Here is a 144,179-nt window from a genome sequence, read left to right as displayed (position 1 = left end):
CGGTGCTTGGGATTAGGTTGTTGGTTGGAGAAGTCAGTTCTTTCCATGGCTCCGTGGGCAACGGAACCAATGCAGGAACTTTCTTCTTCCAAAAAAAGAACGAACTTTCTTCTCCAGAAAGAAGTCTGGCATTAGATAAAGTCGATTTTCCTTGGCCGACATACAGAAGGCAGCAAAGCTGAAGGTGAAAAATGAAGTAGAGCTTGGGTGGAGCGGAGTGGGCAGGAAAAGCTCTTCCAAAGCTATTTTTACCACTTTGGCACCCACCTTTTCTTGGAATGCCATTGCTGTGAGTGCGGTTCTCTGCTCATCTTCCTTAGAGAAGGAAGCAGCACGAGGATGCTGGATATTCGCAAAGGGCTTGGAACAGCACCTCACTCCAAAAATACCCAAGCAGGGTCCAGCTGAACAAGAGCCAGAGTGACAAATCCTTTGGCAAGTGAGGCGATGGGGAGGGAAGTGTTGCTTGGTAATGTCATTGCTTTTTAAATGATGCTGTCTATTTTCCAGTCACCTGATGGGATGGCTGTGGTTGAGGACCCTTATATATGTGACAAATACATTATAACAGACCCTATGTGTGCTCAACAGCGTAGGGGGATAAGTGGGCGGGTGGATGGATAGGTGGATGGGCAAACTCATGTTAACCTCAAAACTAGTGCAGGTGTTTTATCAATGGAAACTGTCATCATCAGTGTGCCACAAAAGCAGTGAGTGGGAGTGTTGATGGAAAATGGATGGATGTGGTCCATGAGATAGGGCACGGACAGACTGAAGATATTCCTTCATCCACAACTGAGTGGGTTTGGTCCCCAAGAAGTAACTTAAATCTACAACCCTAAACAGCAGCAAAACCAGGGTATGATATACCTCTGGCTGGGCAGAGCAGGAGATGAGCTTTTCCCATGCTAGCAGGGAGGGTGATGTCAGGGTCATGAAGCAGAGGGTTGGTCTGTCAGTGCCTGGGTTTCATCTTGCTGTTGAAATGGAAAGCAGCTGGCCATTTTCCATCCATCACTGGCTATCAGTCCAACTCCTTGCTCTGCCACAAAGCCCTTGTGCACGGTCCAGCACACTGAAAGGTCACCCAGCAGCCTGCAGAAGCTGGACATGAAGGGTGCAAACCCTGCGGTGGAGCTGAGCCATGATTTAGGGCTGAAGGGACCGCAAGACCTAAAACCCACTCAAGCCCCTGTGCTTCTCATTACCTGGGACTGGGCACATGCCGTGGCCTAGAAACAGCTATGAGGAAACACAACTGATGGAAATTTTATGGCCTGAATCTGGGCCATCCATAAGTCGAGGTCACTTACATTGGCACCCCTTGAAAGGATGTCTGAGAGGAGATTTGTAGGAGGTTGTGAGCCGCTCAGGCACTTGGGGAATGAGATGTATAAATGCATGAGATTGCTGGCTGAAGTGAAGTGAAAAACAAAAATAGCCTAGAGTCTTTAGAAAACAAGCAGCCTTCACTCAAGTGCACCATGTCACAAGGAAACCAGAACACATTATTCTACAGACGGGTTTCCAGTTTGTGAACTCATTGGAAAGACGGTGACTGCTGGCCCTTACATCCAGGTCAGAGTCTGCAATAGAGCTGAATGCACGCTTAGAGTAATTTATATCCAAAGGCGTTCACGGTGAGAAGGCGGCCTGCCTTCTCTCAGCTAAAAGCCAATTTCCTGCTTTTTTGGTCTTCAGGCTGGGGAAATTTGCCAAGACACTGGAAACTTTCCCATAGGATAAAGTGCTGACGGGATCGTTAGACGAACTGGGGGAGTACTCAGCAAACTGAGCCTCAGTTTCCCTATTCTGAAGACTTTCAAGTCTTGTTGGAGGTGCTATGGAAAGTAAAGTTACATCTGTCTTTTGTGTCAGCGATTTACTGTGTCTGAGCAAAGACGCAGAGAAGCTTGTCTATCTAGGAAACCTGAAGTGCTGTGGCAACAACTTACAGTAATCAGGTTCTCTGACACAATTTTGAACATGCACTCTGGGTAGATTATTCCAGCTTCCCTTACTTAGCAACAATGACTAACGCAAGGTTTAGGTGATCTTTAAAACAAGGCTTTCGTATTGCTGTCCATGGCACTGAAACCACAGAGATTGATCGCAGATGCAGCAAGCAGCTTTGACAGATGAATGTTCCAAGTGTAAACATTTGGAAAGTCGATAAAGGTAATAAATCTGTGCAGCGTATGGGAAAAAAATAGCTGAATAAAGGCTTTTGGGGGTGTTTGGCCCGGACACTGCCGAGCCCTGACAGTTCTGGAAACAGCTATCATTATTATACATTGCATTTGATTGCTTTATTTCATCACACGGACCCGTAGGCAAAGCACGATGTGCTGCAGTGTGCATTTAACTAGGAGATGGGAAGAATGTGAGGGTTTTTTTGTTCTTCTGCTGCTTGGTTTATCTAGGAGAGACTGCAAGATTTTATAAATGCGATATTAGATGTCCAAGTCCCATTTTCAGAACTGATCTATGAACAAACTTGCAAAGGTTTTGTAAATGCCTAAAGGTGCAGGTAGATCTGCATCTTTAGGCGTTGGGGATGCCTAGAAGGACCAGAAGTAGCAATTGGTTATCTATTCTATGGGTGCCTTTTAGATATCTCGAGAAGCTTTCCTGCATCTTACAGCATTCTCAATGATCCAAAAATGAGCTGTCTAGAACCTTAGCTAACTACTGAAAAGAGAGGTTTGGCCAATAAGACTCTTTGGACCTGATGGTAAAATTGGTCTGCAAACCAGGATTTCTACACTAAATGCAGAGGTTCAAAAATGGGTATTTACAGTGCCAGACCCTCACATCCTTTCTCAGGAGCAGAAGTGCTCAGCTTGACAAACATTCCCAACAAACAGAGTCAAGGAAAGGGAAGTGATGTTGCACTTGGTAGCAGACTCCATCCCAGAATTTTAATAATAATTATTCTCATGGGCATGTCAGAAATTATAGGCTCCAATCTGGTGCTCCTGAAGTCACTGGAGCAAGGACAATTAGCACTAAGTGGTCTCTATGAAGTACCTCATGAGTCCAACATCATATTATTAAAGTCATCTTTGCCTCAGGATTTAGGAAGCCTGCCTTACAGTCATGGGTGAGACAGCCCTCAGTGAGATATGAAAATCTTCAAAGACAAATGATGACAAAAGGTATAGAATTATCCTACTTTGTTAGCTACTTGTTCTAGTTTTTATTTTCCTTCTCCCTATTCCTTCCTCACCCCACCCCGTGCAAAGTGCATTAGTTTCCATAGAAACAAGATGTGCAGGATGGGTTCCTCTATATCCTTGAGTGGGATTCAGCCAGCAGAAGGTATTCTCTTCTTAGATATATTGTTGTAAAAAAAAAAAAAGGCCACCTTCTTCAAAATCAATGCGTTTCACCTGAGAAAAATGCAAGCAAGCCGCCACGCTGTTCATGAAACTGTTTTCTACCACAGCTCAAGAGGTGCTTACTCTTTCTTGTAAAATTCGATAATATATATATATTATTTGATACAATATAATAATCGATAATAATCGATATTATCGATAGGACGTTAGTAAAAATACCCCAAAAACCCTGTGGGTATACACGTTTACTAACCTGCACTCATCTGTCCCAGGCAAAGCTGTGTTGGGCTGCCCAGACCGGTGTGAAATAGCCGTGCTTGCCTTGGCCTGGGGCTGAACGCAGACACCTCCCACAGCAGCCAGGAGCCAGACTGGGCAACTTGCGCTGGCAGGGTGCTGCTGCAAAAACTCAGCAGAGCTTGAGGTGCAAGAGTGCCATTTCCCTAGAAATCCGTGCAGGGGCTCATCTTGCAAGTGCTTGCAAGATTTCACCTCCCGTCTCTTCATATAGCTCTTAACTGACACATTTCTGAGTAGTTTGAGGCAAATGTATCAATTTTTCTTTTCATTAAATTACAATAACTGCATTTGAGCAGGCATCTCGACCAAGAAACAAACCCATAATGTTTTAAGTCTTTGTGGAACAATTTTAAAAAATAATTTAATAATAGGATCTTTTTCATGTATGGATGACCCTTGTCAAGAAATGAGCTTTATGTTTAATGTCCACATGTCCAAAGAACTGAGACCGATAGCTACTCTCCCAAATTCTTTGCTGCCTCTTTTCAAAACCAACAAGCACTATACAGTGATTTTAAAAGCAGTCTCGATCAAGTTCAACTAATTCTGCTGTTTTATGATAAGGGGTATTCTAAGTAACTCACACTTCCATTTCTTCCACCTCCATTTCCATTTTCTTAGATAATTACCTTTTAAAATCATCAGTTAATTGCAGTGCACTGTGACATTAACCTCTGCAGTCTTGAAGGCACCAGTTCACACATTACAATACCTACAAAGCACAAAGGATTCTACTAAACAAAAGTAATCATGTCATTCTGCCAATTATAGTCCATTCAAAGCTAGAAACTCCAGCTTTCTGAGCAATGTCAAGAATACTTACAGGGGTCGGATCCTTCACCTGTCATCAGTTACCATGATTTTAATACTTTTTGCTTGGTGCAGAAGTAAGCCTGGTCTCTTAGCAGAAGATTTACATACATGGTAAATGGAAAGGGGAGGAAAAATCCAATTAGTTCTGATTTGTGACTTTACCTGGAGGTCACGAGCTTGCCAAAAGCCATCTGATAGCATTGCAAAAAAATAACCAGCTCTTGAGAGACGCAGTCTCCAGAGTCGTGACCCTGCCTTTTGATTTTATTTTCTGGAATCCAATATATCTATTCCCAACTGACAGTCATCCCCTCAGGGAATGACCCTGTTATCTTGGGGAAGCCCCAGACATAAGGAATTCTAGGAGACAGCCAAATTATCCACTGGAACTTGATGGTTTCTTTGCAAAAGGATGAATAGTTCTCTCACAGAGCTGCATTTCCCACTCTCCCTCCACTGGTACCTCCAGCTGCCTCCAGGTTTCTGCATGACACACTCCCAGACCTAATAAAGTAATCCAGCTATAAAAATCTCATGACATACTGAAGCAGTACTGTGACCGTCTTCAGCCACGGCTCCATGATGGCATCAGCTCCCGTCTCCTCTAAGGGCAGAAACCTAAACCATTACCATCTGTATTACTCAGACTCCAGGCACGGCTGCCTCTCAGCAGTTTTTTTTCTCCATTTTTCCCCCAGTGCTGTGTCTAGATGCACACTACTACTGCTTTCTTAGACAATCCACTATTTGGAGTTCTTAATTTTGTAAGCCGCCTGTGTTTATAAACTGCAGGTAATTCCTCGTCCTCTGTACATGAGGGTTGTAATATTACGATGCCAGCATTTTGGTCTGGATTGACTGCTGTCTGTTTAGCTAAAAACCAGCTGCAGATGAGAGATCTGTTCTGCATTTCCATCATCTCTGGGCCTTGCTGTGTGCCTGCCAGGCTACCTCCTTCGTTTGTCTGACGAGCGGTTCGTCATGGCTCCAAGATGTGCAGATCACCCCTTCTGCTCACAGATCACCCTTCTGCCTGCTGGTTTAGTCCGTGACCCTTCAACCGTTGTGCCTTGCTTTCCACAATGATTTCACTTGTAAAGGTTTTAGCTCTTGAATATCCATTCTAATTTCAAATTTAATCTGCTGCAAAGTTGCCAGGAGAGCTCATCCCCTTGTAACATAACAATCTGGTAAAGCTGTGACAGGCATATTTATCCAGAAGGAGCATCTGATTCCCAGGGAAGTTAATGAGCACTTCCACTTTTGCCACAGCAGCATAATGAAAAGTACACATCCCACTGTTAAATGAACTGAGATATCGCCATCCTGATAAGCGAATGCTACAGCGGTGTTCACCTCTCCTCGGTAATATCATAGCTAATGATCCGGTTCTTTATGTGGCTGGATTGATATGGGAACATTCAAGACATCGCCAGTTTTATTTACTTGAAACTGGACTTGTCTCCATCCTTTGCCAAGGGATTTGCATTCCAGTGGCAGCTTTAAGATCAAGCACATCTTTTATTTGCTATAACTGCTGCTGCTGGCTAGTGAATACCATGATTAAAGACCATGAATACCTTGTTCCAGTACTTTATGAAAGTCTTAAGCTTTTATTTTACTGAGAAAACAGTATGCCAAGTTTCTTTTTCCAACTAAGTTACCTACTCTTATTTCCTGTTTAAATGACAAAAACCAGCTCAGCGTTTGCAGAGCTCTAGTCTTTGCCTTTGCTTTCTCCATGCTGGAGGGACTCTTTTCTTTCTCTTCTTTTCTCTTCTTTTCTCTTTTCTCTTCTCTCTTCTCTTCTCTTCTCTTCTCTTCTCTTCTCTTCTCTTCCCTTCCCTTCCTTTCCCTTCCCTTCCCTCCTCTCCTCTCCTCTCCTCTCCTCTCCTCTCCTCTCCGATATTCCTTGCACACCACCACCAGAGTGCTGCTCTTTGCACTCATATCCAAGCACATATTCACAAATGCCACCATCACCAAACCTCATGCACATTTTACTCTCTCTTCTCTGTGGTTGCCCCATTCGAGGTGCCTCATATTATCACTGCTGTCGATGCCTGTGTGATCAGTGCTTTTAACATGCCAAGTCGTGATTTTGCACCTCTAATTGAATCAGTGCTGGTTTCCTTTTAGGTCCCATGTCATCTCCTTCAATGGATTTCCTTTAAGGATTATCTTTGCTTTGCGAGGAAGTCCAGCATCATTCCGGCCTTCGTTCTGTGTTCATTTTATTTCCCAAGCAAGTGTTTCCTTCCCATACAGAGATCATTTCTCCACTTCATCAATAGCGGATTTTAGTTTCTTTCTTTTTTTTTTTAATAGCAAAATCAGGTTATATTTTGGGCAGATTGAGCTTCTTTTGAAGCACGTACAACTTTCTGGCCCAAACCAAGAATTTTGGGCAGGAAGCTGATGCTTGTGCTCTTCTGGAGAACTGATGCCAATGTTTGGCTGTGTGTCTAGTGAAACAAAGACCTTAAGATGTATCTCGGCATCAACAAATTCATACCAGTTTTCCCTCTTTAAGTAACACCCAAGGTTCAGTCTCAGAGGCACTGCTTGGATTACAGCTTGCATAAAGCCTGCCTTTGGTTTGAACCAAGCTGTCAAACCTGCTCAGCTGGCAGGGTCTCCCTGCCCTGTCAGTTTTAAAGCACTACCAAAACCATTCTGCTTTCCAAGCTAGCACAACAGCTTGTTCACAGCACTTAGGGTTTTAATTTCAATCAAGATTCCTTGAAACTAATTAAAGCAAATGTAATCATCCATGCTGCTCTTTGGATTGTCACTACCGATAGTTTATTCTCCATTGGCGAGCAATGAAATATAGCCTGAACTTCTAACTCCAGCAGTCTAAGCAATCCCCATTCTTATCTACTTACTCCACACAATTAATACCATTTCTTGTAATCTGATTAAAGGACAGGCGATTTGTGAGCGTGCTTTGTTTTCTGTTATGGTGGTGGTAAAACTTGTTCCAGAAACACAGTGTCAGAAAGGTACTCTTTTTCTGGTGGTTTGTTTTGTTTTGTTGTGGGGTTTATTTTTATTTTGGTTTTTTTTTTTAAACCTTTATCTTTAATCTGTTATAAAAGTTCCCCCAACTCCAGGTGAAAGTTCTTAACTCTCTACCAGCAGTGCTGCTTGCACACAATTAAATCTTCCTTAGCTAATATACTTCAGGGCTTTTAGAGGTTAGATATAAAAAGATCTTCTGTCATTCTCTTCTAAACTGATTGCATTTCCTCTCTCAGATAACAGAGAATTTGCTTTTTTTACAGAATCCCTATTTGCTTTCATTACTTTCTGGCAGCTTTCCTGGAACAGTCAGCTGTAGTGTCTACAGTAAGTTAATTTCTTGGATAGGTTAAATCACAGCAGTTCAGTCCTCTCTCCCACTAGTCTAACTACTATATTCCCAGTATATATTACTGTTAAATTTTTGCTATGCTCTAACAGCCACAAAAAGGCTTCTCTGAAGCCAGTGTTAGCATGTCTTCCAGGAACCACACATTTTCCTGTGCACTTTTCCCATATCCTGGCAGGTGAGCCCTATATCAGTAGACAACACCCAAAGATTTCCTTCCATTATATTCCAAACTGTTATAGTTTATTGAGGCTCCATCTCAGGCTCCCTTAAGATGAGCTCTTGGCCCATATATGGTTTCTGCATATTTACTTACCCTGAAAGGATTTCTCTTCCATCCACTTGCTTAGTCTCCCCTTGAAACCATGCAAGCACATGGCTTTCGCAACATCCTGCAGCTCGAGCTTCACCAACCAAGCACACGTTGGATAAGGATCACGTCCTGCTATCTTTTGAATCTGACTCCTTCAGCTTCATTTGTTGTTTCTTTTCCAATTTGAAAATTAAGGGAAAATCAGGCAACCCCTACTCACATTTTCACGACCTGCCAAGCATCTGTCACTCTCTGCTCCCATCCCCATGACATTTCTTGGAGCCTGAAAAATCCTATGTTACCTACTGATAATGAATGCAAATATTTTAGTGAGAAAGGCTCTGCGCTGGCTGAAGAGGTCTGACATTGAGGTGACACTGCTGAGGTAGAAGCTGGGGTGGGCTGTCTCCTGCTGCCAGGGAGCTTGAGGCCAAGTGGAAGGTGGCTGTGGATGAAATCTCTTCTATCCCATCTGTCTTTCCATCTTTTATTGTTTGTCTTAGAGCAAACAGATTTTTTTTTTTCTTTTCCAGTTTTGGTTTTGAGACTTGAGTTATTCTGCAAATAACTTTATACCCAATGTACAAAGCTCCAGGATCTCTGAGCCCTCCACTGTCCCCAGCTCCGTAACTCTCACCCTTTGCATCCTTCAGGAGAAAAAAATCTCAGAGAAATCTTCATACACTCTCAAATACTTCAAGCTGCTATGGAGTGTGCATAGCTGAATCTGGAAAGCACAGCAGGTACATTATCTGAATTTCAAAGCAATGCTGCTTTGTTATCAATCTTCTTTCAGGAACTGACAGGGCAGTTCAACTTTCTTAAACCAGAAATAAACGTCCATCCTTCTGTGGATGAAGAGGAAAGCTCAAAACCAGGATTTCTGAAGGCTCAAATCCTACAAGACAAGAAGACAGACTCCACAGGTTGTCTATGAAAAACAAACAAAACCACTCCCCCTCCCTCCTCTCCCCCCAAAAAAACTAGTGGGTTTTAGGCCAATCCTACAAGCTTGGGATCTGATATATGACTTTGAAATGGCTGGGAATATTTTAAAAGATCTCTGTACCCAGCACTATGCAGGATAAACTAGAAGATGTAGGCAAGAAAGGGGGGGTTACACCCCGCAGATCTCCCTGGTGCTGCAGAAGGATGAAGGGTCAGACCGAGATCAAGTACTTGAGTGACCATAGGAAGGTGCAGTCCCAGACTGGAGTGCAGAAGAGGTCTTCTGATCAGTCCACACTTACCAGCAGCGATTCACACAACTGGGTCTTCTTTGAGGATCTATCAAGGCAGGAGTGTACCACGGAACACCCTGGGAAACTTTGCTCAGCTGTCAGTCCTTCCGTGGGGTACTCTCGCCTGGAAATAAACAGGGGTAAATGTGTACCTAAACCAAGGTGGAGAATGGGGCTTAGACCTTCTGAGACCTGTAACAGGCTTTAGGGCAGAGCTGGCATAGTTGTTCAAGAAGGAAAAAGCTGCAGGTCAGGGCTCCTCGCTTCTCATCTGGAGTCCAGGAGAGAAGGCACACATTTTAAGATCTGTAATTACACCACAATTACTTAGAAGGCATGTGTTGTAAACAGTGAACCCTATTCCACAGGGTGGTAGAAGAAGAAACCAGGAATTCTGATGGTCATCAGGACAGGTCCTGTCCTCTCAGTCTGTAATTCTGGGTTGAACTCCTCAAGGGGGATACTGTCAGGAAAGGAATCTGCCCAGGGTCTCATTAACAACCATAAAAACACAGAATAATTGAGGTTAGAAGGGACCTCTGGAGGTCTCTAGCCCAACCACAGCTCACAGTAGGGCCAGTTTAGAGCAAGTTGTTCTGGGCCTTGCCCAGAGGCATTCTGAATATCTGCAAGGATGAGGATCCTACTCATCCCTTTCCTCCCCTGCCCTAGTATTTGACTACCATCACGGTGAAATTTTTTCCCCTCATATCTAGTTGGATTTGTCCACGTTCCAGCTTGTGTCTATGCATGTCCAAGAAGAGTCTGGCTCCATCCTCGCTGTAACCTCCACCATTAGGCAGTGGTAGACAGCAACAAAATCCCCCCTTTGCCTCCCCTTCTCCAGGCTGAACAAGCCCACAACCCTCAGCCACTGGGCTCCAGCCCCTCACCAGCTGGCTGCCTCTACCCCACTCGCTCCAGTATGTCCATGCCTGTCTTGTACTGGGGAGCCCAAACTGGACACAGTGTACACACGTGGTCTCACCAGTGCCAAGTTGAGGGGAGGAATCCCTTCCCTCACTTGCTGGCTGCACCCATGCTAATACAGCCTGGGATTTGGCTGGCTTGCTTTGCTGCCAGGATGTCCAGCTCTCACAGATTCATCATGTTATCCACCAGGACCTGCAGGAATTTTTCTGCAAAGCTATTTTCTGACCAATAAGTCCCAGCCTGTCCTGTTGCCTGCAGTTATTCCATCGTGAGTACGGGACATTGCATTTGCCTCTGCTGAACTTGGTGAGGCTCTTGTCAGGCCACTTCTCCATCCTGTCGAGCTCCCTCTAAGACAGTATTTATGGCAGGTTTGGGCTATAAGTCACAGCTTTGTTTCCTCTGTGAAAACCAGAATAGCAGAAAGAGAGCGCTGACGTCCTAACTCCTTGTCACCTCTTCTCAAGCCACCATATCTCACACTCTGCTCCAAAACCAAAGAAAAAACTCTCCAGAGCCTGTAGTCTTATTGTTATTTCAGGAGAAAAAAAGTGGAGTAGCAAGTCCCTGATGTACAGAGGTACAGCCCTAGATTCGTTTTTATGGATGAGGATGTAGAAAATCAGTAGTGTATGCCCTGCTGAACACATACGAGAGATACCAAGTGTTGTGGACAGTCCAAAAAAGTGAAGACAGTTGTGAACTGCAGTGGGTATGCCCACTTTCATGGAGAAGGGGTTATGCCTAGGGGCCAGGGACAAAGATAAGAGATCTTTGAGATAGGGAAGGAGGAGTAAGACAGCCTCCCCAGCACAGAGCACCCTTGTGAGTGCCCAGCTCCCCACATGGAGCTTATTGTATGGAAATCCTCTGTAAGCCTCTGCAATTTTTCACTCTGCAAATGAAGATGAAGCAACAGCCTTCCCTGCTGCCTGGATTCCCACAGCACATCTCCTCTTCTAGTCTTGTTCTCTCTACCAGCCCAGATGTCCAGGAATGAGACAGCAGTGTGAGGGTAGTATTGACACCCCAAAGCCTTTCCATCCCCTTCAAGAGGGATGCCTGAAACCTCATTTCTTAGTATATCTGCTGGGGAGATGCCTAATCTGGCAGCCTGGTACGGGTGAGGCTGCTGCAGCTCTGAACCCCCAGGTCCAGCTGTTGGTGCGGCTGAGCATCTATTCCCAGCAGGCACACAGATGTGTACAGTACACATACACATATATACATGGTGGACCACACAGACAGAGATACTCAGCACCCATGCAAACACAAACAGCACCAATGGCCTGGACTCATCGCTCTCCAGCTCATCAGGATGAAGGTCTGTTAGTGGGAAATTTATATATATATACAGAGAGAGAGAGAGAGATGGACAGATATGTACAGTATGGAACCCCTAGCAGCTGGGCTTAGACATGCAGTCCATCCAGTACTGGATCCTCACTGGATCCTTACTGGCTGGTCTGGCTTGAACTTCGCTAGGGATCACTTACTTGCACACCCACGCTCGATCCGGTTGCTGCACGGCGGACACACAGATCCTCCAACCCATGGTCTCACTGCAGTTGCTGCACTCAAATTTCCATACACACACGTGTACACAGAATAGGGAGCAGCCCCTCCTTGCCGAAAGTAGTTATAATTTGAATTTGATGCCCATAATGTGTCTCGTAACCCTGCTCAGGCCAAAGGGTGCTCCAGAGAGCTGCTGCCATGGACTTCCCAGGATGGGCATCACCCCTGGACCACAGGGATGAGGGTCTGCCAGGACAGCCCTGGGAGGAGCCCGGGACAGGGTGTCACCTTCTCTGAGTCTGTAATTTGGATTTCCCCGTACCTTTGGGACTCTGTGCTCTGCTGGGCTTGTGCAGATGGGCCTTGGATAGGTTGATGGCCCCTGGGATGGGCCCACGAGGAGCCGGGACAGGTTATTACTTGGGGTCCCCCTCCTGCCATTGCTCCCCTGTGCTCCTTTGTGGATGTGAAGACACAAAGCTTTTTATCACATAACCTAACATTATCCACACAGAGACAAAATTTTAGTCAACTATGCCCATTGCTTTTTTTTAACAAGAAAAAACCATCAGGTGCGCTGGTTTTTCTTTTGGGGACCTTTTGATTGAGGATAAACCTCAATGGTAGGTGCAAAAGTGTCAAACTCATGGATGCCTTTTCTGGATTGTGTCTGGAGCCACTACCCAGCACTGTGCTCAGGACTGGAATGACTTTGCTGAAGTCCCTGCATGAATTTGACCAGCCTTGGGATGCTCTGAGGCCCCACATGCAATGAACAGTAGGGAAGGGAATGCCTGCTAAAGTCCCTTCAGTCCCGTCATTTTGTCCTTCAGCCACTTAGTCCACCTCTCTCCTGCCTTCCCTCCTGTAGCTGAGCCTTATTCTCTCTTATCAAAAAGACTTGAACAACAGGGAAAGAGATCGTTTACCTCAGAGCGACTTCCAGCACTTGTGGCGCTTCATGGACTGCAGCTGGACTTATTGTTTCAATTTTACCAGATACCTTCAAGTCATGACCTGCCAATTCTCAAAGAAATTAAGGATTTTTCTGTCATCCCCTTTAGGATGAATATAAGGACAGAGCTTTCCACTCTTCTGGGAAAAAGTTATTAGATATTTTTTCCTGAGGAGAATTTGACGGATGGAGTAAAACCATTTCAGTGCCCACATTTCCCACCCGATTCCTCCTGGGGATTTTCCTTTTAAGCTTCCCACCTCCCTGCCTCCTCACATCAGTAACACACCAGTCCCATATTACCAAGCAGGGCCTGATCCTACTGAGCCCAAAAAAAACCCTTAACCAAGGACAGAGCAACTTTCTGACTTTCCAATCCATGCTCCCTCACTCATTCCTGCAGGTTATCTCAGAACATGGACGGGGACCACTTCTCCACCCAAGCAGTGCAGACCCAAAGCCTAGTTCAAGGCCAGGTGGCAAAGTTCTTGAGGAGTCGTAGGTGTTGTGATCCATGCCACGGGTCCCGAAAAGCTGCTTTAGAGGAGAAGGAGTTGGAGTCATTCAGGCTGAGTGCTCCCGCAAGCTTAGTGCTTTGAAGTAATTCCTGCCACCATCCTTGAAGAACATTTTTTGCATTTCTGCAGCATCTTTGAAGAACATTTTTTGCATTTCTGCAGCATCTTTGGAGAACATTTTTTCGCATGGGGAGACAACCGACTCCTTGCAGTTGTCCCATTTGTCAGCTGTGTCCATGGAAATGCAGCAATTGGGAAGGCAACAGGCCAGCCAAGGACTCCTTCCCCAGGTAGGGCCTCCTATCCCATTGTTCCCAGCAGGGCCACAGGTGGTGGCAAAGCTAAAGCAAGGGTCTGCAACACTGTACCAGGGAAAGAGTGTTCATGTAGTGGCCTCCCATCTTGCCTGGAGCCTCAGGTGTGCAAGGAAGGATGGTGAGACTCCAGAACATCACCACATTACATTTGGTTACTGACACAGAACCAGAGTGATGGCATTGTTCACATTTATGGCATGTCTATTTCTCATTCTGGGAAGCACAGCAAACAAATTAATTGAATTTCACTGCATCACTGGCGTGTAATAACCTCATCTGGTTGTTAGTCTCTCTCGTAAAGACCCAGTCCCCAGAGTCAAGATATGACAGAACGAATTCAACTTTTGTTAACCAAATAATGTGTCTCCAGCCTGTGGCTAGGCAATCAGGCATGAAAAGGAGCTTCCTTGGATGCCACAAATCCAGAAGATGCATAAAAGACCTCACCTTTACTAGAAATATGTTTTGCAATTCATAACTGGTTAGATTAATCTCACTAGTTGGGAGGTTGACTTATTATTCTTGGGGTTACGAGTACTCAGGGAAGCTTAGGAGAGCTCTATGGTTATTTGGAGGGACCCATAAACAAACTGAAGCCATAAGCAGAGTATACAGTGACGCTAAGACCTTCCCAAAGCTCTGCAATAACCTGAAGGGTCTGGCCAAAAAAAAAGAAGCTGCAATGGCTCTTGAATCAAGACCTTCTGAGTCAGGATCTCAGGAAATATCCCAGAAAGCACTGTGTACTTTGACTCCATGTTGCTCATTATTCTCCCTCCCAAAGGAGAAGCTGTTATATGTATGCAGACTTGTAGTATAGCAGGGAATTCCCTGCAGGGAATATAGCAGGGATTTTCCCAACAGGAAAAAAGGAAGGGGCATGAGGTCAAATTGCAGTTTCCAGCAGTCACCACAGAACCCACAGTCCTAGGCCAAAATAATCTGGATTTTTTTTTCACCAAAAGTTTTTCATTACAGTTATTTTAAAAGGGAACAGGTACTCTTTATGAAAACATAAAAGAGAAGAGAAAGGGACAGTAGGAACAAATTGCAGCTCCGGGAGGCATTGCATTTGTCGGTGGTCTAAGCCAAAAATGTCATGCAGCTTTATCCCCTTAGAAAAGAAGTACATGTGCTACCTCTATAAAACATTTTAAACAGAAATCACACAAGCAGCCTTAAAGGAATGAAAAAACCCCAAATCAGCCTTTTGAGATTTCTGTGTCTGACAGAAAGCAGTAGCATTAAACCCCTCTCCCTCCATCCCTAAACCCACTCTTTACCAAGCAGCATTTCTTCAGCTAAGCAGCAATCCAAAAGTAACGGAGCTCAGCACGGGCAGCATGACTTGGGAGCCAGGACACCCGGGGTCATCTCCTGTCTCATGGAAAAGCTGGCTTGTGAAGATGGTGAGACCTCAGTTCCCTACACTGGTGCATAATGGTGAAAGATGGGAAGGACTGAGGGTCAGGATGCCTCAATTCTCTGCCAGGCCCTGGCAAGGAAGCAGTGATGAGCAGAAAATACGTCTACGCTTGCAAACCACTTGCAGCAGATGCTGAAATAATTGTGAAAGAAATATGTTGTGAGCGCTGGAGCCTGCTCCCCACAGTGCCAGCAGTCCAGGCTGAGGAGACGGAGAGGGCTGAGGGAGATGCTGATCACGTAAGATGGCCACGAGCCTCTAAGACGGCTGTGACTTTGAGACACAGATCCTCAGCACAGGATGGCCATTGTGGCACCTGAAAGTCTACTGGGACTCATCGGTCCCAAACTGGAGCTGCACTGCCGTCCAGCAGGCTCTGCTCCAAACCAGAGCGTCTAAGTCCCTGGAGAAGTGCGTGCACCACACGCCTTACCAGGAGTCCTGAGCCAAGCTCTGGGGGACAAGGAGGTAGATTTAGGTGAGCTGGGACTGTGGAAACAGGCTGGGGCAAGAGGGAGGGCCAGGGAGTCTCTCCACAGCACCGAAGCAAAGGGAGAGGGGTGAAGAGCAGGATCTGCTCACATCCAGGCCATCAATTAACCTTTTCTGGTCCTCATCACAAATGCAGCACTGTCTTCTCACTGCCCCCATGGAAGAAGGATTGTTTCCAAGGATCTTCGTCTCTGTTATCCAGACCTCCATCACCTCCTACGCCCCATGTTTGACTTTGGGGACAGTGACAAAGGACAAGTACTGCTGTCCCAGCAGCAGCATCAGTATGGACGCAGCCTTCAGCACCTTTGCAAGGGTGGCTGTGATAAGCCAGAGGAGGGCAAAGCTGTGGGTGGCATCCCTGGGGTGTCCTGGATGAAAAAGCAACTGTCTTGGTTGGTAGAACAGAGCTTAACAGTGGACCTAGGCAAATGGAGACCATGCCAACCACAGCTAAATGTCAACTGGTATCTGCACCTTCACGTCCTTTTGCTTGCTCCAGCCTACCTGAGCGTCCCATGGCTTGGGGACCTCAGCAGTGGGGTTTGTAAACCATGTGCTTGCATCTATATCGAGTCCCCCCCCACTCACAGTCCATCTTCTGATTAATTCCAGATGTTTGTAGCACTGAGTCACAGTCGGGTAGCACAGACGTACCTCCGTCCAGCCCTGAGGTTTCACGACTGGTTTCAGCTGCAGTGCACCCTTTCTGAGGCTGCACGGCAAACCAGAAGCCAGGGAAGAGGCAGGCAGGGAGGGATGAAAAAGAGAGATAAGGAGCCTCTTGTTAATCTAAATTTGGAAGGACATGAGAGTTCAAAGCAGGACCTGAATTGTCCCTCTGTTTGCTTATCCTCTGGCCTGCTAGAGGGACTGGGCCAGAATATGAAAATATCTGTTTACCCAGAGGGATCAGCAGAGAAACTGAAATTATTTATCTAGCTGGCTAGGTGATGAAGGTCTGCAGAGATCAGTACCGAACCTGAAATTGTCTGTCAGCCCATCTGTGCATCACCAGGACAAGGACCCAGAGGGATCAGTACAGAATTCAAAATTACGTGTCTATTCATGCTTCAGCCTATTTACTTTCCCAGGTCTGAGACATGAAGCAGGCCAGCAGAAATATGAAGTACATCTCTCAGACTGAGGTCAGCCTGCTCTTGAGTGGTATAAAATGCTACAAATTGTCAGAGCATCGCTGCAGTTGTTGGAGACTTCATGGTTTACAAGGGACTTGCTAAAACATACTGTTTCAACAATGTTGAGGACCACCACGTATTAAAAAAAGGTACCAGATTGTCCCATTGCCTCAAATGTCTAAGGTGTTTGTCCATTTATACCCAGCTACTCCCTCCATCTGATCCTGTCATTATTTCCTCATGTGTCTCCCTGTCTGGATTGCACAGAGTGGGGAGGAAGGGGGATTGGGTCTAGTGGTGAGCTTTTTAGTGTAAATAAGAGATCCTCTTTTCCCATGGGATATTAGTGGCTAAATCCCCAGAGCCCTGGTTCCTGAGCTTCTAAACTACAAACACAGCACCTCACTTTCCTGCTGGAAGAGAGGACAGGAATCTGGGGCCACAGTCCTGCAAGGGATGCAATGAACCACTGTGAGCCTGTAGTTTTCTTGGCACCTCTTTGTGAGATGAGTTTAAAAGCGCTCGGTGTCACAAAATGTCTCATTGACCTTACAATAGTAATTTGGCTGACAGGTGAAAAGGATGGATCAGGAGGATTTGTGAGTTGCTCGCACGGGATGTGCCGTTGGCCACCTCCGTCATTTTGTTGCCTCGGTTTCACCGCATTTCCAAAGTGGCAGGACATCTCTCTTCGAGGAGAGCTAAGGCTTATTGTATGTCCAGAAAGGCATTGTATGTAAGGCAATTACGTCCAGAAAATAAAGTTGCATTTTTCTCGCAAAGTACTTGTCGATGCCTATTTTCAACAATCTCAAGGAAAACTATGCATTCCTGCTTCTGTAAGCATTTAAGCAGCAGATTTCTTGACAGTAAGAAGGGAATCTGCTCTCCTGACAAGGTCCCAGGGGCACTGAAGCGTGTAAAGAGCTTGGTGATGCTCCTTCATGGCAGCCAAAAATGTTACGTCTAGTCAATGCTGAAAACAAAAGCCATCATAATATGTTGCTCTCCATGACAACTCTCTGCTCTCTCTCGACTCTCCGTGGCAACAGGCTGCTCTTCTGGAGCCAGTCCTTAAAAACATGGAATTATGCACATGCAGCGATATCACTGAGATCAGGGCCAGAAAGGAGTGCAGGGCTTTAAAATGCTTTTCTTTCTTATTGGAGAAAACGCTGATTGCGAGAAATGGTCAAGCCCTGGGCAGCATCAGGCAGCTGTTTCAAGGCAAATTCACACGCAATTTAAGGAGAATAGAAATTACTTCAGAACGGTTCAGCTTTTGTAAGATTCACAGTGAATCAAATCTTTGACAGCAGACAGCTGCAACACCTATTGATCAATGTTTTGAGCAAAAAAATAGAAAGACATGGCTTTATCGATTGGCCATTTATCATATGAAATGCGTTTTAAAGAAAGCAGGGGAGATAAGCGTAGCCTTGGCGCTCGTGTATGGGAAATGGACGCCTGTTCCTCTGACGAACCTCAGTACTTAGAGGCAGAACGACTGGCAGCATGGCTAGCTGTGCCAACAGCTGGGCAGAGCACTTCCATCCACAACTCTGGAATTCAACATTTTGATTCCTCTCCCCTCTCCCCCCACCCCTGATTAATTTCTGCAGCAGTTGCTGTTTTTTTCCCATTATGGTTACATTGCATTAGTGCTTCCGAAGAGTTGTAATCTGGTTTCCTCACAGGCTCCCTCTGGTCCAGGCTCCCCAGCCCATGTGTGCTTTCCTCCTCTGAGAGATTCCTTGCTGCTCCTTTTGCAGAGGGGAAAAGAAGGTGCAGCAAAGGACCTGCAACCATGGCAGAGAGAGCAGAACCACGGGGCATGTTTCCAAGTAGGAACACGTCAGTTATTAACCAAAACATCATAATTTTCAGCTGAAATGTTATCAGTATTCAAATTTGCACCCTTCTTTTATTCCCCCTTCCCTTCTTCCAGACCCCCAGATAGTACATCACTGATAAAACATTTAGGAATGAGAGTAAGATGCATGGAAAACAACGGCGTGAATATGGAAACCCAACACTGTTATTTTTTTTTTAATATTAATATGCCACTGAGACCTGGAAACAAATTATTTCAGCTCCTGTCACAATAGGTATGGTACAGACAAAAAGCAAATGTCATGAAGCGACTCCTAGCAGCGTGCAGAAGCCCTACCCTAGTGGAAGGGAATACATGCATATTCAAAGCCATTTACCAAAGTAATGAAGAAAAGAGAAGCAATACTTTCCCTTGACTTGGAATTCCCACTTCTGCTCGGCTGGGAATAGAGGCATAATTAATCAAAGTGCTTAAATAAGTTTCTCTCTGCCTTAATCAGAACTGTGCAAATAAATCATTTTTCAGTTCAGTAGCTGAACAAAAATAATAATAATTGTAGAAATATTTTTAAGTTGTTTGAAATGAAACTTCAGGCTTCCTCAAATATTTTCATTGAGCAGAAATACTTGATTTAACTGAAACGAGATGGTGACTCTTCACTTTAATTGCTCTTTATTTATTTTAAACACACAGAGCTAAATTTGTCCTTAAAAGGTTGTTTTGAAGGGAAAAATCAAAACAGATCTCTTAAAAGAAGTGTTCAGATTAACAGTTCTGGCTGTCCTATTTCTTTCCCTGTTTTCTGCCTTAATCTTTTCACCAAATTCACACTTAATACCACCACCCCTGGCATCCCCTGGCAGCTGAACGAGCTTGTCCAAAACAACTGCCATCCAGCTGTGGCTGACAGCTCCCCGAAACGCTTTTGCAAAGGTATTCCAGAACTGGCTACAACCAGAAGCTGTGCAGAGCAAGGGGTAAGAGGGATGGGAAGAGAAACGGATTGACGTGGAGGGACTGCTTGAAACCGTGACGTGTTGTTCCTCCAGAGGTCTTTCCTTACAGAGCAATCACCTCTACTGTTTTAACGTGATGCAGAAATCACAGCACAAAAATGCTTTCTCAAACTTCCCCCCTTTGTCCTCAGCTTACATTCGCCACATTTGGCAAAACAGGTATTACCAGGGCCAAGAAAAACTCAGAGGCGAGCCCCTCATTTGGCTGAAGCCAGCTTATGGCTATGGGCCTCGTGGAAAGTACAGTCGTGGATGTACTGGGAGACACGCTGGGTGCTTCCCATGGGCTCACATCAGTATTGTGAGATGTAGCAATGGTTGTACGGCTGCCCAGCCCCTTTTGGCCCCCAAAATGTTCATTTTCGTTGTTTAACACGATTCGTTTCCATCTGTTCTTCTCATCCATCCTCTCTCCCCGCTGAGGGAGTTCATGGAGTCAAAGGCTGAGGGACTCGGAGGTCTGGCAGGGTCCTCGCCTTGTCCAGCCTCGGAACCGAGGTGATTAATTCTGATGGAGGCACCCCGGGAGCCAAGCACCCACCACAGCGGCTGCTGAGCACCCACAACCCATCAGGCTTCTGCAAAAGCCACAGAGGCATGTTGCATCTGAGGTAATTGATCACATTCGCAAATGCTGGGTCGTGTTTTGTCGCCGTATCTTGTGAAAGCTGGATCCTCACAAAGAGCAGGAGGCATTCTGGATGGCTGCTGGCTAGGGCTGGAGGCTGGGAAACATCACTGTTGCTGTTCCTTTGATGGAAAAGGCTCCAACAATCCTCTAGCATTCACTTGCCTATGTAGCCAGCCCTATTTTTAGCAATTCCCAGGCTCATCACCAAGAAGAGCTGAGGGATGCTCTGCATTTCATTTGCCCGTGCCCACTGACGAGGCCCCTGAAGTGATAACGGGGTGGACCCAGCAGCGGGTGTTAAATTTTGTGGTTCAAAGTGCCCAAATTCGGAAACGAGCCCACTGTGCGCAAGCCGTTGGCAATGCAGGACTAAACCACAGCAACCCTGGGGTTAGAGAAATCGCCCTTACCAGAATTCCACAGCTCAAACATCGTACAGCAGCCCTGTATGCCAGAAAAGCTCCTAACATGACTGCCAATTCACCATACCTGCAGGAATCACGCCTGCTTTATTTGGCGGCATCAAGCCAGTTTAAGCGTAGTACCTTTTATTTAAGCAATTGTTGTATTCAGTGTGAAACCAGCTGCTTTTTGGGCACACGCACCTGTCTTCGGGTCTGGGATAGATGTGCAAGATGCAGCGTTAAATACAAGCTGAGAACTACTGCTCAGGGTTTAATTTGATTCATTAACTTGGTGACAACTTGGGTGAGAAAAGGTAGTTGGTACCCAGTAAGTGGGGGAGGGACGTTTTTAGCATGAGGAGAGGTAAAAAAGTCATTCAGTCCTCTGGGAAAGAGAGAGGGAGAGAGAAAACGAGAGCGGCAGGTAATTTATTGCCGGTGGAACAAGAAGCTGTTAGCTGAGAGGAGGGGATAAGAATTATAAAGTGCCGTAAAACCAATATCTCTATAGAGCCCGTGATGTTTAGTGTCCAGAGTTATGAATTTCAGTTCCCCAGCTTGTCTCTTGCTGCTCCTATTTCAGACATGAAGGAGGACCTGGGAGCTCTAAAGCTTGTCCCTTTTATCCACCTCTGCGAATTGCTCCCATAAAAAACATTACCTCTCCTGACAAATCTTGCCTCTGGCACCTCCTCGGAGCCCAACTACTCCCAGCACAGCAGTGCAGAGCTCAGGGCTCGATCCTGCCCCGGCTCACGCAGCGACCCAGAGCACGGTAAGCATAAAATTCTTGTAGCCCAGAAGGAGATGGACTGCCCTGCCTTATCCCTCCCCGTGTCCTGCTGGAGGATGACCGGCCATAAAGCAGGGCTATGGAGATGCACAGCCTGCTGCCGTCTCCTTGCAGGACTAAACCCAGACTCTCCTGCAAAATGCAGCAGCTCCCGTTCGTTCTGGAGGTCAAGGAGTTTATAATCTGCTGGTCTACAAGACCGATGCGGTTAAATGGGCAGAAACTGGTGGCCATATAAACCCAAGCCTTCAGGCATCCACCTGCCCCTTTTGTCGCAAGGATTTTTCAAACCAAACTTCTAATGGAAGAATTGTTTTTCTCCCATCTAGAGCATCCCTGCAGCCAAGCCCTGGCCCTCTGGCTCGTCTTGGAGGAGACAAAAGCTGCAGCGCACATGGGAAGCACCCCCCGAGCACACACAACAGAAGAGGACTTCTCTTTGGATGGGGAAGGCTTTTCCCACCTACTTCCCACCATATGGCCTCGCGCGAGAGCCAAGAGCAGCGCTTACCCGCCGGCGGCACAGCCTAAGGGATCTGCCGCAGCAGGGAAAACAGCATTCACATCCCTTCCCTGGCCTGCCCTTGGCCCCTCTCCAGCTTGCTCAGAGTGACTCACTTGCTGCGAGTTACTGGCAAAAATGGTACAAAGTCAAAGCAGAAAATATCCTATATGAAGCAATTATAACAGAGGGAGGGAGGTGTGGGTTGGTTTGGTCTTTTTTTCTTTTCCAGAGGGAACGAGAGAGAAAGGCTGCAAGTAAAAAAGTCTGATGCTGACGGCAGGTGAAACCATCAGCCCTTATTAAACTGCTGAGAAGTACAGAGGTCTGCCGCCTTCTGCGGGTGGGCAATTTAGCACCGAGCCCATGCTGACCTTGCAGCACCTTAGCTGGGTATCTCTGGCTCACTGCATGAAATCCCTTTCTCCCAAGACCTCTCCTCAATGAGAAAGGTGGCTTCCAGGATGCTTTGGGGCTCGGAGTTAGGCTGTCCCTCGGCGCTGCCTTTCATCACTCTACCTTGGAGGGAGCTCTGCTGAAGGCTGACAAACAAGCCACGGAGACTTTCATGAAGTTACTACCCTCAGGAGCTGAAAACCCAGAAGTCAGCTCTCCAAAATTCAATTAGCTGAAAAACGGGAGCTTGAAAGACAGAACAAATGTTGGTATCTTCTCATTTTCCTTAGGGCTTTTGTGTCAAACCGTTGCCTGCAGCCAAACAAGCTAGAAATGTAATGCTGAAAAGAAATAAAATCCATGGCTTTCACTCAACCATATGACTCCTTGAGCTCAGGCTAACAGGTAGGGAGATCACTGCAGTCACTGGAGCCTGCCGCAGGTAGGATCAGGGAGGTAACAAAGCACCAGCTGGTTTTTCACCACTGGGGCAAGGGGGTTCCCCAAGTCAGAGAAGATACGTAAGGACAGGGGCAGAGAGAGGCAGCCTTTGTAGCACTTGACCATCTAGCTGAGGGGCTTGTTGCAAGCAGCAGCAACAACCAGTTGCGAGCAAGTCTCCACTCCTGCCTAAATATAGCCCGAAGCTCAACACGCTTTGTATCTCTCCTATCTCGGAGGTCGGAGGTGCTTATGCCCGGTTTGACAGGCTGCGAAGGTTGATCTGCGATGATTCAAACCATCAGCTCAGGTGATGTCCTGGTGCATGCTGTTGTCAACCCATCGATGTGGCCCAGGTTTTCTATGCTGCTTTTGGTCACAACTGGGTTTTTAAGCATGTTGGCCTGTGGGGTTTTCCCCACATTTAGAAAGGAGCTGGCACATCACATGGAGATGTCACTGTACATTTCAAAAAAGTTCATTTTCTCCTGGAAGTTACAATTTCCCCACAGACCTTGTCTCAGGGATCCCCTAAAGGCAGCTGGGTGTGGGGCAGGGATCCTGATGTCCAATGCATTTGGAGCACCTCCAGGTTAGGTTTTTGGGACTGGGAACAAAATTTTGTGTTCTTAAGATATTTGAGGTCTCATCATTAAATATCATCTCAGGGTCCTACTCTTGCATAGCAAAACCATCACACAGGACATCTTTATGGGACTGGATGTTCTCGCCTGTTTGCTAAGCTGAGATACACTGAGTCCCAGCCTACGGCAAGACTGTTTACAGGTCAGGCATCTTCATCAGGCAGTCCTGGGCCTGTCCCCTGAGTGATGGTCCCTGTTGCCTGGAGGTGAGAACCTTTCTTGTATGAAGGAAAGGAGAGAAATCAGATCCATGGCAACAGGAGTGAAGGTCTCAAAGCCCCTGCGAGATGGGTGGGGGGACACAAGCCCAGCCCTTGCACAGCCCAGAGACCACTGGGACCTGCAAAGGGTGAAGGACACCAGATCAGACTTGGGGGCAGGAAGGTTTGTTGAAGATGAGGAAAGATGCTACAGTAGTTACCTAAGAAACAGAATTTCAGAAAAATGGAAATGTCAGGCTCCAGGAGACCGCAAGAAACAGCCTACTCCTTCCTCCTGCTCTGAGGGAAAATCCAATCTATCTGGACCATCCTGGGAGAAGTTCCAGCTCCACTGAAGTGCCCTGGGACCTCCTCTTTTGATGAATTCTCATGCTCCATATACTCTATGTCTGGCTCAAATACCCCCTGATACAACAGGACCACTTTCTTCCAGTCTACCCTCAGCAGACAAGGAGAAAAGTCACTGCCTCCTACACCCTGAAAGAGTCTTAGGACTCTAGAAACCTCAACTCACCTTCTCAGCCACTGATTGGGCGTTGAAATGTTTTGGGGGTCTTCCTTCCAACTTCAGATTTGAAAAGAACACCACCACATGCCCTTAAGAAAATGAAGAAGTGAATTAAATTCTTAGTTCTCACAAGTCTCCTCTGTTATCTATGGGGACACAATGGGCCTGATTCTCGTTCACATGAGGAGCTGTTTATGCTGCTGCTGCAGTAGAAGAATTGCTATCTAGGCTTTGTTGTAAATCCAAATTGGGCTCCTAATGTTGCTGCTGGTGAGAGGATTAAATTTATCACAAGCAGTAGGTATATAATATTTTTATTCCCCAAGCAAATCCTTCCACAGCAGAATGAAAGACGAGACATTGTGTCTGTGATCCAAATGGAAGGGCTTTTTTTCTTCACGTTAGGCAAACTAGAAAAAAAAAAAAAAAGAAATTTGGACTCCTTTCCAACTTTCCTGTATTGACAGATGATTTACAATTTCTTTTCCTGGGGAAAAGATGCCAAAACAAACCAAACAAAAACTAGTAAAAATGATTACCAAGGCTTCCCACGGGTCCAGAGCTTTACTTATTCATTACACTGACACATAATAATGCTGAAGGAAGTCTACACGGAACATGAAGTCAGTAAAATGTCCAACCAGTCTTGGTCCTGTATCTACCCAGGGAGGAGACATGCCAGAGGCACTCATGCTAGAGGAATGAAAGAAGGTAAAGGTAAAGATCTTTCAGCTTGCTTTCTGAGGCCAAAGTCCAGCGGGAAGTCATCACGATGGACTCTCCAGGTGTTCACTCACCCAGGCTTGAGCAGTGGCCAAGCTACTGCGCTTTTCTGCTGGCAAGGTGGGTGCCCACCGAGAAGCACTGGAAAGGCTGCAGGAGGCTTTCACGAGAGGAGCCACCAGCAAGACGTGGCTGTGCCATGTGGGATGTCATCAGGTCTGAGGGGCTTTTTGGGCACTGCGTGCCTGCCTTCATGCTCCACTCAAAGCCACGACTGCAGACTCACTGTCTACCAAGGAGGCGAGCACTGTCTTGAGGATGGCTTCAGAAGCACTCCCAGTATGGACAAAGACAAATATATTTACAAGGAAATGGTGAACTCGGGAGAGCTAAGTTGGGATGGCTTTGGTAATTCCTAATAGGCAAGGGTATCCCTTCCCCTTTGTTGCCCTCTTATTCACTTTAAGCAAAACTTGTATTGAGCAAGGATAACTGAGCATGGTGTGAGGCCACCACGGTGGGACATGCTTGGGGCCGCTCAGCTCTGCATCCCCATCAGACCAACACCCTGAGTGTATCAGTGCTCTCTGAAGGGTCGAGACTATATGCATGATTTGCAAGGCTATTTATTCATATGCTGCTGCTCGGTGACCTGCTAAGAGGTCTGGTGACAAGGTCCAGCATGTTCGTCACCGAGTCCTCAGCCCCTCTGTACGCATGCAGAGCTCACAGCCCAGCGTGGCTCCCTCCCTCCCTCCTTCTCTCGCACATAAGCAAGTCAAAATAACTTGTTAGCAGTCCAATTGCATTCCCCTGCTTATCACTTATTCATACTGATTTCTGAACCAGACATAACAAATACACCCACCATTAGCTCTGAATATCCCCTCCCAGGATGTAGAGCACACTGTAATCAATAAATATGCAGAGCCTGTTGCTTCCACTGCCAGAGGCTGGTAAAACCCACATTCAGTTCCCTTCAATTCACTCAGTTCTAATTCAGTTCACCTCTCTCTTAAAACACCCAGGCTATTGGGAGGGAGGTGTGCTAGAAGGCTCTACTATGCAAAAGATGGGCTAAACATTTTTTTCTTTTGTTTTTTTCCTTTTTTTCTTCATCTTGCTTCTGGGTTTGATCCTGCACATATCAAAGTCAAAGCAAACATTGCCAAAGGGCTTAAGACCAGCTCTGAGGGTGAAGGGTGAAAACTACACTCCAGAAACCAGTCCGTGCTCTGGTTTTGGAAAGCTAGGCTCTATTTTGAGGGCAGTAGCTCAAAGAGTATCTGGCTATCACTCTGAGAAACTACCTGTAGTGCAAGCCTAGAGTGAAAGTAATGTGCTGCTCTTCAGTACGCAGGGCTATTGCTGTAATGCAAAGAGCCACATGCTTAAGGCACCTATTTATCCATGAACTCAGACAGCTCACAAGCTTCGCAGCAGGACTATCCCTACTATTTCACTATCAAACCTGGGCAACAGCAGTCATACGTGATATAACACAAACCGACAATCCCAGAAATCCAGCCGTTGGCATTTATAACTTACATAGTGATCATCAGCTGCGACATACTACCCAGTGGAAATCCCTAGTTATGCTAATAGAAAGCAATTAGAAAACAAAGCAAAACCCAGATAAACAACATATAAAACACACAGGCAGGAAAAGGAAAACCCACCCGAATAATTGCTGCTTTTCAAAAACTGACACTGCAATTGCAGATGTGTTCTCCACCCTGTTATGGGATTTACGCTCTGGAAAAGCTGAGCGGTTTAGCTGGTTTCACCCCCGAGTTGAAGAAAAGTCAGAATCAAGCCAAATCCTGAGAGCCCAGAGGACTGACCTGGGCTGGAACCACTGTTCTCCTGCTCAGTTTGTCTAACTTGATACTGGGTGTTACACAGCTTAAGGCATTGAGCAAAGCACTGTTGTTTGCCATTGCAGAGTTAGGGTCTGAGAAATACACCATCTGATTCAGGTAGACTGTACTCAGCTTCATCTTGAGCTTCAGTGGTTATTAGAGTCAGATGAGTGCTAGAAACTAATTTATATCATCACTATAAGATGCACCTGGGCTTGGACAGCCACTTCATCTTCTGTTGTTCTTGCAGAAGCCAATTTTGGGAAAAGGCAAAAGCATTTATATCCAATCCAAAGGGCTTTTAGGCTTAAAGCTCAGGTCACTGGAGACATCTATAGATCGGTGGGGTTTTGTTTGCTTGTACCATAGTTGTGGTTGCCTCTAAAAGGCAAGGAACAGAACAAGCTCTGGACGAGGGAGCTTTCAGAAATGTCAAAGCAGGTTTCGTTTTCAGAAAGAATTCAGTAACTTTACAAATGTCTAGCAGAGAACAAAGCAAGAAAAAATTAGAACCCTGCTTTAAATCATGAGCAAACATGTGAATTACAGATTCCCTGATTGTTTTTTATCTGCCCATTCATCCCCTCCCCAAGGAATTCCATACTGCAGTATGAGTCCTCAGATGTGTCAGGAATACCAGGTGACAGCTGAACGCCGCATTAATATTCTCCCCTATTGCTAAGCGAGTTGCAGGAGTTTGGAAGGGAGGGAGCAAAGTTTTTAGCCTTTCAATATGCAGCTAGTGTGCGCTACCATGTGCAGAACAAAGCTCAGCCACAGAGATTCACACCATGATTAATTCATATGCAGAAAATCCTGCTTCGCATAGCTCCTTCGGCAGAGAGCACGCAAGGAGGCTCCCATATAAGTCAGCCCACGTATAATTATTAATGGTATTGTTAAAACTTTCGGGGTGTTGTCTGTCTGATGAAGACAGTCAGGTCATTCATGCAAGTGCTAACAGCTTTCATTACCGATACTGTCATTTTGCAATGTTGAGAAGAAAATGAAGAGAAGGAACCTCATACCCCCAAACCTCCTTTATCTCAGGTCTTGCCCAAAGCTGTATGGGACTTCCAAGTCAGGAGGCACTTGCTGCAATAAATTTGGGAGAGGTCTCAAATCCTGCAATAAAGACTGTCTTCCGAGTCTTACCATCTTTATGCCCCTGGGAGCCCCTGGGGCTACGTCTTCACTGTAAAGAAGCAGCAGGGGCCATGCCCAAAGGGTAAGTGGCACCGCGCAGTCCCTGCCCGTACTGCTAAATTCTCTTTTCCTCCCTCATGCTGCCACTTGGGAACTCGTCAAAGCCATGAGAGGGGAAGTGTTAATGCTGATGACTAGCATACAGTACTTGAGCCTCTGTTCTAGCCTTACTCATTTAGACTTAACCGCTATCTCCACCCAATCATGCTGGACTTGCCTCCACAGCTAGAGGAGGGGAGCCAGGCCACATGTTCAACCTCCTAATTTTCAAGCCCGTTACCTTAAGTTCGAGCCTGTTAGTAACACGGGCGGTGTTAGCAAGGTGCTAGGCATGCCCCATACCTGCAGCCTATCTGGGGAGAAGGGACATGGAAATCAGGCTGGCAGGAGGAGGAGATATTCCTCCTGCTCTTCCTGTTGCTGTTTCTGTTCCTCCTCTTCCTCATGTTCCTTATTTTCCTGTTTCTGTTCCTGTTCCCCTTCCCTCTTCTTCTCCAGCCCAGTTTCCCAAACACCTCCTCTCCCACTGCAACCTTTTATACACACACCTTCAGAAACATTTTATATAAAATTAATGTATTGGGCAAGTATAGCTCTATATTTTCCCCATCTATACCCCTCTCATGAACACCAAATGTCGGCACCGTCTCAGGCAGGGTACAGAGCTTGATGTTTTGTGTTGACCCCCTACAGCTGGTTGTTCTTGTGTTTCATGGAGGAGCACCCGGAGGCCGAATTTCCTCAGTGCGCTCCTTCCCTGCCTCTACACAGCCCCTCCGTCAACCATACCAACATAGGAGGTGGGCATCTGGAGGTTTGTGGGTAGAGAGCTCAGCACACTTTTTCAACCCCAGGGTTGCTTCAATAGAAAGCCAAACCAGTTTAAGGACTTTGGTCCAAATTGATAGCATTAAAAAGCTGGGGAAAAAATCTCAGAAAGCCTGTGCCTTTCTTTATGGTGGGGATCCTAGAGCTCTGCCTTGCCACAGTCACGAAAAGTTCGTTTCCCAGACAGCCCTTGTTCTAATTATAGTACAGATAGCTTTGGGCTGGGATCTTTTAGCTGTTTCCATGCCAGGTCCCAAGCGAGAGTGTGTCTGCATCTACATTTGTGCCTCTTCTCCACCAGTCGGGCATATGTATTGTGATAGGGGATAGGAAACTGGACTCCTGTCGACCTATATGCATTCTGACTATAGGCAGGTCAGTTCCCCTCCACTGCCTCCATCCCGAGTATTGAGGGCAGGATCTGTTCCCTCTGTATCTGTAGTGCTCCTTGCACCAAGAAGCCTTCATCTCATTTGGGGACTGAATGATTAGTGGCTGCCTACAGAGTAACAAAACCTGGACCCGGTAATGAAATGAAAATGAAAATGTTAATTAGGATTTCCTAACAAGGAAAAAGACAGACTCAAAGGAACTGAACATAAAAAAAAAATAACAAAAGCTCTGTCAAAATGTACTACACTATTTTTAGCCTTTCTTTATTTTCCAGAGATGATAACATTGCATTAATATAGTGTCTTCCACATATTAATCAATTAAGCCTTCCACTGCCAGCCAGGAGTATTATCACCATTCTACAGATGTGAAAAGCGGCATCTTGGCTGGAGAATACCTCCCCAACCAGGGACAGAGCCCAGGTTTTGGCAACTCCACATCCTAAGGTTTCTCACCCTGGTGTCCTTCCCTTTCTTCCACACCTGGTCAAAGAAATATTATAATGCAAGACAACAAACCCAAACAGCATTACTGCAGTAACCTCCCAGAAGAGTTACCAGGGGGCAGAACAGGCTGGGGACCTTCCTGACTGTCCACTGTCATAGAATCATAGAATTATTTCGGCTGGAAAAGACCCTTAAGATCATCGAGCCCAACTGTAAACCTAACGCTGCCAAGTCCACCACTAAACCATGTCCCTAAGCACCACATCTACATGTCTTTTAAATACCTCCAGGGATGGTGACTCAACCGCTTCCCTGAGCACCCTGTTCCAGTGCTTGACAACCCTTTTGGTCAAGACATTTTTCCAAATATCCAGTCTAAACTCACCAGTCTCACAAGCATGCCTTGTTGTGCGCTATCCATACAGCTCTCCAGCCCTCCTGTTAGGATGGGATGGTGTCCTGCTTCCCTCCCGGGCTGTCTGTAGCTCAGTGCCTTTTCTCCTCCTGCTCCTACAATGTAAAAGACTTTCTTGGCCTGATCTGTAGGTGGGTGATGCGTTGCAGAGGGAGGATGAGGCCAGGATGTGGGGAGGTATGAAGGTACCAAACTCTCGCTGACAGAAGGACCAAGAGATGCTGGTCCAGTGACCCATCCGTGCTTCTATAGGATGGCTCAATATAGACAACCTCCCAAATGAATTAAGCAGAAAGAAAACAATGTAATCAATCAGTATTAATGAGCACAGGCCGATTGTTTACAAGCTGTTTCTATGTTTCAGCCACTGCTTTTGATCTCTTATGCAGAGGAGCGCTGGCGCTATGTCAAAATGCAAACTGTACCCTGCAACTGGGGCTCGGTGCGATGTCCCTCCGCTGACAGTGGATCGAGCAAAACAAGTGCATGGCTTCGACTTGCTGATTTATCACGCAGCACCGGCCAGTGGCGGCTGGCTGGGAGTAAACACATTTCCAAGGTGAAGATCTGATCTCGAGACCAAAATGTTGATAAAACAAATGCCAATCCAGCAGGGCTATTTTTTTACGAAGGGGGTGGACAAGGGAGACAGATGACTGTACAACTATGAAATGAAGGCTGGGTTTCTCAAAAAGCTGGGAACCCGTATGTTGTTGTTGCAGTACTTAATAAATGGCTGGATTCCCCAAAGAACATAGGAAACCTCTGGCAAGTGAAGTCTTGCGGGGAATCACCTGCTGTGGTGGAATGTGGTCACTAAAACTAGCTGGAAAGTGAGGTGGTGAGGAAGAGCTAGTGCAAAATAGTCAACTCGGTCAAAAAACTAGAGGGTTGAACACATCGCATCTGATAGTAGCTTTCAGATGGGTAAAAATGAAGATTTTAAAGGGAGAGTAGGATACTCACAGGAATGATTTCAGAATTATTTTGAACAACGCTAGAGCCTTTTCTTTGTGTTGGGGATTGTCTGTGTTTGTACAATGCCTAAAGCTGCTTCTCTCTTCTGGCCCCAGCCATTATGATAATAATGAGAATAACAACAGCAGCAGCCGTGCTGTGTATGCTAATGACCACGTACTCAAGCGAGAACAGGTTACATGTTGCTGCGAAAGATGAAGAGAAAAAACAGGAAGGTTAAAATATGACAGGAACATTTAATGATAACTATATAAACAGTAGAGAACTGACAGGCCAAAACTTTGGTGAAGAAGCATAATGCTGCTGGAGGGATACATTAGAAAGACAACAAATGAGGTAGGTAGTGAAGAACTGTTGGAAAAAGAGCATGTCACAAGGAGAATTTGTATTTCTTTTTTCTTTTCTTTTTTTCTTTAATTCTTAAGAAGAAGGTGGAAAACCATGAATAACTTCTCAAAGGAAGGATGGAGAGGTTTTTTTATTGGTACCACAAGAAACAGGCTGTGAACATGAGATTCTTCAGGGCAAAGATGATTGGCAGAGTGTGAGATACCTGAGCGGGCCATACTGACAAAACCGACGTACTTCGGATGCTCTGCAAAAAATAAGGATCAGAAATAAAAGTGAAGCTGTAGGATCACAAGTAAATTAAACAAAAACAAAAGCCAAACTGGAAGATGGGATGTTTCATCTGTCACTGTTCATGAGGTCTATACGAGGCCCCCCAAAAAAAGAACGGTTTTGATAAAAGGCAGGATGCTGCCTGACCCTGGGCTTTTCTTTGCCTTTTGAAGAACCTGTTCCATGGAGCACAAGGGATTGTAAGAAACGATGGGCAAATCTGAACAATTTTAGCAGGTGCCAAGATGTCCATAAAGGCAAGACTGCAGTGTCCTGGGATTTTGTGCCGGGGAGTCAAAATATTGCGTAAATTGGAATTTAGCTTTATTGTAAGACCACAGGTCTTTCAAAATACAAGACTGATGGACAGGGAGGACATCTGATGTTGAGGAAGGTAGTAGTACTTTCAGGTCATTGTTGTCTTGGTGTAAGTTAGCTGTGTCTTCACCATTGTGTTTCCTCTGAGGCTCTGGGTGCTGAAGAGGAGGGAGTTAGAAGTCAGCAGAAGATATCAGAGCAGCAGGAGGAAGCAAAAGCAAAGCAATTTCTTAACTAATTTCTGGTCCTTCTTTCTTATGCTCAAACTTTGTCTCTTCTTGGCTCAACTTCTTGAAATCACGTGTCATTCAGTGTGCAGTGTTACAGACAAAACACGCTTCTCGTGCTGGGTACCTCCCTGTTTTGGGAGGCTTCTTCCTTCATAACATATCAAAGATCAAGCCAAGGACTTATAGAACGAAAACATATGGGGTGACAGCTCAGGCCGAAGAGGTCAAGTCTCAGCACTGGAAGGATAAGATCGCTTATATTCTCTGCAGATTGATGCAGAAGAGGGGTGTAATGGGCCCTCACCAGTGAATAGCACAGGAGCAGGACAGCTGATAAAATCCTTAGGGAAAGCGGAGAGGCAGAGAGAAGAAATGGAGCAAAGCAGGGATGTGCAGTCTGATCTGCTATTCTCAATATCTTCTCCCACAATAGACTGAGTTGCTTCATCATCTTGGGTGGCAAAAAAAGAAGCCAAACACCTGAGCAATAACTTGTACACCACTCTCCCCAGCTAGAGCAGAGTGTGAAAATTTGAGCGCAGCGCCCTGCTCCCAGACCCTGTTACAGAGCCCACCACCCATACTTGAGGCTGAAGCACACTAATCCAGGTCATGGAGAAAGCAATGCAGATGTATCCATGTACCTCTCCTGTGTTTTCAGATAACCATAGTATTCAGAGTAACTCCAGATCTGCACTGTGAGTGTTAATAGCTAGTGCACCATTAGTGCCCGTAAGCATATATTGTAAGGATTACTTTCCCATGTTATCATTTCTTTCCAGTTGACATCGAATTTCCTTTGCCATTTTGCAAATCACTTACTCAAGAGACCCTTCTGCCGCTCTTCACTTAATCACAATCACCGTCCTAGGTAATTCTGCATCATCTGCAGTCTTGGCAATTCCTCGTGTCCCTTATGAATATGATGAGTAGTGCAGGTCAATGAGAAGAGGGGGAGACATCTTCAGTAATCTCCTTGCACTGTGAAAGCAGACCCTTACTTCCTACCTTGAGCTGGTTGTGAATCTGTAACAAGCTTGACCCAGTTCTTCCTTGATGGGTTTTATGAGGGATCTTTGTAGAGGGATCTTGCGTGCTACATTTTTTAAGAAACATAGACCGGGTAAGACTCCCTGTTATCCAGAGTCCTCCCAAGAACATTAACAGATTTGACAACATGATGTTTTGTCAACTTTTCTCTGACATATCCCACTTGGTCTTGTTTTAACTACTTCCACTCTGCACTATAGCAAACATATTTTGCCCCTTCCATTCCTCTGGGATGAGGCTGGTTCATGCAGTCAGAGTACACCAGACTGAATAGTTCAGCACTTTCAGTAGTTTTAGAACTTTTGGGTGGATTCTAGGTGGTTCTGGTGATATCACAAATAAATAATAAAAATAGAGTAATAAAATTATGTTTTCATTGTATTCAGAAATATCCCATACTGGCCATTGAATTTGGCCTGGTCCTTTCTTTGGATATAAAAAATGGTTCTGGGTTTTCTCATTGTCTCAGATGATGTCAGTGACCAACTCAGCAGGGCTGATAGGGTCAGTTTATTCATGCAAGCAACCTCTCAGCTAGGTCACCTCAGTCGCATCCCTCCAGAGTGGGTCACGTCACTCAGCCGAGATAACCCTTGGCCGTCTCCCTGTGGCTCAGGTCGGGCCGGGCAATCAATCAGATGCCGAAGCCACTGCGTGAGCAAGTTGCTTCCATCAGGGACCTCAGGGTTTTGTTCCAGTTGGGCACATCTCTTTTCTCTTTTCATTAGTCATGTCGAGCACTCACCCCACTCGTGTGCGCCCGTGGCATGCTGATGCACAGGGTGGACTCCGCACATACCAGGAGTGTTGCACACAGGCTACTTTTCCTTGCAGAGCTTTTGTCTAAAATACGAAAAAAAAAAAAAAAAAAAGTAAACGACCTCTCAGTGAAAACAGTTAATCTATAAAAATGTGCAGGGACTTTTTCAGAGGACAGCGCTTACCCCAGGGCACTGGCTTGCTTCAGTCATCACCTTTGTTCTCGTGGGCTCCCTCCTCGACCGAAGCCTTCAGTGGGCAGCTGCCACTCGGGTTGGACGCTCAGCCCGGCGTGCCGGGTGGGTGCCACAGCCAGCCGGCGCCAGCAGTCGCAGCACCTTCTCCAGTTCTCCTGGTCACTCCTGTCAGTCACGTAGCTCTCGCTCCAGGCATCTGCCTGGCGTGGTCGGTGCTGGAGGCGATGCCAGCCAGGTCCTGCGGCAAAGTATGAACTCCGCTGTTTTTGTGGCAAGCATGCAAAAGGCATCTTTTGCAGACGTTTTTATTCCAGACGCTTTCTTTTGTCTGAATAGCTTTCCAAAGTACTGTTAATCCTCAATACTAAAATAACCGATAATGTCTGTGTAAAAAAACTGAATGTGAAGGGAACAGTTCATAGGTATAAGCTAATAGTTTTCCTTCCTCCTCCTCCGAGTCTCGCCAGGGGTTGGGAGGACCAGGAGTCAGAGCACAGCTGGAAAAGCCTTCCGAGGCTGGTACTGAGGGAGCCGCACCAAACCCACTTTGGTGCCTGGGGGATAATTCACAGAAGGTTTGGGGCTGCACAGAAATTGCCGTCCCTGTGCCAAAGAGACGCTGCGGAGGTTTCTCCTCAGCGGACTACTACACAGAGACGGACATGGCTCAGCCAGATCTCTAACATGGTCCCTGGGGAGCAGAAGGCATCACCAGATCTTCCAGTCAGTACAACCCAGTTGTTTTAAATATTAAGTCTTTTTATGCTGGGGTCCCTGTCGATTCTAAGCAACGCTTTTTTGCGCGAGGGTAAACACCTCCCAAAGAAGTGCTGAAGACTCCGCTGTCCCTTGACCCTCAGCCACGAGCTGGAGACCAAGAGAGCTGAAAGAATGAGCCCCCCAAAGAGCAAAAGTTACAAGGAACTGATCTGGAAATAACTTCACTGAAAATACTGATTGCTGAATACAGCGTATGTTGTAAAAAAAAAAAAAGTAACACAAATACAGGGGGGGCAAGTTTTCATCTTGTCAAAAGATGACTTTTTTGCCTAGTAAAAAGTTTCAACAGAAATGTTTTGCCCAACCCTGCTTCCCATACTGAGACAACTCAGAAAGTACTGCCTGACATGGGTAAGACTCCCTCCCACTGCTCCTTATTTAGAGTGTTGCTTCTTAACCAGATTTATGACTGCAGTCCCATGAAGCTAACTCTTAATCTAATGATGCACTGGAGAAAGAAACTCTTCAGTGCTTAAGAAGCACAGAGTGGGGATGAAAGAAAGAAGAAATAACCGTTCCAACCTTGATCTTGCTCCTTTTCAGATCCTGATGGGACCCATGGGGGTAAGGTATGATTTTTAAACAATTGTCTTTTCTGCTCTTGTGACTGCTTCCACTGCTCCATCAGGCTTCCTGATAACAACCCAAGTGGTAATGGGATCATGCAGAAGGGAGTTTCTCTTGCTCTCCTGGAGACAGTAAGGCAGAACAGACACATCATCTGCCTCAAATCTTAATAAAGCAAGGCTGAAAAGGGGCCCAGAAGCATCCTTTGGCTAGCTGAGCTATTCACGAGAGGGTTGGAGAGTTCACAGCAACATACCTAGATCACATCCAGTCGTCAAGTCTTCCTATTGCACTCGCAAGCCACGTCTCAGTATATGCAAGAAGCAGAAGCTCCCATATTTTTTTTTCTAGGCAGATTTGCTTTTCCAGCCTAGCCCATCTTCTCCCCTTTTGTATGAGGTTTGGTTGCATGCAGAGCTGAGGTTGATGGTCTGCTTAAGCATGCAGCCAGCACCAGTCTCAATTACTGAAATGAGCTCATGAGAAAAGTTTAAGAAGCCTCCTTATGTTCCACAGCATCTCCCAAACAGCCAAACCTCTCTCACCAAGAGAAAATGAGTTGGCCCTTCCTCTTCTTGTAGATAGTGTCATCAGATTGCAACTTCCCAGTTAGGCTCGCCTTAGAGGTAACAGCCAATTACAAATGGAAAGTGTGCCAGGGAACTTCAAACTCCAGCCCTGACACATGGCACAAATTAAAAGCAATCTCACATCACCAGCAGGAAACATTTTTTCTTTGAAGTGACCCTCAGTGTACGCGCAGACTAATAATAATGGCAAAAGGTAGACGGGCAGGTCAGCAGCAAAACTTCCTCTGCCTTCAGTAGCTCCAGGTTTCTACCCACCACAAACGTGATTTCCCAGAGATAGAAACTTGAAAGAATTGCACAGGCTGTGCTGTAGGCTTCAGGGGCTGGGGGAGCTGGAGTTGTTTCCTCCTTGCAGTTGTGCAAAGGGCTGAAATCTGCCAACACCTCTGTCTGGCCAGGGCGCTTCTCCTGGCAGGGTGCTGGGAAGAGCAAACCTCTGTTCCTCGAGGCCTGACTGACGGACTCTGCCATCCATCACAGCTGAGATGCTGGCACACGTTATTGTGTGTAACGGTTGGTCCTTCATATTTTGAATGGACTGTGAAGAAGTACAATAAAAAGCACATTATTTTCCGGAAGAAATGAGGTCTTCCCTTCTCACGCAACAAAGCTGCTGTTCGCAACTCAGTCATGTTTGCTATGCCATCCTTTCTAAGTCTCCTCAGAGGTTACTTCTGAAAATCTGGCAAGACAGCAACCAACCTTACCATGGTTACATAGTTTTATTCCTCTCCTTCCCCTTTTAATTAAAAAAAGTATGCGTAACCATTGTAGATAACTAAGCAAAATTTACTACCAATTGTGTGGTACTGACAAGGGATGTTTGTTTTTTCTTCTCCACCTGGACTTTTTTCCCAGCTGAACATCATTTTGAGTACACACAGGTTTGAAACACTCCTCAGCACGTGTGAAGGTGATTTTGAAGGCTCCTGCAACAGCGGGTCTCTTCCATCCCAAGAGGAGTCCTCCAATGCTTTTTCCCACCCAGTAACGGTCCTAGTGCACCAGAGCACCCGCCACTTGAAAAGCAAGTGAGCACCAGCTCCCTGAAGCGGGGAAATCCCGGAGAAGACATTAAGAGGCCACTAACGAACACAGACGTAACACAGACATCCCTTCACCGTACTTGCTCAAGCCAGTCTTTGGAGGGGAAGGATGGCAGCTGAATAGCTGAGACTTGGCCACTGCACACCGCAGTGATTTACTGCTGTGGACAGTATGTGCCACATCATGGGCCGTGGGGATGGAGAGGCAGAGCTGGCGGAGCGTGGGGCAAACGCTGCTGCAGCTCCCGTTTTAAATATAGGTTTTTAAGCTGTTACCAGCGCGCAGCGGGTTTACAAGCCACGGTGCCGCATTAGGAAAAAACATCTTTAATCTTACGTAACAAGTCCTGAGAGGCGTGTTGCCAAGTAAGCGCAGTTTAAAATCAATCAGGCAATAGCATAAAACATTTAGCACTTGGCTGCGTGTTTCTGCTTGCCCGTGCTCAGCAGCCATCCTGGAACAGACGTGGGACCTGTGGGAAGGGCGAGGAAGAGCAAGCCGCCGCTTTGACACAGCCTCCCATCCTCAGCCAGGACTGTCCCGACTCCAGGGACCAACTGGAGTCTCAGCCTCAGCATTCAGCTTGACTTCGTCCAGGAGTCAGGACAAGTCCACACCCCTGCCGAAATGCTGTGAGTGCAGTTACGACGCTGTAACCGCTGCTCCTCTGTGTCCCTGCACGCTTGCCGGGCACGAATATAGGGTTCCCTGGGAGCTAAAGCTCTCAGTGTCCCACTGGAAGCCTGGTGCCAGCATCCTACAGTCTGCTCAGGGGCCAAATTAATTCCTGGAGTAATACCTTCCCTCCTGCTGTCCGTTGGCAGGATGCAGCAGCATCTCAGCTGGACCTGCGGCTCCTGCAAATCCCACCTGCACACATCAGGTCCGTGTTAGCAATGAGGTGATTTTTACACTTCCTTCCTGAGGAAATATAAAGCTCTGAAGAAATATACCCTAGAAGAGGGTAGATTCGGACTAGGTATAAGGAAGAAATTTTTTACGATAAGGGTGGTGAAACACTGGCACAGGTTGCCCAGAGAGGTGGTAGATGCCCCATCCCTGGAAACATTCACAGTCAGGCTGGACGGGGCTCTGAGCAACCTGATCTAGTTGAAGATGTCCCTGCTCATTGCAGGGGGGTTGGACTAGATGACCTTTAAAGGTCCCTTCCAACCCAAACTATTCTATGATTCTATGATCCTTTGAAATTCTGACTTCAGCCAAGGGCTGGAAAGATTGTAATACAGAGTTGTAAATTATCTTACCTCTCTTGGTGAGGTCTGCATTAACTTCTGCCCTTTAACCAGTGTGATACACATTTACCTCCCATGCAGAGATCCCCATTATTGCAGATTCCAGTAACACCAGTGGCAAGCTGCAGGCCAAGGAGGAATCTCACATTTGCCATTGCTTCCTTTTGGCTCCACGGCTGAGGTCTGGGGGGGGAATCACAGAGGGGTCATGGAAAAGGCAAAGCGCCTGGCAAACAGGCAGGCTCGGTGGGATCGGATATTGCCTCTTACACACTTATTCGCCGTTGCAGTCAGTGCCTAATGCACATTTTCCTCACAGAGCTGGCAGAAGCAAGTACAGCTTTTATAACCTAACTGAGGCCATGGCTCATCCCGGACATCCCTGCTCTGAGCTGCTACCCAGGAGGTAGAATTTCTGGTCCATGTTCGTCCCGCTGTAAAAGCATTGGGCAACAGCTTGAAGAAGGAGCATCAACTGCCCAGAGCAGCTGCTCTTCTTCTGCAATTCCTGCACAGGTTTCCTACCCCATGTTCCTGGCTCAGAAAGGTAGACTTGTCCTGGTGGAGAGAGCTGCTGAATTACAGCCTGATGGAGAATGGGCAGGGGAATCACCAGTGGGACATCAACAAAACTTGTCTCTTTCACAGCCCTGGCATTTGAAATAGATCTTCTTGAAGCAAACGTTGATATAAATTCTTGCTCACCCTGGGGGCTCAGAAGACAGAAGAGCTATCCCATTCAGGGAGCGTGTACCGGCCCTTGTACTTCATGCTATGATGTTCAAGAACACAATGCTGTGTCCTAACGTTAACTTCTGCAGATGAGCTCACAAGGCTCCAAAAGCTGATGAAATAGCTATGGTTGACCAACGGGTTAGAACAAAAACCAAAATGACAAAGATAGGGCTGAAATCAAGTTTCTACAAAGACTGTAAAGCAAAAACTAAGTGAAGAACAGAGGTTTTCTACAGAAGGCTGCTTCATAGCACTGATGTTCTTCATGTCTTTCAGCTGATGGTAGACAATAGCTACCTCTGTCATTTGTTGGCGGTGTCTCCATATCACTCCACAGGCCAGACGGTTATCTCCGCTCTCATGTTGAAGAAGATGGACTGAGTACATCTTGCACATAACAAATCTCCTCCACGGCAGAAGCGACAGAGACGTATCCACAGGTGGGAAAGGTTAATGTTACAGAAGCTTCAGTTTTGTCGAACAACGGGAGCGTGACTCTGTTTCATCAGAGCTACAAGCCTACGCTGTTGAATCAGCCACAGTCACACTTTGTGAGCTGCTTCGGAGAGGCGAGGGATCTGGCAAGACCCCAGCGGCGCGGAAGGGGGGGTGCTGTGAGTTGGCTGCCAAAGGCAAAGGTCCGCTCTCAGACTGCAGCAGCTGTCCTCCAATCGCAGCCGTGTCTGCTCCCAGGAAAGCAATGCCCAGTTTCTCCTGGCCAAAATTCAGCTGCTGCTGACTCGTAAACACCACCCAGAACAATCCGGTTTCACTGCTGGTTGATCGGCCATGCGTGCTGTATGTCCTAGGGCTATTGGCAGAGAGACACCAGCGACTCAGCTGCCCTTTACGTGCTGCCTTCACCGGGAGGAAACTCGCTTTTGATTCCACAGGCAGAGAGGCAGTGCGCAAGGCAGCAGCATCTTAAATAACCTGCTGCATGTGATGCGTGACCTTCACGTGGATACAACAGCAAGACGGGAAGAAGATTTCCCTTTGGGTTCGTCATCACAACAGGAACATAAGCGGGGCGCATCTTTGACTTGGGCATACTCTTTACGGCCGTGGCCTGGGTTTTAGAACAGGTATCAAGTAGCCCAAGAATCGTCAGTGTCAGTATGATCTCGTGAAAGATGGAGATGATGTAAATTTCTCTGGCAAGTTGGCACAGCATCTGAAATCCACACAGAAATGCTTTGTGACCGCAGCTGTGTCTCACTTGGTTTCTTTCTTGAACTCAGATGAAGGTTCGAAGGTTGGTGTACAAGAAAAAATCGTGCAGAACTTGCTGAGGTTCCGTCTGGGAAAATACTTATATTAGCCTCAAGCAATTTTTCCTAGGCAAATGTCTGCCAGACAGGCTCTGAATGATTGCTATGGCCAGATTCCCAGTGAAGGGTATATAGACCATACGTTGCAGCTGGGCGTCACACATGAAGATCTATCAGGTGTTATCCTCCCAGTGTGATTATGTGGATCCAAGACACTGAAATGCCAGAGGAGCAACTGGATTAGGCTGGAGACGCACCACAGACGTTACTAATAGTATTTGCCAGTTATAAAGGAGCGCGACCGTACTTAACCCAGATCGCAAACCAGACAGCAAGACTTGAGGAGTTTGAAGTGTTGATCAGAGAGCAGCTCGCGTTTCTGGATGAAGCGCACTTATGTGCAACCAGCCCTGCTTTCAAATCTCTGAAGCTCACCAGCAGCACCAGCCCAAACAGATGTTCTAACCAGTGGCAGAGGCCTTGTGGTTACCTCCCTCTATCTTGGTTACATCAAGCAGCCAAAAATTTGTCTTCCCTGATGATTACATTTGGAACACAACTATACTCAAGGGTCATCGTGGAGCAAACTGCAGACCCCCAGGTCCAAGGGAATTAAAGAAATTCATGATCCTGCTCTACCACTGCCCACGATGTGAGAAGGATTGTGTCACCACCAGCAAGGAGTGCTAGCGAGTGGCTTTTGGAGAATACTCCAGCTGGTCCTTGAGACACTTGGAAAATCTGTGTTTGAAGAAGCCAAGGCATGACATTCTCTAGCAGCAAAGCAGTAGTGGGAGGAGAAAGGCTTTCTCACACACACCAGAGGCACACACTCCATCAAAGTGTGAACGCCTCAGTGTTTTTTAAATTTGCCTTTTCAGTGAACATTTTCCTTGAAGCTTCAGATGTTCACAGGGATGAAAGAGAAGGATTTCCTCAGGATTTTTGCAAGATTTTTGACTACCTTCTCATCCCACCTTTTTAACTGGGCCTAAACCCGAGCCAGTCTGATTTTCAGTGCATCCCAGAGAATTATCCCACGGGAATTCCTCAGGTGCCTCCAGAAAGACATGAAGTCATGATAATGATGGGAGAGGAGGTGTTCAGACGGGGAAGAAAGATGGACAAAACATCAGCCCTTACTAAACCACTTGAAATCACAGTCTCTGCAGTCTGCATCCAAGTCTTCTGGCATATGGAACAAGGAGACTATAGACATACATCTGTTTTCTGTGTGAATATAAAGCCAATTGTTCCTATGTTTTATGGTTTTCAAAAAGCAGTGTTAGGATAGCGTCATGGGCCATAGGATCCTTAGGGTACTACCTGATGAAAATCAGTCTAATCTCATCAGCTATGCCAGTTCATCCCAGATGAAGCTGTTTTACATGAAGAGTAAATGTCTTCTTCCTTGACTTACCTGTAGGTGTGTTGTAGTTGGAAATTACAATAGCTTGAAGTGATAGCACTGGCACGCCCCAGGAAGCTTCAACTGACCAGCTCTGAGGTTAGAGCTGCGGATGTACCTACCAATTTGGATATTCAGTAACTCTGCTTCGTCAACTGTCTTGAGCAGACTGTGCTGATTTCTGCGTTTTGTATGCTCAGCATAGTCTGCTGTAAGTTTTCCTCTTGCTGATCAGTAGAAAATTTCCCCATGGGACCCTGCTCTGCATTTCCCTGGAGTTAAGGAGATTTTTGGACTAAAAGAAGAAAAAAAGTCATTGTTTGTATATTATTATGATTCGTTATTTATGTAGCAATGACTGCTATAAATCCCAAAGCTTAAACTCTCTCCCCCTCCCTTCTGGTAAGTGTTACACAGAAATATAAGAAAGAGGAGTGTTACTGTCCCAGTGATTCCAGTAATTTGTAGAACAGGTGGACTACAAGAGGTAGATAAAACTGGCAGACTGCTTGCAGGCAAGAGGCATTTAATGGAGACAAGTTATTCTGTAAGAATCTGCACTAATCAAGTGAAGAAAAATTCACAAGACACCCATAAAAACTGGTGTAACGTATTGGTATTTTGTCAGTAGAAGAAAGAAAAAGATTGTCAGTGATTTAGCACCAAAAAGCCAGACATTTGGGGTTCAAAAGTATTGGGTTATCCATCCAAAGTATCTTTAATTGGTTAGTCCCATGAGTGTGGGAAGAAGCTGCTATTTTGAAGTGGATGCATGTAAGGCAAACCCAGGGCAAATTTTTCCTAGTACATTAAGGAGTAATAAGATTAAGAAACTTGTGTTGTTTTATTTAGGCCAAAATGCCTGGGAATGAATTTCAAAGCTGTCTGAGAGATTAGGGCACCAGTGCCACTCAGATCAATGGGGAACCTTGTACAAATATCCAAGGCAGCTTCCTTTTTTTTTTTTTTAATAAGAAAAAAACTTACCTACCTGGAACACATCTTCAAATCGAATAAAGATTTTTTCATTTGCATCAGTATCTCATTGTACACAATGTTCAGAACAGAAAAGCCCTGAAATATGGAAGAGTTCTTAATCAGAAGTTGTGATATTTCTTCCAAAAATATGCCCCAAACCTTGAACGCTGCAGTTTTCTATTAATGCAGATGTGAAAATTTGGAACACCTAAACATTGTGGAGAGAGGTTCAATTTTCCTTTTCGAAACAAAAGTTCTCAAGGAAAACAAACATCTGCTGAAAAGAAAAAAAAACAAAACCACAAAAAAACCCCTTTGCAGTTCCAGGCTTTTCCAAACCAGACATAATCTTTATCTATTCAATATCCTTCACTGAACTTCTTTCATAAACCTATCCCATCTCCTCCTGCACCCGTATAAGCTGTCTCATCCGCAGTGTCTTTCAGCAAGATGCTCCACAGATCTGCAACCTGTTATACAGAGAACGCCTCCCCTCTGTTTGTTTGGAAACTTGGCACTTCTTATCTCCATTTGATGTCAGCTATGGTAGTTAGAAATCAGCGTAATTATATGCCCAAACCCACCTTCTTCTGCTCCCCTCTTGCCTGGGGGGCTTAATCAGCGTACCTCCCCTTTTCTTTCATGTGCCAACATAAAGGCATATTTTATTCCTTCCATATAAAAGGAGGGCAGGCACATCCTACGTACTAGAAATGTGGTCCTTTTCCCAGTAAGCTCCTTCCTTCAGCTTCAGCGGATTTTTCAAACAGGCCTTAGGTTGCCCAGGTGAGATTCTGGCTTTCCCCAAATCTCTTGTTCTCTGGAAGGTGCCACCCACTGAATAACGACGTGCCTGGCACCAGGGCACCCACAATTTGCAAGGGCCGTGCTGTCGCCGCAGTCATCCACTTGACCGCTTCTCCTGGCCGGGGGCCAGCCCTGCCGTTTGGGGGGGTCATGATGTGAAAGGGGCTGTGGATGCAGGTGGAGTCATCCCGCTCTCGTGGTGGTACGAGCACGTTGGGAGCCAGGCTGGAAGGTGGGCAAAAGGCAGCTGTGGCTAGAGGGCTTGAAAAGGGAGGACAGGGTGAGGAACTCTATATCAGCTCTTTTTCCTGCACGCATAATACAGCATTTCCATCAAAACAGATCTGTGAGTATTTCTGATGAGTCTGGTTATAAAAGGAATGGGACATAGTAGCGACTAAGCGTGCCGATTTGGAAGAAATCGCTAGCATGTTATTAAATATTTAAGCTTCCAAATTTAATTTGTTAAATCTGCTGGGAGGAGTTTCCAGATTGCTTGCAGCGTGCTTTCGGAGTGGCTCCAGGTCAGCGGGGACTTTACCCTCGCTTACCCTTACTCTGGGGCAGAAGGAACAACATACTGTTGATGATGGTTTTGACTTCATTTTCAGCTCTCCCTTTTTAGAAACAATGGCTCAGCTCCCCAACCGGTTGTAAATCCAAGTCTCTGCAGTGGAGCTATTCTGATTTACGCCAGCTGAAGGCCTGGCCTCTAGTTCAGAAGAAATGGGCTGCCAGTTTAATTACTTCATCCCAGGTATGGCATTAATAATATGGGAATAAATTTAATGCTGCGAAGTAACAGCAATACAGGGGATTTTGTCACATGCGTGACAATTAATGTGTGGTGCATGGTATTTCTGCTTCTCCTGAGTTCCCTTTTAAATGATGCTCCTTGTGATTTGAATTTCAAAGAGAACTTCTCCTAGTATTTCTCATTATTGATGGTGACTGTTCACAGGAGCAGCTCAGTGCTGCTTTGTTGGCTCATCACTTTTGATTCCATGCCCAGATGCTAAGGACAGAAGCATGCAATTAATTTGGAAGCACAACCCTTCATTGATTTCAGTTGGGAGATTTTACTTGAACACCAAAGACATGATCTGTCCCTGACTACCTTTAATATTGTCTTTACATGGAAAATGTCTTCTTTTTCCACTACAGATCTCTCCTGTGAAAAGGGATCTCAAAACTCTGCTTGCCTATAAGAACATACAAAGAGACCAGCAGAGAACCGCAAGCTATAGGTGAACCCCTCACTGTCGTGGGGAAAAAGAAATCTGATTTGGGGGACACTGATGAGCGAGGTGAAAAGGACAAACAGTTTGGGATCCTGTCTTCCCATGGACAGGAAAGACAACAGACAAAAAATTGCCTTTTTTTTTTTCCCAAGATCATGCCTTTTTTTCCCTGGAATGATAAGAGTCTTAGAGGGTCCAGAAGAATTTCCCTGTACAAATCCCTATCCACCCGCAGGTGCCTGGAGCCTGAAAGCTCTGGCTAGGTTAGGAGTATGCCCACCTCAAAAGCATCTCCGTAGTCAGAGCAGGGTGCCACACGAGCCGTGCTGTGGGCTACGGCACTCTGAACACAGCGTGCGGATGAGTCCCTCCTGGGTTCCCCGCATCTCACAGGGCAATCGGGGATCACCAGAGCACCTCTAAGGTATTTGTTAGGACACTTGCTTTGTGAAAAACCTGTCCTCTCTCTTTAACAGCTGCTCCAGGGGAGACAAACACCTCATCGCATAAAAAAGGGAGGTAAGCACATGGAAAGTAAGAAAGATAAATTTATGTTCCCCTCTGCATTTTAAGGTGGCATCAGTTAATTCAATGAGCTTTCCTGGCAACTAGGTGTTTATCAGCCAGACGGATTAATTCCTTTAGTGAATACAGTGAAATGTTTGTGGGACCATTCATTAAGGAGTATTCAAGCCATCTGTCCTCAACTACACTACTTACTAACCATAATGTCCTATCATTTTGGCCCGTCTCCTCAAGTTTGCCCTTCCACAAGTTTTCGTATCAGCATCATTCTCCTCCCCACCTGTGAAACCTGAGCGTTTCTCATGGAGCTAACCATAACTTTCATCAGCTTCTCGCTCCATTATTTCTCATGTTCAGCATCTTCTCTGGTCATGCCCAGCCGTTTCCCGTGGGCTGTTCAGGTAGCCAAACCTGAGGTCAAGTCTCTCGTCCTCTGCAAGCTCTTGGCAAACATTCTGAGAAGCAGCGGGACTGCGTTCCTACCATGGGAGCTACAGCAGGAGACTGGAGGTGGGAATCTGAACTTCTCTTTATTTTCATGGCCTGTTAGCGCAGAAAGGAAAAGGCTTTTTCATTTGTTTCTTGCCAACCCCAAAGCACTTTCCTAATGTTACTGCCTAGTTTAAATCTGCAGGATGATGGAGAATTTTGAAACCATCGTGTCCTTCATGCACAGCTGCCGTTGAGGCTTCTAAGCTATGAAGTTCCAGCCACACTATGTAGGCTGCAGGCAGCAAGGAAAAGGCTGGCACTCTCCTTGAATCACAATTGCCAAAGTGGAAATTAGACCCAGAGGGCTCAGCCCAGCTCCCTAATTACTGGGGCATCCTCCTGCCTCCAGACACTGCTCCAGAGGGGTACAGCTCCCCCAGATGTCTTGTGCCGAGTCCATTGACGCTGCCTGGATGACACAGGACTTCTCCAGGGCGTCTCTCTTTCAGGGGCTGAACCAACCCAATGTGACAATCTGCAATTCATTTAAATTTAACTTAATGTCTGCCCAGTTAGGCATCAACATGCCCAGATAAATCTGGGTCCGAGACGTCCAGTGGGACTAGCTGCCTCCCTCCACCCCCAGCTTTTCCTGTCCTGGCTACTTAACGTATCAGATCTTTGGGGAAAGGACTGTCTCTTACCCCTTTTATGTACGTGTCCCTACATACCGGGAGCCTGAGCAATACCGTAAGACAAATAATAGGTCAATTTTCATGGCACTCGGCTCCAAAGAAGTGTCTGACTTAAACAAAGCAGTTATGCTGCAGTTTCACAACGGATGAAAAGGCATTTAATGTGAGATGCTGAACAACTCAGGACATCCCTAATCATATCCAGGGGGAACCTTTATCATCTCAGATATCCGTCTGACTCTGTTCAAGGTCTGTGGCACCTAAATATCGCCACCAATGACTGGTTCCTCCCCTTATAAAAAGTCACAAGGTGGCCTTGGCATGTTTCCTCTCTGACAGATGGCCACATCTCAATTAGCCCTAACCTATGCCTTTCCTGGCTACCTCGGAAGGCCAGCAATGCAAAGCAGCACAGAAACGATACAGTTCCCTCTCCCTTGGAGCCATCCGTACTGGTCAAGGAGCTGCCTTATGAATAGGGAAGCATTGGTGCCAGCGCTTGCTGTAAGGCTTCCTGGAAGAATCCCAAAAAGTTCAAACATGAGAACTGCATGCAGTGAGACGAGGCACAGATGGCAAAATAAAAGCAATGCAATTTTTTTCCGAGCTTCTGAGTCTCTCAGCTCCTGGACATATGAGAAACTGGGCCACTTTAGCTGAATTAAAGTAACTCATCTAGAGCAAAGGAGATACAGACAACCCCTTCCAGAGACTGGGCTGAGGACTTGTATATGTAAAAAGATGGTCCTGTCTCACTTTTGCTAACAGGTCCTTCCAAATTAATTTAGTACCAGATGTAAAGTCCCACACCCTGTTTACTTCATCCTCCTAGCAGGTGATACCTAGCAGCCACACTTTCTTGGTGCAGGTTAGGCAAAGAGTGGCAGTGATTGCGTTTAGATTCTTCCTCTGTTGCAAGTAAGCATGCATATCCAGTTTATAAGAAGAGTTCAAAGCAATGAAACATTTGATTTTGAGCTAAGCTATGTGGTTCACTCAGCCAAAAAATTATATATTTTACTTTTCCATTTGCCATAAATACAGAATAAGAAAAAAAATGCTCGGCTTGGGTTAACCCAAGCTTTCATTTTTATTCTGGTTTCAGAACTACCAGCAAACAAATCAGCACAAACTTCAGCACCCACACAGCTCAGCCATCTCAGCTAACCCTTTTTTCTTTCTCAGAAAGTTAAAAGCACTCCTGGCTACGCCTTTGGGGTCTGATCCAATTCAATGGAAAGATTCTTCTTGCCTTTGGCAGGAAAAGATTACAGATTTTGGGCTACTTCCCGATTGCTCTGTACCATCGCTCTGAATTATAATCAAGCGAAATGTGGTTCAGACCATACCAGTACCTATGGCGCCAGCATTTTCGACAGACAGAACCCTTCTGTGCCGACCTGCAAGCCAAAAGCCCTGCACGCTTTGGAGCACAGGGTCCTAGAGCCCAGTTGTGTCCTCTAAACGATGAACAATTCTTGCAGTCTTGTAGACCTGTTTGCTTTTGGTTTTTTTTTTTTTCTGGCTCTTTATCACTGTAAATACCAGCTCGCAGCCCTTCTCTCCCGAAACCTTCTCCTTTCCATCCCCTCCATCTCCCTCTGCTAGCTCTGCACCACAGCAAGATCCCTCCACAACCACACCGCCAAGTTGTTAAGGCTGAGCATGTTGACTGGGCTACCTCACTTAAACCGGCAAGCATTGCCATGTTAGCTGTGGTCTGTTCCCGTTGAGCTTGAGACGACCTCGGGACCAGTCTACCACCCAGCTGTTGCTTTTGAGGCATTAAGTGACATTTTGTTTCCTCTGCAGTGAAGGATGCTAGACCATGGACAAATAAGGAGCCGTGTACAGAGCCAGCAGGAGCCACGAGCAAAAAGCTTGCAGGGAAAGATTTAAGCCAGGTTCTTCTGCTGGAAGAAGGAAGTTTCTCTTTGGTCATCTAGAAGGTCTGGGCTCCAATCTTGTACTGGGAACAGTGAGAAGGAGCAGCACTTTGTCTGTCCTCTCTCCATCTTCCTTCTCTGGTGATAGGTGGTGCTGCTGCTCTTCCTAGAGCCCAGAGATGCACTTGCAGGTCACCAGTCTTTCCACTTTCCTACTCGGGGTGTCCTGGGCCTGCGAGAGCATACACCACACCGGAGACCTTCAGACTTTGCTTGGACAGCTGAGGACCACAGCCTAACATTTTTCCCACCAGCTCCTGTCAGTGTTTTAGCACATCAACAGATGTACCAGCTAATGATGCTCCCCAAATCCTCGCGGCTACCAACAAATCTCGCCCTTACTTCTTGCAGCGTTTGACGTGTAGTTTCCAGACGGGAACTCTCTCCTGCTCCCACGCTGTGATGTCTCCAAGGTGGTTTTGGCCAGGAGGTTTTCAGACCAGCTCTGTGTCCAAGGGCTCTGGCAGAATGACCAAAGAGCAGGCAGTTGATCAGGACTGGGTGACTCTCCAACCAGGTGCTGTTACTTAGGGTGCTTCCACTGAAGCCAGTGGTCAAATGCTTGGTCAGTGTAAGTCCTTGTGACAGCCCTGATCAGAGCAACCAGAGGTGAAATGATGTCCCTGGAGCTAAAATGATACACGCCTGCAAAGTCTCATCCCTTCCTTAACTTCTGCAAAGCTCCGTGTTGCAGGAAAAGCTGTTTGTACGTCTCCGGTAATTTCTGCTTCCAGGTGGCATTTCCTTTTTACCTCCTGCCTTGATGGCTCCCGAATCCCTAGCTCCTCACAGACAGGAGACCACAGGACCCATGGAGGCTCCCAGGCCAACGTGGGCTGCCCTGCATCCCTCCCATCTCTCCCTCTGCTCTAGGTGGCCTTGCCTTCCACTTTTCCTCTTTGCAAGCGTTATTCTTGTTCTTATTATTCATCAGGTCTTTTCACGGTAGCTTCTCAGGAGTTCAAACCACAGCTGAGCCCTGCTCAGAGGCCCTAGGGAGCAATTACTCAGATCCCTGTTCTCAAAGCAAGAAGGGGCCCCTGGCTGCTATGTAGTTTGTCCTAACAGGTTGCTGGCATAAACTTAGAATAGCAAGAAGCTGCAGTGAGCCTCCAACAGCCATCAGACCCAAGGGAGGTGGACTTTTCTTCCTCCCCTGCCTTGCTCCTTTCAAACATCTCTTCATGCTGCTCTCCGGCACTGCAGTGCTTTGAGCTTCTGTCTGCACAGAAGTCTTCCTACTGAGGTGCATCTCCATCAGCCCTGGAAGGATGAAAAGTGCCTTTAGAAACAGAAAGAAAGGGTTAGTTACCATTGCTAGACACAAAGCATGAATCTCACCAATTTCTTCCCACCCACAGCTCTTACCAAGCAGCTGTGAAACGTGCTGGCACGATGACATTAAGGACGCACTGTGCGTGTTTACCTGGTGTTGAAGAGGACTCTCAGTGATGCTGCTAGACCTGAAGGGAAATCCCCAAATCACAAACTAGTCGGCTGCAATTCATCTCACCACAAGCCCCTTTCTATCGGCCTTTGAAAACCTTTCTCCAAAAATCAGCAGGGTGCCAAGGTGGACAATGAGAGCTGCAAATATCGAAATGAAATCAGGCATAGCCGTTAGCTTCCCAGCGTCAGGAATAGGCCAATTTATGGCAAGCTTAGTGCAAATAGGGAAGTGGCGTGATTAACACTAGTTAGAGCGCTGGTAAGCTCCTTCTTGGGTGGTTCTTGGCAAGAGAAGAGGTTGCCAAGAAAAAAAGGCGAATTCTGTCCTGGACTATGGCAACAGTTACAACCACTGTGGTTGTTGGATTGTGATTGCTCCACGACTTAGATTTCCTTGGTTCTGCTGCAAAACTAAACAAATGAAGCCTGATTTCCTCATGGACGCAAAGGCCCACGGTCTTCCCAGACTGAATGAAGAATGTGCTTAGTTTGGTGCAGGGAGAATGGGAAAGGTGGAGGAACAGTGTTAGAGAAAATTATTACTTGCCTGATGTCACTGAATCTCACCGTGATAACAGCACGGAAAACACTTCATTTTGGAAGTGTCAGAAGGAAACAAACAGGCTCACAGGATGTGGCTGCCTGGAAGCCAGAAAATTTGACTTGATGACCCAAAAATCCTTTCCCCGCTCCATTCTGTATAAATGCCTTTTTTTTTTTTTTTTCAAGGAAAAATCTAACAAATCCTTTTGGAAATCTTGCCACATTTCCTCCTGTTTCACAAATACTTGCGGTCACTTAGAAACTATTTTGCCAGGAATTCACCATCCATCCAAGCCAGCTGATATCTCCAATCAATAGCAGTAACGCCTGATGATAAGAATTTGCACTGTAGCAGCTAGAAGTCATTTGGTTGCAAGCCAGCACCCCTACAGTTTTGTTCCTGTACAAGCAGAACAGAAAGACAGTCTTTTTCCTAAAAGTCTTACTCTGTAAAGGCATAACGAATGTGGTTTACAGGCTTCTATTCCCAAGAAAGGAAAGGTGAAAAGCACTTTCGAGAATCAGGGTAATCATAATTTGGGGCTATTTTTTCTGCTGATTACATGTTTATTCTCTCCCAGTGCCTATTACATTAAGGAAGAAACTGTTTTCTGTAAGACACAAAACCTCCCTGAAGTCCGAAGCAAGTCAGGAATGAACAAGGGACTAGATATTTAGATGGAGAGAAAAATCTTTTGCAAGTACTGATAGGATATACTGAAAACAAAGCTAGAGTCTGGAAGAGAACTAAAATGTTGTGAAAGAGGGGAAAACAGGGCTGGAGGGGTTTTCTGCCGAAAATCCCCAAGACAGGCTCAAGTTAGTTAATGTGTGCTTTTTATCTTGAACATTCTCCTTCGGTAAAGACTTGGCATGGGCTATTTTGGGAGTATGAATAACAACAAGCAATAAGCAAGCAGGGAGAGGAAACAGCCTTAACCCTGGGAGAGAGGTGGAGGCAACAAAAAATAATGCACCGGAGCTATAAGGCCTCGTGCCTCTCTCCCTGCAGCGGCGAAGCAAAGCCGTGATCTAAACCGGGCATGCGATCTCCCAGCAGCATTTTGAGCCGTAGATGTTGAAGCATCTAGAAAGAAGTGGCGACAGCGAAGCTTTTAGGCAAATGACTCGGCTGGCAGGCTTGCTGGGTTTGGGAAGAGGAATGAATGAACCCTACTTACCTGTATTATGTACAGTTATTAGGAAAGCAGGGAACACCCCCTCGATGCTGCAGCGTGCAGCCCAGCGTGCTTGCCACTACGCTAAAAAATAAAACCACGCAAATAAAATAAAGTTCTGCAGACCTGCCGGGGTTTCCACATCGCCTTGGGGAGTCGGTGTGTCAAGCTCCGTGTTCGCAGGTGCCTGTGTGGCTGGGGGAGAGGTACTGGGGTGCCTGTGTGGCAGGGCAGGGTTTGGGGGGGCTGCCTGGTACCCGGGAGGGGGTGATGAGAGGAGCCGGTGCCCTCTGGAAGGGGTGCTGAGCTCCGGTGGGTGGCAAACAGCGGAGACCCCCTGGCTGGGAGGAAGGCCCAGGGAGGAGGAGGAGGAGATGGGGGGGGCAAAGAGGGGAGAATTTCGCCATACCCCCCCCCTCCCCTTCCCCGGGGGGGTGTGTGTTTTACACAGCAGGGGATGCAAGGCTGCTCCTGCTGCAGGAGGAAAGTTGGCCGCGCTGCCACGCAGGGCTGGTTCTCCAGCCTCCCTCCCTCCCTCCCTCCCTCTCTCCCTCCTCCTCCTCCTCCTCCTCCTCTTCCTCCTCCTCCTCCTCCTCCTCCTCCTCCCCGCGAGTTGAGCGCACAGTGCAGCCCGGCGGTGCAGGAGGCGCAGCCCCACCGGTCTCTCGCCCTTGCCCGGTCCCCCCCCCTTCCCTCCCCACCACCACCACCACCACCACCACCATCCCTTCCCCGCCTTCCTCCCCTCCCCGCCGCCGCCGGGATGCTGCCGGGCTCCGTGCCCGGGCGTTGAAACCGCCGCCGGCCGGGGAGCCCCACCGGCAGCCCCCGGTGGGAGCATCGCGCTGCGGGTCACCTTGCAGGGAGGTGAGTGACCCCCCCCCCACACACACACACAACCCCTTACCCCCCCTCCATCCCATCCCATCCCATCCCATCCCATCCCATCCCATCCCATCCCATCCCATCCCATCCCATCCCATCTCCGGGGATCCATGCGCCAAATTCCTCCCCCCTCCCATACCTCCATCCTCCGGGTACGGAGCGGGGGCGGCGGGGGGGGGACAAACACACACACGGTGGCTCCCCCAGCCCCTTCGTGGGAGGGATGTCCCCCCCACACACACTCCCGTGGGAGGCTGAGCCCTGGGGAGTGCAGGGATTTGGGGCCGCCCCCGGGATCCAGCCCCCGGCGGGCAGCGGAGTCTCGGGGGGGGGACACCCGCAACGGTGTTTCCCCGGTGCCTTGCTGAGAGCCGAAATTAGCATTGCACGAAGCTATGGTGTGTGGGGGGGGATGTCAGGGATCAGGGTTTTCCAGTGCCGTGGCCAAGGTTTGGATTGGGAGTACTGGAAAGGAAACTGTGCGTGGGGTCTTCCTTTTCCCTTCCTTTTTCCCAGGAGGAATCCCCTCCAGCTGACTGTGGCAGAACATCTTTTTCTCCAGCCCCCGGCCAACCCCACCGGTCCCGGGCAGTCTCTGCCCTGGGAAGGGGGAGACAGACTGGTACGGGGGTGCAGAGCCTGAACTGGGGCGGGGGGGTGTCAGGGAGAATGGGCTCCTTGCAGCCACAGCCGCCCTCTCCCCTCACCACCCCGCTCAAGAGGGGCCGGATTGAATTTCTTTTCCTTCCCAGCCTTTAGTTTGCGGGCAGGGACAAGCTAAGTTGGAGAGAGGGATGGTTAAGGCGAAGAGGCAGAAGTGGTCCCTGCTGCTCAGCGGCAGAGAGGGGTGACCTTGGGTAAGTCCCCCAATGCCTGCCCCATCCTTCTGGGTCGGGTATCGCTAAAACATCCCGCAAGGGATGAAGGAAGAACCCTTCGGTAGGAAGAGGCTGGCAAATGCATTGAGACTTTTCTGGAATTGGCACTGCAGGAGTGCAAGCCTTCCTGGAACAGGACTGGTCGTGCTCGCCGGTCCAGAGTGCGCTGCCGGAGGAGAAGTGCAAAGGGTCTCTGCGGGACTGGCGGTGGGTTTTGTGCCCCCCATAAGAACATGGAGCTACCTAGTGGCAGGAGTTGCTCTGGAAAGCAATCTGTTGAACTGTGTCTGCAAAATAACCGGAGGGGAGGCTTCAGCCTCAGCGTGTAATGAGGGAGAAAGAAGCCAAAAAAAGCTCTAAACTTTCCAAGGAGATTAAATATTCAAATCACAAATAATTAGACATTAATCCCTCGTAAACAGGGCATTAACAGCGATTAAAAAGATGCTTTGATATTCTTAAACCCGAGAAGATGAGTTAACTGGTACTTTCAGGGGGATTATTGTGTATTATAAAATGCAGTCAGAGCAGAGAATGCACTTTTCTACATTCATGTATTTGAATGACTTGCTCTTAATTATAATTAATGAGCTATCATCTTCAAAGTAGCTGCATTTAGATGCTCTCCGTATTAGTTTCAAATTACCTCGCTCCAAAGAATAAGCCACTTCTGATTTTACTGGCCAAGGTGACATTTTATTGGCAGTTTGGTAACTACAGGTCATGCCAGGGTGTACGGAGGATAAATGCATTTGTAGGAATTAAATGAAGTTTCCTTTTATTAAGTGGGCAAGCAGACATCTCACACCACTGGTGCCATACGCTCTGGAATAAATCTCACACACAGAGGAAGGCTCTTCCTTATACAAATGCAGATGTAATGCAGTACTAGTGTATATAGGCACCACCACAACACATTTAACTTGATGAAGGCTGCTTTCTGGATTTAAAATGCTTTCGCTTCTGAGGGTAGTATCAGAGAAAAGATGCAACATAGTGGGATAAGGTTTTTTGTCCTCCTCTCTACTGTAAATTCATATCTGCAGATGCTATAAATGCTTTTGTCCAGGTGAGTTTTTAATACTCCCTATGTGGTTAATAAGATTGCAGATTACATATTGGGACTTCCAAATTTTGTTTCCTTCACTTTGAAGACTGGACTTTTTACAGGCTATTGTTTGTACAGTGCCATTGGGAAAAAAATCGAAAAGAATTGCAGAGGTTTAAAGAGGAGGAAAATACTCTGCGTGTTCAGTGACTTTGCTTTGACAAATGTGAATAGTGTCTGTGTGTGTGTGAGTGTGTATCTGCTCATGGCTGAATACACATCCTCTGGCTATCAAATCATATGTTTCTGAATACTCTTTCTCTAGTAAAAGTTGGAAACTACTTTAAGCAAAGAGATCGCAGCAAAATGCTCCTCTTCAGATGTAAATGTCTGTGACCCTGAGGATTCAGGTGGAGCTGGTCCAACTTGTAGCACCTAGGAATCGAAAGATTTTGTGCTTTGAATTTGGTGTCATAATATCGGAAGAGTGACAAACTCTGGTTATTTTCATTGCACCAGCAAAGACTGCATTTTAAAACAGTGGTGCAGTACGTGAGAGGTATGAGTCCATGCATGCCTTTAGCACTCCCAGTTTTATACATGGCATCCCTGTAGATGTCTATCTGTGTATATGTATCTATACAAAACACGAATGTGTAAAGTTCCCTCATTAGCCATCCATCCAAATCCGTGCTGTAAAGTATTTCTGTCCTTAAGCTCTGAGACTTCAGTTCACTGAGGCATGAGAAGAATGAACTGACTGTTCACATCAAGTTGGCATAATTCGAGCAGAGGTTTAATGGGGTTTATGTGCTTTGATTGGGTGCTCAGACCCCTTAAAAATCCCCAGGGAGACCAAAGATCTCTGAAATGCTGCTTGCAAATGGATTATTTGCTCGGAAGACAATCGCGGCGTAATCAAAGAGCGCAGGTCCTTGACGGGGGACCTGCCCATCCTAGGTCCCACAGGACACCCAGCCTGCTGTCGGGTCCTGCAGGACAGCTGTGCTACAGCTGTGGCCGATCCCGTCCTCTCCCGGTGCGTGGTGTCCCCGCGCCACCCAACCCACCTTCCAGCTCCTCTTCTTGCGCTCTCTGCAACAAAACGATCTCCCTTCTCCCCACTGCACGTGGCTTGCAAGATCACGGAGGCAATGTTGAGTTGATACGCTGCCAGCCAAATGCCTGTGCCTCCCATATAGAAATCTCCTAGGTTCTATGTTCCTTCTCCTCCCAGATGGAAGAGGTTATAGGATTTTTCTTCAGGCTCTGGTGATGGGCAATGCCCTGAGTCTAATGGGCCCCATTATTCATTTCAACTCTGGTTTCTGCAGGGAGGGATGAGTATGGGGTTAAGAAAGGTCTGTAAAGGTCAATCTGCACCCAGTGATGCTACTTTTCCGTGTTTCCCTGCCTGCCCTATCTGCCTCCAGCTACCAGTCTCACTATGTCTAGATCACTTATTCTGTAAAGCTTTTGTCCCACAGCGTATTCCTGGCCCTGTAATTCTTCTAGAGCCTGATGAAGCAAGGCTGATTTTATTGCCCCAGCAGTGGCTGCTTAATCTAATCATCCTCACCCTGATGAACTGGCATTAGCAATTTTACAGTATCACAGAAGCGTTTTTCTAGCAAAGTGACTTACAACCCTGGGGTGCTTTGCTTGGGGCAGGAGATATGGAAACCTTCATTTTGCACCAAGTCTGCACCACCAGGCTGTCCTTCTGTTCTGTCCTCTTTTTATTTATCATTCCTGGCTCAGGAATATCTCAAATCCCAGCCTAGAGCTTAGGGTTGGTGTGTTACATGCAGAACAAGTGTGAGGCAGGTGACTTGTCCTGCTTTGCTTCCTGCATGGAATGTGGAAAGGCGAGTAGAACGAGATGAGCAGGGTCTATGGGAGAACTGGGCTCTATGGGGGCTTGGCTGACCATCAGGAGTGAGACTGGAGTTATAGTAGGGCCAGTCCTGGAGCCACTTCTGGGTGTTTCTGTCTGTGGGCCAGCCTGGTTACAAACACAAGTTAAATAGGGATTTTAGATCCAAGGGAGGCACTGGTGTCAGCCTGGCGGCAGGCCAAGAGGGCCAGGTGATGCTGTGATGTTGATATTCCTGGGCGAGCCTCTCGGGGTTCGTTTAGATGCTCTGTTGTGTGCAGCAGGGACTTTGCAGGTTTCTACAAGGCAGAGCTTCAGGCAGCTGCTTCGAAGCTGGAGAATTTTAATTCTCTTGCAACACAAGGCATCGCTAAAATTAGGCAGAGGGTTTTGGTGGTAACTTAGTCCTTCCCAGACTTTTAAATCTAGATTGACTCTCCGAAACTATCCAGACTCCACGGCACAGGAACCAAGAAGACTGAGGCATCCCATCTTTTCACCTGCGAACGCGGCTTGTCTGTCAAGTAAACACAGAGCAAAACAAGCAGTTCAGCTGTGCGCAGGTTTTCACTCGGCAAAACACAGGTCACGGTTAAATCCACAAAAGCAATAGTTCTGGCCCCAAATTTGGCGTGATAAGTGTGGGTCTGGGTCAAGTTTTCCCCAGAAGCTGGAGCAGCTCTTGGGCAGAGGCTAGGAGTGCTCTCCGCTCCATGCAGGAGAGTCAAGGGACTCACTTTGGAAGAAGTTTTTCTCAGTGAGGGCAATCTGAACAATTAAGGATGCAATTATACACCCCAGAGAACAGCTGTATTCAATTGCTTCAAAAGTGAAAGGCAGCACAATTTTCTGCTCTTCGAGTTGGCAAACAGATCCTTCAGCCTGACCACGCTGCTGAAGGTAGTGACCTGAGCTATTTCATTATGTGTCCCTCTATTTATTATGTCAGGAAGGTTAGTTTTATTGCGCTGGACGTAATTAGAGAGTTTTACAGAAAAGCTTTTTGGGATGGATGGAGGGAGAAGAAATGTCAGCTTAGCCTTCTGTTGGGAGAGGTATGTCTTTTAAAGCAAGGATCACTCCTGATGACTCAATCTCCCCAGTTTGAAATGGGGGTGGGGAGCTCAGTGGGGTATGGGGAGGCTGGATACCTTTGGGGTTGTCAAATGCTCTCGTTCTGCAGTATTGGGGACCCTTTGAACAGCAGCGCTGCAAAGGACCCGGTGACACAAGCTGGTGCGAAGGCATCCTTTGCTGGGCGTGCTACTGGATAGCCACGCTCAGAGTGGAGGGTACGTATTTGCAGCCAGGAGAGAAGAAGACATGAGAGAAGGATGTGTCAGGCATGTGCACAAAAGGCTTTGCTGATGTGGAGATGCAGAATTAGGACAGGATCCAGGTGTCTTATAGGTTTGCACTGAGCTCACCAGCCACTCGGTCGAGGCCGATTCATAACATTCATGTGTCCAGATGCAGTTAGGTAGCTGGTAATAGCTTTCTGACACCGAGCTTTCCCCGATTGCGTTGCTGAAATGAATTTCTCGCTTAAAAAGGCACGGAGCCTGATTTTCGACTGCTTTCACTTTTGCAAAGTAATTGCCGTAAGTTGTGCAGCTGGCAAAGTGTTTTTATACTGGAGCCTTCCACAACAGGCAGGGTTATTTACATTGCAGCCAGGTGCTGTTATTCAGGTCAGTTATTTATTAGCTGGAAAGTGCAGTTTTGTAGTCAAATGAAAAAAGTTGTGAATTTGGACTGGAGTCAATGAAGAGTGGAGGCTGTCAAAATTAGTTGGGAAGGAAGATTGCTAGGAAAGCCTGAATGTGTAATTTTTTTATTGGAGGCAACTTGAGGCAAATCGAACTAAAAGCCAGTTCGTTCAATTAATAATAAATAAATGAAACATTACATTTCATTTTGGCTCAGGCAAGATGCTTCCATCTGCTCAAAAGGAAATATTTTGTTGCAGGGATAACATTCTATGTTTTAGGTCAACACAAGGTAATTCCTCCTTTCTCCCTCCCGTTCTTTGGTTCAGCTAATGAATCGAGCAATCAATTATTCAGGCAGATCTAATATGCATATGATAATTGTTTCCACATTTAAATATACCTCTGGACAGGCAATCAAGAGACCTGGATTTTATTTCCAGCTCTGCTACTGTGTCTGACGTGACCTTGGGCATTTCACTGTACTCTGAGTCCCTCCTTTTCAGGGCAGGACAGGCCCATGTCTCACAGTGGATTTGCTGCATACTGGTAATACTAAAATAGCATGGAGGTCTTTTTAGTTCCACTGTTAGCAATTAAACATTTAGCTATCACTAATGCATGCATTCCTAATTCTCCCAGTGTGAGTTAGTTGCATTGCCTTATGAAACTCCCTGTAGTTTACTTAATAGGTCAAAAGGAATTTCAGCTGCTGAAATAGCTGTGTTCCCTTAAAACAAAACCCATTTTAATGAGCCCAGCTAAATCAAAGAAGAAAAATGCAAGTGGGAAAGGTTTTTTCTTCTTTTCCTTAAATATTTCACTTTGTAATCAGCTCTCCAGATCCATACACTGCCTGCGGTTTCTCTCAAGCAAAAGGTCCGTATGTGTTGCAATTTCTAGATGTTTGAAATACCTTAAACCGTGTTGAAGCCTATTACATTATGCATTAAAAACTCCCTCATACCTGAAAGAAAGCTCGCACCAGGAAACCCGCAGCCTCCAAACCCCTCACAATGTGGTTTTTATCAGGCTGCAGTTCTCACCATTTGGCTTGCCTGCTCTTCGAGAAAGCTTTCTCCCCTCTACCTTCTGTGTGCTGGCAGTGGGGGAACCAGCATCAAGCCCAGCGGCACTTTGTTGACTCTGGTAGTCGTGAGACTGCATCAGTTTCTGCTGGTGGCACAGTCCTGCGAAGGGTGGTTAGTGTCCCTTCTTGCCATGCTGGCGTTAGGTTTCGAGTCGCTGAGGGGTTGGCAGAAGGTTGTGGGAGCAGTGAATGTCTTGTTGGGAGCATGGGAGACTGGTGGGAATCTGTTAGGAGCGGAGAGATTTGGATCATAGGGTAACTCAAACCGAAGGAACCTCAGGAGGTCTCTAGTCCAATCTCGTGCTCAAAGCAGGGTCAGCTATGGGGTCACACCAGGTTGCTCAGAGCTTCATCCAGTTGGGTCTTAAAAACCTCCAAGGATGGAGACTGCACAACCTCCTCGGGCAACCTTTTCCAATGCTTGACTGTCTTCATGGGGAAAAGACTTCCCCTTATATCCAAGACCGCCATGAGAGGCACGTGAGCTCTTTGAGCCCTTTCTCCTGGCTGATGCTTTGCGAGATCTGCAGGGAATGGCAGCGGGTACGGCTGTAAGCCTTGATACTGCCTTCAGCCTCACCATGGCTTGCCTTCATCTCCAAGTTTTCCTGCCGATAAACCAGGCTTTTGAGCTGGTGATGTCCGGTCTGCCCGGATGAATGTCCTTCTGATCCGTTGTGAGGAAAGGGCTGGGGCTTTCCAATTGTAGCCTGGTATTTGAGAGGGAACTGAATTGCTCATTTGCACAGGACTTTTGGCACCCGGCAGGGCTCTCCAGAAGGCTGAAACACCCTGAGATGGTGCTAGAACTGTGCAAAGGGGAGAGCCCCTCGGAGGCAGGAGGACAACAGCATCCCACCAGGTCACAGAGGAGCGAAGGAGTTTCGGGACAGTGGGCAGCAGCAAAGCTGGCTTCTGCTCCTTGCCTGCCAGAGCCCGGGGCAGAGCGTTTAGCTGTTCTCTCCTTGCCCTCTCTCCATTTTGCCTTTCTCTGTCTCACACCCTTTGCTTAATTAGTTTGTCAGCCACTGTCATCATAGCAGGAGTCTGCAGAACACCCAGCAGAGCGTAGCTCTCATTGCAGCTACCGTAGCTGGGCTCTGCTGTAACACAAGTGATAGCTTAATAAACCACAGCATTGCAGACTAAATATCTTGGCACTGGTTGCAGCTTCTTATTAAAATAAGAAAGAGAGAGAAAAAAAGAAATGCAAGGAACTGGAAAGAATGAAGGTTATAATAATTAATAGCTTCACTTTTAGTACCAGAGACCAGGGCAAAAATGTCTAATCCTCAAGGTAAAAATTAGACTGAAGTTTGATCTACTATTTATCAATAGCTTGAACTTGGTTTTCCCTTCTGGTTCCAGCCTCAAGTCTCAAAATGCAGAATTATTTCTGGTCAGCCTGAGTACCAGTGAGAGATCTGTGGGGAGAAATTCAAACCGTGTGAAGACAAATGAAACCTGAATCAAACCAGCTAAATTAACTCTGCATCTTGGAGCAGACTGAACAGCTCTCTTATTTAAAGGGCTCTGATGAGTTTCATTTTCCTGTCAGCATCATTCTGAAACCTCACTGCGATCCTAGGTAATGAGAGTGGCTCTTTTTCACTTCGAGTGTTGGCTCCCTGCGGAGAAGGCATCCTCCAGTTGCCTCAGGTGGTCTATCAGAGGTTGTCTGCTCAGTCGCGCTGCCATCCGGGATCCTCTGGGCTGCAGTTTGACCTGGAAACCGGGGCAATCTTAATTTTAGGACCTGCCTGTGAGTCGCAGACATGTGAGCCTGGCACGGGTCGGGTCAGTGAAAGCCCTTAAGGAAAGGATGGTGACTGAATCCACCTCCAAGGAGTCCCTGCAGGCAGGATACAGGCTCTGAGCCGTTGCCTAAACACTTGCTGCCTTTTGCCCCTAAGCATCGCTCATGGCCACGTGCCGCTGTCCGTTCCTCCTCCACCTGAACCTGGGGGACTCATTTCACCTGCTTCACTCATCTGAAGGTTAGTATTCAGCTGAGACCGTCTCCCCTGTATTTTACAGGGGTATTGTTACTCCAAAGGGAGACTGAGCCCGCTGGTCCTGTGCACCTTGCATAACTGCAATTAATTTCTCCCAAGATACATCCTCGGGTGTCTGCAGTAGGTGAAATGAAGTCCAGCCTTTGAGTCTAACCCTCCTACCAACACCGAGATAGCAGCAGGTTACAAAGGCCTTGGAAATCTGATTTAACTCCCTTCAGCCGGTGGCTGAGAGGAGAAAAGCCCAGGGGAGGTTCTCTTTTATCCATGAGGATGTGAAATTTCATTTGTGGCTGACAATGCTCTTAATCCTGCCTTTTTATTGATGAAGAACCTCTGGGTACCTCAACTGTTTCTCAGTTTCCCTAGACAGCAATTGACCTTGTTTCAGCTATGCATCAAAATGCACTGGCAATCAAGGTGTTATTGATTTAAACCTAATGGCCAGCCACTCAGGAATTTCACCCGGAAAAGAAAAATCAATGCCACCTTATTATTATTATTTTTTTTTTCCCTGTTAAGATATTATAATGAAAAGGCATAAGTGTCTTGCCAGCTCCTTACCATTAAGCAATACACTTGCAGGGCTGAGAACGTCGGGTCAGGCTCTGGTAAGGTAGCTAGCCAGCTACAGCAGATTGAAATGACTCTAGGGTTAAACAATTTTCCTTGATTGCACGCTGCCATCCGCGTCTCTCTCTGCTGACCTTCCCGGAGGCATGCGAGCTGCACTGGTGTGTGGGACTCCAGAGAGAATGTCTTGAGCAATGCATTAGCCCTATTAGTGGAAGAGCTCTGTGTGGGAAGGATGCTCCCTGTCTTGTCCTTGTCTCATTTTGGATGTTTTCTTCCTCCCCTCCCCCATCCCAAGGGGAAAGTGTCATTCAGAATCTGCAAGATTGGTTTACAAGACTGGTTTAAATGCACGGCAGGTAAGCACTGGCTGGATAGATGCTTAGACCCATGGTAGGACCGAGCAACACCACAGGCTCCCTCCTATCTAGTAAGTGAGGCATGCCAGGATCCATATTGTCACCCATAGGCTGAATAGTCCAACATTGACTGTATCCATGCTGCTAAACTCTCTTACCTGCCAAAACAAGGTGGTTTTCCCCTCTGGGCTTCTCAGGAGCATGCATGGCACTTATTTGCTGCAGCGTAGGTATTGTCTGGGAGAGGGCACAGGCTGAAGCCAGGCGATGGGGTGTGCTAACACTTTGCTGGCGTGGGTGATTAGGGAGGATGCTTGAGCCTGTAACGTAGTTGTTCTCAGTTCCTTGGGATGGTGGAGATACAAGCCATAGAGGACCAAAGCTGCCATGAGCAGTCCTGGTTTAGGTCTTTTGCAGAATCTTCTCTGTCAGCACTCCAAACGCTTTGGAGCCAAATCACCTTTTGAAATGGTGTTGACTCTCGGGCCTCCTTTTAATCAGCCAAAGGGAATTGGCTCCTGCATCACATAAACTGATGGACATTGAGGAGCAAGGGATGGTGTGGGGCAGTCCTGACTCCTGACGACATCGACATCCCAGTGACGTTCTGAAGTGCTCCTGGGTCTCAGGTCACTTAGGCATACGAAAGCATTTTCCCTTGTGGCCTCTGCTTACTTTTCTCCTCTTGTTGCTGAGGTGTGTGAGAAGAACTGAAGGATGGTTTTCATCCTCCATGATTTTGGAGCATCCCCATGCAAGTCAACTTTAAAGAGATGGGAGTGACCCTTCCTCATAATCCATCCTTTTCAAGATGAACGCCTAAAACTGCATGAGGAGCATATACCGATCTGCATACCAGCTACCTCTGGTGTCACTGTGCCTGTAGAGCCTCATTTCCACCCATTCAAAGCAAGCATTTTCCATGAAGACGTTACAGCTGTCAGAGGAACGCCTAGAATGAGACCTGCGTTTCCAGAGCCAAGCCTTATCTGGATGATAGGCGAGTGCAGAGACAACATGAAGGGAATCTGACAGCGCAGAGATAAAGCTGCCTTAAAATGGCATTTTCCCGAGTGCTGCTCAAGCCAGACAATACCCATTTGTTGGAATGATGTGACCGCATGGAGGTACGAGGCCTGACCCACGCTTTGCCGCAGCCATTGGTGCAGTGACCAACTATTGACCTCTTCATCCATTTTTCTGGGAGGCGACCTGTTTGATTTGTGCATCTTCTTCCAATTTCTACTACATCTGTGGCATATTTCCGCTGACCGTTTCAGTTTGCTTGGACAAAACGTCAGGGCTAAGAAGGCTTGTGAGATGCTTCACAGTTTTGGGTGAAGTCTCTCTGCCTTCAGTGGGGTTGATGGTTGGTGTCACGTGTCAGGGAGCCTTGCACATTTTTCAAGCCAGCTCAGGGGGAACTGAGCAAAGTCTCCTGACAAGTTCCTCTTCAATTGCTGAGTTTTTCTCAGCTTCTGGCTGTGGTGATGTAGATTCATTTTGTTTCTTTGGGAGGGGCAGGATGAAGGAGGGGAAGGTTTGTAGGCAAGCTATTGGAGGCACAGCAGAATGATCTCCTAAGCAAGGGGTCCCACCCAACCTGGGTAAAGCAGCGCGTGTTCCTCAACTGAGGTTGTGTCTAGGTCCCACCCAGCCTCTGAAACCTCCTAAACAGCAAAATTGGGACAGCTTAGCGGCCCACAGGAGGTCTTGCAGGTTGCCAGTGCTCACTGGGGAGCAGTGGATGGAAGATTGTTGTTCTGCAAGCACCAGCCCGAAGGCAAATGTCAACACGTTGGCCTCCCCACCTACTCTTGCCTGCTGAATTTTGCTTGCTTCCTCCAAAAGCAGCTCCACCTCACACCAACACATCTGTGCTGCCACAGGCTGATGTTACGGCGTGGTCCTCTGTTTGTTTAGCACAGGCATGGCTGCATATGGAAATGAGTTTTCCTCGGAAAGGCAGGGCACCTGCTCTCAGTCTTATCTGCTGCAAAGGGATTGAGGGCTTTGGGACTAATCTTTTGGTGAAACTGAGTCCAAGCTTCCAAGATAATCTGCAAATCGGTTTAATTTTGCCAGCAGGTTCCCCAGGTTTGGGGCTGAGAGCCATGTAGTGTAAATTCCATGGGATCCCACCATGGTGTATTTTCACTTGAGTAGCTTTCCTGCCAGTTCACTTAGGACAAGCACTGAACTATTTGCCAACACAATAAAATGGGTTTTCTATGTGTTAAACCAAGTGCTGTGAATGCAAACATTGCAGCATACTTAGTTAAGCTCTCTTGTATGTTAAACTTCTTTTGTAGTGTAAGAACAGAAGCCCAGCTCTTAGCAATGGTTTAAATATTTCTTGCAAGCCAAAAGGGAGACTGCAGGTGTTTGAAGTCTGGAGTTATTTAGAGGAAATAAAATCAGGCTTTTGCTAGCCATTGCTCTGTTAGAGGATCTGTGATATAAAAGGAAAATAGAGAGAAAGCATCAAGTAAAAATAATACGTATGTGTGTGTGTTTGTATGTGTAACTCTTGTTTTCCTCCAGGCAGCACACTGGGGACAGGTAATCTTACCTTAAGAATTTGGCCTTAGAGGATCTAAAATGAAGCCCTTTGAAACCAGGAGCATTTCTGTGATTTCTTTGGTCAGGCCCAGAAAAAAAACGCTGGGCTCATCGTTGCTGTGGCGGATACATCCATATTTCAAAAAGCATTTTTCCTTTGGCTGCACCTAAGCAAAACTGGTGTCCTGGTAAGAAAGTGTCTGGGCTGGGAAAAAAAGTCCTTTTTAGCCTTCTGAACTTTCCCTTTGATTTCTCATGCCTTAGTGCAACCCACACAAAACAGAGCCAGGCTGGTGGTCTGGTGAGACAGAGGATGGCTGTTGTTCCTGTGCAAAAGGAGACAACCAGCTCCTGGGGCTCAAGTGACTGTGCCTCCATGTCTTCCAGGTGAATTTGGATGGGGATGGTCACGCTGGCAAGCCCCATCATAGCCCTTCGATCTGTCGCCCCAGGGCTACCTCGGTGGCATCGGAAGAAGTAGGGCACCCAGAGCAACACAGGAGATTTGAGACCCCGTCCAAAGGACTTTTAATTCCGCTGGGTCAGAGCTGATCTTGCCTTTCGGTGGTGTTTTTTCAGTTGATTTGAAGAGTGCTGCCTGCTGCTTTTCCTTCAGCTGGGTTTGCGAAGGGTAATAAAGCGCTTGCCAGGGGTGAAGGGTGGCTGCAGAGACTGAGCGCTGAACAAAGCAGCTGCCTGCCCTTCGCAATTGCAGAGTTCTGAGAACTGAAGATGATTCTTTTATCTTTGGGGTTCCCCCCCCCCCCCCCCATGTCTCTTATCAGAATGTTCAGAGGAAAGGGACATTGTCCCCAGAATGACAGTGGCGTACCTGTGGGAGGATGGAGGAGGCATCATAGCCCTTCTCTGATGGGGCCCACCTTTACCAAGACATCTCAGCAAGTCCTTTGTCACCACACATTGTCATCTGCTCCTATTCGCCCCATGGATTTGGGGTGGGGGTTCTTTGCCTCTCCAAGTGGGGATATATTTGGAGAGCTAGCGCAGGGTGTGCACCTATGTGGGGCTGTATTTCCTCATGAGGTCATACCGAAGACAAGCTGATTTGGGTGCCTTGATATGTTATTCATTGCCTTTGTCCTCACCTTGGTATCTGTTTCCTTTCTTCATCAGGAAAATGGGAGCCACTGCCCCAGTGTGACCTGCCTCTGAGGTACAACAAAATAAAGACCACCCATCCCACTCCCTCAGACACCTCCCAGTATGGATGGCTTGGTTGAGCAGAACAGCGTGCTAATGCACAATAAGATCGCTGAAGCCGGGAAAAGGAATGGTTTAATTAATACAAGGAACTTAGTGGCAGAGAGCCGAGATGGTCTGGTCTCTGTGTACCCGACCCCCCAGTACCAGACCCACCGAGCGGGCAGCCTTTCCTCTCCGAGCTGCCTAGAGAACGGCAGGAATGACCCCGTGCAGCAGCTCCTGGACCCCAACATGCTGCAGCAGACGGTGGAGTCTCACTACCGGCCCAACATCATCCTCTACTCGGAGAACGTGCTGCGCTCGTGGGGCGAGAGCATTGGCTCGGAGTGCTGTGAAACTACCTTCATCGAGGACCGCTCTCCCACCAAAGATAGCCTGGAGTACCCGGACAGCAAGTTCATCGATCTCTCGGCGGATGACATCAAGATTCACACTCTGTCCTATGATGTGGAGGAAGAAGAGGATTTCCAGGAGCTAGAGGTGAGGTGTCATTTGGGATTTGTGGGGAAGGCTGCGGGGAGGAGGGCGTATTGGGGGTTAAGTGTAGAGCCTCCAAGATCTGGTCTGCAGGGGATCTCCTGCTTTGGAAGCTGGTCTGTATGGGATCAGCTGTATCTCTCCTCTGGCCAGGACAGTGAGCGATCGCTCACCTTTATTTGCTGGGTAAAGTCCCAACTCTGTGGATACTAATGGCAAAATTCCCACTGGCCCTAATGGAGATCAGCATTTCCTTCCTGCCTCTGAATGGGCTGGTCAGAAACTGAAGAAGACCCATGTGCTTAAATGCTTCTATGAGCATCTGTCCACGTACATGGACCTTGTCCTACTCAGCAGGCCAACATCATCTCTTTCTTTCTCCTGACTTGAGCTAGGCATAAAGCAGATTGTTTTGCATACTGGCTCAAGCATGAAACATTTCTGTCTCTGAATGAACACAAAATCAGAAGTCTTTGGGCTTCAAGCTGCAATGAATCGCATGTCTCTGAAATAAAAGATTTTTTCTCATGGAGCGAAACACTTCATTAGATCCCAAATGCAATGTTTTCTTTTAGGTTCCTGTGCTTCATTGATTGCTCACAGTAAAGTAAGATACATTTTGTTCTCCAAATGGGGCAGACCATGGAAATCAACTTCATTCTTTCTTAAATGATGCATTTTTACTTTAAAAGATTGTTTTGGCTTTGGCTGAAACCAGCTGCCCAAGTGCGGCACACATTTGTGTTTGCCAGTGTCTGGGGGAATGGAGGGTGTGCATAATGCTGCTAATGCTGCTGATCCCAAAACTTTCTCCAGTGTTGGTCACAGACTCCTAACCTAGCAAAGACCATTTGGCTGTCTGGAGCAAAGCCATAGCTTCAACTCGAATGTCCAAGTTGAGCTTGAGAGACTATTTGCTCGTGTTTCTCTGTTGCAGGGGTTTTCTCCACCGAGACCTAACAAGTCCTAAAACTTCTATTTTCACCTCCTGTAATACCAGTGTCTCACCCTGTGATCAGCACAGGGGCAACCCAACAAGAGCCTGACTTCTCGTTGATTCTCTTTTCTCTCTGTATTGATAAGGTAGGAAGAGAGAGGCATTTTTCCCAGTGTGTGCCAGAAATGCAGTACTCAATGCCTCCGCAGGGAGACAAAAAGGTTCTCTCTGAGGCATGTGAGGGTGTTACCTCAAATCACACCCTTCTACAGCATTTCAAAATTGGCTGTGGGAAGTCTCGTTTTCTTAATCAAAACAAAATCCCTAGCTGCTGCCTTTTTGCCCTACTTTCTGTCATGCAGTAGTGATACAAGTGACTGCAGCAGGCATGTAATTGCCTAATGGTGTTATTGACACATCTGGCCTGACATTTAGGCAGCAAAAAAAAAGTCTCCCTCTTCTCAATCCAAATCCAGCAAGACCTTCTTTAGCCAGCTGTTGGAGAATAGGCTAAAAAAGGCTGGGAAAATAAGCAGGACAAAGAAAAGAAGTTTTATACCAAAAAGCTTTTCCCTTTTATTGGTGGGATTTTTCAGGTGCCTTTGCTATGTAGGGCCCTTGATCTGGGTGTCTCTTCAAAGTGGTACTGTAGGAGCTTGATCAGCTTTTCATAGAGAACATTTGTTTCTAGAAAACCACCTGTAAAACAAGGTCTGAGGAAAGTGACTTCACCCTTTCCCCTCCCCAGATCTCAAGGGGAGAAAGGAAAGAGTCTTTGCAAATTTTAGTACCATTCTGTGACAGCGTGTGCATCATTTTCCCTGGCTCCTCCTTCTTGCTGACCTATTTCCCTGGACTGTAGCCCCCTGAGGTCATACGCATCCCTTCTTAGATGGGTGTACTGCATCTGGCACCACGGATTCCCAGCCTCACTTAACCCTGTGGGATGTTACTGTGCTAATAAACAGAGAGGTGTACGGGCAGCCATGCTGACCTACGTGTACAAAGTGCTCAGAAGAGGACGACGTTCACAAAGTACACACCCATGCGTCTTCCTCTCTTCTGTATTGGGGTTTCTCCTCCGCCAGGAGAATGGGGAAAGAGAGGGGAGAATGAGGCAAGGTCTGGGGGAAGGAACTGCCTGACTGGAAACACATGCGTTGCTAGAACTGCTAGAAGCATCTGCTTCTAGCCCAGTATCAGCCTCCATCGCTGTGCTACTTGGCCAACCCAGTGCAGCGCTGTGATTTTCACACTTCTCCATGAACCAAATGACCGATCTGCTGAGCAGCTGCACTCAGCGTGGGGAGTAACTTCCATCCCAGGAAGGTCCAAATTCTGTGGATGCAGCCGGTTGTGCAGAAAGATGGGGAGGAGAGGGATTTTCATTTGACAGCAGAAGACCAGCAAAAAAGGTGACTGCTGTGTTGTGCTCTTCTAGTTCCCGTGTGGACAGATGCTGTATCTGTGTGGCCAGATGCATGAGGGCCTCCTGGGCTTGGCTAGTACAGAGGTTCATTAGAGACATTCACGTGTTGAGGCTCCAGGAATGGAAGACAAGTATTTGAGGACAGCAGTCCCTGAGTAGGGGAATGAACCATGCCAGATTGTTAACTACATAAAAATTTGCCTATCTGTCCAAATGAGAAAAACAGCACCTGAATCACACAGCACGAGTCTGGCCCACTAGAAAGCTTTTTTTTTTTTTCCCCACCAGTTACTGACAAGAAGCAAATGCTTTTTTGAAATTACTCATAGACCCAAAGTGGGGTGGAAAGAGTTAGTACCAGGACTGGGAGCAGAAGTTAAAAGGAGAACAATGAGAGAGAGTGATACAGCAGAGGTGCAAGGTTTTGCTTCCCCACTGTGAGAGCCTTCAAGGATTTGATTCTGCCATCGAGGATGCACAGCACGTTGCTGAGTATCTTGCCACATTGACTGTCATGCCACAGCTCGTCAAGGGATGGGAGCTGCATAGTATAAGAGCAGATCAGGGCTCAGTTCTTGTAAGGGTTTTTTGTTGTAACATATCTGCTTTGGCACTTCTGGGAGAAAACTCTAAAAATAGCCTCTTTTTGCAAACATTAGCAAAGAGGGGAGCTTTGTGCAGAAGAGCTGTTGTCTCTTGAAAACCGAGGGCTACCGCCTGTTCTCCATGTGTCAGGGCAAGGCAAGTGGATTCCCAACTCGGGCATCTCAGTAAGATGCCTTCTGGGAGACAGAACAGCCCTGGGGTTGCGAGTCATTTCTCTTCCCCCACGTCTCTGGCACTGCCTGTCTTATTGCAGAGGGCCTGCCTAGGGGGTTTCAGGACTGCGTATTTAGTTTCTTAGAAATGCAGAAAAATCTAACTCATCCCTTTGTAGTGACACCCTCCATGCAATACTTGCAGGAGTCCAGGGACACATGCAGAAAATAGCATTCCTGCCGGTCAGCGTGTTTCTGCCAGGGTGTTGTTTTTGAAGAGAGTTGAGCTCTTGGTAACCAGAAAGGTGGTTGTTCTCTTGCAGAAAATTTTGCCACAGAGAAAGTTTCTGAAAAAAAAGCCAGCTATTTCGACTGACAGCGATTTGGTTTTGGTTTGAAGAGCTGACCCACCCAGGCTGCAGCAGTTACCTGTCATCCCCTTCAGGATGGGTCTAGCCAGCCCAGCAATGTCTCTGACAAGTTGCCTAGAAGGAGGCACGTTCTTCCCTCCCCAAGCCCGGGGACTCTGAAGAACCTGGGAGATGTAGCAGAGGAGCAGGAGACATCCTAAACAGGGGTCCTGCACATTACTGCAACAACGTGGCCATGTTTAACTTACTTATTTTTATTTTTTTTACTAGCAGCGTTTCTCAGGTCCTGGTGTAATGTTATGCAGACTGTCTGCAAAAATCATAATTGTCTGGAGGGAAAAACATTTCTGAAACAGCTTTCATTAGCATATACAGCCCTACGTTGCTCCAGCAATTACCAGGCATGAAAGCAGAAGGCTGCGCATTCTGTCAAAGCTTTAAACTTCTTTCTTCAGTGCCCATCCCTGAAATCAAATGATTCCCTATTTAGGTGTCTCTGGAATGCTTATAAATATCTTATGAGTTCTTTACGCCACAACTAATGGACAGACAACTTGTCAAATGTGGCGGCAGTGAAATATTACGTGAGTTGCTAGCTGAAATACCCTCCTGTTAAGAGTTCATGTGTAAATGCAGTGCCATCTTTTATCCAGAAACATCATTTGTCATATTACACTCCTGCTAGTTTTCCTCCTAACCCCTAGATAGATGGCTTATTTAGAGAAACCCAAGCTATTGATGGCAGCAAATTGAATTATTCATATGTGTCGCATAAAAGAATACATCTGAGCTCTCCCTTAAAACCCATTTTCTTTTTCCCAGCAATGTCTGAAACGGTCTCTAAAAATGAAATAAATAGAGTGTTCTGGGGAGTGAAAGAAGAAAGGCAATGTAGTGCTTTCAAGCTAAACCTTCCTTCTTTTTTTCCCCTACAAATTGCTGGATACTGCTGTGAAACTCATCCCTTGGACGTGAGCATGAAAGTGTAGAGATGGAAGGTGGATCCTAAACCATGTCCTGTTCCGTCTAACCCCTCTTTTCAACGTTCCCAAGCACCTCCTGGCCACGTCTCTTCTGCAACATGAAGAGAAGGCCCTGGAGCGGTTTATGCGAGGCAGGTCTTGCATGCTTTAGGTACTCACTTGTATGGCCATTTCCCTTCAGGGTCTTTCACCTTGTTTTCACTAATGAATTTACTGGTCATCACTGCGCTCTTGTGAGGTGGGAAAACAGTATTTTCTCCATTCTGCCCTTGGGGAACTGAAGAATATGGTGCAATAAATGTCTTGCCCAAGCTCACCTAGGCACGTGTTGTGGATCTGGGAATGTGATTTTGGTTTCTTTTGTCCTGTGGCACATGCTCAGAAGAGCACAGGGACGTGGGATAAGGTCACAGGGAAATACGGGGGCATTTGGGCTCTTAGACCTGTCCAAGTTTATGGAATGTGTTAGTTACTTTTGGGTACTCAGGTAGCATGCCAGTGGAGAAGAACTCTGGCAGGACTGCACAAATCTGACTGGCAAAATGGTGGCAGATGCATTTCAATGTAAATAAACGGAAACCAGTACATTTATGGAAAAATAATCTAATTCATTTGAACTCAAGGCTGAGCTTGTAACTGCGAGCTGCAAGTCAGGAAAGAGACCGTGGAGAAATCATTGTCAGTGGCGTGAAGTCCCACAGAACAGTGTGCAGGGCAAACCAATAAGTCTACAAAATGTTGGGTATCTTAAAGAGCAGTGTTGAGAACAAGGCAGAGTGCTGGCGGCATTTTGCCGCCGTATTAAAGTTCGGTGCAATCCACTTTCTTAACTAGGGTGGGTGATTGTGGTCCCCACTTCTTACGGACATTGCGGAGATACAAAAGGGCAAAGAAAACGGTCAAGTGGAAGTAGCAGCCTCCTTACAAGGAGCGGTGGAAAAGGTTGGGACTTTCTGTTTTGTAGAGAAGGTGGGCGAGGGGTGTATGAGCTGGTTGCACAAGATCATGAAGGTGAAGGACGAGGTGAATGCAGACCCACCGTTCACCAACCTGCAATATTAGAAGCAGGGGACACTTGAGGGAGCTAGTAAGAGATTGGCTTAACACAGATAACAGAAAATCGTTGTTCACACATGGGATAGTGAACCCTTAGTGACTTGCTGCCAAAAGGGGTTATGGCAGATCAGCAAGTTCAAAAGGGATTAGACAGATTCATGGGTGAGGAATCCATAAACAGATATTAAAAGGAAACGGCAAAGCTTTTCTTTCTAATACCTCTTACACAACAGTTGTGGGTGCTGAGGGAGCACAAGGGATGAAATGCAAAGTGTCCTGGTTTATGTCATCTTCCGCTGCTGCTGTCAGAGGTTGAGCATGGGGCTCAATGGGCCATTGGTCTGACCCCATAGGACACACTTTATGTTCCTGGATTCCTTCACAGGCACATTATTAACAGGTTATAAGAGTGATTAGGCTTCATTTGCATTTGATTTATTTTTCTCCCTTAAAGGAGAAGCCACTGGAGTCTGGAGATACTGAGCCCTGCCAAGGGATATTAACCTTTATTAGCCAGCCCTAGGTGAAGGGAGCATAGCTGAGAAGTCACCTTCAGCAGTCTCCAAGTGCCCTCCTATGAATCTTCTTAAGAGCAGCCAGGGCCCAGAGCAGTTCTGTTTCTCATCATCACTTCCCCGAGTTTGCAGACTGACGCTATGCAGCGATGTCCCCATGGGTCTGGACGAGCCGCACGCTGTCATTTGCAGAAGGTGGGGGTGAGGCACCTTTCTTGAAGAACTGCACCACAAAGGATGCTGCGTCAGCTCTGAAGCAAAAAGAGGACAATTGTGAAGGGCCGCTCCACCGCTTGAGCGGTGTACTGCTACTCTCCCTGCTGAAGAGGCTCGGTGAAGGGGGGGATCTCCCAATCTTCCTCGACAAGCGGCGTTGAGACCATCTCCTCTGCAGGGATGACCTGCTTTGCTCCTCCTGGCAGGAACCTCTGTGTCTGCAGACTGTGGAGGTCTTCCTCTCCCCGAGTGGGAGCCCGCAAGCGATGCCCCATGCCACGAAGAATAACGTTGACGAAGTTCGTTGACGAAGTTCGTTGCCTTCGCCGCGGCGTCGCCCTTCTCGACAGCTGACGGCGTGAGCTGCTGAGAGCCGCTTCTCTGTGGTGGCTGCTGGCCCACCTGCAAAGTCGTCAGCGTGCCGCGACGCGCACGTGCCTTCCCCGGGAATTCAAAGGGTTGTTGGGAGCCCCTGCCACTCACGCGAAGATTAGGGATATTTGCTTTATGCCTGTGATTACTGCTCTTCCAGAGAAAGAGTGTGATTTAGGAGACCGTGGCAGCTGGATCTGTTTATTGCTGTCTGCAGTAATCGCCTTCCTGTGGCAATGTGTTGAATGCAAGTTACTGATGAGCTATAGGCAGCCTGGCTGTGGGTGTCTAGAAAACATTACAAGGGAGATGATCAAAATCCAGGGGGACAGGAGGAAGAATGGGCTTGGACAGCTGCATCCAAGGTTTTTTTTTCCCCTGGTATGTTTTGGTTTTGCAAGGTTATGTATGAAAAGCTTTCCAAGCAAGGAGAGACCTCTGTGAGCCCATTTCTGCAAGGCTGGCTGCTCGACCGACAAAGCAATTTAGACTGGGAGTTGGGGAAACAAGAAGAGCTGGATCAGGTCAGCGTTAGTGGGTTATGGATCATTTAAATACCTTTAAAATTGGAGGGGAGCAACTGCAAAACTCAAAATGGTCAAAAGAAATAAATAAACAGGCAAAGTAAAATAAAGAAATAATACATCACCAGGACAAAGAATCCATGATGGCAACAGGTTTTAGAGACATCACCTCTTAAGTAAGCATCAGCCAGCTGCTGCTCAGTGACAAGTGAAGTGTGTTGAGGCAGAGCGGTGATAAACTACAGCCCTTGATGGGAGAGCTACCATCCAGCATGCTGCCTTCGACATCTGCTGCATTTAGGTGAACTCAGACTACTTGCAGAAGAGCAAAGGGACGCAGAGTGCTGCTCAGAATAGGGCATCATGTTTAACTGCATTACTGAAACAGGCATATTGTGGAGGGAAACAGAGCACATATTATCTTATAGTTGCATCATGTGTTGGTCTTTGTCAAAACCAGACCACTGGACCATCTGGGTTTGAAGCAGATCCCACAGGGCCATACCAGAAATTAGTTTTGCATGCAGTGTGTGCGTGTTGCTGAACAGGGTGCTTTGGAGGAAAAGAGGAGTAGTACCAAAAGAGCTGTTTCCTGAGTATCCATCAAAAGTTGCTGGCAGCTGTGGTTCACAGCAGACCTCGCTGTCTGACTTCTACCTAGCGTTTTAATACTGGAAGGGACTATGTGACCATCAAGTCCAGCCTCCGGTATGTCGCAGGCAGCCCACGGCAGGCTGTCTGCAGAGCCGCTGTTCACTCATAATGTCTCGGCTGAGGTAAAGCACATAGCTTTTAGAGATAGCTAGCTGCGATTTAAGAAAGGGCTTCATGTAATAGAAAATCCATTACAACTGCAGAATAGTGTTCATCACCACCTCTGTTAAAAATCTACACCTTGTGTCTGCTCTTCATCTGTTCTGCTTTCAGTCGCTGGGCTTTCTTCTGCTTTTCTGCCAAATGAAAGAGCTGTCTCTGATCAGAAATTATCTACTCATGCAGGCACTTACAGACTGTGATGAAAATGCATCTTAAATTTATCTTACAAGTGAAGTTGGCTTCCCTACTTTCTTTGTGTGTAGGTGATTTTCTGCGGCATGATGCATGTACCTGCCTTCCGATTCCTGATTTCTCCAACACGCTTGGGAAATGGTGGTACCAGAACTGGACCCATTATGTATGTGTCTGTAGTACCGTACCTTTCCTTCCCTCTCCGTGGATCACGTTCGTTCCTCCTGTGGTGCATCACAGAGGAGGTTTATTTTCAGCTTGCTCTTGGCAGAACGCTCTGGTCTTGAGGTCCTTCTTGGGGTCGCTGCCTCGTGAAACAGTCGCGTACAGCTCTGTGTACAGCCAGCCTTCCTCTGTGCCCGGTGATTCCTGCTCCCAAGTCATGCTCCTTTCAGGAATGGCGTGTCTACGTGATTCAGTATCCCACCTTAAATATCCTCTTCTCTCTCCCCTCCCTTCTGCCCTCGTTTGCTGAGGAAGCATTACTATCAACAGAAGCAGCTAGCTGAATTTCACGGACTAAAATTCATCGATGTTTCAGCTTCATGCTATCATTCTGCAGGGTGGCTACGTTTGTGGTTGTGTTCAAGGCTCGCTTCTTGCGCAGGTCATTTGGGAAGTGTCAGAAGCAGCCCGCTTGAATGCAAAGGTCAAGGTTTCCCGTTGAATTGTCTAGCACCCAAATTCCAGCTGCTGCAAAATTCCATGCCCTCCGGGGCTGGGAAGCAGACACCTCCCTTCTCCCAACAAAGTTCTTTTCTCCTCTTCATCCTTTGTCACATCCACAGTTTCTGCAGAAATCCAGTTTATGTCCTGCCCACATCGCCCGTGCCTAACGCATTTTAGGGCTGTGGAGATGCCAACCATTGAAAAATGGGGGTAAACAAGACAAAGAGCTCGTGGGGGGGGGTCCCAGGTGGTTCACCCAGTGAAAGCCGTCCCTCTGATGGTCTCACCTAGTCCTCTGGGGAGACAGACCATTGTCTTCGGGTCCTTTTCCCACATTACTGGGGGGAAATGGGAGGAGTGGGATGGGACCTGACAGGGAAGGGAAGGAAAAAAGGGAAGAAGGGAAGGGAAGGGAAGGGAAGGGAAGGGAAGGGAAGGGAAGGGAAGGGAAGGGAAGGGAAGGGAAGGGAAGGGAAGGGAAGGGAAGGGAAGGGAAGGGAAGGGAAGGGAAGGGAAGGGAAGGGAAGAGAAGGAAAGGGAAGGGAAGGGAAGGGAAGGGAAGGGAAGGGAAGGGAAGGAAAGGAAAGGAAAGGAAAGGAAAGGAAAGGAAAGGAAAGGAAAGGAAAGGAAAGGAAAGGAAAGGAAAGGAAAGGAAAGGAAAGGAAAGGAAAGGAAAGGAAAGGAAAGGAAAGGAAAAAGAGCTGCTTGCTTTCTTTGTCATTCACTGTAATCAACATTCATCTGGGCAGGGTGCTGTGCTTTCTGCAGGAATTCATGCTTTGGGGAGATGTCCTCTGAGGCCTCATCTCCTGGTAACTCTAGTCTTGCCTGCACTCCTGAGGTCACCTCTTCCTTATAACAGCCACAAAATGGCTGGTGGATAAACTGAGACTGAGATTGCTTTATCCTGTGCTGCCTTCTCAGCTGAACTCTGAGTGTTGGCGAGGGACACGCAGCAGTAGTCAGTGAGGATGAGGATGGTTGTTGTCATTGTAATAACTGCTTTTTCTACAAAGGATCCATTGGAAGCAGGAAATCCCCACTGCGTGCTCAGTAATTTCAGAGATGTGTCATTTCTGTTACAGGACCATTTGCACAGGTATCTCTTCTCACAGCAGCACCTCGCACGGGCTGCAGAAAGCGCAGATCACTTGGCAAGGGGAAGGGCTGTGGACCTTGCTGAGATTATATTTTTCACGTTAAAACACAAAGATGTGTGTCCAAGTCAGAGCCTGACTTGCAGTGGAAAGGCGCTGCCTTCTGTAAATATTCTCTGTGCGTTGCGGTTGGAAGTGGTTGTGCAGTTGCAGTGGAAGCTGCTGGAGCCAGATGTCATGTCTGAAAAGGGGTGAATCCCTCCACGTCCCAAAGAGACTGTCAGCTGCTGGTGTTCCTTGACACCCTGTGATCCTCCTGTCTCTTGTCACTTACGTGATTGCAGCTGCATCAGCATGTATTTTGCCTTGTTTCTTCCTAAGATTTTTCTAGCATCATGAAGATAGCGATATCCTCTGACTGACAGGATAGAGGAGCTCTGTTCAAAGAGGATAACTCGATTGTGTTTTCACCAGCTCAATAAAAAGCCTGGAGTAACTGGGATTTGTTAGGAGACTAACTATGAGGGATGTTTTCTCTAGTGATGAGCAGAATATCTCAACCAAGAAAGGGCTGCTCTTTGCCAGGTATTTTTTTTAATGGTTGCACAAGTTCTATTTTGATTGCTTCTTGTTTGGTTGGAGGATGCACTGGTGGTACACCTGTAGAAAGAAAAACCTGACAGTTTGGTATTTCAAATTGCTTAAACTCATCTAGCTTAACATTAAATAAAGAAAAGTTTGTCTGTGCAGTCTTGCTCACCACCCAAACCTTGAAAATTAATTAGTTATGCTATTCCCTAACTTCTGCAGGAGTTAAAAGCTTTCAGTCAGATTAGTGAAATTATGATGTAATTGTGAAAAGTTCCATGTAAATTTATAAAGAGACTGTTAAACATGAAAGGAACAGTGCTGTGGACAAGAATATTAGTGAGTATCCAGGATTAGCCTGCTAACCCAAAGCAACTGTAATTGGTGAAAGTAATTCTGACTTCTCAGCACCCCTGATGTCCAGCTCCTCCAGTGTCAGGGTGCAGCTCTTGCAGAACCAGGAAAAAGTGAAGACAGCTAGCTAGGTAGCCAAATTGTCAAAAGCTTCCCAATGTCATAAAGGTTTCTGGATAGGGAAGATCTCTCGGTAGGCTCAGGATTGGGTATCGTGTTGTAAGAGAGAGAACATTGGGGAGGAAAGTTTGCTTGGAGAAATGAGTGTTTAGCTGGCAGGGGTAAGAGGTACCTTTTGCTGTTGGATTTCTTTCTGTGATTTATGACCTTTTTTTTTCTTTCGCCCTTCTGGTTCATATCTGGACTACATGAATTATGACAGAATTATTCTGTCACTCTTGGTGATTGAGAGTCAGGTCATCTGATCCGGTGTGTACAACAGGGACTTTGCCCATCAAAATGGCATTCAGTGTAATTCTACTATTCAGTTAGTATGAGCCTATAGTGACTTAATCTTCCCCAGTAAGTTTTTTTATAGACTTATAGAATCATTTAGGTTGGAAAAGACCTTTAAGATCAAGTCCAACCATTAACCTAACACTGCCAAGTCCACCACTAAACCGTGTCCCTAAGCACCACATCTACACGTCTTTTAAATACCTCCAGGGATGGTGACTCAACCACTTTCCTGGGCAGCCTGTTCCAATGCTTGACAACCCTTTCACGTTAGCATAACTAAGAAAACTTCTGCAATTATCCTCTTGCAACCTAACAGGCACCTCTCTGGTCATGGAAGCCCTCTGAGATGTCACGACACCACCACCCTGAGAATGGTTAGTCCCTTTGGAAAGCAGCGTAACCAGTGATTTTCTGGTTCAGCACTTGATGAAAGTTATCTAGAGAATCTTTGCCCCGTTTTATCTTCATCTGCGAGAAAAGGCAATTTGAAGTATCAGATAGATACAATGCTTGCACACTACTAAGCTAATAACTGGGAAATCAAAAGCATTTTTGTTTTTCTATCTTACCTTTCATGAAGTTCAGGAAAGGGCACTGTTTCAAGAGACAGTTTCAGCAATGTTGTGGATTTCCTCCCTCCCCCTCTCTTCTCTTACTCTTGAAATAAAAGACTATTGATATTAAAAATTACTTACATGGTCTTTTCTGAAAATTAAAGCAGAAAGGGAAGTCACCAAGCTCAAACACTGTACACCAGCATCAGCAGGTGTCCCTTCAGAAGTGGGATTTTTTTTGAGTTTGTGCCAAATGGAGCTTTGTCACTTCTGCTGAGGCATCAAGACTCCTGACACAGGCTGGGGTGCTCTACGTGCCGGTGTTCACGTGCACCACCTAATCTCAGTGCATGGGACCTCTCTGGTCCCCTCCACCTACCCCTCCCAGGCCCCTCTGGTCTGTGGCAGGTGCCTGGCAGCAATATCTGTCGAAGCAGACTCTCCACGTTAGCAAGCGATGGGCCATGTCATCTGGTGGGTTCCCCAAATGGGTCAGCTTGGGAGGCAATCCCTTTGCCCAGGGCCAAGTCTTTCAAATATTGTGAGGCTGCCAGCATTTCCTAGGTCCTCCTCAGTCATGGCTCACTAGTGGCATGTTTAGAAACTTGCCTTTTTGCCCATGGGTTTATTTTCCTGTCTTGCACGCTTGTTCAGGAGTTTCTCACTTAGAGCTCACTGGTAGAGCAATATCACTTTAGCAGTTTTTTTCGCCCAAAGGTCAAAAGCTCCTGAACAGGCTTCTAAGTTTCTAAGAGAGACACAAAACCCGTGCCCAAAAGGGTAAATTTCTAAACGTGACACAGATGTCTGCCTTTCAGTGAGATTTTGCACAGCATTTCTCCTACAACCAGTGAAGAATACGCAACTACAAAAGGGGTTTTTTAGAAGATTTTTGGCCACCTCGTCTCAGGCTGGAGGTGCTCCCAGGGTGAGTTCAAAAGCTTTGCAGGACCCTCCTTGCACCAAAGCTGTAACTCCGAAGCCTGGAATAACAACAGCCTCGGTGCCTGTTGTTGCATATGGACTCCCTGCAGGAGAGGAGGATGCTCTGCTGGAGAATTGTACTCACTCCGCAGCGGGCAAGTCAGGTCCCCTGTGGACCAGTCCTAGCGATCACCGTGAAAGAAAGTTTTTCTCGGTCAGGGTTGCTGCAGCTTGACCATGGGTCATCTAAGAAACTTACCTGGGCAGGTGCTTCTGCCTACACACTGTAAATCTGGCAGCATCCCATTGCTGCTGGAGCAACTCATGCTTTTTTCTCCTTCAGCTTTTGCTACCTTGGTTCCTTATGCTTAGGTTTGCACTACCTTTGTGACCTTGTCCTCAATGGGTAATGTCTGGCTGACATTCTCCTGGCCACCTGAGCAGTGACCAGTTGGGTGTTGCAGAGCACCCAATGCTTACAGCTCCTTCTGCATTAGATATGTGACATGTTTTGAAGTGCCAACCCCCCCAGGTTCACCCTGGTTCATCTGGTTAGAGAGTTGCTTTCTTTCATTCGTGAAAAACGAACATGTAAAACGGGCCCTTTTCAGCTCCCTGCAGTGATTTCCAAAATCTCTTGTCATTTCTCATTTCTCGCTTTCAAGTTCCTGCAATGGTGATGGAGGGCGTGACATAGTCGGTGAATGGAGATTCCCCTCGTGTTCTTAAGGAGGACATCTGCTAGCCAGTGCTGCAGTGCATGCAGTAGGAGAGAAAAAGAGTGCTGACTTTGTGACGCTGGCTGGGATGGCTTCCCCAGTCCGCCGCAGTCCCGACCTGCAACTTGCAGAGATAACCCTGCCTCTGAGCTGCGCTCCCACTTCTCTCCCGTTTGATTTTGGTGCAGACGTAAGGGTTCGGGTCTCTCAGCCTCCCCTCGGGGTGCTGCTGAAAGAGGGGGTTAGTGCCCTGGTGAGCTTTTCGGCAGGGCAGGGAGGGAGATGTGCCACGGCCGCAGTCCCGATCCTGAAGTCCTTCTGAAAGATGCCACTGGCTGGTGAGGACACGGCAGGAGGGCAGGCTAACTCCGGTGGTCCTGGCCCTTTGGGGCCACAGCAGAGCAGAATGGGTGCGCAAGCCCTGACAAAAAGGGTACAAGTGGTCCCAGAGCTGGCCCTGTCTAGAGACCCCTGCGTGGTAGAGACCCCAGGGTGGGTCACCTTCTACCATGAGTGCTGGAGACCTGTCCTGATGTTGAGGAATTGCCCTGGTGTGACTGGGGAGAGTTTTATGGGCGGATGATCACAGCCTTGGCCATTGGCAGAGGAGAAATAATGATAGCGTTAACCAGCACCTCTACATTTGTCTCTCCCTTGCTATTCCAGAGCGATTACTCAAGTGACACCGAAAGCGAAGACAATTTCCTGATGATGCCACCAAGAGATCATCTCGGCCTCACTGTGTTCTCCATGCTCTGCTGCTTCTGGCCATTGGGAATTGCTGCCTTTTACCTGTCTCATGAGGTAACGTTAAAACGTCTCCTGCTAATTCAGAATTTTGCATCCACGGAGTAGCCATCACCCCACAACAGCAAAGAAAGCTCACCAAAACCCAAATGTGGGCAAGACATTCTCCAGGGTAGTGGGAGGTGGTTAAACAGGGTAGCGTGTTCCCCACCTTGATATGTCTCTGTGACAGTGGTGGGTGTCTTGTGAGATACTTTGTTGAGGGGGAAGTCTACAAAATATTTTAGGTTTTAGTTGACAATGGTCAGGTTCCATGTCAGATTATACAAAGTCCAGCTAGGGGTTTTCTGCGGACATGACTTTTGAGTGGAAAGCACCCCTGCTATCTCAAATGCTTGGATTTCCCATTGGAAAAACTGATCTATTGGTTCCCAAGCTGATCATCTGGAAAAGCAAACCAGGTAATACCCTCCCAGGAGCAGAAAGATAATTTCTGTTCTGCAGAAGCAAATTTGCTTTCCAGGACCCATTTCTTTTCCCCCTGAAAAATTGCTGTCTGTTCTTCTTGTCCAATTTTAAATGGAAATATTTTTTACCAGAGAAGTGACAGTGTTTTGGTTTGTTTCCTTCATAAGACGGGCTTGCTGGTTTCCAGCCTGTGCCTGACTAACAACCACCTCATGCCCCATCATTTGTTTCGACAAGTATGTCTTCATAAGTGCCTGCAGAGTAATTATTGAATTTCCCAGCATGGCAGATAATGTAACGTGACAGAAAAGGAGTCACACTGGAAGTCTCATCAGTGACTGCAAGGAAATGTTTGCTTACATTTCTATCTACTGGTGGTAGCAATGCCTATTGCAAACTACAGTCTGTACTCCACGGCACCAAAATCATTCACCCTCTCACCTGTCTTTCTAATTTGCCTGCTCTAAACATCTACCGGCACTGGGTATTTGTCAAGCCAGAGCAGGCACTTCAGATCTAAAGAATCCTAGTCTTCAATATCAAAGAAATAGATACAGCACTACTATTTTTTGCTTTAAATGAAGTGTCTGTCATTGACCTTGGAAGCCTCTGAGACAATTAAAGTTTGTGCGGTGGAAAATAACAAGTTTCCTTGTTTGAGTGCTATTGATTTCTCAAGTTTGGGTCAAGGGATTTGCCTGATGATGATGACAGTAAAAAGTAAAGCATCGGGTGGGATCCACACGCACTTTAGTATTCTGCCATTTGGTCCTTCAGGCAGAGCTATTTGCCAGCAGTTTTAATGGCCACATCTCTTCACACACGTGGACTAGCCAGGACTTTTCACCAATGCTGCAGCCAAGGAAAGGCTGAGAGTTCATCGCCATTACCAGTGTGTTTTCTCTGTGCTGGGGAAAATAGAGCGTTCATTACTTTCCTGCAGTAACATTCCTTCAGGAGGCCTGGGGATTGCTAGCTAGTTTTATCTAAGCAATGAAAGCACAGCACAGGCCAATAAATGCAAAACAAACAACATAATTAAGTACTAAAAAGCAGTATGGCTGAGAAGCTAAATGTGCTGAGAGCCAGTGTACGAAGGACAGGGCATCCACATTAACTGAGAACTGATCCCACGGGCCAGCGTGAATCCATAAGACCCTGCTACTTCGATAGGAGCATAAGGAAGGTGGAAAAGGCCACACGAAGGCAGGGAAAGATGATGATATTGTGTTGAAGGATTTAGGCACTGGAAAATGGAAACCTGGGTGTTGTTTGATTTAGCATAATGATGGAGAACAGCTGAATGCGGCTGCCTAAAACTAGGAGCTGTCAGCAAGAAAGGTCAGGCAGGTGCTTTGCTTTTATTAGGTTGAGAGACAGTAAATTAATCTTTGTTAGTTGACCCCTTGGATGTACCAAGGCAAGCTGTGGCTAGATCGAGTCAGGAGGAAGGACTGTTTCTGAGGAGTTTTGACTTCTGCTTTTTGTTTTTGCATTGGAAGTAGAAATCTTTTCATCTCTCCCCACTAAAAAATGATAACAATAATACCGCCAGCCCTCCATGCTCCTTTCCTCTGGTCTCTCCTCTTAGCTCTCTGTCTGCAACAGCTGCATCAGCTGAGAACTCATTTCCCAAATCTCTTGGAGAAAGGTCGTCAAGTCCCTGCTCGTCCCGGTCCAGCACAGGCACGTCAGTCCGTCCGCTCCCCGAGTTCCCAGGCAGGTACCTTCGCTGCCTGCCTTCCCCTCCAGCAGGTTCATCACAGCTCTGAGAAACCACGAGCCTTCACTGAAACTGGCTCTGCTGCCAAACCCCACATCCAACAAATTGGCATTTTCCAGTGGAAAAATGAAACTGAAATTCAGGTCAAAACCTTCTATGGGAGAGAACTGGCCAAAATAGCTGGTATAAACCACCAAAATCCTACATTTAGCTAAGCTAATACTGACAGTGGTATCGACTTGTACTTTGGAGCATAAACCGTTCAGAATGATGTTTTATATGTGAGGTAATAAAATATTATGTCCTATTAGCATGTGATTTCTATTTATATAGGTCTTTCTACTTAAACTCCTGAATAACATTTTGAGATCTCTTGTTAATACAAAAGAGTAGTCTAACATTCCCCGTCCTTTGTCAAAAGTCAGAACTATAACTAAAGATCAACACTTGGCACTTGCATTCAAACCTTTCTTTGCAGTTGCTTGAGCTCTTGAAAGTTTTATGTTTTCAAAAGTCTTCTGGGTAGTTCTACTAAAAGCCCAGTCTGAGAAAAAATTGTAATACATAGGAACTTCAAAGTTGGCGGATGGATTCTTTGGGCCAGAATTTAGCACTTGTGGTGAACTTTTTTTTAAAACCTGGTCTCCTTTAGGTGTGCAATGCATTTCCAGATGAAGACCCAGTTTGCAGAAGATATATTTGCAGTGCAGCTCCATCCAAAGGGACAGGTGCTTTCAGTTTATTCCTGCAGCACCTGGCAGTACATTTACGCTGCATATGTCTATGTCGTGCTGCAAAAGAATTATACAAGGACGGATGCTTTAAGGTTTCAGAGGTGCTCTTTACAAACAGAATGATTTCATTTTCCCTGTGCTCTGTAAAAGCAAAATGCTTCCTGCGGGGGCTATTTCTGCTCTATGTGGGACTTAGTCTTTCCAGCAAGGCTCTTGTTGATGTGCTGCTGACTTAGGGCTTCTTGAAGGCCAGCTGTATCGAACGATGCAGCTGTGCGGGGTCTGCCTGCATGGTGGAAATGAAGATGTGCATCAGGTTTAGCTGAGCCAGCAGGGAGGAGCAGTGGATTCAGAAATGCACGCTATGAAAGCAAACCCAGTTTCTTTCCATTGGGATATCCCATTTTCACAAATAGGGCATCACCTATCTTCCTATCCCAAGCAACGCTGAAAGTCACTGCTTTTCATCTTCCTTCAGTAAAGCAGAGAGCTTGAGACCATCACTGTGTTGTATACTTGCTCATTTACTTTCTTCTGTTTTGATCAGCATTTTCCTTCCCACGAGAAACTTACACCCATTGCTTGTGGCTGCCCAATCCTGCTCTCTCTCTCGGCTACGAATAAATCGCTGCCAGGACCGGGTCATTTTCTTCCCATGTATCCTGTCTTCGGACCGTGAGATTGGGATGTGACTCCCATTGCCTCACAGGCAGAAGATGTCCTCCTGGTCACGCTGGCGTCACGCTAAGTGGTGTCCATATCCCCCTCTCGCCTGAGCCATCACGGCTAAAATACAGGGACTTTGCACACATCAGCCGTTCAGGTGACCTGTCCAGAGGCCACTGCTTTAGGGTAGCTTCTCAGGGGAGATAACATCTCTGAGTACTCTGATTTTTAGCAGTAGACAGTGTTTATTGGCTAATTTTCCACTTTTCTACAAACAGGGCATGTAAGTTCTTAGGCTTGCAATTTTTTTGACTAGCTGCTTTCCTAACAGCTTATAGCTGAGTCTGAAGGGCTCGGTCAGAGGGGTTTTTGTCCAGTTTGCAGGGAAGCCTCTGCAGAGGAAAATGTAGATGTTGTAAGCCTTTCACCATAAAATTCTCCTCCACAAACAGTGTCTGATCAAAAAAACCTCATGATGTTTATTTTTTCATAAATCTCCACCCTCTGGAGTCATGTGGGTACCTCAGTTTTCATTTTTACAGAAGTTTTTAGCTTTGTAGACTGCAGGCAAGTCTGAAGCTTCATAAGTCAGAGAAAGAAGTTGAAAAAAAAATTTTTTTTTCTTGTCAAGTTTACCATTAAACCTATCCGGTGATTTATTAGAGCCTGTCAGGATTTCTGCTTGGTGGGGGTTGATAATGCTGCAAGGTCTTTTTGTCTGACTCCTCTTTCTCTCCCTGCATTTATTTTTAGGAAAGAGAACAATACGGTGGCACACATTTCTTTGCCTCCTGTAGAAAGAAATTCATTATCAGAGACCCAAGTCTGTGCTGGTGCGAATGTGCTTCACTTCGTACCTGCTCTCTTGGGGGATGTGGGTGGTTATGTGGAGCCCTTCACCCTCGGTGAGTCCCCACCAAAGCATCCCTGAGATGCCAGCCGGGCCAGAGAGAAACAAGCAGCAGCCTGCAATCCAAGCACACGAGAGCAATTGCTTCCCGTCTGCTGCGCTTACTCTGTGCCGTAATTACCTCCCTCACACGGTGATCGAGGGATGCACGGCTCTGTAATTATTTCCCCAGCCCACGGATTGCTTGAGTGGGCACAGCTCCAAATACCATGGCTCGGATTGTCTTTAAAGACAAGTAGGGACTGCTCACACTGGGTAAAAGGATTTTCTCCAGTTTTCGTATGGACACGGGGCATAAGTGATCAGGCAAAGGAGCAGCTTGTCTTTCTCATGATAACTTCTGAACCATTTGATTATTTTCTATCCAGTTTTTAGAAATAGAAGCTTTGAAAAAATCTGTATTTTGACATGTTTCAGTGGTCACCGGGGAGAAGAAAGAAATAATGTTCATGTGGGAGGTAGAAGACAGTATGAACTTTACCTTTATCAGAGACCAGAGATGAGGTGCTCAGCACACATGAATGTATCTCACTTTCTTTGCTTTTCTGCATCAGATTTTGACATCTAGCCACTACTGAAAAGGACAGGGAAATAACAGCCAGGTGTTATCTGTTGTTTATTCATGGCTCAGTCTCCATCTTCAACAGGGAAAACCATGAGATGGAAGAGCGGTGTGACATGCCACACTCCACCAAGCTGGCTGGTGATGTTGGTAAGATCTTTCCGTGCTCTACCAGCCCACCCTGGTTTTTTTCCTCTCTGCCCCACTTTTCTCCATCAGAAAACAGAATATAATAGATTATAAAGAAGTTGACACCCACAGCCATGAAAGTATGTTTGTACTGGTGATGCTCCATCCCCTTGTATCTGAAATGAAAAGGCACAGGCAAAAAAAAAAAACCAACTGGAATATTTTTCTTCACTTGTTACACGTGCAGTAAGGGGCGAAGCTGTGTAGTTGCAGGATGTGCAGGTCAGCATTGCTGACAAAGCAGACAGTGGGCTTTTGCATTTTCAAGAGAGGTTGTTGATTTTTCAGCACTGCTTCGTTTCTTGGACTAAGTAGCGCTTGTACAAAAGAGCTGACTGTCAAAAGAAGATGAGCTTTAACCTCCTTAAATACAACGTGAAAAAAGTCCTTTTTTTGGTGTCTTGGACCAGGATACCAAATCACACAATCCCTGTGTTGAAGCTGGGCTGTTGCTTTGGGTCACACAGCTTGGATGTAAGATACTGGGTTTGTTCTGGGGCTACCCAGCCCCGTCTCTGCTGTCGGTCACACAAAGCTTTGAGCTGTCTGTGCTGATCACTCAAAAAACAAATCTCTGAGTTCTTTGTCTGGCTCTGTGTGTGCAGGCACATGCAGGCACCCTTGTGATTCAGTTTTGTAGTCTTTGAGCTGTAGAAGGTTATGAATAAAACCTACGGACAATTAAACCCTCTTGTGTCAGGAATGAGTCAAAATAAGTCAAAATGAGTTCCTCCTCACATGGAGCTGCTAAGGACTTTTGTGGCAGAAATCATCCCAACAGAACTCTGTGCCAGTGTCTCGCTGGGATGGCCAAGGGCTGACGGCATGGCCACTGTCCTTGCGTGAAAGCCCAGTCCACCACTCACCAGGTTGTGTCCCAGTTGCACGGTAGACGGCAGACACCGTGACTTAAGGGTTCCATTGAGCCTGTTTCAGTCTTAATAGCTGATGAATATAGATTCTGTTTAGTTAATATTTATTTCTTGACATGCCAACTCTTCAGCTGGTGGGAATCGCTCGCCCTCCGCTCACTTCTGTGTGGAAGATCTGGCTTTGCCAACTCCGTCTTACCGAGGAGGGGACTAAGCCAGGGACTAACACGGAGGGTCAGGTCCCTGTACCAAGCAGTCCATGCTTACATGACTTCACCTCGAGGTGCCTGTGGCTCTCAGACCCTCATGTCACGGGGCTTAGCTTCTCGCTGGGATGAGCTGAATGCTCTGGGACTTTTCTCAGTGATCACCTTAAGAAAAAGCTGAATTCTTCCAGCCGCATTCGTAAGACAGGAATAGCTGTGGAGGACTGGCATGTTAGATTTCAGGCCTGAAGTTTGGCAGGAGATTGAAACCATTGAAACTAAGGTTTTATATGAGGAAATGTGGGGTGAACATTGCTTGCAAACTGCTCGTACAGCTCTGCTTGCAAACTGTTTCTCTGTATGAATGCAAGTGTTTGCGCACTCCTGTTAAAACACAGTGCTTGCAAGGCTAAGCACTTCAAGATCATCGCATGAAACTATAATTTTAGCTACCACAAGACAGCTGTCTTGTACTTGCATATGGCTTTTCAGACATACATATCTTGTGCTTTGACTTGCATCTATACTTGAGCCTCGGTCTGAGGAGCATGGCCTATGCTGATCACTTTTAGCAGATGGCTTTCACCCCTTGTCTACCTTGTCCACTCGGTGGGTTGGGGCAAGGGCTGCCTGCCCTTGGCAGGGCTGTAGACACAACTGCTACTAACCTGGAGGTGGGTCCGCCCCAGGAGAAAGAGCAGTGCTGTGCACACTGTTGTCCTCAGGCTGAGCACCATGAGCTGGTCCATGAGCAACAGACACAAGCCCAGTAAACTTCTGACCATGCATGTTCATTAGACACAGGGGCAGAGTCTAGTAGAGGAAAATATGTCATGCCAGTTCCAGCAGCCTGAGAGGGGTGAAGCTGCTGTTGCTCCATGCCTGCAGGTCCAACCAGCAGCAAGGCTGAAGATGCACTCCCGGCAGGCACGCACACACAGAGCACACGTATACGCTGTGTACACCATGTATTTACATATATATGTGGCTGGCCACATAGATCACAGAAGGACACTCAGAGCACTCAGCCAATGCAGACAGCACCAGCAGCCTCATCCTGCTCCTCTCTCTGTCTGAGCAGGATGGAGGTCTACTAGTGAGAATATCTATCTATCTATACACACAGATATATATATATACACACACACATCTGTGCAATGTGGATCCCCCCAGTACCTGGGCTCAGGCGCCCAGTCTGCCCAGTAGCGAGAGTGAGGATGCCTCTCTGAGGGGGAATAAGGGGCATCAAGGAGAGGGAAATACGCTGTGTTGGATGGGCTGTGATGACCAGTGTTAATTTAGGAGCATGGCATGGGATGCGACAGCTTGGGTAGGGCCAGTTTACTCCTCTAGGTAGGTGTTGCTTGAAGAAAGGTGGGTTAGAGATTTCCCCTGTTAAGAAGGATTAAATGTAAGATTGCATGAATACTGCAACGGGCTTTCTCTGCCAGTGCGGCTCACATATGGGCATGTTCATGAGGCAGGTGGTTGCAGCTATGGGCACTAAATAAATTGGTATGATAATCTCTGTCCTAACTAGGACAGCTTTGTGCGGGGCTGGAGCTCTGCCTTGATACCAAGGGTCTCTGTGCAGGCTCCGAGTGAAAGGCAAATCCTCGGAGGATAATGCCCCAGGCCAGCAGAGCCCATGGGACATGCAGGACCTGTGCATGGCCAGGGCACGGGCAAGGCTGTATTCACAAGGGCTGGTCTCCAGAAGGTCGCTGCTGGCTGCTTGTCCCCACTCTTCCCCTCGCTCCCATCAGGCAGATGGCAGATTTGCCGGGCAGAGGATGATAGTGAATACTGAACAGCACGGCCTGTGCCAGCATAAAATAACATCTCAGCCGTGATACAGAGAGAAACTACCTGCTGAGATAGCAAGGAACATATGTTGCTGTGTGAGAGCGCTGGGGCTCTTGTTCTTGGAAGAGCAGCTCTGAAATGGATGTCCCTGGCCACTGATCAGGGACATTGGGGTGACATCCCTTGGCTTTGCGAAAAGCTCGTCGCGTGGTTCAGTACATTCAAGGTTTGCAACTTCTGCTCCTGTCAGAGGAGAGGGAAAGCCTAGTTCTGGACGGAGTGGCAGAAGATGTCTCGTGGCCCTTTGATTCCCCAGGGTCTGCCTCAGACCGTGATAGCCACTCTGAAGTGGGGTTTATTAACTACCAGCACCTCTAATTCTCTGTTTTCCAGGCGGGAGCTGGCTCCCAGCCAGGGGTTTGAGTGCGGGTAGACTTGCTCATGCCAACATTTCCCTTCAGGGTAGATGTCTTCTGAGAAGAGAGATGCTTGTGCACACAAGAAAATAGCCATTTAGAGTGCGTTGTGTGTCAGCAGCTGCTGGCTTCAGTGTGCTGGGGGTGAGGTCTTGGGCCAGGGAACTTTATAAGTGTCTTGTATAATTTCCTCTTCATTCCTCTTTGTCCTTTTGATCTTGTGGTCACATTTCCAAGTCACGAACTACAGCTACAAAAAGGGATTAGATTAATGAATGGCCTGATTGCTTTAGCCCTTAAGCTAATTTTAAATAATTGGAAAGGTAGCTGCCAAATAACATTCCCTGGAGAATTTAATTCATTATGCAGGTGTTTAATTACAAGGAAGTTTTGGGACAGAAGAGAGACCAACTCGAAATGTTTGAGGAGATGAGGGGTCTCTTTTATTAGCAAGAACATCCTGCACAATGGCAAACTTTGTATACGAATTGTTCTGTGCCAGACATTTATGCCTCGCACATTATGCTAAGGCAGCCAGAGCCCAGAGACGTACCAATATAGTTATGCTCCAAGGGTATAAAACATTATTCCCTCCTGGCATCCTCTTTTCATCCTGCGGTGACTTTTTGTTGCTCATCTATTGGCTCATTATTTCACATGCTTACGAGACAGCAAGGATTGTTTCAGTGCAGAATAACGCACCTTCAACAGGTTACTTGCACGCCTGCCCCTAAGCTTGGTGTGTCTGTAGTATTCACAAAATCATTCAGATGCCGGTCTGGTGTAGGTACCTGAAGAGTAGGGTAATAAATCTTCCACAGCAATTGATCAGGGGGTTCAGGCCCCCTGACATTTAGGCGATTCTCACTAAGTTTAAACAACTTTTTAGCCTTAGGCAGTGGTTTTTTAGTGTTTTTTAGCTTAGTCAGGGAGGATGCATTTTGTTAGCAGGGATGTGGAGGGGCTTTTGTTAGTAATCCTCACATGTCCCAGCTAATATTTGATTTTTCACATCTGCAAAGACAGTGTCCAAGATGGATTATATTCCAGGAGAGGACACAGAAGGAGCATGCTCCCAGTCAAGGGCAAAACCAGGGCACATGATTTTGCACCTCCCTAGTAGGTTACCCTGCTGAAAGAGGCATGAGAAAAGAAGAGACCCATTGCAGATCTGGGAATGGAATGTGGTCCCCCCATTCTGGCCATCCCAATGTCTGCTTCAGTTGTCAGAAAAGGCAAAAAGCTTTGGATCCTGCTTCAGTGGCTGCTCCAGAAGCCTGGTGATGTGATGGAGCTCCTCATATCCGAGGTGGTAAATAATCTCCCTTGAATTCCCCTGTAGCAAAGAGAACAGTGTGTGTGTCTACAGTATTTCTTTGGGTGCTGTTTATATAATAGACCTTTGCTGTGACAGCACCCTTTTCCAAAACAAAAGCAAATGAAAGGATGCAAGCACATCTGAAGTTTAATGTCGGCAGCAGTAAATGAATGGGTGTTTTCGACAGCAAAGACTTAAGGTTAACCTTTTATCGGTCTGCAGAATACTCAGGTGGTTTTTTTCTTTTTCTCAGAGATCAACATCATGTGCCAGAGACCCAGGGCTATATTCTAATCTTGAATATACAGCTTGCTATCTCTCCACAGCTGTTCTGGTGAGGGCTACTGAATTACTACTGTGGCTGCACAGCCAAGTGAATTGATCACTTCTGATTACAATCTACATACCTCTTTCAAATGGGCTGCAGAAAAACACTTTGAAGTGAAGACTTGAGTCTAGTGATCTAGGCACCCAAAGATGCCTGCCAGACAATTGTAACTCCTTGTTGAGTTGACTGACTTCCCAGCAGCAGGAAAGAAATAAAGTTTTTATAAATTTATTTTGGGCTGAACTACAAGAACCAGCTGAAAAGGAAGGGACTAGGACCTACCTGCAGCTGTGCAGTTTGTATCTAAAACTGGGCACTGCATTTTCACGAGTAATGGCTCTGCTCTTCAGCCTAAAATAAATACTGGATTATCCGTCGTACCAAAATAGATGAGTCTCAGGACCCACTGCAAGGCAGGGCCTGGGAAAGGAACACAGCTGTTGTATAAACTGATAAAATATCTGAGATAGGAAGGGGGAAGACTCTCCGTTTCCAGCTGTTGTGGTTGAGCAGCATGCACCTCCCCACTGGTTATGTACTGAGGTTTTCCTCCAGGGCAAATGGTTGCTATGGCTGTCCCAGCAGTGAGCCTACAGACTTTGCCACCGAGTGCAAGGGTTTCTTCAAGTGAAAACTAAAACATGTAAAGGACTCGTATCATGGGACCCTGGAAGGTAGCATAGTAAAAGACGGATTTCTGTTGCCAGTGGCAGTGTCCAGGGCGACCTGTGTAAAGTTATGCTCTGTGCCAGCCAAAAAGCTTGAGAGCCAACAAGACCAGCAAGAAATAAACCTGTTCCATTAAAGTAGATTGGAGAGATTGCACTCTGTTCCCATGACTCTGGACAAAAGATTGAGCCCAGCAGGAACAGCTTCCCTGAGGCAGCCACTAGAAATTTGGGGTGCCAGGGGCATACGGCTATACAGGTACTCTCCTCCTTCAACAACTCGATCCGTAACAGTCTTGTCCCTAACTCTTATAAGTCTCTGTGGTACCCTGTTTCCAGTCCTTGTTTCATTTGTGCCTATAATGGTTGAAATCTTTCTCTCAAAAGTGAAAGATTAGTTAATTATCTAATATTATTCCATTGTTCCTAAACACTGTTTCCTAATCTAAACAATAGCATTTGCTGGATGCTTTGCCTCCAGCTGTATCCACAGAGGTAGGCAGGACATTAAAATGCACCTATCAAGACACATGATGTACTGTTGGTAATAAAACTAATGTAGTATTTTATGTGCTTGGGGGGAAAAAACCCCACCAACTTCTCTATATTGTGAAAATCTTTCTTCTCCCTTCCCCCGTGCCAGTTTAGTATTGAAATACACTCATTATGGGGCACAATGAGCAAGGAGTTATGAATGACATTTTCACATCTTGGCATTTCTTGTATTATTTCCAAGAAGTGTGAGTAAATCTGGGTTGCTTGGGTGAATGCAAGTCCATGCATGTTCACAGAGGGACTCAGCTTCACCATGAGGGACCTCTACTTACAGCTACTGTCTCTAGCAAGAGGTGTAGAAATGTGGTGGTGGGAGCAGGAAAGACCAAATCTTTTCTTCCCAGGTCTGTTCAGGGAGCCTCCTCTGGCTGGGATTTGGACTTCTTGTTGCTCAGTCATCTGATGGGGGATCTCCAGAAGGAATCGTGTCCCCTCTTCACAGTGGGGACCAAAAGTTGGTGGGGAATTCCTTGTCCACGCTTCAGAGCCTACTAGCTGCTCCCAGCACTTCCCTTCGCTGTGGCAAGGACGTGCTACAAAAGCTGAAGGTGGTCCTTGGGGTGATAATGGCAGACAGAGTAACTTCCAAATCCTCCTAGGTGTGATAACCCAGGAAATGGGATTTGGTGTCCAGAGACATGTGGGCCTTTGAGCTAATTTAAATAGTAATTGTCCCAGCCTGGGATTTCTGGATTTCATTCAAGACACCACACTCAGTAATTGTGCTGAATGTGTCCTCGTTCCTTGACCTTGTCGCACAGATGGCGTTGTTCTAAGCAGGTTTCTACAACTAATTAAGCAATTAATTAGGAGCTTGCACTTACACAGAAGCTATTGTAAAGCAATAACTTCAGTGACCTTATGGGACCTTGCCACAGCGTTGGTCCAAAGATCGTCCAAATTGCCTTTGCTAAAACTTCAGTGCATTCACCCAGTCTCAGTTTGAACCACAGCGGTGACAGGTTGGCTCAGCTTAAGCTGGACTCACCGTGAGCATCACCTGGGCCTTTCCTGATGTGTCTTCAGGATGTCTCACTTATGTTTGAAAGCTTTCCTTTGTTAAACATGGTGAAGACCCCCTTGCCCTCTGACGTTCAGTGGCTATTCCTAAATAGTTGTGAACACAAATTTCTTGTTTCCCAGAACTTTCAGTATCCCCACATTAAAATTAATATTTAAATCACACAGGCATTGGCTCTTATTCTTACTGTATCTCACTTTGTTCTGTCAACACCTTAGCATTTCCCCCCCCATCAACCATGTTTCAAGCCTTCAGATATTCTAATTGTGTCATAGAAGTGATGTCTTATGACTCCCTCCCCCATTTCTAATAACTTCTGTGTTGTATAATAACAGCAAAACCATAATACACACTTTATATGTCTGCTGATTGGAAAACAGATCATCATAGAGGTTTCCAGTGCATGTATGCACTCTGGCTGGGAGAGGAATGAGCAGCATTAGTTCCCCTATATTTCTTTATTAGCAGCAAGAAATCTCAAAGTATTTCAGGGTGTTGGCTTCAGCCTGGGGAGCTGGTAACGCTATTTGCCTGTTTTTTTGCTCTTGAACTGCAAGTGGAGGTTTATGTTCTTTGTACATTTCTTAAAGTTACTTAGCAGAAATATTGAAAACAGAGAAGAATGAAGTGTCATTTAAGCAAAATTCAAGGTAAGCTCAAGGAGCAGCTTTTCATTGTGGCATGGGATGAGTGTCTCAGTTCAGGGTTCCTGTGTGAACGTAAGACCCAACTCAGTCATACATACTCTGTCTAAATGGGGCATAACAGTGGTTTCCCTTCGTTGAGGGAACTGGGGTCTCAGGAGCAGAAAGGCTTTCGTCTTGGAAAGGTTATAAGAGCATTCCTGCATCTCCTGAGGATGCAGTTCGCTGCAAATGATGCCTTTCTCTACGATCCCTCGCATCCATAACCACCGGGCACCCAGGACACCCCATGCTTGTGCAGATGACCACTTCCAGTATTCAGGAAAGGGGAGCTGAGTAAAACTAGTGAATTTCTGCAATGTTCCTGATTTTTGGAAGTTCCTTACCTCTTCAAGCAGTTCTGCCAATATGCTGAGAAGGGACATTGCTCCTCCTCGTATCAGGAACAAGCTGTGGCAGGAATACTGCAATAACGGCGCTCACTCGCTCTTCAAAGTACCTGTACTCTTCTGGATTTATATGGTCATTTGACCTCTAATGCATTTAATAATGGCACAGGATTCGGTTGAGTTTCTTTTATCTGTCAGTGCATAAAGCAGCAGTAAGTACATCCGAAGGCTGCCTGTGCCTCTGCTAGATTTGGCGTGGAGGTGGCTTGTGGTACAGCTTTGCCTCAAAAAGGGCTGAGCCTGAGTCTTGCTTCCTCTTCTACAGGGTGACTTTGGAAGAGGGACCATGATGAAGACTCTCTGGCCATTGTACAGCCTCACTTTCCCTGCTTTGCTATCCTTGCAGTCAGGCTCTGAACGCTTTGGTGTTGCTCTCTCTGCCTCTTGGGTCCAGCACTCCTTGAATTGGAAATTTCCCATTTACTGTGACCCAGGATAAATGAATGATCCAATCTTCAAAACCCATTAGGGATTAATAGCAAGCAGAAGTTATACTGTTTTAATTAAAGCAGCATACTTCAGGCAGCCCACCCCTGTAATGCAAGCTTAGTATCAATGTCCTTTATACCAGAAAAGATCTTCCCAGATATAAGAGAATGCATAGAAGGAAGTAATCTGTCCTGCAGGAAGCACAAATATACTGGCATGCTCTGCTACAATTAGCTTGAAAGAGAAAACAGTGTCCTGCTGGGTGCAGTTATACCACTGCCGATCTGTAGGTTGAACTTATTTTCCTCTTGTGCCACCCTGAATGCTGCTGGGGTGACGGGTGAGAACCATATAAATTACAGTGCTGGAAGAGCTGAAATGGGAACGGCGGAGTGTGGCCGTGTCAGAGGGGAAATAAATCTGCCTTTCAGACCAGCCCTGTGGAGCTGAGCACCATTTGATGCCAGGAACCTCTCTGCTTACCTTTAAACCCCAGAGAGGCAGAGGAACATGGATCACATTGAAAGCCAGTGGGATTCAAGCTGTTGAGTTATTCATCAACACTGAAAAAGCAACGTTGTATTCATTAGCCACTTCATAGGCAAAAAGCATCAAAAGCAAACCCACGGAGGATGAGAGGGTTTTGTTCTCTGGTCACCTGGGACGTCGGAGAGGGCCCCCCCCCTAGAAAAGAGGGAGGAAAGAGTCGGTCAATGGTGTGGTGTTTAGTACGGATTCGGGAAGGTTTCTGCACAGCAAAGGCAGTTGAGGCATTTGAACGGGTCCTTCACGGGAGTGCAACAACCAAAAGTCCAAGCTAGTTCTTCAAAAAGCCAAGGGGGTGATCAGGGGAAGAGAAACAGCCATCTCCTGCGTATGGACCAGGCTTGCCGATGCAGGCAGGCTTCCAGGGACCTGTGGAGCACTTGCTGTTCCCGCTGAGGGCTGTTCTTACGTTGATCTCCCAAACATTTCTCCATGATCCCATTTATGACCTTGCTGCCTGGCTCCTTACTTCATTTCCAGGCTTAGGGAGCTGGGCTGGAGCCTCCGGTGCAAGACCATTCCTCCCTCCTGGTCTGCCTCCGATCTCACGTTAGCTCTGCTCTCAACCTGCAGGACCCACGTTTCCTACCAAGCCTTAACAAAGACATAAATACACATGTAAATATATGAAGGAGCTCACACTGTTGCATTTCTGCCTCCTAATTCGGTGGCTTTACCCCACAGCCCTCACATAGGGGTATCCATCAGAGTCATATCTGAGGTTTTTAGCTTTAGATGTAAAAGATGCCACGGTTTGGCATCAAGCCTATGCATTCAAGATATCTTTAGGAGAAAAAAGGGTCAAGGCGTGGAAATCTGAACTTCTCTCGACATTGCAGATCAGACTTGCAGCTCCAGTTGGAGCTGGGGGAGCTGCTGTTTTGCTTTTGAAATAGGATATGTGCGAAGATTATGTTGACTTGCTGTTTGCCATAACGTGATTTGGGGAAAATAGCTGCTTCCGCTCATTTTGGGAAGTCAGCCAGACCTGAACAATCTCACAGTGAGCAATGTCACAGTGAAACCTGGAGCAGAGATTCCTGTTTCCCCTGCATTTGCTGTTTTGTTGCAGAGCCCTGCTATTACCACAAATTTCCCGCCCCCCTCTGTAACAGCTCCCTTGCAGATTTGAGGCTGTAATGTTTTCGTGACCACAAAGGAAACAGCATGTTTGAAAATGATTTGATAAGGCCAAAATAATTTACCTCCTACCAAGTGTGACATATTTCGGCAATTGCTAATTAAGCTGAGAGATTGCTGTCATAGCTCTGTGCAAAGGAAAATCACAACCTCTGTGCAAATCTCTTTGGCAGAATGTGCATCATCTGCTATCTCTAGTAGGAGCACAGGCCAGTGACAGTATTGTCGGCATTAAATCACCCTTCCAGTATGTTCAGCTTCTCTTTTAATCTACCAGCCTGTACCTCACAAACCTGGAGTCTTCACCGTATGTGCTTGCATCTGTTGGCAAAGCAAATAAGATCATTCTTCCTAGCAATTGCTACATTGAGGATCAAGGGTAAAATGTAGAAATGCCACCATTTGTAAACTCTGGCAAATATGTGAGCGGCTTATCCTATTAGGTGTCCAGTCTGGGGACATTTGTTGTAACAGTCAGGAGGATGCGTGCTTTCCCTGCTCCTGCAGCGATGTGGCTCTGTACCACTGCATGGGTTGCTGGGAACAACCGCTTTTGCACTGCGTGACTGCGTCATTAATAAGGAGAGAACTGGGAGATAGAAGGCAACGGTGCTAACTACAAGTGGTGATGACTAGATACCCTGCCTGGTATTTCTTTTGCTGAACAGAGATGGAAATGTCGTCTAGTTCAGGTCCTTCTCAGGCATCCAGGTTAGGAATCCCAGAGCTTCCATTTTAGGGTGACCAGATGGAGCAGGGAATTATACTAAGGTTAATACTGAGAAAAACCTTAAGCTGATGCCACCAGCATAGGTAAATCTAAGGGTAAAACTTTGGTAGGCTATATAATACCTTTTCTCCACACAAATTTCCATTCATCCCGTGAAAATAGTTTCTCGGTGATCTCCCTTGCTCAGACGCATGAGGGAGCAGCAAGATCAGGGCCACCCCACAAGGGAAGGGGACCAGGGGTGACAGTAAGGCAGGGCAGTGTCCGCATCATCCCAGGGAGCAGTCCCACAGCACCCGACTGTAGAGCCCATTGCTGCAGTCAAAGCCCTGACAACAGGTACCTACCCTTCTACCTTTGCAGAGACTGGAGAAATGGTATTTGGAGCATGAGGTCTCCTGGAGACATGGATGACTGATTTGGGAAGGCATTCCTGTGTGTAGGGGGTACAGATAAGGTGAGTTGTAATGTCTGGACTTTTACAAAGCGACACATATCATAAGACCTGAAACCTACCTGGCCATGAAGAATTCGTAAGAGTTATTCAGCAGCAGGAGCAAATGGCCATCTATTCCTTTAAATAGGAGACCTGCTTGCTACATTGCCATTTTGGCATATCCTCATAGTTGGTCACGGAGGTAGATTAAGGTGATGCCCTGCAGACTTTTGGTGTCTGCTTTTTGCCTTCGGCCTGTGCTTGTGAACCCCTGAAAACAAATTGCTCTTTTAGCTTGAGTGGGAGAGTTTGTGGCAGAAAACCTGGAGGAGATGGGGTCAGGCTCTGCAACAACTAATGGGCGAGGGACAGCGCTGGAAGAGTGTGAAGGGCGTTGGTGTGAGTGGTCCGAAGCAGCAAGGACAAAGGGAAACTTCTTTTAGGGGAACAAGGAAAATCTGGCCACGTGCAGGGAAAAGATTTCTGTCCGTTCTGATTAGGAAGCTCTGGCAACGTAGGGAAGACAAGAAGCCCGGATAAGATGTAATGTTTAGGTATGACATCTCTGGGGTTGGTTGTACAGCCCTGCAGCTACAGAAGCAAATACCATGTTATATATAGTAACTATTTTTATTTATTCTTTGCACCACGTGCGTAGCAGAACCATGGAGTCTGTTTGGGGAGACAAGCAGAGAAGAAAAATCAAAGCAGCAACCTTGACATGAGCTGGGAAGTTCTTTCCTCATTGCCAGCATTTTAATCACTGTAAAAGGGGCCAGACAACTAACGCAACCTGTGCTTGCACTGGGAGGCTCCATCTCCTCTCTCCTCATGTAAAGCCTCAGGGGTCACTGAGCTGTCGGAAGTGAAGGGGTAGTCTTTCAAGAGGAGGTGAATTATACTCCAATATCCCTGTACTGTCACAGCAAGCATTTACAGATGAGACTGCAGCTCCTAGCTGCTTGCCATCGTCTGCTGCTGTGTCTTTGTCTCAAACCCCTTCTTGTAACCAGGCAGTGCTCCAACCAGCGTCGAAGCGTGGGAGAAGCAGAAGATGGGCAATGTTCCTCCTTCTGTCGCTCTTGGCAGGTTGCGATCCTCCTTTTCTGGAGCAAAGACCTGGAGCAGGGCTGAGGTTAGGAGGTGTCAGGAGGGAGAAGGCTGTGCTGGGATGAAGGGCACGTGCTGGGATGAAGGGCACGTGCTGGGACGGGGGGTGAGCCCCTGTCCGTGTAATGCTTGTGAATGATACGGAGTCCTTGAACCAGCTCAGGCCCCTTTGCGGGTGAATGCCACTTCACGTGAAATTATGCGTCACCGTGAGTTTCACTGTGCCATAAAGTCCACTGAGGAAAATCCTGAATTCTCACCTTGAAATGAAATAAGCTCCTGAGAGCAGTACTCTGAAAAGTAGGAACAGCCATGCCAAGAGGATCTCACCAGGCCATTTTAGCCAGCCCAGCAGGACAGGATATTCAACTAAGCAGCCAGAACAAAAAGTGCTGCTAAAGGCTGCAGTTAAGTATTTTAGTTGCTGTTTGGATGTACGTATAGCCGAGACGTTGCTGATTCGTTTGCGATGCCTGAAATTCTATTACTTGCTCAAAGACCAAATTGTTTTGCTTTGCATATACAAGAGAAAGCCTCTTGCTTTTCTCTGGTGAATTGATTTAGGAGAGGGGAAACGTATTTTGGAGAAAACAAGTTAAAGATTTTTTTGTTAATGATAAGTGGCTGAGCATAATTCAGTTTATTACTAATTCCAAAGAAAGGAAGCAGAACCATGATGTCATGTCTTTTTAGCTCCATTCAAACATTTCATCTCCTCTTTTTCTGACTGAAATGACTCATAAAATCATAGACATTAGGCATGGCAAAGACCTTTACGTTCATCTTGCCCATCTGTCTGCCACCACGGGGTTGTTATTTAGAATGGTAAACAAGAAAACCACGTTAGAGACAGACACAATGTTCTCTTAAAGAATGGGGAGTACCAAGATATGCTTTAGTCATTTGTGTATGTCGCCCTAGGTCTGAGACCAGGGACCGTGAAGTCAACGCGAATGAAGTCAATGTCACGTGGCATCAAATAAGGCTGAAACATATCTCGCCTTTCTGGGCTGGAAGAGTCTTTCCACAGGGCAAGAACTTGTTTCCACCCCTACCCATAACCCCCCATTCCTTCTTGCTTACATCACTTCCCACAACTGCTTCGTCATGTGTCGCTTTTGGTGACTTCCTTTTAGATTTAGTGCATTACTTTTCAGAGCTACTGGTTTTCACGAACCACTGGTTGAACTCACTGGGAACAATAAAGCCCTAGAGCGTCCCTGATGGAGGGCATCTGTGACTGGAAACGCCTCCGGTTGTACAGTCAAAAATACGGCTGCGAGAAAGAACGGCTCCTAAGTGCAGTACAGGCGAGGGGTATATTTATTCAGCAGGTGCATGGCAGCAGTACCTCTCAGTTAGGAGGTGAAATCACACACAAGACAGTCCTAATTCCTGCCTCTTCTCCTTATTCATTCATTACTGCTGTTCTGACATCTCTGCTGCGACTGCAAGCCTAGGTCCTCTGGCTGCTGTCCATTTTTGCGGGAGCTGGCAATACAGCTTTGCATCACCAAATGCCAGCACGTCCATTTGGACAGTTACCTCTTCAACCCGCTTGTCTTCTGGCCACATGTGTTCTCTAACGTCACGAGAACCCACTGGAAATTGTTATCCACAGGACAACACGTGAAGACCTAACCCATCTCTGATGATGTGCATCTATTCTGCTCTCAGGACGCTTGACGAGTTCACTCCTCAGCCCCCCAGGATCACTTTTGCTGTGGCCTCAGCACCACGTGGACATGGGCTAAGCCTTCCCTCTGTAGCAGGAGTGACTGGGACAGCCGCCCTCCCACTGAACCACCCCGACAGGGATGCCCTGACTTCTCTGATGAGCTGTCTGTGGCAGAGATCTCTGTGAGAGCTCACTGCCTCTGAGCCCCTGCGAGGAAGGATCATTAACATGCAGCCTGCCTGCCTGTGGAAAATGGTATCTGTATACCTAGCAGCGAAAGATAACCAAATCAACACCCAGTCGGACTCCATTAACATGGCCCTCAGGAGGCAAATGCCTCTTAACATGAAATTATGTGCCACTCATCATTTCGGCAGCCAGGGCTCCTGATTGGTTCCGAAGCCACTTTTCCTTTAGTGAAATGTTTTCAGATAGCACCTTTCGCAGCAAGTGAATCCAATTCCTCAGAGGCAAGTATGAAATGAAGAGTTGTCTGTGGGCAGTTTCCCTGCAGGTGCTGCAAGAGGCACGAAGATCCCCACCATCGGAAAAATGCCACCTGCGTCCTGGATTGCAAGCATTCCCATGCAATGGTATATGTACCTTTGTTGTGCCTCCTCCACACCTCCTTTCAAGCCCCAGGTGGGAAAATGGGCGAGAAATGGGCTGAAGGCCAGCTTAGGGTCCCCCTGAAACTCAAGACTGGGTTACGATGACCTGCCACCTCAGAGGGGAAGCCAATGGTGCAGTGACAAACTCCACCAGCTTCTGCTCCGTGCTGGTGTTGACACAGGAGCGCTGGGCAGCTTGTGTACAGGTTAGGAGCAGGGAACTAATTTCTGGTGCAAAACCCCAGCTAGGAATAAAGGCAAATCCTCTGGGATTGTTAAAGCCATTTTGTCATGGCTTCGTTCTCCCTTAAGTCAAGGGTAACGCTTGTCTTGGCACTTCCTTTCTTCATCTTCTAAAATTTCTTGAGTAAGTCTCCTTATATTGGGAATGGTTGTGCCCAGAGATACCTCTGGTCCCTTCCACTAGCTATGCCTCATCCTCAGAAAATCCCTTTCACTAAATCCCTTTCAGTTTCTCCTGACTGCAAGGAAATTTCCGAGCAGTAACCACTGGCTTGCCATTCTGCAAGCATTTGGCATTCCCACTCAAGCATTTGGGTTCCCCACTCTCCAGGGCTTAGCTCAGCCTCCAGCTCCCAGGTACCTCCAGCAGAAGACAACAGAGGAACTTTGGGGGATGACTTTGCAGGGCTTTTTTTACGCAGTCCTGCGGGTCAGCTTTCATGCCAGCATCTCTGCGACAAAATGAGCTGCTGGTCCCTTAGCCAGCAGTGGCTGTCTAGGCCACTTGGGTTTGGGGGTGCAACCCAAGCAAGGGAGAAGTCTCTTCTGTTATCTCTGCTAGTGAAGACATGCCAGCGAAAACAATAATGGGTCTCCCTTGGCTTTGACAGTGCTGATGATGCTGATGTTGGATCACCGTGAGGGAACATTACGTGGCTTTATATTTGTGATTTACATAGATTGCATTGTGGAGTTTTACAGTCTAATATATGCATTTGCTGCTCTTTTGGGAGCTGTGAAGAAGAAAATCATGTAATAAAGAGCCTTCTGGTCCTGACATAAAATTCAGCATAATACATACCATTATCTCTGCCTGTGCCAGCCCTTCCTTCTTGCTGTTGCCTACATTTTCAGTGTGTGGCAGTGTTATCAGTGCCTGAACACCAGCTAAAACTCCTTGCTGCTGTAGAGCAGAGCAGAGAAAAAGCCTGGAGAAGAGTTGAGTGGGGAGAAATGCAGGAACAATCTCCAAGTATGTGAAAGTCAGGTGCAGACAAGGAGGGAATAAACTCTTCTCTACATCCACTCCAGGATGGCTAAAAAACCTCAGTCCTAGGCTGCAGTGAGGCAGGTCTGGGTTTGGCTTTAGAAAAAGCTTTCTAGAGGTAAAGAGGGGGAAATGCAATACCACTTTAGCTGGGCAGAGAGTGGAGAAGAGTTTAGATGAACAGTCAAGAATAGCTTTGCAGCTTTTATAGGCAGAGTTTAAGATTGCTACAAGCTTATAATTGGTTTTGCTAAAACCCTCTCTTATGCCAGTTTGATATACACTGCAACTGATTTATTAACATGCTTCTGCTCTGTGCTCTGTAACTAATTTCAATGAAAAAAAAAAAGCATAGTAATGTTTAATTTCACACAGCAGCGATCTATCTCAGTCTTGAATTAGTTTACTGGCTACTTGATCACTGGTGCGTTTGCAGCCTGTTCTGAACTAGCCTAATTAAAAATCTTGGAGTTGGCAACTACTTGCTCCCCTGTCAAGATTGCCACTCAACTTTGTTAGAAAGCATAATGCCAGCACTCTTTCAAGCCACAGAGGCAGGTGGGTGGGACTGAAAAGTAGCTCCTTTCTTCAAGGACCAGGGTAGAGTTTGCAGTAAAGACCTGGTGCCTGTTTTCTCCCACCATTAGTTTCTCCATTAACTGGAGCAAAAAAATAATTTTCCATCCTGAAAGGTCTTTCCAGACTTCAAAAATTTGCCTTAGGATGAAACTCCAGTTCTGAACTTTTGATGCCTTTCATGAAGAGATAGGAAAGAGGTCGGTCTGATGATTAAAAATCAGTTTACAGATCTGGAGACCCTGCCTTATGAGGTGACAGTTCTCCAATTTCAATAAAAAAGTGCATTTAAGACTCCAGGGTTTAGTTTTCAACTTAAGTTCTATACTCTGATTCTGAGTAATGAGACAAATCAGGACTCCGGGCTGGTTCCTTCTGAATTATTCTTGTTATCTGTGAGCTGCTCTTTGTGCCATCTACACAGTCAGACTTTGTTTGATTCCCTTGCTTTTGGGTACGGTGTTTGCCTGTGCGTGATACTCTATGTCTCACTTCTTCCTGCAGGTTTTGTATCCTTTGATTGGTGAAGGTAATCTCACCAAATTGACAAGAGAGCTCTGTCACATTTGTAACTTGCTCAGATTTGCTTGGTCTGGTATCATACGGAAACGGTATATACTGTACTATTTTGGTGACTTTCCTAGATGTTGAGCTAACTGCTTTTGCAGGACTGCTGAGTTCACGACTGTGTATTTTTGGAGTAATGTTTCCTTATTTGGTGCTTTATTGTATTAACCCCCTACACTCTGAAAATAAAAAGTAGTTTTCACCAGCAGGAGGAAGACTGTCAAGTGGGTTTCCTAATATTCAGTAAACCCACAGTGAACGACTGAGAATAGTTATCAATTCATATCAGCAGGCTGTGTTGATACATTTACGGCCATCAAAAAGGGTTTGACAGCTAGTCCAAAAGCAGAGTATTTGCTTTTTTTTTTAGCCCCCTGCAAAAACATTTAACAACAAGAAAAAACGCTTCAGTGGGAATGCACTAGACAAAGCAAAACAAAAGAAAACCCAAGTTTGCAGCTAAAAGTCTACATGTTTCCATATGGAATTACTATCCTGCTTTATATTCTTGTTCTTGAGTGTTGGCAGGACTCCCTGCGGGAGCATCCCGGAGCGTTGTGGCCATGGTGCATCATGGTAGAGGGGCAGTCCCAGTAAGGACACTGGTCCTTAGACGAGAGGGAGGCATTCGGCAGGCAAACCGCAGCTGCCTTGGAGCAGCACTGCAGCAGAGTATTGGAACTGAAGTATTTTCCTTTTCTCAGCGCTTTTTTACACATCCCCAGGAAAATCTTCCCAGAGAGCAGTCATGTTCTGTCAAATTCCATATACAGGCAAACAAACATAAAACACATTGAGAGAAAATTCCCAGCCAGGGCCTGCCGTTTGCTTCTGTAAATCTAAGCTTCTGCCTTGCAAGTTTACTGGTGAAGAAAGGGCTATGACGAGTTCCCCCTCGGGGGTCTGTATTTCTGGGCTGTTGGGGCTATATATCTATGCCAGCTGACAGCTATTTCCTCCATTGCAACTTATCCACTTACAACAGGAACACTTTTAGTATGTGCTCCACTAGCAGTCACAGCTATTTTCATCACCCTCTTTTGCAAATTCTGCATTCTGCACATCCCCCTTTTGACATGCACGTCCTCTTCAACCAGATCATGCAAGCAAACAGCTGCTCTCGCAGCACCCCTATCTGGAACATTGCTTCAAATTACAGAAGGCAGATATGTTTATTAATATTTAAGATCTGTCAGTGATTATATTAGCCAGGCTGATGGTTCTGCTGAGATCTTCGCTCCAAAAAGAAATGAACAAAGGAACCAAACGAACAAAGGAATCAGACATCTCTAAATCACTCCTGTTCCATGGCAACCTTCCTTGAAGACTAGAGAGGGCTGTTTAGAGGAAACAGCCTGATGTCCTTGCCCTGCCCTTTAACGCTTCACAGGGCATCAGTTGTTTCCCACTGCTGGAGACCAGGTACAGGGGAGCCTTCCCTCACTTGTTGCATCTGTTCTTTCATGTTATGGAAGCAGTGATCTCCAGCTTTTTTGTATCTCAAAGAGCAGTCTCTCCTCCAAGAGATTTCCAAGGATTCAGACCAACATATAAGAAATGAGAGCATTACATTCAATCCTTAGTTCGGTTCTTGGGTACCAAAAAAGCAGCCTGAACGCCATTTGGACTTTGTTTCATAAGATGGGACCACAGAATCAAACTTGCCTGGAGGTGTCCTGTCCTTGGGCCACCTCAGGTCTGCCCCACAGATGGCACATCTCTGTTGTACCACTGGGGATATTGGGAGAGCACTGGCAGAGGTCTCCGGGCGATTGCTGCTTGGAAAAGGCAGGCATTCCCTCCACTAGCTGTGCAGACTGGGTGAGGGGATGCTGGAGGAGAGCCTGGGGAAGGAGCGAGGTTTGTCATGGTTGGTGTACCTGCAAAGTCTGCCTGCCTGTCCTGCCTCTCTCTTCCCCAAATCTCTTGTAGGTTTTCTGTTATCCCACAAGGACTCACCTATTGCTTTTCCTTAGCTAAGACCATGATAGGAACCTCTCCTCTATCTGGCTGCCAATGTTGCTTAAGCTCATCGGGGACCTTAGTTTTTTTGAGTCATACTTTGCCAGACCTCTTGAAAGAGCTGATGCATGCTGGCCTTCCATCTCCCTTGGCCTCCTGCAGAAGCCTGTCCTGACCTCTGTGTGCATGGAAGGAGCTTGAGAAACCCTCCTCATGCCTCTGCGGCAAGCAGAGGTAGGACTGCGCACTGAAGACATAGACAAACTCCAACGCAGTTTAGGCTGGTGCTTTACCGCGTTTGATTCCTCTCCCAGCTCCAGCTGTGCCTCATCACCAAGTATACTTGATCTGAGGAGCTGCCATTTCCACCCGTTTGTGCTCAAACACCGACCAGAGCAAGAGCAGGCCACCCCAGCTCAAGGCTGGGATTGAGGGACCCAAGGCTGTTCTCGGTTCTGCTTGTGTGACCTGAGGTTTTGCTTTCCCTTCCCTCCGTGCACTGCACCCTAAGATGACCACCGCAAAGGACAGATCCTCCTCTTTGAGGCAAGACCCTTGACAAGGCGCGTTAGCATCCTTGCAGTTGTCTAAAAGAAGGTGGGGGAAGAAGTGGTGCAGCCACCAAGAGATGTCTCCGATCCGGCTGCTGCTGCCTGGGTGGCTTCTCAGCAGAAGTGTGTTGCTAAGTTCCCCAAACAGCCCTGGGAGTGTGTCATTCTCTGTGTGGGCGGGTGTAAAAAAACTGTTTCAGAAAGTTTCAAAGGAAGCTTAACAACAGTGAGAAGAGCTGCAGCTCCATGCAAATAGCCCAGGCCCTTTTGCAAAACACGAATGCCACCTCCGCTCGGCACAGAGATCAGCTGACGATGGCAGGAAAGCTGTAATTTCTCCCCTAAAACAAGAATGATCCTCACTCAAAGCTTGATCCAAAGGGTTTTGAACTCTTTTCAAGGCTGGCATCTGATATACAGTGATTTTACTTACATCAGATATTACATATATTTATTATTATATTATATATAGATGCGTGTCCAAGTGTGCATAGGGTTGTAGGCACCCAGGATGTCTTACTGAAATTAATTCAAGTGAGGGTTGGATGTGTCCCATGGCCCAGCCTCAAGAGTCGAGCACAGGAAAAGCTTCACTTAAAACTGTGAAGTGGCTGCTGAACCTGGCATGCAAGCCATGACCTTCGCATCGCAAATTGCTCTGCCTACGAGACCGCTGATGACCAAACTGTTGAGTCTGGCATGGCACTTTCCTAGAAACTCTGAGGGTGGGTGGAGGTCCATGATGCAGTGAAGTGGGAACCAGAGGATTAGACCACACTGACTACATTCTTGCTAATAAATTGAATGTGGCCAGGGCTGTTCTCTGGTGTTGAAGCCTGTGGACAGGAATGGCCTAGGCCCATTCTGTTCTCTTACCTTCCATCAGGGTCATTGCATCAAAGATGAACATTGGGAGTGGTCCTGCTCTCCTCTACCTCCTTCACCGTGCAGCGGCATCATCTGGGACACTGGTATCCGTCACAATCAAAACCACACCGAGGACTTTTCTAACTATCAGAAAGTGTGAGCAGTCAAGTCCAGTGCCAGAACAAGGACTTTCTAATGCTATTACAGGTGCAGACCATTGGGTTTCTGGCTGCTGTTGCCCTTGTTTGGTGGTGCCTGAGCCTCTTGCTGGACAGTGGGTAGTTCTTAGAGAAGTTCATCATCACTGCGTGCTCTCTCTGTTTATCTGTGTCCTCTTATCCAGTTGCTCAGATGACTCTGCTTTTCTTTCCTCTGCCTTCAGATGCATCAGTGAAGCAGGAACAAGGCAAGGGGAGGACAACACCCCTGCCACTGGCCACTGGTGCTGGTGAGACAGACTTGATGCTGGCATTCCCATGGGTTAGAGAAGGTTGCTGTAGGGCAGGGTAGAAGTCAGAGTTGACTAAGTACTCAGTGCTTTTCTGGATCAAAGCACCCTTGCCAGTCCACTGTGTGATGTGAAGACCTTCCCATTCTGTTGAATTTGCCAGTAGGAGATTTTTGGATATAACATACGAGGCAATAAATTTCAAATTCCAGAGAAATTAAGGGGCACCAAAGAGAGCTGTTTGCATTCCCCTGCTATTTATTCCGGGCTCTTAATTGCAGCAGGGCTTTTAATTTTTTTTCAGTCTCTTGCGATTATGGAGTACTTCCCCAATGCTACAGTTCATACACTGATTTCTGTCTCTCTCTCATGCCCCTTGTCTTTCACTTTCTCTCTCCTTCGCTGCAATCTTGACTGGCATAAGCAATTAGCCACCTCTGTCCTCTCTGCATTTGACACTGTTCAACTCCCAGATAAGCAGCTACATGTAAAATGAAAATTCAATGCTATCCTAACCATCTGCATGTGAAGGGGAAGTATCATTGAACTCCTGAACGATTGGTATAAATGCAGGCTTGGTCTTCAGGGAATAACCTTGACTTCTCTTGCTTGGTGGCTCTTCTCCTCCCAGCTCCAGTCCCCGTTTGTCCCAGAAGAGTGGAGTAAACAGCATGAGACAACCAACAAGTTAGTGGGATGTCTGTCGACAAGATTTTCAACCTTTCCTTTCCACTCTCTACTTGCAAGGAGTGGTATCCAGGTTTGGCACACGGAAGCAGATAAACCCAGATCCACTCAGGGAATGGCAATGATGAGATCTCGGTCTGCCATATTTTCCATACTGTCATGAATAGACTGCTCTTCAGTCACCCACCTTTCTACTTTAGAGCTAGACAGATATCCCTATGCAGCAGGAAAATCTTCACATGCCTGTAAGGCAACAGGTTTCAAACATCGTTGGGTTCAAGCCCATGATCCAATGCAATACCTACCACCCATCCACCATATTAACTAACTCATCCATCTGATTTTAGAAGTAGAACTTCTGGCAATAAAAAAAGGGCTCTGCTTTCCCGCATCAGGATATCAGCCTTGATTTCTAGCCTATGCATCCCTGAATTTCCTTGGAGGACCTTCACATGATTTTGGTTTGCAGACATATGTCCTGGATGCTCAGGCTGGCTCCACGTGGGTAGGCTGTGTTGCTGAAGCATGACTTTGTAGCCCTGCTCTCAGAAGCTGATGAAAAGCCTGACTTGCTAAGAGAGGAAGAGGGCATGCATCTTCCAAAAATGCCACTTACTTTATACTGCTCAGCAATCCTGTGGCACCTGGCATGCGAAAGAAAATGTTATTACTGAGGTAATTTAGCATTACTTTTAATAGCAGAAACATTGAAAGCTGGCAGATTGTGTATCCTTAGACCCTGGGGAACCCTTCCAAGAGCTTTCTTGCTTGCTCACCTATGCTCTTGTAGCATGTAAAGAAAAGTAAATATTGTGCTCTGGCCCTTTACAGGCTAGAAAAGAGCTTGTCTAGAATTAGTAAGCCAATTAGAATAATGAAAATTTTTAACAGCACTTGCAACTTAAATAACTATATCCTTTTCAAGAAGGAAACCAACATGTATTATTAACCAACTGTATTATTAAAGCTATTGCCCAATATTTACAGTGACACTGGTTTTACACTGCTGACATATCTGTCACTCGTCACCTCGCTTCAAGACAGGCATTGCCTTTAGAGGGATCTAAACTGTTCCTTCTTTCCGTAGATACATTACTCATTTCAATGTAACACCAGTGAGTATAAAAACTGAGACCCTTAATTAAGGTACAGACCTAGGAATGTTCCTAACATTACTCTTGTGTCTATCTGGCCTGAATTCAACAGTCTATGAGATGCAGTCATTCTACCGCTTGAAGCCAAGCACTGGTTAAAAATGCCTTCTACCCTTGAAAGCCACGACTATACAAATGCACATATTTTGTAAAAACTGGGAAAAAAAGATAAATTATTGAAATTCCATCCACTCACCATAATTTGAATCATGAGCTCTCTTCTCTTCTTAAAAAATGATGCTTTTAAACCTGGTGTTTCTATGTAGTGATCAGTCCATATGTCAAAACTGCAGAAACGGTCTTAACTTTCAGCCAGCCACAGAATGGTGGTAATAGTCAGTTAATAAAACACATAAACAAGTCCCGATTTTGCAAATATTTGGCTTAGCTGCTGGCTGGGGTAAACTACAACATATATATTTAAATATTGCCAGGTACTATTGGCCATATTTTGCCTGTTCAGTATGTTTCAATAAACTGTTGTGCAGATGCTTTTTCCAAGTCCATCCCCATCCTCCAACATGTGGAAAATGATGTTTTGCCACTCAGCTTTAGGATGGCAGCACTGAGAGGGTAGCTTCTTTTCTTATAGGAAAAGTTTTCCCTGTTTAACTTAAATCACATTATAAACACATAGACTTGCACTGATGCAGAATGTGAATATAGGTGTTTTATTCAAGGTCAAGAGTGGCACATTTCAGTGCACATTGTAAGCAAATTAGTTTCTATAACTGTCTCACTAAACCTGGTTCATCTTTCACCTGCCATTAGGCCACGTTGGTTGTGCTAGCGGTCTCCTGCATTTGCATCCCAAAGACACCAAGCTTTGCATCAGATCTGGATAAACCCAGGGCTTTCTTCCAAATGTGAAGTGACTCCTGCACTTGGAAGTTCAGGCATGAACTCCTTCCTGGCTTTCTTGAAGAGAAATTAAATTGATGGCTGTTGATAGGAAATGCTCCAGGGAGGGAGAATCTCTCTGTTCTGCAGAGTACCTAGTGCAAGAAGGACAGCGATGCCAGTGGGGGGGACCCTGGGCCATAAAGGTCACTACTGTCATCTATCTCTTTTGGGTTTACACACGTCTTCATACCCTTGTTTGCTTGGATTTCAATAATTTCAGCAATGCCCATGTCCAATTTTCTATAGTTATTACATTCCCTTTTAAATATATATTTGTTTCCTAAGTGCTAACAGGACCTGGTGGCGCATAGTCTCATGAGATGCGTTTCAGCTTTTATGCTTTGCTGTAGGCATCGCTCAATCTTGCTCCCCATCCTTGGCAATACCACATGCACGTGCCGCCTCATCTGCTTCTACATCACCGAAAAAGTGCTCACTGGGACTCAGTAGGTGGAGGTGTTCATGCAAATGCATCATGTCCCCCCTCCCCAGCCCCCCATATTCTCCCAAACATCTCTGTTCTTTGGACAAGGCACTGAAAACTTCAGAATTTTTATTGGAAATCGCAAACACAACAGTAAATCACAGTAAAATGTTAATGGAAGTAAAGAAAGAAGTTGGGCACGAGAAATGCTATCCCTAGGTGAATATCCTTATGACATGAAGAGGCTGATATGCTGGGAATAACCTTTCCAGCAAGGCTCAGTTATGGATAAGCTTCACATTGCCCTTGCGATTATGAAAGGAAAGCACTTTAGTAGAAAGGGGGAAATTGAGCGCTACTCTTGTCTGTAATTGAATTAGTCAGTCTGCCTTTGCAGTTGCTGAAGTAGGAAATCCAGTGTTAGAAAGGAGCAGTCGAACTGAAGAAGGAAGAACTCAGCATTATAGCTGAAGACCAAAGGCATTCTCATCAACATGTAATCCTGAACTGTAAGAAGTCACACATGGACAGCTTCAAGAGGATTATCATTTCCTATATACACTCAGCCAGCTCCTCTCTGCCACCCCAGCCAGATTAAACAGTGATTTTCCAGACCGAAGAAATCAGCAGAGCTGGCCCCAGAATGGGCACAAACCTACAAAGGAATTCAGACCTAAAGGGCTTCCCTAAGGAGTCGGATTTAAAGGGCTTCTCTAAGGAACCTATTCAGAGTTTCTCAAGCCACTGGGAAGTCTCCCATCCATTTCACCTGGCTTCAGATCAGACCCCAGAAAAGCCAGAACTGAACAGGACATCTTGGGGAGAGGGCCTGAGCTCAGGACCTCACTTGGAGACAGTCGGTAGACCTCACAAGCCCTGCTGCTGGCAAGTATCAAAAAGCAGTCATCCCTCAAAGGCTGTAAGACTGGTGATACAAATTCACACCCCTCCACCCAACTTGTGTGCTGGACCACAGTGTCATAGGGGTGTGAGATGCTGCTTCACGAAAGGACGGGAGACAGCACAATGATGGCTGTAAATCAGCCTTGTTCCACTCAGATAAACACAGCTCCCTTGCTTTACCCTCCCAATGGCATTTCTGCAAAATTGAAACCTTTAGGGACCAAAGAGAGAGGGAGAAACAAAGCAAAGAACAGCCTGAGAAGATGTGCCCTTGCACTAGCACTCCAGTGTTTCAGAAAGCCAGTGGTTTCCTCTAGAAATAATTAAAAGGCCTCCAAAAGCACTGGGAATATGAAAGAAGACAGTAAGGTAGCCTCAAATTGCTGTAGACATCCCTTTCATTACTTTCCTTACTGTGGGCAAGGTCCAGAACCTTAGTTCTCTCTCACATAGAATTAAAGAGAAAGCAAGGTGATTTTTAAAGAACACTTAAGTGACTCAGCCTAATTGCTCCAACAGCAGCAATGGCAACTGAAACACGCTCGAGATTGCTGTCATGACCTGGTGGTTTGCTCCAAGCCACATGCTTGCAAATAATAAAACTACTCTTTCTTCCTAGTGAAAGGTTCATTTGAAAGAGGATTCATTCCAGCCTGGCGACACAGCTTCTTTTATTTTCAGTATTGATGTTTTTCTTTCTGTGGAGCCATGTCACTCCCTGTGTCTCAGCTGGTTCACAGTTCACACAGTGTCCAGCCCGAAAGCGATGATGGCCAGAGAAGTGCCCACCTAGATGTGCCAGAAAGCAGCTTTCCCTGCATATGTGCGGTTAAAGGTGCGCTGTTCATCACTCATCACCCCATGAACAGCTTAGCAATGTACCTTTGCCGCCTGGCTGATCCACAAAACCACGCACACGGTCTCATTCCCCATGAAGATCCTTCATGCCCGCTGTCTCATCCAGTTTTTCATCCAGCAGAAGACATTACTTTATGAATCTTGATCACTCATGCCCATTGCTACATCCCTGGCCTTGTCTGGGGCTGAGTCTCCTGTCTGCGTTCCCAGGAGCCTGGAGAACACATCTTCCAGTCCTTTGTGCTCCACTCAGGTGAGCCTCCAGGTGTGTCTTTCCTACACAGGGAACATATTCCTACACAGGGAACACAGGCGGAGAAACAATAAAAATGTTGTTAGCAGCCTCCCATGGATAGTTCAGCAGCTCCAGCAGCTAGCTCGAGTTAAAAGCACCACAGAACTCGAGCGAGGAGGTTTGGCGGGTCCGAGTCAGGACACAGCGTTGGGAGAGATTCCAAGTTCCCTTCCTTGCAAAGATGTGCCCCAAAGCACAACGCTGTGCTCCTTTACCCAGCGCTGTGCAGGGAAACCAGATTTGCGGACACGTATCTGCCTTCTCAGGGGTGAGCAGGGCAGCCCCTGCTTGACTGTAATTGTTCATTTCCCATCAAATGAACTGGTGGCCCCTCAGCATCCTTGGGTACCTGGGCCAAGTATGGGCACATGAAAGTCATCTGCTGGCAGTAGGGACCTGACCTCACTGACATGTCACTGCTGGGCGTAGGACCCGCTTGTGTTAGGCATTGGAGACACAGAATATTTTGTTCTGTGGGTTGTTGTCACCAGTCTCCGCAACATTCCCTTTCCCCTGCTCAGGGCTCTTTGGCACGTTACTTAGCACTGAACTGCAGAAGGGGAATTTCAAGCTGCGGTCCTGCCCAAGAGAGGCAGGGGCCACATCCAGCCCACTCCGGAGTCCAACACAGACCAAGGCATCTCTAGTGATGTGCACACCACTAGCAACCCGTCCTGCTGCCCAAGGCTGCCAAAATCACACAGTTGTGGCTGTTTCACACCACCTTCCAGAGATGTCGGGAGGCCTTCTGGCTTCCAAACCTCCTGTTTTCTGGCACTCCAGTCCTTTCTCATCGTCCCAGATGTCTCTGGACACTTAAATCCTTCTTTTTGCCCGGTACCAGCCTGTGGGACATATTTGCTCACATCCCCTGAAAGGGTTCCTTCAAGTGGCTACTTTTCTCAACCGCTGTTCACCCTCCAGCACGCAGACACCACAGAGCACGTCTTAAGCCTGTCTCAGCTGGAGGTTTGAAATGTCACAGAGACATTTGCTGAGGGAATCAGGGACAAAGTCAATGCAGCACCCAATCCCATCAGGAGTGGTGGAGCTGTGCCCTGTGAGAGTGATTTCCCATCTCTGAAAGTTTTGCATACGGTGCTGCTGTTTGCACGAGGAACCACAAGGTAACTCCACTGAGCAGGAATAACTCTACCTATAATTATACTAGAAAGAAATATTTCCTCCATCAGCAGACAGCTTTTCTGCAGTAGGAGATAGAAATGTAAGCGACAGTGCAATATATCTTACCTGATACTCAGAGTGTTTTTGCAGCTAGCGTCCTTGCTACTGTGAGAACCTCATCTCTGAATTGAAAGGGAACAAAGGCTCAGAGAGCACCCTGTAATAATATTTGTATCCTGTTCCAAAAAGTGTTAGAACTTGGCCTTGTGCTGTTTTCTAGTGGAGGAGAAAAGTCTGGACAATTAACTTGGTGTCGCTAGGATGCTCTTGATAATGTCTGTATCTTTTTTACTGCCATGAGCACTTGTCCAGGACAAGGATCCTTATTGTGCTAGGTGCTCTACAAATCAAAGCTAACACCTTGGAAATGATAAGAAAAATGCATGAGCCTGTCGCCAAGGGCTTACAGCTTAGAAAAAGCGCGAGACAGACAGAGAGGGAGCAGAAGGAGACAGTGGGGGAGTGCTGGTCACCAAGGCAGACGGGCGCTTCAGACTTCTGGCTGCATAGCTATCATGAAGTCATTTAGCACTGAGCAAATAATGAAAACAGTTGTTCATGAATATTTTAGTGGAATATTTTCACAAAGGATGTATTTCAGTCATGAAGTATGTATTAGCCCAGTGGGGCAGCGAGATGAAAGAGAGCGAGCGAAGGGGGAGGAGGAGAGAGAGTGAGCTCTGAAATAATTAATTATCAAATCCCTCCCCACGTGAATGACTTCCTGCTGAAATCTTCTGATGGACAAATGCAACAGAGATATCAAACCAGGATAGGCTTTCTGCCTCACTAGCGCAGCCCTCCTTTGTAGCTCCACCATTGCACTGTGGAAGATGTTTAAGCATCCCCAGGGTTTATATCTCTGCATCCAAACCTTCACCCTGCTCACTTGCTCTGGACGTGGCCCATCCTCTCCCACACCCTTTCGTGTAAAACTGCTGCTGCGTGAATCAAATGGGTCTGTTGCTCCTCGTCTCCCCTCACCAAGCGCTTGCTCCGAGCAAGTTCTGAGGACTTGGTCCCCAGGGGCAGACCAGATCTCCTTCACTACTCTGCCTTTACTCAGGAACCCCCACAGGAGGCAGGTTTTAACGACAGTTTGGCATCGCCTGCCCCTTCTCTCTGTCCCTACTTGGCTGAGCTCTTGGGAAAACCCTGGTATGAGCAAATTCAAGATACGTATGTGGCCCATGAGCTGTCGGATTCCATGGCACGCTGGTTCCTAGCCTGCTCCAGGATGGGGTAAAGCCCATTAACTCAGCCTGTGATGCAGGCTGTTTTCCCTCGTTCTTGCAAGCTGGGGCAGGCGGAGGGCACTGGCTCACGTACCGTCAGCAGCTCAGCTGATGGATGGCAACTCATGCCGTAGTAGCGTGGCACGCTGATCCCTACCACAAAAACCGGCATCTTGTATTCAATAGGCATTAAAGGTTTTCAGCTGGGTTTTGCGGGAAAAGCAAAGCCAGGCTTACAGCATTCCTCTGCCTGCCTGTATGCGATGGAGTAGTCCTGGACACAAGATGGCCAAACTGAAGGGCCTTACATATGAAAGGGATTTTCTCCGTAGCGGCTGTCATTCTGCCAGATGCCCAGGGTACCACACTCTGCTCCCAGCACCTTAAAGGGAAGGGACTGGAGAGCAAGAAGCAAAGTCCTTTCAAATCAAAGGGAGCCTGCTCTGACTCCTGAGGTTTGCATTTCACAGAACAAGTCCTCTGTTCAAGCAGGGCATCCTGCCGAGTCTTTTAGCCCTCTTCACAGAAAGAGTGTGGCATATGGGTCGCATCCTCCCGCAGTGAACGTGTTTGTGCATTCCCTGCCTCTCCGCAGCGGTCCTGCTCGGCGCAGGATGCGCGGACAGGGACGTGCACACAAATACACGGCTATCCTGCTGACAGGGACCTGGCGTCTGCAGCAGCCACTGTTCAGGCTTGACCTGCCTGCTGCTAGACAAGCCAACTGGCTGGAGAGGGGAGCTTTTGATTTTCATTTTTCGTTACTTTTGGCAGAGGCAGCAGCGCCAATTAAATCGTGGGGAGCGAGATATTTGCTATAGGTATGCAACAGAATGAAGGAGAGGGAAAGAGAAAAGCAGACTTCATGTTCTTGTTTGTATACTCTGGAATAATTTGATATTAAAAAACTTAGCCAGGCTGTTGATGACCCCTCAGAGCCACTAAGAAGGATCCTTATTAGCAAGCTCTGTTCTCCCTGTTGGACAGTGAGGACTTATGTTTGTATGCTAATAACTTTCCACCAAGGAAGAGCCCTACCCCTGTGGAGCAGATGGTTAAAGGGAGAAGAGACCTTTGGGATGGCCTCATCCTTCCACTAGTTATCATCAAAGCAGCAAATATTCTGACGGGGAGCCCCATGAATCAAAAATAAAATGGTCCCAGCATGCCAATGTAAGAATTGCTGCAGCTTTGCTCCATGCTGCTCCTTTCTCTTAGTATGGCAATAAGAGATTCAGGGAGCAAGCCTGCAGCAAGAAAACAATATTATAAGGTGGTTACTGCAGGCATTAGTAAGATGCTGGAGGAGAAGAGAGCACCAAAGCTAGAGAATCCTTGGGGATACACGTCTGAAGCCTCTTTGCTTTCTTCCTGAGGGCAGGAATAAGAGCTGACTCTGGCACGATGAAGGCACACGAGCAGGATGTTCTTGCCATCACGGGGGTGAAACCAGCCGCTCTTGTGCTGCCAGACCTGCAGGAGTCCCTCACTTTAGCTTAAGGCACTGCAGGTGTGGGGTCTTGCTGGTCTTTCTGTGATGCCAGCAGACAAACTGGGTTGGGAGAGGCTGTTACTAGTGCTCAGGCAGGTGACTCGCTCCTCGGCAGCGGCTTTTCTGGAGAGCTCCCCTGATCTATCCCCAACTTTCTGCCCTGCTCACTGTGCAGCAGAAGGATGAGCAAAGCCTTTCCAGCTCACTCTGGCTGCTGCTGGGCTCCTTCCAGCTGCCCACCCCTGGGAAGGTAGTGTTGCTGCCTGGATGTCTTCTATACACCCACACACCAGCTCTGCAGAGAGCTCTTTTCCTGCTGAAACACTCAGAATAATAATGCAACATAGCGCACCTTCCAGTCTTCAGGCAGCCTGCACCCATTTAAAAGGGTGGAGGCAATGTCCACAAAACGCAAAAGCAGGGTTGCTGTTTGGATAGAAGAAAGAGAGGGTGAACCAGGAGCAGAGGGGCAACAAGACGAGCAGAAATGAGTAACAGGAGATCAAAGGGGAAGAACTCTACAGGGGAAGAGCAAGGGGTGAGATGAAGCCCTTTGATAGACTCCCCACACATGCAAGCCCTGCACCATTGAAACACAGGACCATCTGCCTGGGAGCACTGGAGTTACAGGCGGGAGGACTTTTGTACACAAGAGATTAGGGGCTGGTGTCTGCTGGCATGACAGCACCGCGATGTGTTATTGCTGGAGAACATGGAGTTCTTGTCTTGCAGATGCTGAGTCACAGGAAAGAGAGAGCAGTCATTTCAGGGTGTTGACAGCTTAATACAAGGTTAGACCTTCCATTTCCATGCCAACAGCAATGGTGAGAAATACAAATGAATTGTTGCAGGTCAGCTGATGAACTTTCCCCATAGTGAAAAATGAGATCTTGTTGAGTCCTCCCCTACTGAGAATGGAGTTGAATCAAGAGATGAGCGTGTCCTCCCATTTCTTCAGCCTGTGCAGAGGTGTTACTGGCATTAGTAGATGCTGGTGGGTGTCTGGGTAGGATGCCTGTCTTACAGCACATTTTTTTCCCCTTATTCATTCTTTCCCCATCCAAGGTTGGTTTTGGGGATGAGGCATGGAGCATGGAGAATATCTTCTTTTTACTGCAGTGATCACACCACCTAATGCAGTTTCCAGGTCTCCCCCACAGTACGCGCAGCCTAGCCAGGAATAATTTCCTTTTTATCTCCCTTCTAGCCTAGATGCTTTGCAAGGTACCAAAGGCAGCTTCAGGTCTGCGTCCAGCAGCAGGCACAAAATACCCCATGGGTCCAGACCATCTCTTAGGAGGAGGAGTTTGTTCACTTGAGGCCATCCCAGCCCCAACAAGAGGAGCAGCTTCCTCAGAAACGGTCACATTTATGAAGAAGCAACATGTGTTGGTTATTGAAAAGCAATTAAAAATTGAATACATAATGACCAGTATTGGAGCCAAATGAGAATTTATGCACCAAAGTTTTGTTGATTTGTTAAGACTGTGTGTACATTTGTGTGTGTATATATATATATACAGTATGCATTTCCAAAAAGAGTTGTTTTGAGAAGTTTCTTATCTCAGAAGGTTTTCAAAAACATTTTGAAAAGGTTGAAACATCCCATATCAATACATTTTCAAGCAGAACAAAACCAATCCCTTTTTTCAATCCGAATAAAATTTTTCATCTGAAAGGTTTAGTTAATGTATATATAGAGAAAAAAAACCACAAAGAAAACCTCAAAAGCAATGTGAAATATTTCAGAACTATCTATATAAAGTGCTTAAATTAATTTCCATGATTTTTAAAAAATTCTGATAGCACACATGTTTTTTGACACTGTTTTCTGCCCTTGGTCAGAAAGAAATGTCACTTTTCATGCTCAGTCCCTTGCCTGTATCTCTGTTTAATCCTGAATGCAGTTTGAGTAGTTTTAAAATTGCTAAAAGATCTCCTCCTTCTTTTCTTCTCCTCTAGAGCTTTTAAAACCTTCCTCCTGAGTTTCTATCTTCTGGAATGTCACCGTTGTATTTTTCCTGGGACTTTGGTCAATACTTTTTTGCCATGCAAATATAGGACCTATTGTAAAAGCGGTGATAACATTTTTAAAAATGGAGGAGAGAAGAGAAAGAGAGAGAAAAATAATTAAATTTTGTTTTAAAAGAAGTATGTCTATCAGAAAGGTAAAAGTGCACTGCCTTATTCCCATACTTGTTACCAGCTCAGAGGTTTCTGGTAAAAATGGGAACAGAAATCTGAGCAGAAAGCTTAAGGGAGCCAGTAGTTCACATTGCTTTTTGTGTACTTCAGTCAAGAATAAACAGATTTTTTTGATCAAAATGTGGTGACTTTAGCTCTTACACTAAAGAGGTGCAATTTTTATGTCAGCAAAATCAACAGTCCTTTGTTAAATAAATACAAGAATAGCATATTAGTATATTAGCATAATGGATTAACTGAGCATATCACCCTGCATTATAAACCAACAATGCTGAACTCTCCTAAGAATAGATGAAAATTCTGGGTCAGACCAGGAGTCCATCCAACCCAATAGCCTGCTTCTGGTGGTGGCATAAGCAGATAGGAGGAGAGGAGCATATACTTCTGTAATACTTTCGTGATGTTGTTCCCAAATAATATCCATGATATGTGTATTAGTAAAATTTCAATGATGAATTCAGAAATACAGCTTCTAATAAAATTTCCCCTTTGAGACAGTCCCTTGAAAGAAAACACTTTGCTGCTGAGTTCAAAAAAGGATAAAAAAACCAGTTTCATACCTCCGGTGTCAGAGGTAGCAGTATATGGAGATGACAGAGTCCTTTATGATCATCTTCAACATTTTGCAGGGAATCAAGCATCAAAAAAAAAAAAAAAAAAAAAAGTATGTGCAATTAAATTAAATGTTTTACTTGACCAAACAAAGACATTTTGTTTTATGTAGGGAGGAGATGTTAATCGTTCTAATCAGAAGGGAAAGGTAACAAACACATCAAGTGATTAAAATCCGAGCGAGACACCTAAGTGTCTGCCAGAAGGAGTTAATTTTGCCCTGGGTGATTCTCTATGTCACTGCTCACAGGGGATCCCAGAGCTTTGAGACACCTGAAACAAGACTTTTATGACACCCTGCTGGGTTTGCTGCTGTCATCTGGGCTTGGAGCCAAAATCAGGAGCCAGGGAAGTGCGGACTACGAGAGTATGGAGTTGGGGAATGGCGGTGGGTAGAAAGAGAAGGGACTGAAGCTTGAATCCTGCTTTTTTCCCCTGTCACAAGTGGCTGGGCTCTGTGGGGCCATGCCTGGCACTTCCTACTTGCCCTTGGGAAAGCAGACCGTCAGTGGTTTGCAGGAATTTAATTTATGGCTCACTGCTATTTAGCTATCTTGCAGCTCTATCATGTGCGAGGGCATTCCCAATGCAATCAATAACAAATCGAGGCTAGGCATTTCCTTGCTGGTACCATACACGCATAACCTGTACGCTAGGGAAATTTGCAGCTTGTGTTAATCTTTTGTGACCTTTGTAATTGTCTGTCTGCCTGTCCATCTGTCCATCAGCCCTCACTGACAACTTCTCAATTCATTGGCCAATTTTGCTCATCAAGTAAGCAGAGCAATAGGGCTTCCATAGGTGATGAAGTTCTTTCACTGTCCAGATAAGCAAGGGGGAAGGCGAGGAATGCTCAATCCATCCTATTCCTCATGCTGGGCAGCTCTCCCCCACCATCCAAGCTCCACGGACACACAAGCTGTCTGGCATTCCTGCAAGGGGGGGTCCCTTCAGCACTTCCCACTGTGTCAGATACACCCTTTTAGGAGCAGACCCCAAATTAATTCGGAGTCACTTTCCTCTGGGAGCTCGTAAATGAAGCTCCTTGTCTCTTTTCAAAAACAAAATCTTTCTTCGCAGGGAAGGACAGCCTCATTCGTACTCCAGGAGTTAACTTATTGCAGAGCTGGCTGATACAAAAAGCTCTGGGAGTGTAAACTGATTTGCCTCTTAAAGTAATACAATTAAACCAGCAAATTTTCTGTGTAGACAGTCTCTGAAGCCTTTGTGATTTAGTTACATTTCTTTCTGATTGCTGTTAAAATAAAAGAAGTTCAGTGGCATAGGGATACCTATCAGGAACCTGAGTTTGCTGCAGCTTCTGCCTTTCCTTGCAGGATCACCCCACTTCTCCCTCCCTGCCTCCGTTTCCCTGTTTTTACATGAAGGCGGTTTGGCTGATTTAAGAATCTGAATAAAAACTGGGCAATATTCTTTAATTTAAATCAAACCAAGGGGCCAGAGTGAAGAATGGAGAGGTTGGAGAGACATTGGTTAATGCCAGCAAGTGATCCAAGCTCCATGCAACGGTATGCTCTGTCCCTGCTCATCTGGAGCACTCCCCAGCACAAGCAAGGCTAGACTTCCAAATCTCCTTGATATCAAGCCTTACCATCTACCTACTGAGATGCAAATCCTCAGCCACCACAGGTCAGAGAAGCCCTACTGGGCTGACCTTGGTGGGTAGGTCCTAGCAATAAAATAGCATTTTCCAGTGAGAAGTATGTAAAAGACACAGATATCTCTCCAGAGGATCCTTACAAGCTCAGAAACACTGTAATTTTGAGCCCTGTTCTGTAGCCACATTGGGTCAACATGAATCGTTCCACTGTCTCCAAACAACAGAGAACCTGGTGTACTGGCTTTGGGAGGAAACTTTCTTTCAGTTTGGCCTCATTCCTGGCCACATGGAAATTAAAGGCAACCCCCTGATGTTTTATTCAGATGGCACTCTAAGGGGGCTATATCCCCACTGAAGTTATTCTTCTTGCAAGAGTGCTGCAGGACCATCAGGCTCTTAATTATTTGCTGTCGTCTCCAGTTATAAAGCAAATCCACTAAACTTTCTGGCATACTGAAAAAATGGTATGTGAAAAAACACACAGTCTGTGACTCTGCTTGCCCACAAGATTTTTTCTGTTGGATTAAATGTGCTGGGAACTCAAGAAGAATTTTCTCCCAGCATGTGCTTGTCAGGCATTTTCCTCATATCCACTCAACACAATCCATGGAACGCCTCAGAGAAGCAGGGTTCTTGCTTCATATTAATCACCCCTCTGGTCACGCAGTCCCTCGTGTCTGTCTGCTAAAGCCAGTTGCATCACTTATGTTGCCTCTCCAGGAGAGGGGGAGAAAAGAGCATTAAGGTTTAAAGAGAACAAAGAAGTGATGCAAGAAGAAATACAGTTTGGGGGTTTTGTTCCCAGTTTTGTTGGTTTTGTGGACTTCAAGAAAGTAGAAGGAATGGAAAGGGGAGAAAGGGTCTCACATGAAAGAGGTAATCTTCATCATTTTGATCTTTGGTGACCCTGTGCATGTGCCTGAAGTACCTTATCAAAAAGTTGAGTTCATTCAAGGTAAGCATGCCCCTTGAAGGAAGAGGATTATGTTACCTCACATTCACTGTCGGATGCTGCAGAGTCCACAGTGCCTGATAACTTCTTACCCTACTAGTTAACATATCAAATGTCAAAATGTTTCTCAGAAATAGCTTGGATTGGGTCTCCTGCCTAGAAAGATGCCACCACAGCATCAGTGGGGATCAGAGGAATTGCAGAGTTTGCAGGCTGGTCTGGTAAATGGTACCCCAAGGAACAATCCTCCAGAGACACTTCCATGTAACTGATGTTGTACCCACCCCATGTGCTGGGACAAAAAACTGTCCTAAAGAAACCAGACTCTGCCAACAACAAATCAGAAACTGCTACTCTGAATATCCTCAACACATGCGATTGGGAGTAGATAAAGAACAGTGTAACACAGATTACATGTAGAGAAATCATGGGTGATTGTAATACAAAGCTGAGAAAGCTACTGATATCAACAAATGAGTGAATTTTACCTCAAGAGTTAATCTTATCTCATCTCAAAAATCATTAATGGCCTGTTAGATAGGAGATTGTGTAATTCACTTAAACCCCAGAGATACAGTTTCAACTCAAATAGGGGCACCTGCAGGTGTGAAAATTGAGAGTTCAGAACTCGAGGAACTCGTTCTCTGACCAAATCTCTTCCTGTCAGGAGGAGAAACCATGCCAGAGACACTTTCAAACCTGCACAGCCTGTGACTCTCTTTCCCCATTCTTGTCCTCCCCAAACTGTGGCTCAAGGTGCCCAAGGAAGAAACCCCCATCACCTCCCTGTCCCACCACCCCTTTCTTGTCTGTTCCCAGGGCAGCAGGTGGGGGTTCAGAGCTGAGATCCCCTCTGGCAGCACTGGGCAGCATCTTCTACCCTTTCCTCTGCTGCATGACTTGTTGGAGGGAAGAGAGAGCAGGGCCACTGCAGTGAGTGTAAAGTACCCACTGACGTGGTCTTCCTCCCATCACAAATGAGGAGGAGGACCACAAGCAGTTAGAAGGAACCAGAGCAAAACAAAGACAGGTCACACCAAATGGCACAGAGCTGGTGCCTTACCACGTTCCTCTTGCTTGGTACTGTGGACATTTTGAATTGCAACGGTACCGCATAACGGCCGGCTCATATACCCCAAGAGATAGCAAATTGGGCCAAAATGATGAGCCCCCAACTTGGAGCTGGGGGTTGATGCCACCGCTCCACATGAGATACATACCCACGTGGCTTGGTGTGGGGTCATGTGGCCCTCCTCATGGACAGAAAAGGTCCCATCGGTGAGGGCTGAGATCCACAGCCACCCAGGTTGGGACCACACGCTCCACCTTGATACCAATGGAGTTGGAGTGTCACAGAGCAGTAGGGTTGGATGTGGACAGAGGGAATCCACCCTCTACACCAACCTTACATAACAAGATAGAGGTAGAAAGATTATGAATGCAGCTTTTTCGAAAACCTATCTCCAGCAGGTCCTTAAGCAGAGCCTTAACAGAGTCATCACAGGGCTTTAAAAGCCCTGCTTTTGCCTGTGAAACAGAGAGAGAAATTTCTTCAAGCATATTTGTGTATATACAAATCGACAGTTGAATAACACCTTGCACAATTTTGTACAACTGTCAAGTCTTCACAGGATCACAGAATGGTTGAAATTGGAAGTGACCTCTGGAGGTCATCTAGACCATCCTCCCTGCTCAAGCAAGGTCAGGTAGAGCAGGTTACTCAGGACCACGTCCAGTGGGGTTTTGAATAACTTCAGGGATTTAGACTCCACAGCCTCTTGGTGACCTCTGTGGCTGACCACACACCAGATGCAATATCAAGAGTCTCTAACAGTCCCGAAATGCAGACTCATCTGTGGCACTGTCCAGTCAGTCCCAATACAGATCCTGCGACAGGTGTAGGGGCACCAGGAGCAAAAAGTACCTTGTGATGTCCCCTGAGCTGAGGACAACTTCTTGCCACTCACAAAATGGAATCCAAAAAATAGGAATCACTTCCAGATTTCCCTTCCTGAGTTATGCTCACATTTTAAACTCCGTGTCTTCAAACAAAGACGAAACAAACAGCCATCTAAATGGGAAAAATAAAGGAGCCCCTTGGGACTGAATTGGTCACTAACAATTGGTTGATAAACTTAAGTGGTACCAACCTATAGGCAGATCATGTATATGTCTATGTATGTGGACACAAACCCATGTCAGCTGTGTGTAAGTCTGTGTGGGCACGTCTGTGTGTGCGTAAACGAAACTAGGCTTCACCACATGTCACCTTTCCCAAATTTTCTTCTCTTTCATCACAAAATGGCAACATCTGCTTAAGGGCTAGAAGCAAAGCAAAGGGGGCAAATCATATTCTTTACCATAAACATTCAAATTCCTGTATATGCCAGAAAAACAGAATTGCCCTCGTATCACAGGCTGAGGTCTCATTCTCTCAAGTGCAATCAAATGAACTGCTGTTGCTGTGGAGCTTGTCTAAAAACGTCTCTCTGCATTCTGCTCATTCAGGCCTTTTACGCCTGCTGTTCTCATTATTATGCTCTTGTTTTTCCAAGTGTCAAAATCTCATTCGGACATTTATAGTTTTATCTGCACTTGAATACACAATCAAACACCACAGGCAGCACCAGCCGGGGGCTGAATCACGTCCTCGCCTACGTCATATTTTCAAATTCCAGCAGAAAACATTGATACCAAAATGATCCAATGGCTGAAACTCAGATGTTATGAAAGTTGATCATGCAGAAGCAGCAGACTCATGCTGGTCTCCATTTACAACCTCTTCTCCTCATTCACACTCTCTTCTGCTGAGCCTTTCATGGATTTCCAGGAATAAATATTGCCCCCAGTACCTCCCCTTCCACCAACACAGCATCATTTAATTTGGTGGCAGTAGAAATCCCGTTATTCAGGCCAATTGTTTTCACCTGCCACATCATCGTTCAGGAGCTTGGTAGGATTTTGTCAAGGCTGGGAGTTCATATGCTATTGCAGGACAAAGAAGGTGACGCTCACAAAGAAGGAAATGCCACTTGGAGGGCTGGATGGACAAAGGTCAGGTTAAACTACCCACGGACTTGAAGTGCAATACAAGAGACTACTCCAGATGCAGGATGGCCACCAGCCTGTCCTTTCTCACTGCCTTCACACAGGTGGCTGTTCCTAACTCCACCGTGATGAGCCCGTTGTTTCTTTCACTGCCTTGCTGAGCAGCCATGGGGAGGAAGGGGGTGAGGAGGGTCAGAGGGGCTGCTGATGGGAAGCAGCAAGTGGCCGCTGCGATGGACTCACATTCCACACTGCTATGCTCTGGCCACTGAGGGCAGAAGCCTATTTACTAGAATGAGGATTCATTGTTGAAAGAAATCCTTCAGGGATAAGATTTTTCACGGGATTTTGTTTTGTCACTCTGAGGTGCCGCAGAGCACTTGGGACATCTGGCAAGAGCCTCAAGCAAAGCAGCAGCAGCAGTTGCATATGCCAGTTTATCCCCTCTCCGTGTGTTAATGAAACTCTGGTGACGTCCCTGTATCATCCTTTTGTCACTGCTACCCAAGTACTCATAGGATCTCAGCATTACCCCAGGGGAAGTTCCATGTGCGTTAGGCATTTACTGTCTCATGGTCCTTATCAGCCATCCCAACTGGATCTCAGTGCTACCAGACAGTGACAGAGCAGGATATGGTCAAGACCTTATGCTTTTTATCTTCTAAATGCTCAGGGTGTGGTTGATCCCTCACTGAAAGAAAGACATCAATCCCAAGCAAGTTATCTAGTCTCTACCTATCAACAGTGGAGCATGGATGGGAATTTCCCAAAGATGATCCAGCAATTGGTTTTGGACGCTGCAGTCCGAAGGCTAGATTAGACGAGGTTGGATGCCTTCCTTTGAAGAGGAAAAGAAACTTAAGCATCAGTAGAGATTAAGTGCAGCATTGGGTCTGGGAGGTTTGTGCATCTGTTTAGAAGTGCCTGCATTTCAGGTGATGCCTGCTCCCCACTGTTTCCACAGTAAGTTCCAGACAGGGAATGTCTGCTTGGGACTCACGTCCATTTCCTGGGCCAACTTCCCAGCAGAAATGATGGAAACCTCCAGAAGAGCTCTTTGGTACCTGAAAGGCAAGTTGCCACAGGCCAAATTTTCTATTATACTATGGGCATAATGGAATTTGCAAATGCCTGACAGAGCAAAGAACCATTTGTCATTTATTTAGCTCACCATTTCTGCCCATGGAGCTGTTTGAAGGGACTCCATAGTCCCTTTGATGCTCTCTTCAGGACTGAAAACTTTCCTGCCACGTCCCAACCCCTATGCCAGGTGTCTGCCAGCCCCATGCTTTCCCCTTTGACTGGCACCTCCCTGCTGTCATTCATGGTCCAGAGGCAAATCCTGACTTCACTCTTTTCCCCATCTGTATCTTTAGCAAAGACTCCAGAGTCTTTCTCACTGTCAGTGAAAATATGTGGTGTAAGCCTGAAGGTGGAAGATATTGCCCAGAAATTTCAGATCAGCAGAAGTACAAGTTGGGCAAGTCGGAAACAGTAGCCACAGCTTTTGACTAGAGGAAAGATAGAAGAAGTAAGCATTTTCTGTAGGAATTCTCCTCATTCTGTGCCATTTTTTTGCACGCCACTTGAAGAAGTAAGGCTCAGGGTCTGGCCAGTGGCTGCATGGAGCCTGTGCATCCCTGCTGGCTATTTCTTCCCGTGAAATGAAAAGAAATCTTCCCATCACCTGACCAAAGGGGTCAGGATACCCTCTTCTCTTCCTACATGGAGCCATTCCTGCTCTCCAGCCTCAGGGAGACGAGGCAGGATTAATAATTGTGATCAATGTGTTTCTTGTTTCCAGATACAGCGTACCAGAAGGTATTTTGTGAGTATGATATATGAGTCACTGTGGGATGCAGCAGAATTTTTTGGCCTTGCAGCTGTGGAGGTACAGTATTCATCTTCTCTCAGCCTATAAAACATGCAGCCCAGAGACATGATGAATATGTTTTGCAGAAGCTCAAGTGGAAACTCCAGGGAAGTTCCTTGAAAGTGTTTCTAAACAACAAGACATTCGTTTTGTTAGCTAAACAAAGTAAGATAAACCTTCCAGATCTCCTTAGCCCTTCTTCCCCTGCCCCTCCTCACTTTCCTGGCTTACTTCTGAAGCCTCTAAAGAGAGGATTGATTGCAGGCTGCTATTAGCTTAAGCTCCTGTTCTCAGCTTTGGAGTACCCAGCCTTCATCACAACCTGTGCCAGTAGCTGGCAAGTTGATAGTCATATCTGGGCATCCAGAGGACACAGACCAAGGGAAAACAAAGAGGCAGGGGTAGTCCAGGGACAAAAACCTTTTGCAAGAAAAGTATCTCATCTTCTGGCTGTGCAGTGAGGGAACTTGCCTGGTGCTATGCAATGAATTATCCCCCACTCATAATTCATCCCATGTCTTGCACTTGTCCCCTGTTCTGTTTATCAAACCTGTTGGTCCCGCTGCTGCCCAAAGACTGTATTTAATTGGTTCATCAATCATCTGGCTGCCAGCCACAGTCTTGCCAGGGAAGGGAAGAAGCGAGTGGGTAGAAGTACCGTAAAGCTCCACAGATAATGTAATTCCGATTAGGAAAAGTTCTTACTTCTGCAGCCACTTTTAAGCCCATTAGAATAGCTGTTTGTATTCCTTACTACTTAATTTAAGGCATTTAGCTTGGAGAGGCTGTAGTGAATAAAGCCCTTTTTTAGGAGGGCATTTGGATCTTCATTCTTGCACCAGTCCTGGCTGCGTTACCCTCCAGAGTCAAGCATGATAGGCCAGTTAATACCAGCTAAGTATTCAGCCCAGTAATATTCATAGATGGGGCTTTGCTTTTCAGGGCAAAGAAGTAATAAAAGCAAATATTGCCTTTGTGAGTTCAGAGCTCAGTCTGCGAAGAGGAGCTCACAGAAATCCATTTCCAGGCTGGATATGGATGTCTGGACAAACAGTGCCTTTGTACCATTTGGCACATCAGCCCCAGGGGCTTGGCAAGGGCACTGGTGGTGTGTGTTACCCCATCCCCACCTCTAATTGAGCAGAAATACTGGATGGATGCAGGGATTTGTCATCTCAGGCAAGGCTTCTGCGTAGACTGTGGCACCCAGGGCTGCACAGAGCATGTCCATCACAGGATGGGGCTGTTTAGTGAAAGTGGAGACAGCATCAGTCTAACACATCCTGCCTTGCACTAGTTTGCAGACTAGCCCACCATAAAGGTGACCTCATTTTTACCCAAAATTTGGTGGGGTATTTTCCTTACTCAATGTTTTTATCTGCGATACATTTTTTTTTTTTTTTAAATTAGCTAAAATAGATTTTTTTTTCCGAAGAATTTTAACCGCAGTGGCATTGTGAAAACATTTCTCGTTTGACCTAAAAACATGTGTCGAAAACGAAGACTGAGTTTGTTTTGATGTCCGAGGTCCCAGTGTTGTAGCTGGCAGCAATTGCCAGGGGTCCGCAACAGATACCGCTCTCTGTACATGTACCTTTTTTGGCTCTGGAGACTTGAATCACTGCATCTGCTTGTCTGTCTGCGGTGTTTGATTGTGGGCTTACGTGGCCAGTCTCTCTAAGTAGACAAGTTTTATCTTTCAGCTAACAGTACCCAAGGTACAGACACTAAGACGACAAGTGAACAGCCTGACCACTATCTGCGTTTAGATGGCTTGGCTTCTTTTGGGGTTTAATGACCATTTTTTTCACCTTTTCTACCACATCAAGGAAAAGCTGGTGAGACTGGGTCTGACTGGGCTCGCTGATCTACACAAGGCGTTTCTTGTTCTCATTTCCTACGTGGTGCTTGCTAGAGCACAGGCATCCCTGGCGTGGAAGCCCCCAAACAGACTGTCGCTTCTCCGGGTCAGATATCAAATGGGCTGGGTCATAAGCTCTTGGATGGGTACCAAAACCAAGGGACTTCCTCAAAGTGCACAGAGATACCAAAGATCTGATCCCTGTTTAAAAAAAAAAAAATCAAGAAAAAATGCTTATTAGTTGCCAGATGCTAACCTATTAAAATTGTCCTCAATTGCATTTTGTGTAATAACTATTTTCCAGATCTGTTTAGCTTAAACCTGCAGAAGTGTTGTAATTTGCATACAGTGACACTGGGGAGTAATGGGATGGTTTTACTAATTAGGGAATAGCAACAAAGAATTTTCTTAGGGATAAGCAAATCCTTTCAGACTAGTCTTACACTGATGGAGGATGGTTTCTGTGTTGATGATTTCTCTATTTCAGTGGAAACCTTTCTGAATGGAATAAAGGAGGAACATAAGATTGTCTTTCCCATATGCGCTTACCAATGCACTCTACATTCAGAATTCAATATAGGAGGGATTTGATTTTGCTAAGTCACAAAATATGCATTAAGTTAAAAGAAAATACAAACACACTCAGATTAGGTCATTTGTCAGAAACTAGAACTTCTGTGAAAGCGCAGGCCTGTTCCCCAAGCAAAATCAAGCTATATCATAATGACAGGAGCTGCAAAATTCGGCAACTCTATGGCAGCATGTGACTAATACAAGACACCTGGTTTTGGCTGGGCTGAACATTTTAACAAGAAGCTGAATTTGCACCATAGGTCCTATCCTTTCACAAAGGTCAGGGCTGTCCTCAAAGAGCTCATCAAGAAAAAAAGCTGTTCTTTGTGATCAGCTTTGTCGCTAGGTTGAAGATCCTATCAGAAAAAGGGCTATTAGTGCTTGACAAATCAGCCTTCTGAATCCCTTTGGGTCACTCAACACATCATTTTGGGTAGATCCGACCTCTTATTGAATCCAATCAAGACATACTGTCAAGATTTCAGATTATTTGACATTTTGGTTAATGGTTTCTTTTCCCTTTGAGTTTCCATCTATTTTTTAAGTGAAAAAAATACTGTTTTGAAATGGTACAAAGTTTCATTTCAAAGAGGTCAACCCCAAATGTTGCAGAATTTTCCATAACATAACGCGACATTTCAGAAATGTCAAATTGAAATGTTCCAGCATTTTCAAATTTTCGCTCCATTTGGGGGGTTGAAACTGTTTATGTCAGTTTATCCAAAAGCTCAAATAGCTTCAGTGCTGTGCATTTACCTTCACCTGACAAATCCAACCTAACTTCAGTGAATAGGAGCCTCTCTCTTCAATCCTTTTATTAATGCTGTGATGGATAGCAGATGCTTAAAGAAAATCTTTGAGGAGAACTGAATGACCAACTCTTTCTAAAGTTTTCTCTGCTTTCCTTGCCAAGACTTTTAAGTGACCCTAACAAATATGTCCATGATCCGCAAAGCCCCTGGTATTTTTCTGGAAAGGGCTCTTCTTTTGAGTGTTTGGAGGTCCCAGACAAGAAGCTCATGAAATCCCTGGTCACCCTGCTGAGACGCCTGGCCAGACATCCTTTGCAAAGTGAGTAGGATGCCTTTTCCATCTAAACGAACGGACGTGACACTAGGTGTAAACCTGGGAGTTGTTTATATGTTGCTGTTTTGAAATGATCATTTTCCTCCCGCCTGCAGCCTAGTCTCTTTTCTTTTTTAATATGTATTGTTTGACATTTTTTCTGCCTGAAACATTTATAAGGCATTATGCTTAAAAAATTAGGTTGATGAATGAGAAGAGACGGTTCTCCTAATAAAGTCATTGACAGAAAGGCCAGAAGCCTTTTTTAAAGCGTGGAAGCTTGTCATTTGGCTGCTGTAAATTGCTCTGAGTAGCAAGATAGTAAAAAAAAAAAAGACAAAAATAGAGCAATAGATGACACTGAAGCAGAAAGCGTCCCAGCAAATACAGCATTGTGGAGAAATACAATTAAAGCATTACGAATTCCTCACTCATTTTAATGAGGGAACAAAGACTGTCTCAGAACTTATGCAGCTCACATGCTTCTACAAGACCTTTTTTTGTAGGTGACAGATCTGTTATTGCTTGCCGGGTGACCCTGCTGATATCACACCATGGTCTATAAAGATGATGTCCTCCCTTCATCACGCTGCAAGACTGAGACCCACTGAAATGGCATTAGTTGGTCTTGTCAATGGGTAGATCAGTCCTGGCCAATTTTAGCTTTCCTTTGCCTGTGTTGAGCAGGGATGTTGCTTTTGTCTTGGGTCCTGGACTCGAAGGCATCTGGAAGGATGTGTTAGAAGAACCGATATTTGAATACTTCTCAAACTCCAGATGTAGCTCTCTGCAGTGGCCATTCGGTTGATGTGAGTGTGACTGTGGGATCATTACAGGAGACAATCCCCAGACAGCTGTGATTCTGCTTTCTGTGTTCATTATTGACAGCTGTACTAACAAGCTGTAACTTTGTGAGGTTGATTGTGCTCAAGCCAAAATGCCTGACAAATAACTTTGGGAACTCCAGCTGATCAGGTTGAACTCAAGGCACCTGCTTGAGTACTCAAAGCTACACAGAAGACGTGATAAAATTACCAGAGCTTTGGATTGGTCTTCTGAGCCACTGGGAACCATAGCAAGAGACACAACGGCCACTTTAACACCATCAAAATAGAAACTTCTCTTCCAGCTGACACATCGAGCTGAATGCACCACCCCCAAGAGAGAAGAACGTGGCTCAAACACCAATGGCCCTACTTCAGAGTAGCACTTAAGCGTGTCCACGGTCCCCTTGATAATCAAGGGAACTGCCCTGCTTGGATGCCTAAGTGTTCATCTGAATCAAGGCTAAAAGAGTGTCTACTAGCTCTGGTTTCCAAGGTGTTTGTCCTGCACTAAAGCTGAGGCCTAAAGTGGATGAAAGGTAACTGGTGGTACCTGGCCTCTCCGTGGTGGTGAACCTGGGCCAGTCGTTCCACCTAGTCAGTTTGCTCAAAAGCACTGCACTGGAAGGGAAAATTCAGCCCCTCTTGCCCTTGTCAAGGTAAGAACAGACCGACCATTTCAGCTGACTTGGAAGAACTTTTTTGTGCAAGTGGCAGTTTTAGAGGGCTTTTCCCTTGCTACCTTTCCCAGCCAGGCTGGAATCCAGCCATCTCCCAGAAGCAGGATCGTAGCTGTGTCTGGAGGGGACATGGCAGACCCTTGACTCACAGCCCATCTGTCCACATTCTCAGGGGAGGCCGAGCCATCTCAGAAGTCATCGTGATGCATAGTATTAAATCCTAGGATATGTTTAAGCTTAAAGGCACTTAAAAGTACCACCTGAGAGGCCATTGGTTCCATCATCATCCTAATTGCGCAAATAACCTTATTCGACTAAAAAAGTGTCTGATTTCCAGCCGGTTTACTGTCATATCCCAGGATCGTGTTTCAGCCAAGAAATGAGCATCACATCTTCATTTCCAGGTGAAACAAATAAATGTATTGCATTGTTGTTGTTGTTGTATATCTTGCAGACAAACAAAGCAGTAGCCAAGGGGGACTTCCACCACGCAAGCTCCAGCTCCCGGCGAGCACTCTTCCTGGCTGTCCTGTCCATCACAATCGGAACTGGCATCTACGTTGGGGTGGCCGTGGCTCTTATTGCCTATCTGTCCAAAAACAATCATTTATGAGCCTCAGGAAAGGGGGAGAACCAGCCACCCGGCGCCTGCACTGCAGAATTCCCCAGCAGATCAGACTGCATGATTTTCCAAAAAGATCAAGAGACAAACACCTTCTGGGGGCAGGTACAGGATAAGATGGGCTTGTGCATTACTGTAGGGTGGGAAGCTGGCTGGGGTGGGGGTAGTTCCACCATTTGTGATGCACAAGTCTTGCTTCTCTTCATGAACTCCCGTACAAGAAAGAAGGAAAGAAAGAGCGAAAGAGAGAAAGAAAGCAAAAGACAGAAAGAAAAAAGAAAAAAAAAAGAAAAGGAAGGAAGTTGGGGGAGGTCTGGAGAGGGGTGTTTTGCCTTTGCCTTCTTTGCAATATGGTGTTTACAAGCAGCTGGCAAACTGAGCTGTTCTCTTAATACCTTCTTGGTGACCTGAACTTTGCAGCCAGCATGAGCTTGTGCTTAGTTTGCTTGTTAAGCACGGCACTGAGATCTGGGAAAGCATGGACAGTGGCTGGTTCTCTGAAAGAGCAATATAACAACAGGAGGAAGAATATGTTTTCTTTTTTTTTTGAACGCAGGACTCATTTGCCTAAGAGTGAAGCAGAGACCTCAGCGTAGAATGGTATTGCCTACTCTTCTTGTGTGGGTAGGTTTCCATGGAGGAGAAAAGGAAATAAAAAGTATTTTTTCTTTCCTTTCCTTGTTTTTGGATTAAGATGTGACCCACAGGCCCACCCAATGCAGAACAGCTGAGGTTACTGCATGACTTGGCTCCGCAGACTGAGCGTGAGGTCGAAGTAGCATGGGATCTGTTGTAAAATTAATTCCTCCATCCAGTCACATTGTGATAACGGCACATTCCTGTGGCATATTGCTTATCTGGGTTGCTCCACCTTACCGTGGAGACCTGCATAGCAGTCAGTGCAAGAAACCTGGGGGAAAAAATGCAAACTGAAATACTAATCAATTTTAAATTAAAAATCGTGGTAAAGCATGGGAATTAACCAGGGGAAGGAATGCTTCATACATTTCTGGGGTCCTGCTCATACACAGAGCAGTGAAGGAGACCACTCAGATTACAAGCTCACAGCTCATCCCTGGACCAGGGACACAGCATAGCAACGGAGAGACAAGCATGTCCCTCGATAAGCAGCGCAATGGTATGTTGTAAGGGAATTGAGCGTTGTCCTTATTTCACTGACTGAAATGATACATTTATTTTCTTCTTTACTCCTTCCCCACAGTCAAGCTTTTTTTTTTTTTTTTTTTTTGTCTTACAGATGTACCATTTCATCCCACCAAGGGTGTATCAGCATAGATATATATGTATCTACATATATATATACAGAGAGAGAAACTGATCAAAATAATAAGCATTTTATTATTCACTGCATTGTGGTTTACAAACATAATTTCTTTACCCAAGAATGTCATCAAAGACCTTTTTTTCCAACTCTGTATTGTGTGTCAGCTTTGCTCTGGGACAGCTTTTTCTCCTGTTTTGGGGTTGGCATTATTTTGGTTTTAATTTAACTTTTTTTTTATTTTAGGGGGGAGGAGGACAAACACATCCAAAACTATTTTTCTGCTAGTTATACAGTTTATTAAAACACATGGTATACAGCTGCTGATGCTCCGTGTGACACTTTCTTTGGACGGATACGAAGCGTTAGACTGAGTGAAACTTGCCCCAGTACCCTGAGTTTAGCTACCTGGAGAAGCACCCGTATGGACCATCCCATACTGTACCTGGACCCAAAAGCCTATTGCAGTCACTGACAGTTCTTTTTTGCATTGATTTGTTGGGCTTCAAACTAAGCCTGGAGACTAGCAATGTACTTCTAGTCATCTTCACCCATTCTCAGCCACTGCTAAAGTTGAGGTCCCAGTAAATGCAGTTTTTTGGCCAAGTTGCCATATTAAGGTAAAGTCAATCCTGTGGTTCTTCCCCTTTAACCTTTTTTTCTAGCAACTGCCATGGAAGCCTCTTCCCTTTGAAGCAAGGCAGTGGTGACTGGGCAAGTTAGAGTCCCCACTCTGTATTTGCCCCAATGGGCAGTATCTGGGTTTGGGTAGGTGAGGCACAAGAGCACGATCTGCTGCCTCCTTATTCTTCCAAGAGGATGCACGGGGTTTCCAGCTATGATGCTTACAGCAGGCTCTCCAAAGCAGTGTGTCGTGGCTTTAAAAACCAACCTGCGATGCGTGTTGCAGTCCTTGCCTCAGTTCCCCCTGGAAATCAGGCAGCTGTGACCACTTTGGTGCACATTTGCCCCATTTCAAACTGTTCTTCCCATTCAGGAAAAACGGGAATTTTCTTTCTAGGTTGTTTTTAAGGGTGAAGTGTTGCTAGACTTGTCTGACTATAAGGGATCGACTAGCAGCAAAAGCCCCATGCTTTGCCAGCAGAGCTCTCGTCTCGCTCAGCCCACGGGTGACATCCACGCTGGGGACCGTGGGCTCCTGTTCATCCGTCACCACCTTGGGAGTCTTTGGGGGCCATATAAGCCCCATCCAAAACCCCAGACCTGAGCACCACACGTCAGTAACTAATCCATTTGCTCAATAACCCAGATTTAAGGGTGTTTGGATGTGGTTCATCGCAAGAAAGGAGAATGATGATTGGGGTTCAAGCTAACACTCCCAGGACACCACCCTACCCTGTGTGAAGGCCCTAAATGCCGCAGCGTGTGAGATGTGCAGTGAGACCTGTGAGCCCACGTTTGCTTTTGCAACACACGGGTGCTCAGTGAGCTTGAATTTGGGCAAGGTAACACATTTCAGTTAGGGCTTGGCTTTCACCACAGGCTCCTGTGCTTTGCTCCTGACGCACGGATCAGCCCAAAGAACCACACAGCCAAGCTGTGTAATGTGCTCTTGCCTTATATCAGCATGATTTGTGGGGAATTAGCTCTTTCTCTCAAAGCCTGAACTTTGGAGCCCATGGTTTTGAAGAAGAAATTCAGGTTTTCCATTGAAAAAGAAAGGAACTAATATTTCCTAGTCCCGATCTGAATTTAACCTGGAGTTCAAAAAAATTAGAAAGCGAATAATACAGAGACTCTAAGGTCATTATATATGCCCAATAATAGTAATAATAATGCGATTTTTTTAAACCTATCTTGTGGTTGAGGGGTCTGCCTTATGATTTTTGATGATGGTTGTGCAGACTGAATATTGACCTGAGAGGCAAAAGCCAGCTTTGGAGCTAGAAGAAACTTTCCCAGATGAGCAGCCTTAAAAATGCCATAAAGGCCCTCGCGCCTGGCCTTAAAAATAGCATCCCAAGCTGAGGAGTGCAGGTTTACATGTCTCCAGGAACCTCCAAGGGACAGTAAACAGGAGCAGCACTGTGGGAAAGCACTCCAGTGAGCATCACCTGGCTGAAAGTTGAGGATGTGCCTCTGCGCCGCACATGCTGGAGCAACCCACCATGGGACTGGTATTTGGTGTGGCAGTCCAGGGGGGTAAGCAGGGAACCTAAAGGGAGCTTGCATCCCGGGAAGGTAGACCTGGGCCTCACTGCAGCCCAAAGTGGGGCTAAAGCTCCCGTTGATAGCTTTCATGCCTTATTATGGGTCCAGTTTGCTGAATATCTGCAGCACGGGTATTTACCCAGGGCTGTGTATCAGCCAGGAGCTGAACAGGGACCTGTCTCTCTTCCTAAGGTAAGTGATGTTGGCATGGCCCGCTGCAGCATCTCTGGCCGCCAGAACAGATATAATCCTCTAAAGAAAAATCTATGGCATGAAGACTAGAAAGTGCCACCGACACCAGTGCTACAGTCTGAGCTTCTGCTGAGCAAGGACCTTGGAAGCTGCGTGACGCAGGTTTGCTCCTCAGTGTCAGGAAGGTTCTGATGAAGGAAGAGGAAATTTGAAGGAAATGCTGCAGAGGTAGCATTTAATTCGGGGTTTTCCTCAGCTCAGGCTTTGGTGTTGCCACGTGCTGTGATGTGGCTGAAGCAGAGGAACCGCCTCTGTGCAGGAGCATCTGGTGGAAGAGCAAGAAAGACCACGCGAGAAGGACCACGTGGGGTGCGCTGGTGCTGTCTCGCGGCTTGCATAGGAGGATGCATTTGCCTAGGAGGATTCTTTTCCTGCAAGAGGATCTTCTTCTGCTCAGTCTGCAGTGGGCTGCGAGGAGCTGCTAGAGCATCTCAACTGCTGCGTTTCTAACCGTTGGTTCTCCAAACACTGTCCACGTCACCTCACTGCGCCCGACTGAGGAGGCAGCTATAAACTACCACCCATCTGAGACACTGAAGCAGCCTGTTGGCAGAGACAGACTTTAGGATCTATCTTTGCTTTACCTGTGCACCTGAAACAAGCTTTCTTGTAGGTTTGCGGTGTGTCCTGGGCCAGTAGCCTCAGGTCAGCATACTGGTGGGGCCATCCTGGCAGAGAGGGGCTTGACCCTCACAGGGCTGGAGGAGCAGACTGGGTGACTGGGGTGACCTTGAAAAGACGTATGATTTCACGAGAAGTCAGTGCACATTCACACACACACAAGGAACATCAAACGCTTTCGGGTTTGCATGTGTACATGGCCTCTCTGAAGAAAAGAGGCTCGCCCCGATTTTGGGTGTGCTATATATCTCACCATCTGCAGTGACACCCCTGGAAGATGCCAGCTGTGGAAATAAATTTTTCTATTGCATACCAATACCTTTTTCCCCATCAACTTGGGAGATGTGTAAAGTCCTGCCATCCTGATGGGCCCAGCTAGAAAATGCTGAGAGAAACGTGGTTTGGGCTCTCATAAGATATCTGAGAGCAAGAGGAACAGTAAGAACCAAAGGTAAAAGTGATGCCTTGGGCTGCCTATAACCTTGTTTGATGTTGATGAAAACCTTAGGCTGGCAAAGTCAGGAAGCAGCTTTTCAAACACACATGGGGGGGATTTCTAGCCTTTTTCAGCAGCAGAAGGGAGGAGGGTCTGTGTGTAAATGAAAACACAAGTCCCTGTTGCTTAAGCTGGAAACACAGATGTGAAACTGGGCAGCCTTGTGAGATTCATGTCCTTTTATTCACAAAGCACAGCCTGTGTGACCCACACTGCAGCTGAAACCACACTACCATCTTTTGTTTTCTGAGTACCGGCTCCAAACTGCTACAGGCCATGGGATGACAAGTGCTCCACTGGTTCAGATGTATCAAAAAATAAGCTGTCATGTTACCTTTCCACATACAAAGGTCCCGCCTGTCTTCCCCCAGCTAGAATAAATCTGGCATAAACTTCCTATTGTGTGCTCAGGCAAATTTGGCAGAAAGACCAGCATGTGCATCTGCCTTACCCAGATGATGCTGGTATTTCTGAGTGACGCTACAGTGTACAAACCTGTATGAATTGGGAAATCACAGTCAGATAGAGGAATACCTTCATAAATTCCTATAGCAATCACTCCTGCTGTTTAGAACCATACTATTCAAGACTGGCTATAAAATGTTGTCAGCAAGGCACTCTGCAGACGATCATTATTCATTGTTGGCTGCTTATTGCTGATGGTTATTCTCTGTTGAGTAACCCCTGCTTTGGGAAAAGAAGGGTTGTGTGACCAGAGAGGAGAGACAGGGATCCTACATCTGCTGTGAAGGATGGATTGCAAGAAGTCAGGAGGAAGTAGTGACAGGTAAAGATAGACCCTTGAAAGCTTACTTATCTATAGAGGGACACCAAGAAAACGACTCTGGGTGCTTTCCCTTTTCAAAGCAGCTTTTGAAACTGAGTTAACGAACATATCTGTCACTCAGTTCAGCTTGAACTTGCCCCTTAAACTTACCTGTTATTCAGAAGCTATTGCTCCTTTTATGCTCTCTCCAGGCTTAAAGGCAACTTTATTTTTAATAAACATCACTTTTGGGGTAGCAGAGTGCTCCTCCCTCCTGTGTTTGGACACAGGGAGATCCTATTTGGTTTACAAAAGAGCTTTGCCATCCAGAGAGAGAGGAGAGAAGCCGGTCTCCCAAAGACTACAGCTGCCACATTGCTTCCCTCCCTTTCTGAAGTGAGACCTTCATCCCATATTGGCTCAGTCAGGAGGTGTCGAAGAAGTGGCACTGATATCTTTGCCAGATGACAAGCTGTAGTGATAGCTAAGATTTACTACAAGGAAAAAAAATCAAGCTGTAAAGTCCAGGGTCAGAAGGCTCCAACTTAATTGTATAATGTAGGATGTCATTGTGGATTAACCTCAAAAGATGCATGGGGAGTGCTGGAGACTCACTGAGAGGAAAGAAAAAAAAAAAAAAACCCTCTGTGAAAGTCTCAGAGCTCAAGGGAACAGAGAGAGACTCTCAGCAAATAATGTGCTGGGTCAGAGACTAATTACACATTACATCTGCCATCTGATGGAATTTCATATCCCCTTGATACCTCCGTTGATTCTCGGCACCTTCATTTGGGAATCTTCCTAGCTGAGCATTTTTTATTGCTCTGTCAGTCTGGAATGAATTTCTCCCATCTTCCACACAACACCCACCGTACGGCTAGCTTGCACGAGCTCCCTGCTGAGGCAAGAAGAAGGCATAGCAAGGCTGCCTGGGAGCATCCTTGTACACCAAAGCTGGAACAGACACCAGCCTGCCCCGTGGCAGTGGCAGTGCCAACCACCTTCTCGGGGCTTGCTGCCGTGCACCCTTCACAGCTTGGGAAATGCTGCAAAGGAAATTCACAGGCAGCCAACAACCAGTGGCTCCTCTGGAATCTCCCCTTAATTTCTTCCCGCATCAGTGCATACAATGAGGGCCGGCCGGAGGGTGTTTCTAAGCTGAGGGACTTTTTAAGTTGGTAACCACTTTCAGCAGAACTTGGCAGAGGGTGTGGATGGCTTTAGTACAATTAAGTGCCTATAAACTTCACAGTAAGGAGCGGTGCAACAGAAGAGATGTACCCAAATCACTGCCCAATCCCAGAGAGAGTGCACTGTCTATTAGACATCAGAGAACACACACTCAGGCTGCTAAAAGCCCCAACTGGTGGTGGATCTTCTGTCAGAGTGCACAAGAGGCCGTGATACACACAGTCTGCAGGAGAACAGGTTTAATTAGTCTCAGAGATCGTTACACTTGCCTGTTAGCAGCACGAGGCCACAGGGTGAAGAATCGCAGAAGGGCTGCACGTAGGAAACCTTGTTATGTGTCTGGTTCCTTCAGGGCAAGATGCGGTCCAAGTAGCTAGTCCTGGGCTCAGACAACTTCAAATCCAAAAGAGATTTGAAGACAAGAGGCAGACATGGAGATGGACAACAAGAACAGTGTCAGTTTTCTCAACTAAACCAATCCAGCCTTTTTCAGCGTCCTGCACCAACTCTGCTTTCTGTATCAGGCCAGCACAAAGGGTGCTCTTTGATGGCTGCGTGGCTTTGCACACAACCAACGTTACCAACACAGTGTGGTTCTTCAGACAGTCTGATCGCTGCAGCCCATGGTCCCACTTCTCTTCTGCAACACAGAACATTGGGTTTTGCTTCAGACATCATGGGCAGGACTCAGTGTTGCAGACACCAGGATCACAGCTGTGTCAAGGGAATGAAAGCAGGAGCTGCCAACGCTCTTGCAGTTTATGGTGATATGGTGAGGACAACATATGTCTCATATTTATTGATCATGAGGCAGCTCTGGTGACCCTGCTGCATGCAATGGTCAGAAGGTAGGTGCTACTCCTTCATGCCATCACATTTCCTTCTTGGACGTGTCCAAGCGTACTTATGGCAGGCTGCTCTAGCCATTTCAGGGTATAGCTGTCTGTGGAAGGAAGCAGAGGAGCGGGAAAGGGCTCTGGGAGGCAGATTTTATGAGGTGGGACGTAGGAGAGAATCTGTCGTCTACTACATCCAACCTACGATTGCACACAACCACCATGCTATGTGCACGAGGAGAAAGCCACCTTCTCTTGTCCGATAACTCTACGGTGGGCTATTTTGCTGTGGTCAAAACCCTCCCTCTACAAACTTTCCTGACAAGTAACAGATTATGCTTGTGCAAAGGTAAATCATCTGAAGTGATGAACCAGGTGGGTTACAGTAGCCTTGCCTTCCCAACACAAGGCCAGGTATTTGCATACCTCTCAGATTCAATTTGTCCTTCCAGAAAACTCAGAGGTGTTCTCCCTCTTTCAGACTCATGCCATTTCTTAGTCAGTGTCATATATGTACACATACATGTGCATACATACATATACAGACACAGACACATACATACATATACAGACACATACAGACATGTACACATACATATCTCATATATATGTATATGTGAGATACCGAACAGAAAGACATGGGGAAATCAATCTACTTGTCTTCCATCAAGCAGGATGCTGCAGTGGATTTCAACAGAAAAAAACCCCAACAATATTGATCAATAATCATCTACAAAATGGACAACAGATCATGAGAGCTAGCCTTTGCTGCTTCCCTGCTATATGCTTTTGAATCAGCTCTTTGCTGCTTTTTGCTCCCTGCCACCTTTGCCCAGTGCATCTTTTGCTAGCATTGGACGGGGGCAAGCTGATGGTCATGCGTGGAATTGGTACTGACACATCCTTAGCAGCATGCTGCCCACTATTTTGTAGCAGAAAGGACCTGACCCCCAGGAAGGAAGGTCTTGATCCAGCTTGGCCATGGATTTCCTCTATGTGTTTAGATAAGCCTTAGTAGAGTCTGTACTGCCCTCCACGGACTAGCAGCTCATCTGAGCTGTCTGCCAACTCTCTGGAGTCATCTGAAATCTCTAGGAATTAGAGATGGTGGTCTGCATATAGGACCATAGGATAACTCAGGTTCGCGGGGACTTCTGAAGGTCTCCACCCCAGCCTCCGGCTCGATGCCCTGTGCTTCTGCCCGCAGACAGCTTGGTGGCCTCCACTGGACTCACTCCAGTTTGTTCCTCTGTCTCTTGTACCGGGGAGCCCCAGATTGGGAGGGATCTCACCAGTCCCAAGTAGAGGGGACTATAATCACTCTAATCACTCCCCTCACCCTGCTGGCTGCACTCTTTGCTGGTACAGCCAGATGACCTTCTGTGTTGCAGGAGCACCTGCGGACTCCTGGTTACCTCCCTTACACACTTCACCAGACCGGGTCATTTTGTCCCAGAGGTGGGACATCACATTTGCTTTCACTGACCTTCACAACGTTCATATCAATCCATTTCTCCAGCCCGTCTAAGTCCCTTTGAAAGGCAGCTCTGCCCTCCAGCATACTGCCTGCTTCCCCAACCTCTTATCTTCCACAAACCTGCTGCGTGCCCCACAGAAACTACATTTTCCCTGTGCGAATCAAAGCAAAAAGATGAAAAGCATGTTGGCTTGACCACCTTTTTTGCAGGTGCTCTTCTGGCAGAAGTTGCAACTCTTCTCTTTGAATTTCCCCCAAACCAAAGGACAATATGAGCACCCAGCGGACTGTGATTGACTCACATTTAGAACCGGGGCCACGTTTCTTCATTCTGTCCTAGAATTAGTTTACCCATTATATTTTAAGAACACCTACTATAGTCCTGGCATATTCATTATTTTCTATTCATTTGAGACATACCCAAGAGGCGAGACAGATCACAATAAATAAATAAATGCTCAAACGAGCCAATACGCAGGCTAAGTAATATAGATTTTTCTTTCAAAAACAGATTCGTGAAGCAACAGCTTGTATTATTACTAAAGTGCTTTGGTTATGAGCAGCTTAACAGCCATGACAGAATAACAGCCTCATCAAGGAAGTGAGCCATCTTGGAGACCAGAAAGAACATAGGTACAACTGCTATACTGCTACATAAAGAAAGTAGCATGCATGCAAAAATAACTGTTGGACAGTCAGCAAGGAACTGGGGCTTGAAGAGACTCTCTCAGAGATCTCTAAAGCATGGATATGGTCACACAGCATTGTGTTCAACCACCTCCTTGGGCCACAACAAGCAGATTTGGGGATGTCCCCAGCTGTGACTAGCAGAGGTGGACTAGTCAAACAAGAATATCTCACATGAGAGGTTAAAATAAAATGATCTGTAGAAAAATCACCCCCATTCCCATTCTAGGTAGGGCAGGGCCTTCCTTTTCCTCTTGGCCTCCATCCAACAGCTTTCTGTGTTGCAGCGAGGTCTGTACAGTCCCTTGGGGTTGGTAGAAAATTCTCCTCTTGTCTCCCATGGTGAAGGTCTGGCTCTGCACTTCACTCTCTCCTTCTTTTAGCTGCATCCTCGTTTGGGTTGGCTGCAGGTTGCGGGCTGTTCCCCAGCTGTGCAATGCTCTGTTGCTCTCAAGGAAGGTGCAAATTCCTTGATCCGTGGCCCAATAAAAAAGGGCATTTCCCTCCTGCTCCCATGCCCTTTTGAGGAGCAGTGAATTTCATCAGCTACAGCTGCTAACCTGCCAATCCGGGTGTGATGAGAAGCATCCTAGAACCAGTGTCCTGTCACCTGCGTCACCCATAGCCAAACCCCACGGCATGTCTCTGGGACTCCATCCTCTGGGTGACAGATACAACCCCTGTTTAGATTAGGGACGGGAGCAAAACTTTTATTCCAGTGCTTGGTGGTCCATCCCTGAGGAAAAAGTGAGTATGAACTGCTGCACCATCCTCTTTCCTCAGGATCTTCTGACATGCGTGGTTAAGGCAAAAGTCTACCAGCATCACTGTGGGAACGATGATCCCAGGAATTTTCTGTCACTACTGTTGATTTCTACTGCCCTGTGAAACACTGGGAAGACAGAAGGGGTTAACCTGTTGGATTTCAGTCAGAAGGCTGGGAATCCCAAGTCCCAGTTCCCTGTGCCCCTGAGGAGTGGTCCCATGGACGATGGGCTCCAGTAGCTCCAAGAAACTCCCGTGCCACAGGTATGCAAGGAACAAATGTTGTCGGTAGCCAAGGGCAACCCACAAAACCAAACCATGAAATAAGTAAGCCAAACATCTCGTGAAGGCTGAACACTTGCTTGCATGCAAGAGGAAAAGACCTTTTAAGATGACACCTAACAGTGGCACTTCTGGAAACAGTCGATTAAGTAGAAGCTGCAGAAAAAGTAATATCTGAAAGTAATTAGGTGACCTGAGCCTTGAGAACAATGATTGGCATTGAATCTGGTAGCAGGCTGGAGTACTGCAAATTCTTGTTATGACAGCTTCCCTCATCATATCAAAGCTGTGGAGACCCTCTCTAACCAAGAAAGGAGACAGACGTGAAAACGCAGGCAGTCCTTGGTTCAGCAAATTGCTCAATAATGTTTTACATGTTCTGGTAGAGCGATGCACACATACAACTTGTTGCAAGGCGCTTTTCCATTCTGGAGGGTCGGCAAACACCTTGATAAACCACTGTCTATTACGTTATATGGGCCTCTAGAGCATTGCTCCCACCCTAAATGCTATACACAAATATATCTGTTTCTCTCATTTCTCCATATTTTTGTAGGATTCTGGAAAGGAACCGAAATTAGTCTACCCATTATGACCTTGTCCTCACCTTCCTTTATTATTTCATTTGATTAATTAGTTTACTTGACCATTTCTGGACCCTTGCCTGTGAACTTGTAGCAGTAACTTTTGAGCAGCCAGTGACTTGTTGAATCATCAAATAAAAAAGGCCCAGGCAACATCACTTTTCCTGCTGCCCTCCAAGAAAGGGACCCGCTGGCATACTCTTGGCACACAGCAGCAATTAGAGCTGGTCGCATTGTCTAATCATTTTATGTTTGCTTAGAACATTTTCCATCAGAAAATGCCATTTAATCAAAAGGCTGCAGGAAGATGTTGGTTTCAAGGACATTTTATAATTGAGAAAATAAAAAGCGAAACACTTTCACAACGGCAGAATATTTCACACTGACCTTTTTGAGATGTAACACAGACTACTTTCCTTCGGAATTATTTGTCTCTAAAATATTTGATGCTGACCAAACTGCATCAAAACTGCATCATTTGATGCTGACCAAGCTGGCAAGAGCACATCTTGAATTTTCTTTTAATTGAAACTTTGCTTGACAGATCCAAACGGAAATTGTTAAAAACATTTTGTTTGTTTACTTTTTTTTTTGAGGGAACTGCCAAAATGCAATATTTTGCTCTGTTTCGAGCTAGAAACAGATGTTCAGATTGCAATATTACCTATCACATCGGAATGGGAATCTCATTCCCAGATTTTTATATTTCATTGGTCTGTAGAGAAATTCTCTCTGGCCCCATGAAGAACAGCAGTCCTAAGCC

At 46.4% G+C, this 144,179-nt stretch overlaps 1 protein-coding gene across 1 annotated transcript; it reads left to right on the top strand.

Annotated features, from left to right (window-relative positions):
• Nucleotides 1-52,214: 52,214 nt before the first annotated feature.
• On the top strand, nt 52,215-133,609 carry SYNDIG1 (synapse differentiation inducing 1). Its single transcript, XM_030036097.2, has 4 exons — nt 52,215-52,407; nt 65,670-66,239; nt 80,436-80,573; nt 131,838-133,609. The coding sequence occupies exons 2-4, from the start codon at nt 65,760-65,762 to the stop codon at nt 131,994-131,996; spliced, it is 777 nt and encodes a 258-aa protein (XP_029891957.1). The 5' UTR covers nt 52,215-52,407; nt 65,670-65,759; the 3' UTR covers nt 131,997-133,609.
• Nucleotides 133,610-144,179: the final 10,570 nt, after the last annotated feature.

Source organism: Aquila chrysaetos, chromosome 13 (assembly GCF_900496995.4).
Source record: "Aquila chrysaetos chrysaetos chromosome 13, bAquChr1.4, whole genome shotgun sequence".
In the NCBI taxonomy this organism is placed as follows: Eukaryota; Metazoa; Chordata; class Aves; order Accipitriformes; family Accipitridae; genus Aquila; species Aquila chrysaetos.
This window is presented reverse-complemented; position numbering and strand designations above follow the sequence as displayed.

What these genes read in the sequence shown, in the direction of transcription:
- SYNDIG1 (XM_030036097.2), top strand. Translation starts at nt 65,760, where the DNA reads ATGGATGGCTTGGTTGAGCAGAACAGCGTGCTAATGCACAATAAGATC. An exon ending in AGGATTTCCAGGAGCTAGAG is followed by an intron (nt 66,240 to 80,435) that starts GTGAGGTGTCAT and finishes TTGCTATTCCAG; the next exon opens with AGCGATTACTCAAGTGACAC. An exon ending in CCTTTTACCTGTCTCATGAG is followed by an intron (nt 80,574 to 131,837) that starts GTAACGTTAAAA and finishes TATATCTTGCAG; the next exon opens with ACAAACAAAGCAGTAGCCAA.